General features: G+C 38.0%; 1 long non-coding RNA gene across 50 annotated transcripts; it reads right to left on the reverse strand.

Moving 5' to 3' along the window:
• Window positions 1-9,020: 9,020 nt before the first annotated feature.
• LOC144296920 (uncharacterized) lies at window positions 9,021-96,741 on the reverse strand. 50 transcript variants are annotated; one of them, XR_013363855.1, is made up of 13 exons: window positions 96,583-96,741; window positions 96,324-96,396; window positions 94,866-95,089; window positions 54,609-54,740; window positions 32,824-33,041; window positions 31,738-31,778; window positions 30,915-31,002; window positions 28,314-28,393; window positions 18,392-18,569; window positions 18,025-18,126; window positions 16,513-16,648; window positions 11,039-11,157; window positions 9,021-9,328 (listed from the first exon to the last, which is right to left on the reverse strand). It is a non-coding gene; the product is annotated as an uncharacterized LOC144296920 (long non-coding RNA). The 50 variants fall into 50 exon arrangements; XR_013363854.1 differs by having other exon boundaries at window positions 9,022-9,328; window positions 30,915-30,954; XR_013363865.1 differs by lacking the exon at window positions 31,738-31,778 and having other exon boundaries at window positions 9,022-9,328; window positions 30,915-30,954.
• Window positions 96,742-144,179: the final 47,438 nt, after the last annotated feature.

The raw sequence follows: 144,179 nt of genomic DNA on the forward strand, positions 1-144,179 counted from the left end.
CGTGCACACAAGCATGTACACACCTGAAAAATGGAAATTGAGATTTTACTTTTAGTTCCTTTTCATGTATAAATTTTCACCACAAGAGAAATACTATGAACCAGAGCAGCTACAGGTTTTACATACTTGGTTAATTAGCAATTCTTACCAAACTGAGTATATCATTTCTCTTTAGAATCCTACATGGCCTCGATTAGACATATTTACGGGAAAAGTCAATGGGTAAGGCATTAGAGGCCAACCTCAAAGTCAGAATCGAGCAACCGTAGACCTTAGAGAAGTGCTTTATTAGCCAAGAATTGGTTGGTTATTGATCCTGGTCTGTGTCTCTGGTCACAATAGCACTTACCCTAATTTTTCTAGTGTAAATATAAGTAAATTTGAATGGGTGTTGCTGAAAACAATCTGTAAATCTACATTTTGTGGTTGGGGTTGTAATTGTAGTTACTGGAAGGTTCAATATCTGGGGCATGTCGAGGAGACAAGGCTGTGGCCTGGCACCCTGCTCTCTGCAAATACCTCCTGAAGCACTTTCTCAAGGGCTATTAAAGCAACTCTGCCTCTCTCTGCTCAGAAATGCAGAAACCACATGGGTACTCAGCCACAAGGAAACTGGGGGCAGGGCATGAACATGGTCATAAGCAATGTTGTGCATGTAACTTAGACTTCTCTCTCTCTTTCTTTTTCCTCCCTGAGGTCAACCAAGCAATTAAAGAAGAATGATAAGAACAGTTTTCCTCTTTTCCTGAAGGTAAACAATGATAGATTCACATTTGTTGCAACGTTATCATTCCCACTGCCTTTGACACTTCCTTTCCCTTCCTGTGTCTGTCTCTGCCCCATCTCACATTTTATATGAGACTTTCCAACAGAAATTGTATAATCACCACTGAAGTCCTTCTCATCGGACTGGGAAACAGCACCCCTTAACAGAAGATGCTACCGGGTTAATGAGGGTTAATGGGCATTGTATTTCACTTGGATATTGCCAAGAAATTTTGAGTTTGAAGGGAATAAGGTGGGAAATGACTTCACTGATGATGAAACCAGTACCAATTAAGCATTGAAAGATATCTCACTGTTGGAACGCCATGTTTAAAATATGAAGTTTGCAAGTTCAACTATTTCACAGGGTTACTGAGGTATCAAAACATTGCTTTCGTCCTAAGAATTCCATACCTTTAACTTACATAAAGAGGTTATAAGAGAATCATTTCTACAAAAGGAAAACAAATCAGCTTGTGAAAAAATAAAGTGAATTTGGAATGTGTGACTAACACCTGAACACACAGCCACATCCACACTACGTTATGACAGAAATCTTCAGAAGAGGCATAGAGTGGTGGAGAAGGGTCTTGTGGATTCTCTAGAGCATCCAGGGAGCAACTTTCTGGTTGGAGAGTCCACTTGGACTTGGATTAAGTAAGTTATTTGTGCTTACTGGGGGCAAGCTATTGAACAGTAAGCCATATTTTCTTCTCATAGGCCCTTCTGTTTGGGGGCTGTTATCTCTAGCTTCAATTCCTCTCCATTGTTTAGTCCCAAGCACAGTGACTTCATTATACAGTGCAAAACCTTTTTTCTGTTCATGCCACAGTGCCCTCCCACATGCTATTCCCTACACCTAGCACACCACTCCCTCCTCCTTCTCTACCTGGCAATTCTGAATACTCTGGAGACTCCGAACAAATGTTACTTCCTCTGGAAAGCACTTTATGAACGCCACACCCTGTTCTATCTTCATTTAGGAACATGTGCTGAAATGCAGCCACACAACAGCATCTCAGTTCTTCTAAACTGGGAGATCTCTGGGAGTTGGGAGTGTGTTATAGCATTGTCTTTAAAGAACAACTATCATAGTGTTTGGCATATAATCACTATACTTAATAAGTAATGATAGACAAACGAATGAGTGCACTGAAATGTCTTGCTAGGCAAATCCACCAGCCTAAAGTGGAATTTGAAATTTGGAATTTGAATTTTGAAATTTGGCACAGAAGAGCCAGGTAAACGACCTAAATCAGTAGAGTGACTCAGGAGTAGCATTTATCTTGATAAAGTGAGATAATATATATGGGATAACACATACCCAGTGTTGTAGAGCCTTCCACTTTTCTTTTCTTTTTTTATTTTTTAAAGATTTTATTTATTTATTCAAGGGAGACATAGAGAGAGAGAGAGGCAGAGACACAGGCTGAGGGAGAAACAGGCTCCATGCAGGGAGCCTGATGTGGAACTCGATCCCAGCACTCCAGGATCATGCCCTGGGTCAAAGGCAGGCCGTAAGCTGCTGAGCTACTCAGGGATCCCCACTTTTCAAGATAAAGCAGAAATTTGTATTTTTATTTGCAATCAACCACTTTTGTGAAATATTGGAAATTTATCCTATTTTATATATAATGGCCCACATTTTCCCAGGTGGAAAAAAGAAAAAACTTTCACAAGAAAATCCTAGTATGAACTTTGTCTGGCTGTGTTTCTCTATCAGAGTAAGATGTTAGATCCATCAGAAAATAACGACGTGGGTAAGACATGGAGACTTCAGGACTTGAGAACTAAATGTTCTTACAGAGTTGGTTAATTGCTCAAGAATGGAATCAACTACTTGATCTGGGAATTCATTTTTCCTAAATCCATGGCAATTAGGAAAGTATAATGCCCAATGTTCAGAACAGCCTCCATTGGTAGTCAACATCTGGGAATCATTCTCAGTGATATCACAGTGAAGCAAAAAGAGGTAGCAAGATAGGGATCCAGGACATAGTCATCATTAGAAATATGTGTTAGCAAGAGAGATTTATTTGAAGATCATGAGATTGTCTGTTTCTATAGAATCTACCAGAAATTGCTAGAATTAATAAGTGCATTAGACAAAGGCATGGCATGCAAAATCAATATAGAAAAATCAATTATATGTCTACACACTAGCAACCAAAATTTGAACACCAACATTTGAAATAAAAAATAGGGGATTGTCCTTGTCCAGTTGGCTTTTCCATTCTGGAACAAAGTCCTTGAGAACGGCGTGTGGGTCAGCTGGCCGTACGTGGGTGTAGTGGACCCAGGGAGTAATCCCGTCGACCTTGAGAGTGGTGGGAGTGGTCAGGATCACGATGTAAGGATGTAAGGTCCCTTCCAGCGAGGTTGAAGTGTCTGGTGTTGGTATCTCCGCACGTACACCCAGTCACCTGGCCAATATCGATGGGGGTCCAGGGGTGGCCGAGTCTCGTAGAGGACCCTCAGCTTAGGCTACACCTGCTCATGGGTTCGTTCTAACATTTGGAGGGAGAAAAGAAGTCGGTGATCATTAAATTCAGCAAGCACCTCAGGTTTTAAGTTGGGGATAACAGGTGGAGGAAGACCGAACATGATCTCGTAGGGGGTCAGTCCCATCTTATATGGGGAGTTCCTCACCCTATATAGGGCGAAGGGGAGGAGAGTCACCCAGTCCCCACCAGTCTCCAGGGCTAATTTAGTTAAGGTCTCCTTTAATGTTCTGCTCATCCTCTCTACCTGTCCTGAGCTCTGGGGCCTATGTGCACAATGTAATTTCCAATCTGCCCCAAGTACTAGGGCCACTCCCCGTGTTACCTTAGAGACGAATCCTGGGCCGTTGTCTCACCCAATCCTAACAGGAAAACCATACCTCGGTGCGATGTCTTCCAGCAGTTTCTTGGTCACGGTCTGTGCCGTTTCACGTTTGGTGGGAAATGCCTCTGTCCATCCTGAAAAAGTATCTACAAACACTAGTAAATACCTGTACCCGTATTTTCCAGGTTTTACCTCAGTGAAGTCCACTTCCCAGTAGGCTCCTGGGCGCCCCCCCCCCGCCCCACCCCGCGCCGGGTGCCCGGTTAGATCCGTGGGCGGTGGCCTTAGTTAACTGGCATGGGTGGCAGCTCACCACAATCTGCTCCATTTTTGCTCCAGAGTCTTTAATAGTGAGCTTTGCATGTCCTATGAGGTCTCCCATCTTCCTCGTTCCCAGGTGAGAGCCCCGATGCATTTTGGATAGGACTCGCCGTCCCAGTTCCTCTGGCGGGATGATGCTGGAGTCCGCGGCCCTCCCCCAGCCACGCAAGCGCTGGGTCACAGGCAAGCGTTTGATCCAGTGTACGTCAGCAGCAGTATAGTTGGGGGTGTCCGGCAGCGGCGGTGCCCCCCGGGGTCTCCATTTCCATGGTTACAGCCGCCCCCGTGTATCGATTCCTTCTCAGACGAAACTGCTGCCGTCCGTGTACCGGGTGGCGTCCGCATTGGGCAGTGGCTGGTCCTGGAGGTCAGCTCTGACTCCGTGCACCTGTGCCAAAATTTCTTGACAGTCATGCAGAGGGGGGTCCCAGTCTGGGTTAGGGAGACGAGAGCATGGGGTATTGGCGGAGCCTGACTGCGCCGTGCTCACTTATTTCCCACCTCCAAGACTCCCTAGTCTGAGGTTGTCCTTCAAAATAGAAAGGGATGAGACTTAGTCTTCTTACAACAAAGGGTGGTGGTGGTGGGGGTGGGTTATGTGCTGCCTTAAACGTAGGATGTTGGTTCTTCGCTGGAATGTAAATGGGAGCGAGAACAGCAACAAGGTTGGTTAAAACCCTGGTTTAATCATTCCCCCTGGCTCACTCTGAGAGCAACCTGGACCCATGATTGGGTCCTTCCTTAGGTTCCTCTGAGAGGGGGAAATGTGGAGGCCGAGAAAATTAAGGCCATTCCACTTTAAGTTCAGCGTTAACACAAATACAGCCATCCCAGGGCCCTGTGAATTAGAGCTGAAATTTACATTACTTCAGTTACAGGAGAAAAAAAAAAAACAGTTTATAGCTTATGTCCTAGAAAGCCCCATATTAGAATAAGAACAGAGCCCAAGCCAGTGGCAGGAAGCCCCTATTACAATAAGAACAGAGCTCAATGCCCTTGAAAGCCCCATATCAGAATGTAAACAGAACTTGAGGAATTGCTCCACCCCTTCTGGAGGTCCCCTAGACCAGCCCTTAAAACTAAGCTGAAACCCACCTCAGGGTCCAAGTCCCTGCTCCACTGTGTTGGGTACACTTTGACCCAAGTTCAAGCTTGTAAATAAACACTTGTGTGTTTGCAAAAAAAAAAAAAGAAAGAAAGAAAAGAAAAAGAAAGAAAAAATATAATTTAAAATTTTATCAAAATATAAAATATTTGGGAAGCAATCTGAAAGAAAAAAAATATGGATAAGACCTAAAAATCACAAAATATTGCTGCGAGAAACTAAAGAAGGCCTAAATGAAACAAAATATACACTGCATTCATGATGACTCACTCATGAATGCAGTGAGTCAAAGATTCAAGATTGTTAAGATGTCAATACTCCTCAAATTGGTCTTTTTAACAAAAAGCGTTTTATGGAGATAGAATTCATGTATACACCATCTACCCATTACATTGTACAATTAAATGGTTTTAGTATATTTATAGATTGTACCACCATCATCACAATCTAATTTCTAAATATTGCAACCCACCAAAAGAAACTCTGCTCATTTGCAATCACTCCTTTCTTCCCTCCAATCATATAACATTGCACTTAGTACCTTTTCAAGGCTTATCCCCATTATGCATGTCACAGTGCCCCATTCCATTTTATAGCTGAATGATATTCCATTGTGTGAATATGCCACATTTCATTTATCTCCCTAAGTTATCTTGGGCTCCAAACAGTCTAAATGAAAATGCCGTTTTTAAAAAGATTTTATTTATTCATTTATTTGAGAGAGAGAGCTCTTGAGAGAGACAGAACACAAGCAGGGGAGGGACAGAGGAAGAGGAAGAAGCAGGTTCCCTGGCTGAACAGGGAGTCTGACATGGGACTCGATCCCAGGACCTTGGGATCATGATCTGAGCCCAAGGCAGATGCTTAACTGGCTGAGCCACCCAGATGCCCTGAAAATGCCATTTATTTTGTAGAAACTGACAAGTCGATTCTAAAATACTTATGAAATTCAAAGGATCTGCAATAGCCATGACAGCTTTAAAAAAGAAGAAGAAAGTTTAAAAACTGTAGCTAACTATCAAGACAATGTAACGTTGATGTCAAGATTGATAAATAGATTTGTGGAAAAGAGTAGAGAGTCCATATATGAATCCACACATATATGAACAACTAATATTTGACTAACACACAAAAGCAATTCATTGGCGAAAAGAGTCTTTTCAGTAAATGGTGTCAGAACAATTGCATAGCTGAGAGAAAAATAAAAAAAATAAGATAGCAAATAACAAAAAATACTTCAATGCATACCTTATACCATATATAAAAATTAACTCAAAATGGGCCATACATAAAAAGGTGAAACATGAAGCTATAACATTTATAGAGTAAGACTAAGAAAATTCTGGAGTTAATCGTAAGTTTGGTAAAAAATATTTTACATGCAACACTTAAAGCCCTATCCATTAAATAAAAAAAAAAGTTAAACTTCGTTAAAAGTACAAACCTCAGCTTCTCAAAAAATTATTAAGAGAATGAATACAATGGAATATTCCTCAGCCATTAGAAACGACAAATACCCACCATTTGCTTCGATGTGGATGGAACTGGAGGGTATTATGCTGAGTGAAATAAGTCAATTGGAAAAGGATAAACATTATATGGTCTCATTCATTTGGAGAATGTAAAAATTAGTGAAAGGGAATAAAGGGAAAAGAAAGAAAATGAGTGAAAATATCAATGAGGGTGACAAAACATGAGAGACACCTAACTCTGGGAAATGAACAAGGGGTAGTGAAAAGGGAGGTGGGCAGGGGTTTGGGGTGACTGGGTGATGGGCACTGAGGGGGGCACTTGGCGGGATGAGCACTGGGTGTTATGCAAATTGAACTCCAATAAAAAATTTAAAAAAGAATGAAAAAAACTTATACTTTTAGATGATATTTGCAATTTATATATCTGATAAAAAAACATATCCAAATATATAAGGAACTCTCAAAATACCATAATAAGGAAACAAACAACCCCAACCCAATAAAATGGGCAAATGATTTGGACAAACATTTCATCAAAGAAGACATAAAGATAGCACATAAGCCCTTGAAAAAATGCTCAACATCGCTAGTCACTAGGGAGGTGCAAATTAAAACCACAAGAAACTGTTATATACCTATTAGAACAAGTGCTGCTAAAAAGTTGAAGAAATTGGAACTCTCATATACTTCTGGTGGCAAAATAAATTTTACAACCACTTTGGAAACCAATGTTGTGGTTGAGGAAGGTTTCTCAGAAGGAAAGACATGGTGGCTGAACCATGTATGTATCCAAGCCATGATACCCCCTCCATGATTGCTCCCTCTCACTTCCATCCCTATGACTCTTACTGATCTGTGTCAGATGTGTCATGTCTTTCAATTTCATCCTGGTATGTTCACACTTGATCCCATCCACACTGACCTTAGTACAGTTACTCCTCAGCCACCTGGACCTTCCACTAGACAGGCAGACACACACACACACACACACACACACACACACCTACTCATTATGTCTACACTGTGTGAACATTTGCAAAATCACTCACTCATTGCACATGCTATAGTTGAGCTATACGATTTTTCTATTATTACTTATCCCTGAAGAGTTCAGTGCTCATGAATAATACCCTCTAGAGTGGGGCAGACCTAATGAAGCCATTCTGGTTTGAGAAACAGATTAAATACAGCCCATGTCCTTTAGAATTAACATTTCATCTCTTGTATAGCATACCTGTCATTTAATGAGGGACCCTAAAACTTTTGCAGCTCCCTACAAAAATATAGATTCTAAGGAAGTAATTAGATTTACAAATATATCAGCATAACATTGATTAACATATGGTTCAAAGTATCAAAAATTATTAGAGCAACTTAAATATTCATCAACAGAGGAATAGTTAAATGAATTATGCTATATCCATCCATTGGCATGCCATACAGACATTAAAACAAAATGATCTAAATTTAGTTTATTGCAGAGAACAATCCCTGTAATACATATACATGTATATGTACTTATATATATGGAATGATCTTATTCTCCACCACACCTAGTATATGTGTATACACATTTGACTTTAGTATCTCTGGATGGTGGGATTACAGGTGATTTTTACTTTCTTTTATATGTATTTATTGTATTATTTCTGAATTTCTTGCAGAAAGTGGGCCTTGCTTCTTATAATCAGAAATAATAATTCTTTCCACATGGGCAAAAAAAAAAAAAAATACCATTCACATCTTAACATTGGCTTTGGCTGTAGGCCAGGAAGTCCGTTCTCAGGATGTGGGGAAGGGGAATGGATCTTCCCTGTGCAGCTGATGATTATGATCCCTGGCCCCCTCTTTGATTAACAGTGTGAGCAGCTGATGAATTTAGCATGTGCCATTTCATACACAGGTCTAGAGCAGCCTTTAAACTAACTCAAAAAGATGTTCAGATTTATCAAGATACTATTTAATATCCAAAATGTGCCTTTGCTCCTGCTTATTACCTACTTGCTTTTCAGAGCTGACACCCAGTAAAGGAAATTCATATTTAAAAACCCATAATGCAAATCAGTGATATTGTATATGATGTAATGTATAATAAAGGGAAAAAAGACCTAACCATGGCTTAGCTGCTGAGGGCTGCCATAATAAATTAAAACAGACTTGGTAGCTTTTATTTATTTTTTTAAGATTTAATCTATTTATTCTTGAGAGACACAGAGAGAGAGGCAGAGACACAGGTAGAGGGAGAAGCAGGCTCCGTGCAGGGAGTCCAACATGGGACTCCATCCTGGGTCTCCAGGATCACACCCTGGGCTGAAGGCGGCGCTAAACCACTGAGCTACCGGGGCTGCCCAACTAGGTGGCTTAAAACAAAACAAAACAAAACAAAACAAAACAAAACAAAACAAAACAAAAAAACACAAAAAACAGAAATACATTGTCTCACAGTTCTTGGGCTGAAAGTCTGAAATCAAGGTGTTAGTTGTTTGGTTCTTTCTGAGTGTTTTTTTTTTTTTTTTTAATTTTTATTTATTATAGTCACACATAGAGAGAGAGAGAGAGGCAGAGACACAGGCAGAGGGAGAAGCAGGCTCCATGCACCGGGAGCCCGACGTGGGATTCGATCCCGGGTCTCCAGGATCGCGCCCTGGGCCAAAGGCAGGCGCTAAACTGCTGCGCCACCCAGGGTTCCCCTGAGTGTTTATTCCATTCCTCACTCCTAGCTTCTGGTGACAGCCAGCCGTTCTTGGCCTTCCTTGGCTTGGAGATGTGTCCTTCCAATCCCTCTTCCATCTTCACATACCTTCCCTATGTCTCTGTGTCTTCCTGTGGCTGCAATCAACTTTAGTAAACAGGAAGAAAAAGTAATCTGAAAAATCACTAAGGTGATAATACCTTATGATCAGCCTCTTCTGTTCATATTTGGTGCAGTAATGCTTTATATACACATTTGACTGATATGTGTAATTTGTCTTATTGTAGATAGCTATGCATCCCAATTCAGTACAGGGTAAGGAAGTCAGACTGTATGAATTTGTTTCTTGCCTTCACCACTTGCTAGTTTTTGTTTGTTTGTTTTGTTTTTTAAGATTTATTTATTTATTTGAGAGAGAGTAGGGAGAGTGGCAGAGGGAGAGAAAGAGAAGCAGATTCCCCACTGGGCACAGAGACAGACTTGGGGCTCAATCCCATTACCCTGAGATCATGACCTGAGCTACCTGAGCTGAAATCAAGAGTTGGACACTCGTCATACACCCAATACAATAACCAACAGTGTTTCCACTCAGTAAGTATTGGAAAAGACAGAAAGAGGGAGAGAGAAGAGAAAGGCAAAAATGAGATTCAAAGAAATCTGCAAATAGAACTGTCTCAAAACACTATTAATATAGCAAATGGTATACTAACATATGGTGCCAAATGGAATCAAATAGATAAGAAAAATCCTGAAGTTTTGAGTGAGCTACACTGAAAAACTAACAACAAACCACCCTAGATTAAGAGGTTGCAATAAAATAGAAAACAATAGAGGTTTTAGGGGAAAAAATGGCAGAAAACTTCAGAATGAATTCCTAGACTTGATTTCAAAGCATGAACCACATGAGGAAAAACTGGATTTGGACCTCGTCACATTAAACACTCTTTTTCTGCAAAAGATTTTTAAAAGGATTTGGTGGACCTGCAGCATCTATTAATAAAATCCCATGGATCAATCTTAGAAAATACTAACAATCATTGTTATCATTGTTGTTCTCTCTATTATTATGGCCTTAGTCAATCCCTGTCTCAAACACTGCTGTCAGCAGAGCAAAGCATTTTTAATTCCCACTAACCTTATCATTTGCCATCTTTTCCCCCTTTTCATAAAATTGATCTCCCTTCTCCTTTTCCTGACATTTTCTCACTTATCCCTGCTGACCCTGATCATAAGCCACCTCCTTAGCAAAGATTCCCTGATTCCCTCAGTGTCCACATCTCTCTCTCTTTTTTAAAGATTTTATTTATTTATTCATGAGAGACACAGAGAGAGAGGCAGAGACGTAGGCAGAGGGAGAAACAGGCCCCCCATGGGAAGCATGATGCGGGACTTGATCCCAGGATCCCGGGATCACAATCTGAACCAAAGGCAGATGCTCAACCACTGGCCACCCAGGTGGCCTCTCTCCCTTCTTTCTGGTAGTTCCCTTCTGCAAATATATATTAATTTTTATATATATGATACTTTATTGTATTAAATAGCATATTATTTTTCAATATAATATGCATTTTATATATAATAGAATGTTAATTAGACTATAATTGAGTAGAATATTTGATAACAGAATGAAATATATAAAAAAGAATAAATATATATTCTCTATAAGTGTGTATATATTACAAATATAAATATATAAGTATATATGATATAAATATATTTGAAAATGTTTATATATTAAATATGAATTTAATGCATATTAAATATAAATATATGCATATTTATATGTAACAGTTCTATTTCTTTTTTGTTAAAAGGGTCTTCCCTCATTAATATTTACAGTTGCAAATAATCACTGACCATTTGTTGAATGAGCTGACATACAGCTGCTGCTGGAATGATAGGATTCAGCTCTGCTCCTGGGTATCCCCCAAGTGCCCAGTAGAATGTCTGGAATATACTTGCCATGGGGAAAATATCTAATACACAAGTAAATGAAAAGATTACAGAACACAAGCATCAGCCTAAACACGATTAGAGCTCCCCACAAAATTCCATAAAATATATATATATATATAAAAAAAAGTCTGATGATGGAAGAAAAGCTCACCAAAACAGCTTTCTCTCTTTCTCTGTATTTTTTTATTTTGAATATCCCCTAATTTTTACCATTTCTTTCAATGATGTTTACATCGAAGGGAAAATAAATTCATGGTTTGATTATGGTTCATGTTACTTTTGTGAATACGTTTTGCTACTTTTGTCTTTTTTTATACCAGTCACTGATGTCTTTTCTAATTAACAGCTCTAATCAAATACTTGTGTATACTGCTCATATAGATGCTGATTTCAGTATGTGTGTGTGTAAGTGCATGTGTGCAAGCATGTATGCTTTTGTGGATCTGCAGTTTAAAAAAATGTAAGTTTAAAGAACTGAGGTTTAATATCCTCTGAGATTTCTCTAATTAGGTTCTACTCCTCTTCTTAGATGAGTTTAGTACCCAAATAAATGAACTAATTAGTAGTCTGTTGTTGAATGAGGCTACAAGGTTTTATAAAATCCCTGGTCATTCTCGAGAGTTCCTGCCCAGGACTGCAATTAAAGAACTCAGAAAAAAATAAAAAATAAATAAAACCTGTTTTCTATCCTCTCACCTTGTTCCATAACCACAAGACTGCAGGTGCTGTGCTCAGTTCCTGAATGGGTGTGGGCAGGGCGACATGGGTGGAGGAGGGCAGCACACAACCCAAATCTGGGTAGCAAAAGCCAATACAGAGATGGAGAAACAAAGATAATTCCCAGAAGACCAGTGCTCTTTTGAATGACCCAAGTAGTCTGAACGAGCCTTTGAATTTCACCTTGATGTTTAAATGAAGGCACAAAGGGAAAGCAGGGGCTAATTCTATCGATTGGTGTGGACTCAGAAATCTAGCATAAAAGTAATATACCAATATAGAGGGAATGTGACATAAAAACGAATCTAGTCCCATCTAACTAAATCATGTCCTGACCTTCTTATATCCCTGTGGATTCTTGTAACACATTAAGCTAGAGTTTTGTTGGGGATTCGTTTATTAATAAGCAAATATATCAAACCTTATATTAACCATATTTAGCCTCTTCTGAAAACATTTAAACAAATGAAAATGAACTAATGACTAGTTTTTTTGTCCTGGTTTTGTGGACAAGATCTTGAGAATGATTCCTTAAATTATAACTATTTTTTCACTCGGGTCATGGTCCTCTGCTGCTCAAACTACTCTCCCCTCCACAAGTCGTCCCTGTTTCCTTCTATAGGGGTACATTGTTTTGGACTGCCAGTAAGAACTCTGTCAGGACGCCCGTCTGTGCCTCAGAGGGAGTACCAAATACCCAGGTAGTGCAAGGAGTGGAGAACATTCAATGTGTAACGCATATAAAGTCACAGACCCAGAGCAGAAGTACAACAGAGCTCTGCGTATCTGAGGTTCCTTCTTTTCAGTACAGTGTTTCAGCCTGATGCTCAAGTCACTTCCCCTGTCAACTCAGCTCCCTGCATACAGAGCCCTGTCTCACTATAGCATCTTCTCTGCCTCGGCTATATCCTCTTTATAACCTTGTAGTGAGGATCCATCCCCAGCCTTTTCAGTCTTGGAAATCCACTGAACACCAAAGCGTTTCTCCTGCATTGGCTTTTTTCTGAAAGGCTAAATAAGGAAGTGGGAACCCTGGTTTCAGTGGCTGCAGATCCCTGAGGGTGGGCATGGGGCACCAGGTGAACACTGTTCTCCAAGCTCAGGAAGATGAAGCAGAGCTGGGTCTTTCTCCCCAGCCTTCCAGTTTCCTTTTCTAATGTGTCTAGAATAAATCCTATCTATTACAGTACAGATTTAGATCCCCATCTGTTCTGAGAAAGCTACATCACTCCCATTCACTTGTGTGTGACTTTGTTGGGGGAAAATAGCATCTGAGTTACTTAACAAGGCATCTTAGAGTATAATGGAGCAAGAGGAAGAGTAGGCTAGTGCTTGCTTCCCTCATGCCTGGGAGAAGGGAAATCCTTTCACCCCACGGCTTTACATCATAGTAACTTACTGAGTCAATTTTTAATTAAAATAGAAATATCTGGTAGAGGTTTCATGCATCTTCAAATATATTGCACCCAGATGCAATATTAGAAGAGAAGTAATTTGTCTGCAAACAATTGTCTGTCAAAACTAGGACAGCATACCTGAAACCAACATTTGCCAAGTTTAGAAAGACTGGTGAAAAGACTGTTTTCCCTGAAGCATTATTTCTGCCAGAGGAGCCCAAGCAGCCTTCAAGCAAGGCCAACAAACTTCCAAAGGCAGGAGTTAAGGGAGAAAAGAAAATTAATTATTTTCAAAATATAAGATACTTAGATGAAAGCCAGATGTTTGTCAATTTGCTAAAATATTACACTATCCAGCTTAAAAATGTTTGCAAAAAGTAGACAGAAGCATGAGCACAGATCTTGAAATGCAGCAAGTCACCAGGTTCTAGAGGACCAGAACACTACCAGGCATGGAGTGGTTCTCAATCAGTGCTCGTGGACCAAAAGAATGAGTGAAGATCAGCAAACCCCAAATGCCTTAGGATGATAATCAAGGTCTCTCATGTGCTTATGAAGATCCAGATATGGTCCATTTGCCATGTTTATGTCTCAACTCTTCGAATTCTTAACTATCAAGCTTCTGAGATACATCCCATCATAATCCCCTTCTTACAGAAAGGTTAAGGAATCTGCACATAGCCCAACAGGTCATGAGGTGAAATCACATTCTACCATGCATCATATCCTAGGTTCCAGGGAATGAGATGAATATGCCCCGCCAGCCAACAAAATTTTCTTATAAGAAGTACCCTGGAAGCAATTTGGACTCTGTCAATTGTCAATGCCTAAGGGGAAAAAGCAGTCTCTAGTAGATTGTTTCCTGTGGCCACAAAGTCTTTCTGAGCCTCAGTTTCCTTAACTGTAAGTGGAGATGATAAAATGTAAACCTTGGGAGTTTTCTGTAAGGATTGGCAATGATGTGTATAAAGCACCGCACCCAGACTACTGTCTGGCCAATGGGAGAGAGCCTCAGTGAACATTAGGTATTTTTGCTATTACCTGCTATTCCAAGTGTCCACCCTCTTCGTAAGCCTAATAATGTGGCATGAGGGATGCATTTTAGACTTCATCAGACTCCCTGGATGGTCCATATTATAAGTCTGTGGTCAAAGCATTTAGAGTTGGTTTTAATGAGCTACCACCCATCTATTAACCCTTACAGATTCTTTTAATAATCCTGTTGGGTGAAGGTCTCCAGAGTACAGTGTCTGCCTCTTTGGTCTGGCAGCCTTACAGTAAGCGGTCTCTGGCATAATACCTATACTTATATGTAACTTCCCATCCAAAAGGCTCTTTAATAGCTCTAGTGAACAAAGCACCTTGTAAATAAGGTAGTGTTGGCATTTTTATGTTGGCTTCCATTAACAGAGACTCTATGATTGGTGTCAAGATGGTTTCAAAAAGGTTTCAAGGTAAGCTCAGCATTCCAAAGTCCCACTTAAGGACTCCTGCTTTCTATGTTTCCTCCACATTCATGCACCCATTCAGGAAACATTTGCTTAACTCCTTTGATGTGCTAGGCACTTGCTAGCACATGATGTGGCAGTGGAGGCAAGCAATGGGGGGTGATGGGAACAGAATCCTCATCCTCATGTGGTCTAGAGACTGGGGGAAACACAATCATTCTACATGAAGTGACAAGGAGTGGCATGGGGCAGGATACAGGGAAGGGTAAGGAATGGGCAGGAGACCCAGGCCCATCTGGAAAGGCCTTCTGCACAGTGGATTTGTAAACTGTGATGTGAACAATAGGAAGGCCTTGGACACATGAAATGTCACAGCTGGAAGAGAGTATAGGGCCAGTGAAAAGCCTGAATGAAGATCCAAAGGAGAGGATGAACAGAGCACTTTCTAGAGAATTGAAGGTAGGGTGGAGGAGGGGCACCTAGGTGGCACAGTTGGTTGAACTTCTGACCCTTGGTTTCAGCTCAGGTCGTAATCTCAGGGTTGAAGGATTGAGCCCCACATCAGGCCCCATACTCAGTGCAGTCTGCTTCAGATTCTTTCTCCCTCTCCTTCTGCCTCTTCCCTCCCCTCCCTTTCTCTCTCTCTCATAAATAAATAAAAGTTTTTTGTTTTTTTTTTAAACGGTGGGGTGGAGAAACAATCCATCTGGAGTATGTGTGGTAAGGAGCAAGAGGCATGTGTTAAAGCTCAAAGGTGGGCAGCAGTGCATTTGGAAGATGTTCTCATTTATGTGCCATCTATGAAGCCAGCAACACAAAAAATAAAAATCAACCTATATTTTCTTCCTTTGATTCATGCGGGCTGCACTGAATATACGTAGGTTGCAATTAAAGTGAAATGACTTACACTTATGATTGTGTAATAGAGAACTGAATTATGAGGATGGCCCAGCTTAAAGCCCACCTCCACTATCAATCCACCCTTGATCAGCATAAAGTGATTTCTCCACATTCAGATCTCCCAGTATTTATGGCTTTCATCACTTAATTATACTGGCTTGTTAAATTATCTTCTCATACACCCGTGGCTTAACTCTTTTATTAGAGAGAAGGCTTCTAAGAAGATCAAATCCCCTTTGAAACTTCTCTGTATCCCCCAAAGTAACTAGCATCCACATGATTATTCACTTGGCCAACAAATATGATTCTATGCACAAGATAGGCATCAGAGAAGAAGGCAGAGAAGGACCCTGGTCTTGGAAACCTAAAGTTTTGATCAGGGAGGCAGATAAATAATTTAAAACATATTGCAATACATAAGCACATAACTGTATATTTACAGCTTCCAATATTGCTAAGAACAATGATTAAAATGAAGGGAGATGTGTTACAAATTGGATTCGAGGCATACTACTTTATTGTATGGAGAAATCCATACAAAATCCAAAAAGTTATTTTTTAAGTCAGGACATGAATGATAAGAAGGAACAAGCCGTGTGAAAATCTGGAGTGATGCAGACAGATAAAAACTAAATATAAACCTCTATGATGGGAAATGAGCTATGTCAATTCTTCCTATCACTAGCAGAAATGATAATCATGTAATGCAATAGAGGTGTCAACTAACACTATGTGGCCATGGTATCACAACATAAATATAAAATAAATATGTTGTACACCTTAAACCTGCATAATGTTATATATCAATTATATCTCAATTAAAATACAAACAAACAAAAACACCCAGCCAGAGGAGCAGAGGAGGAAAAGAAAGATGGCATGTATATCAAAAAAAGAAAGCAGTAGGAGGAACCTGGGTGGCTCAGTGGTTGAGCATCTGCCTTTGGCTCAGGTCGTGATCCTGGGGTCCTGGGATCAAGTCCTTCATCGGGCTCCTTGCAGGGAGTCTTCTTCTCCCTCTGCCAATATCTCTGCCTCTCTCTCTGTGTCTCTCATGAATAAATAAATAAATAAAACATTTTAAAAAAAGGAAAAGAAAGCAGTAACTAGTGTCTGATCACACAGAACTGTATAGAACATAAACAGAGTTTGGGTTTTATTCCTAGGTATAATTAGAAATCTTTCAAAGGTTTTTAAGTACTTAGAAGATACTAGAGTTTTAGATTTATTGATTGTTTAGCTGCTTGCCTGCATTAAACCCCAGAAAGACAAGTTTAAGAGAATAAAGCTTACCAAAAATTATTTTCTAATTTGAGTTAAATACTCATGAGTAAGGCCCCAACCTTGTAGCAAATTACAGAAAAACAATGGAATTGGCATAACAACACTCTTCATAAGTGTCCCTTACAGCAGATGTTATCTGTCAATATTACCTTCTCCCTATAACTGTGTCTTTCATGCAAACAACATCTGCAAGTTTGCATGGTGGAATGGACGTAAAAGCCTGCTGTAAACCACTGGCAATTTTTGTGTCTATACTCGAGTGAATGTCACAAAAAATAAACTTCATGGCTTCAAGTCTTTAAAGAGGGAGTTGGTTAATCAGAAGAACAGCAGCTGAGCCACGAAATACTTTTAAAGGGAAATCTTGTGTATGTAAGCACCTATTTTGCAAATGAAGCGTGTGAAAGTCTCATATAAGGAAGGCAGAACTCCTATCTGGTGGTCATTAAACATCTCATGGGCAAAGGCAGTAGTGAATTACCTCCATTTCTGTGTTAACAATTGCCTCAATTTGCATTTTAGCATAAAATAACTGTGAGTAAAATAGCCTAAAACGTCAATATTGAAAAAAATCAACAACAACAATAATAATAGCTACCATTTGTGATGCTATTACTTGGTGCAAAGCATTTGGGGAACATTCTGTAGATACGTGCTCATTTAATAGTTGCAGAACTCCAAATGCCATCCCATTAATAAAACCCATTGTAATGAATGGGGAAAGCAAAAATCAAAGATACAGCAACTTGCCCAAGGCTACAGAGCAGATAAGCTTCAAAGTCAGAGTTCCCAGCCAGTCTGCCTTCAGCTCAGGTCATGATCTTGGGGTCCTGGGATCAAGCCCCAGTTTGGGCTCCCTGCCCAGCAGGGAGCCTGCTCTCTCTCCCTCTGCCTGCTGCTCCCCATGCTTGTGCACATTCCTCCCACCCTCTACTTCTGTCAAACAAACAAACAAACAAACAAACAAACATGTCTTTTAAAAAAATCCAGAGTTCCAGCTTCTCATTCTTAACTATTTCAATATTGCCCTCTGAGACACCTGGTCAAAGCATCCTGCTTACAGCTAATAAAGACTTTGTCCGTAAAACTTGTTAAATATCACCTGCTTTAGTTGAATGTACAACTGGTGCTCCCTACCCACCTTATCTCAGTTGATTCATTCGAAGAAAACACTTCTTGAGTGTAACTCCTGTCCCAGGCAACAGAACTACAAACAGGAACAAAATGACTCTGATCCTGACTTCTGGAAATATATATATAAAATAGGTGACTATTATATATGCAAATATATAAATATTTATATATATGAAAATAAGAATGTCACGCATAGATAGGTAAGGAGGAGGGACATCTGTACACACGTTAGGGCATTGCTGTGCACAATTAGGGTAGGAACTCTTAGATCTAGAATTTGAGTTTTCAAGTCTGCAGATTGTAAAGCACATTACAATCAATTCCTTCACGTTGCACATAGATTCCTCATGGGGTTTCTCTGCATACGAAACTACCTTGTGGTTTTGGATGATAAGTCATTTATGAATAATCGTTTCCCCAGAAGACTCCATGGGTAGTATAGCTCACATAGTATGGTAAGTTGGTTCATGCTATATATTTATGACATAATGTTGACATCACTACTGGGATGTGTCATTATTCCAGATGGGTTCCAGTCCACTCTCTCAGTCTCTTGAATATATGTGCAAAAATAAATAAATAAATAAATAAATAAATAAATAAATAATAACATGCAAATATAAATACAAATTGCAAAATCCAAAAAATAGTTTTACTCAAAAAACTAACTTTCCTCTAAGGTACCAAAGCTAGTTTGCTAATGTAATTTATTAAAGGTGCCTACTTTGAAATCAATAGTAAATGACTATAGGCTAATTTTTGATTGATAAATCCCTCATTAAAATGAATGTCAGCCTAAGCTTCCAAACTATACCTATTAATAAAACTCTAATTGATATACGCAGCCAATGCCTTTCTATGGGCATAATCAATTTGGTACAGATCCTGCACTTTATTGACTTCTGGCTACCCAAGGGGGTTTTTTCCCTCCTCCTTCAGGGAGGGCCCATCTCTGTGCAGATACCCAAAAGCAGACCTAAGACATGAGGGCACTTGCCATTTAATTTAGACTTCCTGTGACATTCCTAACACACAGCACCAACGTCAGACAATGCTGTTAGTGGACAGGTCCCAAGAGTCACCATCTATGAAAAGCCAATTGCTGCACTTAAAAGCTAGACTGTCAGAAAGCTTGGTGCTCTAGACACCCTGGCTCCAGTTCCATCTACAAAACTTTAAGTGCCACTTGCTGAAAGTATGGAAAAACCATATCCTGTCTTTATCCATACAGAGTATCATTATGTGTTTTACAATATCGCACTAGCCAAACAACAGGAACCAGGCAAGGAGCTAGTGTTCAACATTCAAATATTCTAAATGTTCAAAGAAAAGCATTTTACCTGAGTCCTGAAGAAAATCAGTTTTCATGGCAGAAGGCACATGAATATTGATTCATTTGAATCCAAAGGAAGACCTCAACCACTAACTGATTCTTTAAAAACACCCCTAAGCTTCATTGACATGCTGTTGCTTTACACTTAGCATTTCTGAGTGAGTGTATTAACTTGGAAAATCTCAGCACACAGAAAAAAATATAATAAAGGTCTATTGGGAAGCTAAAAGCCTAAAAGAAAAAAAAATTCAATATCTATATTTTCAAATATAATATAAAATGAAATTTACTCCAGTGATAAAAATCTCAAATAATCAAAGAGCAGCCCAACGGCTAAAGAGAACTTAGTGGAGGCCTCTGACCCTCCCTCCCTGCAGGGATGGGTGGTGTGAAACCCTTAGATTGAAACCATTGCAGATATATCTTAAATATCTCAAAGACCGGATTTGTATTGAGCTCCAAGCAGCCCTTGAGTCTTCAGAAAATGTCAAGAGAAAAGATTCTCCTTCAAGGCTACCAGCACTTCTTACCTCATTTCTATTAGGCTTGGAAGCCAAGAGCTTTACATCCTCTATGCAATTCCCAGCTAAGCTATAAAACTCATGTCGGTGAAGAACACTTAAGGAGAATTGTTTTATCCCCACCGTCTGTATAGTAGGTAACTTTGTGAATGAGCATTGAGAGAATGATTCTAGAATGGAAGGGAGTGTATCCTACTTCATTTAACCTGAAAACAGTGAAATGATTCTCTTTCTTTCTCCCCCTCCTCCCCTCTTTCTTTCTCTTCTTTCTCTCCTCTCCCTCTCTCTCTCTCTCCCTCTCTCTCTCTGGATTTCTTTTAGCTTTGGATGGCTGGTTGACCATCCCTCAATTCTCTATTATATTTTTTTAAGATTTTATTTATTTATTTGAGAGACAGAGAGAGAGCACAGAGGAAAAGGGAGAAACAGACTCCTCGCTGAGCAGACAGCCCAACATGGGGCTTTATCCCAGGACCCTGAGATCACTATCTGAGCTGAAGACAGATGCCCCTACATTTTAAATCATGTTGTAGACCCTTTTTTTGTCAGGGCTTGGGTAAAGATTGAGAAGTTTCCAAAGAAACTTAACAGAATGCAGGCCCTACTGTCAACCTGGGTTTTTCCCCAGACTGAACAGGACACCTGCATGCCAGCATGCTGACTCTGTGATAAAGTGTACCATGTGTTTAGTGATCCCCTCAAATCTAAGCCAGTAGAGATTAACATTTTCTGTTAAGAAAAATTTCATTTTACATAGAGTACTTTGTTTAAAAAAGTATAATTCTTGTTCATTATAAAAGCAAAAGAATATTTTAAAAGTTTGGAAAATACAGAGAAGGTAAAGAACCACTTGGCAATTCCACGATGCCTTATACTGAATAGTGAGGACACAGTTTCCTGCACTATGTCTCTTTTGCTTCATTTTAGAGCATCCATTTGCTCTAAGGTAAGCAAAATGCTGCTTATTCTATAAAATTTTGCATGATTAAAAAAAAGCAAAAGCTAAAAGAAATTTTGCAGATCTATACATTGCTCTTTCTAAATTGTTCTGCCACATGGCCAGAGATTTCACTGAGGTCTTTCCTCACTTGTCATTCTCTGAGGACCTTCTTGACCACTCACAGGAAGTGCTGACACCGTTAGCTTCCTCATCATCCTCCCTTGACCCCACCCCACTGCCAACCCACTTTTTTGTTTTGCACTGGTGACCCCTGACACCAACAGGTGTTAAGTATTGGCTTATTATCTGTTTAATAGAATATAAGCACCATGAATATTTGGGTTTCTGGTTAAAATTCAAATTCAATAATTGTTCCCAAACTCTAGAAACCCACAATTGTAATTTTTTACAGACTTTTTAAATAGTAGTTCTAGGCTCACAGAAACATTGGCAGAAAGCTACAGAGATTTCCCGTATACCTCCCTGCGCCCACGTATGAATAGCTTCCACTCCATCATCAGCATTCCCCACCAGAGCAATACATTTGTTACAACTGATAGACCCACACTGACACATTATTATCTCCCAGAGTCCACAGTTTATATAGGGTTCACTGTTAGTGTTATACATTCTATGGGTTTTGATAATGATATGTATTCATCATTATGGTATCATACAGAGTATTTTCACTGCCCTAAAAATCCTCTATGCTATGCATATTTTTCCTTCCCACTTTCTTAACCCTTAGCAAACACTGATCTTTTTACTGTCTCCATAGTTTTAACTTTTTTCATGTGATATATTGGAATCACATAGTATGTAGCCTTTTCAGATGGGCTTCTTTCACTTAATAATATGCATTTATGTTTCCTCTATGTTATTTTTTCATGGATTGGTAGCTTATTTCTTTTTATTTTTTTAATATTTTATTTATTTATTCATGAAATCAAAGAGAGAGAGGCAGAGACATAGGCAGAGGGAGAAGCAGGCTCCCCACAGGGAGCCTGATGTGGAACTCCTCCCAAGACCCTGAGACCCTCAGGTTGTGACCTGAGCTGAAGGCAGATGCTCAACCACTGAGACACCTAGGCATCCCAACTCATTTCTTTTTCAGTACAATATATCATTCCATTGTCTGGATGTGCCACAATTTATCCATCTAACTACTATAAGGTTATTTTGGTTACTTCTAGGTTTTGGTAAATATAAATGAAGCTATTATAAACATCTGTGTACAGGTTTTTGTCTAGACATAAGTTTTCAACTTCCTTGGTGAATATCAAGGAGTGTGGTTGCCAGATCATGTGGTAAGGATAAGTTTGGTTTTGTAAGAAACTGTGAAACTGTCTTCCAAAGTGACTGTGCCATTTTGCACCCCACCAGCAAAGAATGAGCATTCCTGTTGTCTCACATCATTGCCAGCATTGGATGTTGTCAGTGTTCCAGGTTTTTTCCATTTTAATAGGTGTGTTAGTAGTATGTCATTGTTGTTTTAATTTGAATTTTCCTGATGATGTATGGTGATAGATGATAGATAGATAGATAGATAGATAGATAGATAGATAGATAGATAGATCTATATATACATGGAGAATTTTTTTCCTCTGCTTATTTGCCATCTGTGTAACTTCTTTGGTAAGGTGTCTGTTAAGATCATCAGATTGTTTATTATTTCATTGTTGAGTTTTGAGAATTCTTTGTACATTTGAATAAGAGTTCTTTATCAGATGTGTCTTTTGCAAATACTTTCTCCCAGTGTGTGATTGTATGCTCATTTTCTTGACATTATCTTTGGAAGAGCAGAAGTCCTTTGTGTGTTTGGTTTTATTTGTTTTAATTTTAAGGAGGTTCAGTCTATGAAGTATTCTTTTCATGGATCATGCCTTTGGTGTCCTATCTAAAAAGTCATGGCCATATCCAAGGTCACGTATGTTTTCTCCTGTGTTATCTTCACATAGTTTTATTGTTTTACATTTTACATTTAGGTCTGAAATCCATTTTTAGTTATTTTTTTGTGAAGGGTCACAATCATTACTTCACCTAGTAGCTCCCTATGGATAAGATCAAGGCAACAAAATTAAGGAATTTATTACTCCCTAGATTACCTTGAATTAGCATACAGATTGTTCATTCAGCCACTAGTCATTCATCCTACAGGCACGTTCTGATCACCTATTGGGTACCTGAGGGTCTCCAAATGAAAACAACATTTTTTTTTGTTCTCCATGAAGACGAATGGCCAGTAATAGACAAATGTGACAGAAGGGCCAGACAAAGAAGTGGCACCAGAAGTTACATTATGCAAAATTGGGTGTGTACTGAGTTTCAGTATGGGCAATAATTTGCCATCACTAGCTAATCACATGATCACTCAGAGTAGGTGAGATCCATATATTCAACAGGGAGGAGGAAAAGAAGCAGGTTCCAAGTAGACAAGGGTTAGCCTCTGAAGGATCAAGCAAATAAGACAAGAAAATTATCTAAACTCCCTTCAGGGAAGCCTATCCTATGCTTCCTTCTGTCATAACCCATCACATGCCACTCCAAATTATCCTTGTATCTAGTCCACACTCTATGCTTGCATCTTGCTGCTACCTCCTATAACCATCAGCTTCATGCTGCCCATTACCTCTTCCACCTCACAGAATACCATGAGCTTCTGATATCAAGAATGAATAAGGCATTTCCAGCATCTGGCCCAAAAAGAAAGCTTTATACCACCACTGGAGGAGTAGACAAATGAACTAAGAATCAGCAAATAGACTCTGGATATAGGAGTAGGCATATAATGAGAGGAGGATATTGTCAGTGGCCATATGGCATTGTAACTTAGACGAAACTCTACCACAACAGTTTAAAAGTAGAATACCATATTAGGGTGCATTAATAGAAACACAGTGCCCAGAAACATGAAGGTTATTATACATTCATTTCAAGTGAATGGTGTTCAGTTCCAAGCAGAATGTTTTAATAGGAATATAAGTCAAATAAAACATAAACAAAGATTGATGAAAAGGCAAGGTCAGAAGCATCTGTTCTAGGAAGAGCCACTGCAAAAGAAAAAAAGGGATTGTTTATTTAGAACAAGAGGCTTAGGGAAAATGGGATACCCACTGTTGGATATTTAAACTCTGCTGTATGAAAGATGCTCTACATATCTCAAAGGGAAAACACTGAAGGCCACTGCTAAATGTGCAGAAGAAACAAATTTCAGGCCAACACAAGGAAAATTTTATGGCAATTAGTGCTACCCAAAATTAAATTGGATTTTCTAGGAAGAAGTGAGGTTTGGCCACTGCAGGTATTCAAGCAGGGATAGCCATTTAAAAAAAATAATTATTTTTTAAAATTTGCGATAAAAATTAGAGTACCTGGGTGACTCAGTCCGTTAAGCATCTGACTTCAGCTCAGGTCATGATCTCAGGGTCCTGGGATGGAGTTCTGCTTTGGGTTCCATGCTCAGCAGGAAGTCTTTTGGTACCTCTATCCCTCTGCCCACTTGTACTCTCTCTTTCTCTCAAATAAATAAATAAAATCTTAAAAAAAAAAAACCAGTTGTGGTAAAAATAGATATGATCAATAACATCTGAGTATTTACCCAAAGAGTTCAAAAAAGATACATGTGCCCCCATGTTTACTGCAGTATTATTTACAATAGCCAAACTATGGAAGCAGTCTGAGCATCTGTCTATTGACTAATAATAAAGAAGATAGTGTACATACATATATATGTATACACACATACACACTGGAATACTACTCAGCCATAAAGAAAGAATGAAATCTTGCCATTTGCAACAACACAGATAGATCTAGATAATATAATGTTAAGTGAAATAAGTCAGTCCACGAAAGACAAATGCCATATGATTTCACTAATGTGGAATTTAAGAAACACAACAAAGAAAAAAAGAGACATACAAAAAACAGACTCTTAAATATAGAGAACAAACTGGTAGTTGCCACAGAGGAGTGGGGTGTGGGGATGGGTGGAATAAGTAAAGGGGATTAAGAGTACATTTATTGTGATGAGAGATGAGAATGTATAGAGTTATAACACTGTATGTTAGTTATACTGGAATTTTTTTAAAGCTGCAGTAAAATATACCTAACATAAAATTTACCATTTTAATCATTTTTAATTGTACAGTTCATGGGGAACCTAGGTACTCAGTGGTTGAGCAATTGCCTTTGGTTCAGGTCATGATCTGGAGTCCTGGGATTGAGTCCCGCATCAGGCTCCCCGCAAGGAGCCCTGCTTCTCCCTCTGCATATGTCTCTGCCTCTCTCTCTGTGTCTCTAATGAATAAATAAGTAAGATCTTTAAAAAAAATGACAGTTCAGTGTTATTAACTACATTCACATTGATGATCAACATCTCATCTCCAGAATCTATCCCATCTTACAAAACCGAAACTCTATACCCATTAAACACTAATTCTTTATTTCCTCTTCCCACCAGCCCCTGGCCACCATAATTTTACTTTCTGACTCTACAAATTTTATTATTAAGGACTTTATATGAATTGAATCGTACAGTATCTGTTCTTCCATGTCTGGCTTACTTCATCAAGCATAATGTCTTCGGGGTTAATCCATCTTGTAGCATGTATCAGAGAGATAGCTGGTTTTTAATTTTTTTTTCACTGTTTTAAGGAAAATAACAAGAGGTTTGTGATAGATGGATCAATCTTCCAAAATAATGGTTGTATGCCCTCCAACTTGTGCAATAATTTCAAAGTATTTGAGGAAAAGGTTGACTGGTGTGTGAAGGCCACTAGGGACTTATCTCCTTACTCCCCATGAGCTTGAGTGAATTTGTAGGGTTATCCTGCACAGGTGTAGCTCATACTGTTGTGGGTGGAGAACCAGGGCTCACAGTAAGTAAAGCTAGGAGCAAGAGGTAAGAAAAAGTAGAAACTGGGACCTTATTAGGAAGGGGGTGATTACCATAAGCGAAGCCTGTGTCTAATACTGCACATCATCATCCCATTTACTCCTTGCAGCGATGCTATGAAATCCATAATGTCATTCCTGAGTCTCCGTTGAGAAAAATGGGCTCAGAGGTGTTGAATAACCAGCTCTAGGTCATGCCGTGACTTGCCTTATACTAAAGTAGGTGCTATTTTTAGCTCATGATTTCAACAGAGTATTGACCTAGCTCTCTAGATGGTAATTAGAAGATTGCCCAAAACATCAAGAACATAGCACAGTTTTTGAAATAAAGGAAAATAGTGGGGGGATCTGCCAGATTAGGACAACCTCTGTGTCAGAGACACACTGCTTGCTGGAATCTATTGACTGACTACACCTCCAGCATCTCCAGCCACCCAGACACAGTGAAAGGGCTGGAGTTCCACAGTGAACTGTCCCCATAGAGAAAAATTAAAAAAAAAAAAAAACCTTTAAATTACACCACAGATCTGTATAGGGTGACAAGCCTTTTGAAGCAGCTTTTTATTAAAATTAAAGCTAAACATAAAGCTAAGATAGACCAGGAATTTTCTCTTTATCTAAATATTCTTGAGTTTTTATATCTATGTTTCTAATAGTATATATAACTAATATATAATGCATGGTATATATTTTACAATATACATTAACAATATACATTAATGTACAATATACATTATTATTTTACAATATATATTAACTAATATAGTATATTGTATTTAATAATATTAATACTAGACATTATAAATATCATATAATATATTTATTTAATATTAATTATGGTATATAAGCTAATATACAATATTTTACTATATGTACAATATAGTCAAAGGTATATATATACACCTTATTATATATATAATATAATCTACAGAGTCCAAAGTGTTTGTGTGTGTGTGTATATATATATAATTTGAATAAATATATATATGTGTGTATATATATATTTATACTTTTCCCAATGCTTACTTACATTACAGCTTTGTACATGGCAAAAGATCAGTAAAGACCATGTGGTACTGGTTCCTATGAATGTCATTTGACTGCAACCTATTTTTCTACTTCAGAGTGCCATCTGCCAAATAACAGATTATAGATTCCCTTACATATTGACTCATATACATAGTTACCTATTTAAAAATCCCAGTTAACAGAGGGAGAAGGTAACATTTTTAAAATTGAAAATTACATGCCAAAGTAGACAACATGAAACCGGGGTTCAATATCAATTGCCATTGGGAATATTCAAGTTAAAACCACAATGAGATATCACTACAGACCTATCAGAATGACTAAAATTAAAAATAGTGGCAACACCCAAAGCTGGTGAGGATGTGGAAAAACCAGATCATTTATACATTGCTGGTAAAACTGTAAACTTGTAAAGCCACTCTGGAAAGCATTTGGCATTTTCTTATAGAACTACACATGTAATTATCACATGGTTCAGCAATCGTAATCCTGGTATTTATCCCAGAGAAATAAAAACACATGTTGATGTTAAACCTATATGTAAGTGTTCATAGCAGTTTAATTTATTGTAGCCAAAAACTGGAAACACCCCCAGGGTCCTTCCATGGGTGAATGATTGAACAAACTGTGGTCCATCCACAGCATGGAATACTACTCAACAATGAAAAGGAAGAGATAATAAATACATTCAACAACTGGATGAATCCTATGGGAATGAGGCTGAGTGAACAAAGCCAATCTGAAAAGGTTATATAGTATGTGGTTCCATTTACATAACACTCTTAAAACAACAGAGTTATAGAGATGGAGAACAGGTTAGTGGTCGCAAGGGTTTAAGGAGGGGTTAGAAGCAGGAAAGTGGTAACACAGAGATCTCTGTGGGTATGAAAGCATTCTGTATCATGACTCTGATGTTGATACATGAACCTACCCATATGATAAAATGGCAAAGAACTAAATACTTAAAACACACAAACATACACGCTAGATTTTAGAGATGAAGAAACTAAGACCTGTGGCTTCTAAGTAATTGCTCAAGATCCTGGGGACCACACTTGGCAGTGTGGGTTTGAACCCAAACCTGAGTAAGCTCCAAGGCTGCAGTCCTCAGTGTGAGAGAGTAGACAGAGGGGGGTGGAAATAAAAACACATAAAGCTGGAAAATCTGGATAAGATTAGTGGATTGTATTGATATGAATTCCCCGGTTATGATATCATGCTCAATTTTTTCAAGATGTTACCATGGGATGGGGTGGGGGGAACCATGCAAAGGGTATACAAGATCACAAATCTCTAACTTTTATTCCATATAACCACATGTGTATCTACAATTATCTCAGAATTTAAAGTTTAATTGGAAAAAATTGAGCAATCAGGTTGAAGTCCGTTTGTCTGGTTCTTGCAAAATGCCACTCTATTTCATCCTGCTGTTCCTGTGAGTGGGGGATAATCATAGGTGACTAAGTTGATACAATGAGGCTATGCTTATAACCGTCTTAGCTCAGAGGTTTAGCACATAATATATGCTCAATAAATGACATTAACAATGATTAAGAGATACATATCAATTCACAAACCTGCATTGTATTTCAAGGGTAGATGAGGTCTTTTGTTGCTTAATTAGTTATGCTACTTAACATAGGGACTTCTGGATTGCCTGCAATTTGGAAATGGTTCATTAGCTTACATTTCATTGTATTTTTGTCAAATGGAGGGAGGTTGGGCCCAAGAAGACTGAACTATCACACTCACTCAAGACCAGTACCAAGCAGATTCTGTCTCAGCTTACGTTCCTCCTCTGAACATGTCATTTGACTTTTTTTTGGTAAGCAGACAAAGTGGGGGGAGGCACTGAAGCAAGACAGTAAATCTTTTTCTCCCTATTTTATGCCTTATTTACCCTAAACTTCTTATTTCCAGTGTGTCTTTACAGTCTTTTTAAATCTACTACATCCCCTGCTGAGACATTTACATGGCCAAGAAGAGGGAGAGGCCCCAGGGCTAGTGGGGAGAGAGCATCTTGCTCAGACAGCATTCTCTTCCAAGTGTTTGTGAGTCCACGCTACTGATATGTGAAGTCCACGCATCCACATGTATCCAAATTTTGCTTCTGTGCTTTTTGAAAGCACAAAATTAGAGTCATTGCACTTCTTTTGAAATGGCCCACTTCCCAAGAAGAATGAGAAAGGGAACAGAATAGAAAAATCTTAATGAAGTAGGAGAGGAGCCAGACACAAGGTGCGAGCTTGCCATTGTGGTTGAAAATCTCCTGCGCACGCCCACAGAAAGGCCTTGCTGCCTGCCAAGTGTTCTTTCTCTGCAAGCAGACTGCCTGGAGAACAGGGCAGGAAACATTGGCACCAGGAGGGGTCTGCTTCCGCTTCCTCCTGCTCTCTAGGGGAGAATTTTCCCCAAGGTTTGGGAACCAGGGAAATATGCCATATTGAAATGAAAGGCACAAGGCAGAGCTGACATTTTTATCAGCCCAAATTCCTAAATGAGTTCTTCAGGAAGTTAACAGCCAAATAAAGCAGGCAGTCACCTTCAAAATAACAGTCTTCATTATGCTGCTGGGGAATCACTTGTGGAAAGTGGCCCCCAAAGGGCCCCAGATTTACTAAGAAAAGAGAGATTGTTTTGGCATTTGTCAGGTCAAAAAGGAGGGGGTTAGTATATGCAAAGCACATCTGTAATTCAGTCCTCCACCTTTACTGGTCCAGCCTCCACCATCCACTCGTGGGTGCCTTTTCTACTATGTTGGGCACAAGTGTGAGAAGCAAAAAGTGCATGGGAGCCAGACTCAGCTCCTGTCCTCAAAAGAGCCAGAACTCCATGGGGCTTAGGTGGAAGGTCATAAAAATGGATGTATGCTAAGTCTGGGGACACCTGAATCCTTCCAAGTCAAGGAGGACTTCCCAGAGGAGCTGCCTTCTCAGCTAAGACCTGAAAGACGAGAAACAGGAAGCTAGAAAAGATGTTAAGGGAGAAGGATGGAGAAGAGGGGAAGAGATGAGCAATATTCTGAGTGGAGTATGAAAGTAAAAGATCCTAAAGCAGTGCTTCTCAACCCAAGGCTGTTTTCCTCCTCAGAGGACATTTGGCAATTTCTGGAGACATTTTTGGTTGTCTCAATAGGAGTAGTGGGGGTGGGTTAGATGGCAGAGATGTTGCTAAATATTCTGCTGTGCACAGGACAGCCCTGCAACAAGAATTATCCAGCACAAATGTCAGGAGTGCCCAGGCTGAGAAATCACTTAAGTAAGACTTTGGGCAGGGTTTATTTTATTCTCAGAGCTCTGTTCTCAGTACCCATTTATTCTCAGGTTCTGAAAGCAAGTGAGATCCATGTGCCATTTCTGGGTTTTGGGGTATTATTCTCACTCAATATTCAAAAGCTTGTTGTTTGTAGTTGTTTTTGGTGTTTTGTTTTGTTTTTGATGGCTGAAGAGGTAGAGCAAGCAAGTGTAGGTGGTATAAGGAGAAGGGGTGAACACACATACTGTACTGAAAATTTTAAAAGCCTTTATTACAGCAATGTCTCCTCCCTATTGTTTGCTCCTAGTATCTCCTATGTCTTAGGCCAGGCTAGTTATTTATTTATTTATTTATTTATTTATACTCCAAAAAACATAAGCAAGGAAGACTGGACATGTCATCATCAACATCAACCAGTAGAAACTCTGCAGATTACCAAAATAGATAAAAAAAAAAAAGGATTATTCAATAAGGCAAGCAGAGCTAAAGCTTCTAAAATTGTGTTTGAATATTGAGATTATTTGGGTTATATCATCTGCATTAAGACACTAATAAATAGTTCCTGGCTTATACCTCAGCTCTCATCAGTATTAACGTAAGAATAAAAGTGTGTCATAAGATTCTGAGTCCACTAAGAACATTTCCACCCGCAGTGGAAAGTGGTGACATATCTGGTTTGGGCACTAAGATGTGATATAAAATCCTCCTTTCTCATTTCCTATCTTGACAATCCATACAACCCTTAAACAAAAGAGGTGAAATCACTTTTGGAAAATCTTCTTACAGAGTGTGAATATCTAATATCCCAGGCACATGGTCAGTTAATATATTCTGGCATACACGAAGGAATTTGCCGAACACAGCACTGGGTAACACTTAATTTTACTATTGCATATTTATGAAATTAATGATATAACACTTACCATCCCTCCTAAGTTTAACTCTGGATGATGGTATTTGATCCTGTGGGAACACACAGTTATTAAGCCAGGAATTAAATGCAAAAGTAATCTGAAATTTTGAGGGGGTGACAAAAAGAGATGAATATGAGAGACCAAGTTGTATATTAAATACAGGAGCTTAATGAGAACAAAGTGAAACAAATAGGTTGGTACTCCCCCCCCCCCCACCATACCAGCTAAGGCTTCATTTTATAGCTGTGACCCATAACCACAGTTATGATTAAGGGTTATCAAATCCCAAATTCTGTAACTCCAAGTATGTGCTCCATTTTCAGATTCGTATGTTTACTGTAGACCCCATGCCTCCCTATCAGTATCTAAGAAACAAAGTGTAGGCATGAAGAAAGAAAGAAAGAAAGAAAGAAAGAAAGAAAGAAAGAAAGAAAGAAAGGAAGGAAGGAAGGAAGGAAGGAAGGAAGGAAGGAAGGAAGGAAGGAAGGAAGGAAGGGAAGAAAGAAAGAAAAAAAAGAAAGAAAAGAAAAGAAAAGAAAAGAAAAGAAAAGAAAAGAAAAGAAAAGAAAAGAAAGAAAAGAAAAGAAAAGATTCCTTAATAGCCTATCTGCATTTTGTTAGCTAAAATGAAGGATCTTTATTAGGGTACTCTTAAAAATATTGTAATTGGTTATGGACCATATTCTTCACAATGGACATTTGTAACCATGTCATTAACAACTGTAGGCAGGGAGTGACTGGCAGCTGATTAGAAATGGTAATGCCTTTTCTCATTTTTGAAATCCAAATCCAGTTTTCAGGGTAAGCAATGCTTCCAGATGCTGGGACTGACCTAAAGGGTCTCTACATTCCACAAATGAGGCTTTGAGTATTCTGAAAGTAGAACAGCAAAGTGGAGTCATACATCTGTCCAAAATCACTTGGGGTTGGCGCACACATAAATTCAATCTTTTTGCTGGGGCTCCTGGGTGGCTCAGCGGGTTAAGCCCCTGACACTTGATTTTGCCTCCAGATCCTGAGATCAAGCCCTGATTCGGACCCTGTGCTTAGCTGGGAGTCTGCTTCACATTGTCTCTCTTCTGTCTCCCACTGACCCTCCCTCTACCCCCTCCCCACTCACTCACATTCTCTCTCTCTCTCTCTCTCTCTCTCTAAAATCAATCAATCAATCTTTTCTTTTAAAAAATCAATCTTCTTGTCATAGGGGCCATGGAATAAAAACTTCATCTTCTAAGTATTTAAGAACTGGTAGTAAGAGACAATTTCAGTAGTTCCAATCACAACATATGCTTGTTAACCTGGATCAGGGACGGCAAATAGAATTCATTTGATGGGTAGGCCCTGCACTTCTGGTAGGTGGGCTGGAGATACTATTGAGACCCAGATGGACCAGAATAGAATTCCTTGCCAACCTCTGCCACTGGCATGGGTGACATGAATGTCACATAACTGACATCTCAGCTGTGAATTATTTCTATTGACTAAACAGCAAATTTCTCGAAAGGGGCCTCAAGAACTTTTCTTTAGCTAAATTATAGTCCCGATGAATTTAATATGTGAGACACAGAAAGAAGTTCTATTTCTCCATATATCCTGTATGATATACATGTATCTTATATAATACATTGTATAAGATACACTATCTCTTTGCTATATTTAGTTACATTTATTGCAAAAGAACTTCTTTTGAGTTTTAATGCAAAGCCTACTTTGTATTTCCCCAAACGCACCTCTCCAGTTGGGAATTTATGTACTATCATGAGACAAGATTTTAAGGAGACACTTCAAATTTTATAGGCGGAATTTTACAACAGATAATTAATGCCAAAGAATCTTGTCCTGACCTTTCAAGATATGACTAACTAAAGTATATTAATAATAATCAGCACTGCAAAAAGAAAGGCAATGTGGCACTGACCCTTTGGAAATGCAGGCTTGAAGGTACACATTTAGGTAAGGGAGAAACACAGTAGAAGGACTGCACACTGTATGAGCAGCTGGAGCCATGGAAAAGTCTTTGATCAAAAATGACTTGGCGGAACCGTTTTACTCCAACAAAATTTCTACTGAAGCCAGTGCCTCCGGCTTTCGTTGTAGCTTCTGTGGGAATTGTGCTCATTGCCTGCCTTAAGAGAGCTGGGTGAAGCAGGAGGAAAAATGAGTGAAGAGGTAGGAAGAAGCAATTGTATCAGTCCCACATAATTCTGCAAACGAGCAATTAGCCTGGAAACCCATTAAAATAGTGAGCCTATCTCTGGGGCTTATTTTGGAGATTACATGTTATACTGTAAATACATAACTACTGGTCTATCCACATGCATATACCTTGTATAACACTTCCACTTAAAATGTATTTATTATGGTGAAAGCATCTGAATCTGAATTATTTGGTTAGCTTGAAATAGCTTTTTTTAAGGCTTGTGCACACATACACATACAAAAAACAAAAAATAGCGCAGCCTGTAATTTTGTGGCCAAATCAGCTGAGGGTTTAGTATTTAAATTGTTCATTGAATTCAAATAATAGTAAGGATTTGTAAGGATTCTGTAAAAAAAAAAAAAAAAAAAAAAGCCTTAAAATGTCTGATGTGTTCTTTTATCTTATGCTGCTAATAAATGTCATTTGGGAGAGTGTGATTTCGCATTAGACTGTCTCTGCTTGTATTTTTATTAAGTTTTTACATTTTTTATTTCTTTTTAAATTTCGATTTAAATTCTGGTTAACACTGTGCCCAAGAGTGGCTTCAGGAGTTTCAGTTTTTAAGTTTTAATTCCAGTACAGTCAACAGCCAGTGTCCTATCAGTTTCAGGGGTACAGCACAGTGTAATTCAACAATTCTGTACATTGCACGCAGGGTTCATCATAATAAGAGAACTCTGTCCCTACCTGTATACATATTTTTTTTTTCGTATCTTTCAAAGCCAACATTTTTCGCGTAACTACTAATCCAGTTATTAAAGAGCCCCAGCCAGCCTCGGCCCCCGTTGCAAGAACAATGTGACAAATGATCGAGGTGGTGCCGGGGAGGCTGATGACTTTATACGCCGCGTCCCGGCTCGGTGACCCACAAATCTCCTTTGATATGCCAGGCAGGAGAAAGAGCTTGAAAGGATCAGGAGGCGAGGGGCCCGATGAAGCCATCATGTGACAAGCATCCTAAGGCGCGGAGCGGGGCGCGCGGGGACAGCGGTCGGCGGCGCCGAGGCACCCGCGCGGGGCTTGCAGCCCGGGCGCAGCCACCGCGGAGGACACGGCCGGCGCGCGCCGGGCGAGCCGGGAAGCAATCTTCGATAAATTAAAGAAATCTCCATGGAAATTAGCATGAAACATTTTCTAATCTGCTGCTTTTCACTGCCGACAAGGGTCACTGGTTTAGCTTTCCTCTTATTTTATTATTCCCCAGCCACCTCCCGGCTTCTGGCTCCCCTTCCACTGCGCTCTGGGTTTTCAACCCGTCCCTATTGTCGCCGTCCTCGGATCCTTAACCCCTTTAGACCACTTTCCCCGGAGGAGGATCTGATTCTCTTTGCTGCTGCTGGCGTTAGATCGACGCCAGGGCTCCTCCTGCCAAGGCCGCCGCCGCCGAGACTCGGCTCCGGCTCATGCCGCGGCCCGCAGCAGCGCGAGGGCAGGGGAGCCCGGGCGAGCGGCCCCCGCTCTTTCTCCTCTCAGCCATGCAGGCACCACCCTGCAGCAGCTTCATTTCCAGATCAGGCTGCCTGGGGGACCAGCGCCGCAGCTGCCCCGCCCCCTGAAATGTGACCCGACGATGTCCCGAGGCACCTGCGGTTGCTGTGACCCGCAACCAGGAGGACGGAGTGCTCGGTGCGCTGCGCTGCTCCTAAGGAGCAGGTGCAGGATGGAGGGGGCAGTGTCTGCGCCGACCCTTAGGCAGGTCACTCAACCTCCCTTCACTGATAAAATGCGGCCGATACACCCTCGCAAGGCTGTGGAGAGCACCCTGGAATGTGGAGGGAATAACACTGCAGGGGCCACAGGAGGTGCCCTGAAAACGACTGATACCCACGTATCCTGCAGCAGAAAAACAAAACAAAAACAACAAAACAAACAAACAAAAAGATTGTAAAATTTTAAGTTGTGAAAATTACTTAGGACTCTTATGCATTAAGCATCCCTAAATGGAGCCTTTGAGCATCAAGATTCAACTTTCATCAAATAAATAGGAAAGAGAAGAAAAAAAAAGTAGCATGCATTGAGCGTTCACATGTGCTACATACCTTTACAGACACTGTCTTGTTTAATCTCTACAACAGCTCGATTTGGGAGAGTTCTTTGCTGTCAGAGGCTCTGCTGTTGTTTATTCATCTCCGCATTGCTAGTTCCTGGCACAGGATAGAGGCCACTTGGTGTCATCAAATGCCTCTAGGTTCCACTGCACTGAGAACCACTTATATCTCATTTCATCTTCTCAGAAACTCTACAAGTTATACATTTCCCCCATTTTGTGGATGAGCAAACTGTCGCGAAAGTAAAGGAGCTGGACTCAAGTCATTCCTTAATTTGTTTTAAAGATTTTTATTTATTTATTCGAGAGAGAGAGAGAGAGAGAGAGAGAGAGGCAGAGGGAGAAGCAGGCTCCATGCAGGGAGCCTGACGTGGGACTTGATCCCTGGTCTCCAGGATCACACCCTGGGCTGAAGGCAACGCTAAACCACTGGGCCACCAGGGCTGCCCAAGTCATCCCTTAATTGATGATAGTAATGAAACTTGTGGGTGGTTCTGATCCCAGGGCATGTTCAATGGACAAATGGTCTCCCTTATGGAAAGAGGTAAGTGGGGGCCAACAGAGGCAAGGTGGCTTTTCCAAAGACACCTGGCTAATAAATTGCAACCTAGATCTGCACTGGATTTACCCAGCTCTGGAATATGTGCTATCTCCACCATAGCTCAGGGAGGCAACAAAGATGTTATCTTTGTTACCCAATTCTAGGCTTCAGTTCTACACTTTGTATGAGCAGATCCAGCCTTACTCATCACCATTTTGTGATGAGTTTATATACAGTTTTTTCCATTTGGGGATGTGCAGAAATTTAGAGATCTCATTGTAACTTCCTAAGTGACTCAATATCATATCCCCAGATAGCACAAGATGTGTTGAAACAGTTTCTTAAAAAGATAATTTTTTACAATATTCAGACAGTGAGGGTTTGAATGATAATAGTTTCTAGAATATAATGAGTATGTTTGCTTTCCTCTTGTTGTGAAAATTTGATTTTTTTGGGGGGGATGTGGAGCATTATTTCAATGGACACTGATTTTACATGTAAATAAAGTTTTATGAATAAAATTTTATTTCAGATGGATAAGGAAGTTCATTTCTTTTTTTAAAGATTTTATTTATTCATTTAGTTATAAGAGACACAGAGAGAGAGAGAGAGAGAGGCAGAGACACAGGCAGAGGAAGAAGCAGGATCCATGCAGGGAGCCTGACGTGGGACTGGATCCCGGATCTCCAGGCTCACGCCCTGGGCCAAAGGCGGCACTAAACCACTGAGCCACCCGGTCTGCCCATGGAAGTTCATTGTGAACAATGTAAATTATTTTATAAACATTGATATTTTGAATTGAAAGAATTGTTTTCTTAATTTCCTTTTGATATCTCTAATTTTGTGTGGGTGTACATACACTTATCTGTGATAAGTGAAGCTTGGTAGCATAACAACAGTCTGTGACAAGCAGGTAACAGGATAACAAGCTGTAGGAAAGGAAAGTCAGGGAGTTTGGAGGATTTTTCTTATCTATTGCAAATAAGAAATGAAGTCAGATACTTTGTACCACTGCTGACTGAATTACAGCATGGTTAACAAATATCTACATCTGTTAGCTGAGGTCCAGAGTAAGGTTTCCTGCACTGATAATGTTAAAGAATTGCGTTGATATTTGCTCTATGGCTAAGAACCTGCTCAAAAGTCCTAGATGCCCATTTTGGGAATACTAACTCCTATTGATGCAAAATGCCAGGATTCTGATTTTATCATGAGAGTTCACTCCATATGCAAACATTCCTTTATCTATAGGTATTGCCTTTTCTTCCAGGTGACTTTATTCCAAGTCTCCTCTCTGAATGTTGCCCTCAACTATTCCAAGAAAATGTATGGTTGTGTGAAGGCACGACTTGTGCCAAGTACTCAATGCTACGGAAAGGTATTCAGAAACCTGACATATCAGATAAAGGGCTAGTATTAAAGATTTATAAAGAACTTATTAAACTTAACACCCAAGAAAAAAACAATCCAACAATCCAAGAAAAAGACATGGACTGAAATTTCACCAAAGAAGACATACACATGGCCAACAAGCATGTGAGAAAATGCTCCGAATCACTTTCCATCAAAACCACAATGAGATACCACCTCACATCAGTGAGAATGGAGAAAATTAACGAGACAGGAAACAACAAATGTTGGAGAGGTTGTGGAGAAAGGGGAACCCTCTTGCACTGTTGGTGGGAATATGAACCGGTATAGCCACTCTGGAAAACTGTGTGGAGGTTCCTCAAAGAGTTAACAATAGAGCTACCCTATGACCCAGCAATTGCACTACTGGGGATTTACCTCAAAGATACAGATGCAGTGAAACACCAGGACACCTGTACCCCCAATGCTCATAGCAGCAATGTCCACAATAGCCAAACTGTGGAAGGAGCCTCAATGTCCATTGACAGATGAATGGATAAAGAAGATGTGGTCGATATATACAATGGAAACTAAGGGCCAGGATGAAATGCACATATAAACATGACTGAAGCTAGTGTATGATATGAAAAGTGAATATATTCCATATAAAGATTTAATACAAGAATTCAAGTATGCTATGTAGGCTTTAAAGCCCATACCCAAAGGTACATCTAGATTTTAAACAATTCTTTGTCAAAGATGCTTAATTGAAGACAATAATTCAAAGCACTATTCTCAATAGGTAAGAATTATCTTAGTGAATAAAACATAAATATGAGGCGGGCTACTATGAATGAGATTGCTGATGGATATTGCCTCCATATTTCCTAGAGGACCCTGATGACTGCTTGAGGTGCTCACTGCTCATTATCCTATTCTACTACTTAACACCTCTTCAGCTTTAGTCAAATCCCCAGCCCACCTTTATATAGCCTTTTGCCTTAGAGAAGCGGAGTTCCACTTTCAAGGCTGGGTTTGATGGCTCTGAGGATATTTTTATTTCATTTCCAGATTACTTAAAGATTGAACATTTGATCCAATTCTGGTTAATGAGATGCTAGATGTTGGGGACACATTCTTTCCTGCTCTTAAGAAGAAGCTGGTTCATCTCTCAACCATCACTGGACATGTACCAAAAAATCATGAAGTCCGCTAACTACCATTGCAAACCACCACAGTATCTAGATGCACAGTGAAATTAAACACAGGGGTAGAGCAAAGCAGAAAGACGGGAAGAATATAGCTCTAGATAACCCTAAGTATATTTCACTATGAGCCTCCTCTTAGGCAAGCTCTCATTTTTCCTTTATGTTTCAACTAATGGAAGGTGGTTTTCTGTTATGTATAGGAAAAGCATTCTAAATGATACATGCTGAATTTTTCTCTTTTTTTCTTTTCTTTTTTTAAAGGTTATTTATTTATTTATTCATGGGAGACAGAGAGAGAAAGGCAGAGACACAGGCAGAGGGAGAAGCCAGCTTCCCGCAGGGAGGCCAATGTGGGACTCGACCCCAGGGCCCCAGGATCATGCCCTGGGCCAAAGGCAGGCGCCAAACTGCTGAGCCACCCAGGGATCCCAATGCTGAATTTTTCTAGTTAACATAATACTTATATCAATGAGGAAACTGACACACTACTCTAACATTGTTTTCCTGTATTTTTTTGTTGTTGTTGTTGCACATCTTTGATTGGCTTTTCATGTGTCAACACTTCTGTCAAACAATTTTCTATAGAGATGATAAAAGGTTAATTTGTCCTTCTTCTAACATGGTTGATCGAAGTTCTCTTTCTCTTTCTTTCTCTTTCTTTCTCTCTCTCTTTCTCTCTTTCTTTTTCTCTTTCTCTTTCTTTCTTTCTTTCTTTCTTTCTTTCTTTCTTTCTTTCTTCTTTCTTTCTTTCTCTTTCTTTTTTCTTACCCATGGCCTAGAAAGTATCTTTCAGCTTTGTAATTTGTTGTTGTGTACATTTTTAAGTAAACATTTTCATTGATGTTCAATCTACATAAAAGTACACAGATCCTAAGGGAGCAGCTTGATGACTTTTCACAAAGGGAGAGCATCCATGCAACCAGCACCCAAATCAAACAACAGTTTGATTAATACACCAGGGGTTCCCCTCATGTCCCTTCCCAGTTACTTACCCTCACTCCCAACTAAAAATAACCAATATCTTACTGACTAACCCCAGAGAGTCATTCTGCTTATTTTAAAATTTTATACAAATGCAGTGTATTCAATGTACTCTTTTGAATAATATAAAGTACATATTCTAATTTGTCTGGCTCCCATTAATTCAATATAATGATGATAGTATTTTCTTTTTTTAATTTTTATTTATTTATGATAGTCACACACAGAGAGAGAGAGAGGCAGAGACACAGGCAGAGGGAGAAGCAGGCTCCATGCACCGGGAGCCACGTGGCATTTGATCCTGGGTCTCCTGGATCGCGCCCTGGGCCAAAGGCAGGCGCTAAACCGCTGCGCCACCCAGGGGTCCCTGATAGTATTTTCTATTGTAGTTAATTTATTTTAACTGCTGTATAGTATTCCCTTGCATGAATATATCATGACTACCATTAACTGTTTCTCCCTTCTATTGTTTTGGTATCAGGGCTCTGCTAGTTTTCTAAAATGAAAGTCAATCCTTTTCTTGTTTCTCTATTCTTTGGAGGTGTCTTTGTAGAACATTATTTCTTCCTTAAATGTTTGAAAAAATAAACAGTGAAGCCATCAGTTCTAGAGTTTTCTTTAGAGAATAGCTTTTAATAATATATTTGAAGTGTTTAATAAATATAGAAATAAGCATTGCTTGCAGTTCTTGTAGGAAATTTGAAAAGCTATATTTAACTAGGAATTTGTCCATTTAATATAACTTTTCACAATCATTGGCATAAAGTTGTTTATAATATCCTATTATCTTACTGGTATTGTTTCTCCCTCCTCCTTCCACATCCCCGATCTTAGTAATTTGTTTGTCCTTAATTTTTATTGTAGCAGTCCTTTGAAAGGTGAGCTTTTAACTTTCCTATTTTCTCTGTAGTGCATTTTTAAATTTTGTGAGTATAATTCTGCCATGACTCACTGCTTTCTTCATCTTACTTTCTTGAAAGTTTGATTTGCACTTCTGTTACCAACTTCTTCAGAGGCCATGTAGGTCAGTGATTTTGCAGCCTCTCTTCCTTTCTAATAAATGCTTTCAAGACTGTCACTTCCCCTTACACACATGCATCCCATGTAACTTGAAAAGTTGCATTTTCATGATCATTCAGCAGAAAATATAGTCTAATACTCATCCTGAGTTCTTCAGAAATGTATTGATAAATTTCAAGTACCAGAGCTTTTCTGTTTTCTGTTTCTATTGATTGCTACTGTAATTACACTGTGGTTATAGAATATACTTTCTGTGATTTCAATCTTTAGAAATTTGCCAAGACCATATGGCTCAGCATATGGTCTTAAGTTATTGAGTACAGATTTCTATGTATGTAAATAAGGTCAAGTTTGATAATCATGTGATTGAAATCATCTATACTCTTACTAATTTTTTGTCTATTTCTTCTTTTAGTTGCTGAACAGGGTGGTTAAAATCACACTCTATTTTTTCTTTTTTTTAAAAGATATTATTTATTTGTTTGTGAGAGATACAGAGAGAGGCAGAGACATAGGCAGAGGGAGAAGTAGGCTCCCTGCGGGTATCCCGATGCAGGACTCAATCCCAGGACCCCGGGATCACAACCTGAACCAAAGGCAGACGCTCAACCACTAAGCCACACAGGCACCCCCAAAATCACACACTAATTGCAAATTATTTCTCCTTTTTCTCTTACCAATCTCTTTCTCTTTCTCTCTCTTTCTCTTTTAATGCTGTAATTTTGGTGCATATAAATTTAGAATTTTTTTATTATCCTGTTAGATTGAACCTTTCATCATTATGAAACATTCTTGCCTTAAGGTCCACATTGTCTATCATTAAAATTGGACATTTGCATTCTTGTGTTTAGTTTTTGCATAGCTTAAATTTTCCATTTTAATTTCCTAATCTTTCTAAAATAGATATACTTATATATCTTATACATATATGACATATAAAGAAAGATATACATCATCTATATTTTTCATATCTATCTATATGTATGTATAATTTTCTACTTGTTTTATGCAATCTGATAATCTTTGCCAGAAAATCATCCAATTTTTTCAGATTTATCCAGTCTTTTCATTAGAGCATCTAATCTGCTTATATTTGATGTAGTTTGTTACTACTTATATATTTGAGTTTAAATTTGTCATCTTATTTTTTTTCTATTTGTCAACTTACTTTTTTCTTTCTGTTTTTATTTGGATGAAGCAAACATTCTTATCATTCCATTTTTCAACTCTATTCCTTTGTTACAATTCTTCTCCTTTCTTTAATTTTTTACCATAGAGATAACCATGTAAGTCCTTGATTTTAGTGTCTAAAATAAATTAATGTTCATCATTTCCTGGAGAGTTCAAGATCCTTCAAAGCATACATTATTATTATCATCATTATTATTTATTGAAAGTATACTTTAATATGTACATATTTGTACTATTAATATCTATTTTTATTGCTCTTCATTTTTTACTTCATCTTCTTGTCTTAATCAATTTTTTTTTCCTAAGTTGTTCCCCCCACCCCTCTTTTTTTCAATATGTGCTGCTGGAAATAAGTTTTCTCTGGTGAGTGTGTGAGCCAAGATATATGTCACCTTCATCTTTGAAGACTATTTTTAGTGGATGGAATTCTAGGTTAGAAGTTATTTTAAACACTTTTAATATGTCATTCCATTTTCTTGTCTTCTGCATAATTTCTGTTGTGAAGTCAACTGTTAGCCTTACTACTTATATTCTGAAGTACTATGTCACTGTGCTTCAGCAGCTTTTGAGATTTTTCTCCAAGTTTTTGATTGTTAGTATTTTACCTTTGATATTCTTATATGCAATTTTCTTTGTATTTATCATGATCTATGTTTATAAATCTTAAAATTGGGGGACTTCATGCTTTTCATCATTACTAGAAAATTCTTGCTTAATACCACTTCAAATATCACTTCTAGATATTCTCTCTCTCCTCCCTTTAAGGTATTTAAATTGTGTGAATATTCTGACTTTTCATTGCATTACAAATATGCTTGTGGTTCTTTTATGTATTTTTGCACTTTTTCTGTCTGCTTTAGTATGGATCTCTTCTAGTAAATTGTCTTTCAGTTAACTGTTCTTATTCTTCTCTGTGTCTAAGATACTATTAAGCCAATTTTTTCCCCTCAAATTTGGTTAATTTACTCTTCAATGCTAGGCCTTCTCTTTGATTTTTTTCACTGTAAGTTAGTGGATGAAATTATTCATCTTGGCATCTATTTTCTTAAACATACTAATTGAATTTATTTTAGAGTTTATGTCTGATAATGTCAGTATCTGAATCCCCTATGAGTCTATTTTTATTATTATTTTTTTTCTTTTTCTGTTGCTTTATATTATTTAGTCTTACCTTCTACTAGGTCTGATACTTGTTGATTAAATATATACAATAGTTTTCTAAGGCTTTGGCCATAGTCACCGCTATCCAGAGAATATTTTCTTTTGTTTTCTTATAGGCAGTTAGCAAAGGTGAAGATCATCTTAAATCTGCCTGGCAGTAATCAAGCTGAAACCTCACCTTTAGTCTTTTTGAAAGCTGGTCTATTTCTGAATCATTTTTTTCAAAATGCTACTCAATAGAAATGTAACATGAGCCACTTTATCATTTCAACTTATCTAATAGCACATTTAAAAAGTAGAAAGTAAAAGCAGGTGGTAATTTTATTGTTACATTATTTAACAATAACTTTAACTTGTCAATGAGATAGTTAACATTAATTTTTGTAATAAGGCTTCAAATATCTGGTGTGTATTTTTATACTTAGAGTATATCTGCATTTGGACTGGGACATTTTACATGCCCAATAGCTGCACTGTAGCTTGTGGCTACTCTATTAGACAATGAAGCTCTTCCTCCCAAGTTATAGCCCTAACTGATGTTATGTTCCTAATTGGGACTCTGAGGTACTCATCATAGTCTCTCCTGAAGATTTCTGACTTCCAATTTTTATCTTCTCAATTTAATGAGACTTCCTTAATCTCTGTTTGAATTCCTGGACTATTAACTGCTACTTCTTATTTGACTTATCTTCTTAGTTTAGAATCAGCAATTGCCTTAATAGGAAATATGGAGGAGAATAAAAAGCTCACCTAAACATAGATAATTCTTTCTGGCATCTTGGTCTCTCAAGTCCTGGCTGCCTGGGTAGCATGGAACTCCAAGATTCTCTCTCCCTTATCCTATGCAACTGCCAAATCTCAGCTCAGAGTCCTCATTTCTTCCTGCCACTTGCCATTTCACTTTGTAGTCCCTTGGACCTATGTCACTTATTAATAGCCATATGACTTAAGTGGAAAAGCAACACAAAATGTCAGGCTCACTGTTATGCATTCCCATCTTTGACTACATCCTGGCATCCAAGTGCTGCCTCCTTTGGTAGCTCTCCAATGCTTCAACAGATTTTTGTTTGTTTGTTTTGTATTTTGTTCATCTCTTCTAGTTATATTTGGTATCAGGTTTGGACTGCACCAAGGTAATGCTCCACCACATCCCAATTTTCTAATCTATGCTGCTGATTTTTAAAATGGATCCAAATATGTCATGGTTAGTAGAGAAAAAAAAATTACACTGTATTTGGGAATGCCATAGGTATTACTTATATCAGTTTTTACAACGTGAAAGATTGTCATGTTCCTCATTTTTTTCCTTATAAAACATGGACACCCTGGTGTAAAATATACAGCTATCAGAGTACATGCCACAGAACCAATATTTATCAAAACACATGCTTACGGAGGAGGGGCAAGATGGCGGAAGAGTAGGGTCCCCAAGTCACCTGTCCCCACCAAATTACCCGGATAACCTTCAAATCATCCTGAAAATCTACGAATTCAGCCTGAGATTTAAAGAGAGAACAGCTGGAATGCTACAGTGAGAAGAGTTCACACTTCTATCAAGGTAGGAAGACGGGGAAAAAAGACATAAAGAAACAAAAGGCCTCCAAGGAGGAGGGGCCCCACAAGGAGCCGGGCTGAGGCTGGGGCGAGTGTCCCCAGGACAGGAAAGCTCCATCCGGAGAAGCAGGAGCTTCACCAATCTTCCCCGGCAGAAAGGCGCTGTCAAGGAGTTAGAGCAGGACCCCAGGAGGGTGGGGGTGTCCTTAGGCTCCCTGGGACACTAACAGACACCTGCGCGCCCAGGAGAGTGCCCGGAGCTCCCTAAGGGCTGCAACGCGCACGGCGGGACCCGGAGCAGCTCAGAGGGGCTCGGGCGGCGGCTCGGCGGAGGGGGCTGCGGGCTGGGAGCCAAATCCAACAGCGCAGGCCCCGGAGCACAGGGGGCCGGGGACACAGCCCAGGATCTGGCCTCCCCCGGGACAGGCAGAGGCCGAGAGGGCCCAGGACAGCAAGGACGCTCCTGCCCGGAGCTGAGCAGATCAGCGGCCCCGCCCTGGAGCATCCAGGCCCTGCAGACCGAGAGCTCTGGAGTTACTGCGGGAGCTGACTCCAGAGCTAAGAGCTGGCCCCGCCACTGCAGTTGTTCCTCCTGGGGCCTCACGGGGTAAACAGCCCCCACTGAGCCCTGCACCAGGCAGGGGGCAGAGCAGCTCCCCCAAGTGCTAACACCTGAAAATGAGCACAGCAGGCCCCTCCCCCAGAAGACCAGCTAGACGGACAAGTTCCAGGGGAAGTCAAGGGACTTAAAGTATACAGAATCAGAAGATACTCCCCCGTGGGTTTTTTTTTTTTTTTTTTTTTTTTGCTTTTTGATTTCTGTTTGCTTCCCCCACCCTTTTTTTCCTTTCTTTCTTTTTCTTTTTTTTCTCTTTTTCTTCCTTTTTTCTTTTTTTCTTTTTCTCTTTTCTTTCCTTCTTTCTCTCCTCTCTTTTTCTCCTTTTCCCAATACAACTTGTTTGTGGCCACTCTGCACTGAGCAAAATGACTAGAAGGAAAACCTCACCTCAAAAGAAAGAATCAGAAACAGTCCTCTCTCCCAAAGAGTTACAAAATCTGGATTACAATTCAATGTCAGAAAGCCAATTCAGAAGCACTATTATACAGCTACTGGTGGCCCTAGAAAAATAGCATGAAGGACTCAAGAGACTTCATGACTGCAGAATTTAGATCCAATCAGGCAGAAATTAAAAATCAATTGAATGAGATGCAATCCAAACTAGAAGTCCTAACGACGAGGGTTAACAAGGTGGAAGAACAAGTGAGTGACATAGAAGACAAGTTGATGGCAAAGAGGGAAACTGAGGATAAAAGAGACAGACAATTAAAAGACCATGAAGACAGATTAAGGGAAATAAACGACAGCCTGAGGAAGAAAAACCTACGTTTAATTCAGCCCGAGGGCGCTGAAAGGGACAGAGGGCCAGAATATGTATTTGAACAAATCCTAGCTGAAAACTTTCCTAATCTGGGAAGGGAAACAGGCATTCAGATCCAGGAAATAGAGAGATCCCCCCCTAAAATCAATAAAAACCATTCAACACCTTGACATTTAATGGTTAAGCTTGCAAATTCCAAAGATAAAGAGAAGATCCTTAAAGCAGCAAGAGACAAGAAATCCCTGACTTTTATGGAGAGGAGTATTAGGGTAACAGCAGACCTCTCCACAGAGACCCGGCAGGCCAGAAAGGGCTGGCAGGATATATTCAGGGTCCTAAATGAGAAGAACATGAAACCAAGAATACTTTATCCAGCAAGGCTCTCATTCAAAATGGAAGGAGAGATAAAGAGCTTCCAAGAAGGCAGGCAGGAACTGAAAGAATATGTGACCTCCAAACCAGCTCTACAATAAATGTTAAGGGGGACTCTTAAAATTCCCCTTTAAGAAGAAGTGGAACAATCCACAAAAACAAGGACTGAATAGATATCATGATGACACTAAACTCATATCTTTCAATAGTAACTCTGAATGTGAACGGGCTTAATGACCCCATCAAAAGGCGCAGGGTTTCAGACTGGATAAAAAAAGCAGGACCCATCTATTTGCTGTCTACAAGAGACTCATTTTAGACAGAAGGACACCTACGGCCTGAAAATAAAAGGTTGGAGAACCATTTACCATTCAAATGGTCCTCAAAAGAAAGCAGGGGTAGCCATCCTTATATCAGATAAACTAAAATTTACCCCAAAGACTGTAGTGAGAGATGAAGAGGGACACTATATCATACTTAAAGGATCTATCCAACAAGAGGACTTAACAATCCTCAATATATATGCCCTGAATGTGGGAGCTGCCAAATATTTAAATCAATTAATAACCAAAGTGAAGAAATACCTAGATAATAATACACTTATACTTGGTGACTTCAATCTAGCTCTTTCTACCCTTGATAGGTCTTCTAAGCAAATATCTCCAAAGAAACAAGAGCTTTAAATGATACACTGGACCAGATGGATTTCACGGATATCTACAGAACTTTACATCCAAACTCAAATGAATACACATTCTTCTCAAGTGCACATGGAACTTTCTCCAGAATAGACCACATACTGGGTCACAAATTGGGTCTGAACCGATACCAAAGGATTGGGATCATCCCCTGCATATTCTCAGAACATAATGCCTTGAAATTAGAACTAAATCACAACAAGAAGTTTGGAAGGACCTCAAAAACTTGGAGGTTAAGGACCATCCTGCTAAAAAATGGAAAGGTCAACCAGGAAATTAAGGAAGAATTAAAAAGATTCATGGAAACTAATGAGAATGAAGATACAACCGTTCAAAACCTTTGGGATACAGCAAAAGCTGTCCTAAGGGGGAAATACATCGCAATACAAGCATCCATACAAAAACTGGAAAGAACTCAAATACAAAAGTAACCTTACACATAAAGCAGCTAGAGAAAAAACAGCAAATAGATCCTACACCCAGCAGAAGAAGAGAGTTAATTAAGATTTGAGCAGAACTCAACGAAATCGAGACCAGAAGAACCGTGGAACAGATCAACAAAACCAGGAGTTGGTTCTTTGAAAGAATTAATAAGATAGATAAACCATTAGCCAGCCTTATTAAAAAGAAGAGAGAGAAGACTCAAATTAATAAAGTCATGAATGAGAAAGGAGAGATCACTACCAACACCAAGGAAATACAAATGATTTTAAAAACATATTATGAACAGCTATATGCCAATAAATTAGGCAATCTAGAAGAAATGGATGCATTCCTGGAAAGCCACAAACTACCAAAACTGGAACAGGAAGAAATAGAAAACCTGAACAGGCCAATAACCAGGGAGAAAATTGAAGCAGTCATCAAAAACCTCCCAAGACACAAAAGTCCAGGGCCAGATGGCTTCCCAGGGGAATTCTATCAAACGTTTAAAGAAGAAACCATACCTATTCTCCTAAAGCTGTTTGGAAAGATAGAAAGAGATGGAGTACTTCCAAATTCGTTCTATGAGGCCAGCATCACCTTAATTCCAAAACCAGACAAAGACCTCACCAAAAAGGAGAATTACAGACCAATATCCCTGATGAACATGGATGCAAAAATTCTCAACAAGATACTCGCCAATAGGATCCAACAGTACATCAAGAAAATTATTCACCATGACCAAGTAGGATTTATCCCTGGGACACAAGGCTGGTTCAACACTTGTAAAACAATCAATGTGATTCACCATATCAGCAAGAGAAAAACCAAGAACCATATGATCCTCTCATTAGATGCAGAGAAAGCATTTGACAAAATACAGCATCCATTCCTGATCAAAACTCTTCAGAGTGTAGAGATAGAGGGAACATTCCTCAACATCTTAAAAGCCATCTACGAAAAGCCCACAGCAAATATCATTCTCAATGGGGAAGCACTGGGAGCCTTTCCCCTAAGATCAGGAACAAGACAGGGATGTCCACTCTCACCACTGCTGTTCAACATAGTACTGGAAGTCCTAGCCTCAGCAATCAGACAACAAAAAGACATTAAAGGCATTCAAATTGGCAAAGAAGTCAAACTATCCCTCTTTGCCGATGACATGATACTCTACATAGAAAACCCAAAAGCCTCCACCCCAAGATTGCTAGAACTCATACAGCAATTTGGCAGTGTGGCAGGATACAAAATCAATGCCCAGAAATCAATGGCATTTCTATACACTGACAATGAGACTGAAAAAAGAGAAATTAAGGAGTCAATCCCATTTACAATTGCACCCAAAAGCATAAGATACCTAGGAATAAACCTAACCAAAGAGGTAAAGGATCTATACCCTAAAAACTATAGAACACTTCTGAAAGAAATTGAGGAAGACACAAAGAGATGGAAAAATATTCCATGCTCATGGGATTGGCAGAATTAATATTGTGAAAATGTCAATGTTACCCAGGGCAATATACACGTTTAATGCAATCTCTATCAAAATACCATGGACTTTCTTCAGAGAGTTAGAACAAATTATTTTAAGATTTATGTGGAATCAGAAAAGACCCCGAATACCCAGGGGAATTTTAAAAAAGAAAACCATAGCTGGGGGCATCACAATGCCAGATTTCAGGTTGTACTACAAAGCTGTGGTCATCAAGACAGTGTGGTACTGGCACAAAAACAGACACATTCATCAATGGAACAGAATAGAGAACCCAGAAGTGGACCCTGAACTTTATGGTAACTAATATTTGATAAAGGATGAAAGACTATCCATTGGAAGAAAGACAGTCTCTTCAATAAATGGTGCTGGTAAAATTGGACATTCACATGTAGGATGAAACTAGGCCACTCTCTTGCACCATACACAAAGATAAACTCAAAATGGATGAAAGATCTAAATGTGAGACAAGATTCCATCAAAATCCTAGAGGAGAACACAGGCAACACCCTTTTTGAACTTGGCCACAGTAACTTCTTGCAAGATAGATCCACAAAGGCAAAAGAAACAAAAGCAAAAATGAACTATTGGGACTTCATCAACATAAGAAGCTTTTGCACAGCAAAGGATACAGTCAACAAAACTAAAAGACAACCTACAGAATGGGAGGAGATATTTGCAAATGACGTATCAGATAAAGGGCTAGTTTCCAAGATCTATAAAAAGCTTATTAAACTCAACACCAAAGAAACAAACAATCCAATCATGAAATGGGCAAAAGACATGAACAGAAATCTCACAGAGGAAGACATAGACATGGCCAACATGCACATGAGAAAATGCTCTGCATCACTTGCCATCAGGGAAATACAAATCAAAACCACAATGAGATACCACCTCACATCAGTGAGAATGGGGAAAATTAACAAGGCAGGAAACCACAAATGTTGGAGAGGATGTGGAGAAAGGGGAACCCTCCTGCACTGTTGGTGGAAATGTGAACTGGTGCAGCCACTCTGGAAAACTGTGTGGAGGTTCCTCAAAGAGTTAAAAATAGACCTGCCCTATGACCTAGCATTTGCACTGTTGGGGATTTACCCCAGAGATTCAGATGAAATGAAACTGCAGGACCCCTGCACCCCGTTGTTTCTAGCAGCAATGTCCACAATAGCCAAACTGTGGAAGGAGCCTCGGTGTCCATCGAAAGATGAATGAATAAAGATGTGGTTTATGTATACAATGGAATATTATTCAGCCATTAGAAACGACAAATACCCACCATTTGCTTCAACGTGGATGGAACTGGAGGGTATTATGCTGAGTGAAGTAAGTCAATTGGAGAAGGACAAACATTGTATGTTCTTGTTCTTTTGGGGAATATAAATAATAGTGAAAGGAAATATAAGGAAAGGGAGAAGAAATGAGTGGGAAATATCAGAAAGGGAGACAGAACATAAAGACTCCTAACTCTGGGAAATGAACTAGGGGTGGTGGAAGGGGAGGAGGGCGGGAGGTGGGGGTGAATGGGCGATGGGCACTTGATGGGATGAGCACTGGGTGTTATTCTGTATGTTGGCAAATTGAACACCAATAAAACATAATTTTATTATAAAAAAATGCTTACACTTATTGAGGGAAATATATCACACTCAATGATTCACTCATCAAATGAAAAGTGAATTCCAAGGCTGGAATCATAGATGCTTTATACTAAGAATATAAATACCTAATATCCAGAATTCCTAAAGAAAATCTTAAGAAAAAAATAATTAAAAAAAGAAAAAAATAATAATCTCTAAAATAAAAATAAATTATGTATAGGAACTATCTCTTAGTAAGAAAAGAACATTAGAGTCTTGTTAAGACTTGATTTCTGAATGCTATAAAATATAAGAAATTATGTTTTACCCATATAAAAGTCGATGCATTGTGTTATTAGATGGATCTATATTCAAATCCAATGAGGTCTCATCTGGGATAATAATAAGTCAACATTAGTATATGAAAGCTGCAATTTGAATGTTCTTATTGATTGCACTGATTCCAATTCCTAAAACAGGCAATGACTGCTTAGTATGAGTGTGAGTAGTTATTTAAACTTATTAACAGTCTTCAAGTGTGTTAAAAGCCTATATATCAGTATACTACTCCCTCATCCAATCAACTTTGCTTATTCCATCTGGTAGTCTCATCATTACCACACTAAAAGCAGTTGATGGGCACTCAGTTGCTTAGAAAATATTTATCTAGACTACTCTTTATTTAACTTTGATTTCTTCTGCCAAAATAGTGAACCTCATATGTAATGTCACCTAGCCCTGGAAATGCAGGTCTTGACAATGCAGATTTCACAAAGACAGAGTATGCCCAGAGAGTAGTTGAATCATGTTTGGAGTAGAGAGAAAAGCAGGTATGTCTGGAAAAATGAAAGCACGGATCCCTCCAATTTTGTCTTTTATATCCCAATTACCATTGTCTTTGTGATGAAGTTACATGATTTTTAAGTGTTCTATGACCAGTCCCTGCTTTCCCATCCAGTTTCATCTTACACATGTCTCCCCATGGTCCCAACTCCATTGGAATCCCTTCTGTTTCTCGAATGTATTCAGCTGTCACTTTACACTGTACATTCACCCATGCTTTCCCCTCTCTAAATCCCCAAGCGCCTCAAATGGGTAAGTCCTATGTATTCCTAAAGCCCAGCTTCAAGTTAATCTCTCTGGGCATGTATTCTTAGACTCTCTAGATTCCAGTGAATGTTCATATTGGTAGTTAGGTTTAAATGATTCTCTTACATTGATTAGTGAAGGCTTGGATCACATATCTGCTGTCTTAGTGTTTTATTATCAGTACCTGGTTCCATGCTTCTGTCAAAGTACATAACTTTTCATCTCAGAGAAAGAAAAAGAAATTAGTGGAAAAAATCTTCCCTGGGTTTTAGGAACTTTTATAAATTACTTCTTACAAGAAACACCATCTGATTTTAAAATAAATCAACCAGATAAAAATGTAGAACTAGAAGGGATTTTTTAAGAAACTAAATTATATAATCACTTCACCTTGCTGATAAGAAAACTGAGGTCCAGGGAGCACCAGCGATTCTCACTGGAGCTTATATTAATGATGATGATAATAATAATGACAATATCCAAGCCATCTCCATCCATGGCAGACTACACTGCAATGTGCAATTTCCCTTATCCACTCCAGCATGTTCTCTGTGATTCTCAGGAGCGGTGTAAGAACACACCAATAATAAAGTACTCAAGTTTGTAGAGGATTTGCTTTCCTAATAGAATCTAATCAATGCTATCCCTATAACTGTGTCACTCTAACTTACATATACTTGAATAGCAATTTTAGTCTTCTTTTGATAATAAAGGTATTTATTAAATCAGGATGCTTTAGTGGCAAGTACAGAAAACCTAACAGAAAGTGGTTTACATAATGATGACTTTCAAATGTCACATAATAATAAGCCCAAGGGTAGGGCAGTTTGAGCGATAATTCACTGGCTTAATGATGTAATCCATGAACCAGGTTCTTTTTGTCTTCCTGTTCTGCAAATCTTGACACACTGGCCTTTGCCCTCGTGGCTTATTTTTGTTAGCTTAATATGTCTGCAACAGTTCCAAGCACTGTATTCTCACAAAGATACTTCCAAAGGTAGTAGAGGAGAAAAGCGTCTTCCCATTTTAATGGCAAGAGAAAGTTTCTTAAAATCTCTACTATGTCCCACTGGCTACAGCTGTGTCACAAGCTCATTTCTGAATGAATTGCTGACAAAAGGGTCATTGTATCACCATGGCTAACATACTAATCAGCATTTTCTTACTTGCTTTGCAGAAGGGCCCAGTTTCTCTTGAAGTAGATGACTTACAGGAAAAAAAGGCAACTAAACTATGAAGGAGTTAACATCTGTGGGCAACGAACAGTGCCCACATTTCTTTTAGATTTTTTTTTTTTTTTACAAAGATCAGGTAATTGTCTAATTGGCATTTAACAGGGATAATATTAATTATTTCTCACTTTTGTCAAGTTTTACACAAAGCTTTAGTGATAATATTCAACTTCCTTTTGAAGTCTTAAATTGCTGGGACAATACATTCAACAGCTAAACATTTTCTAATATCAACCCAAACTCTATCTGTTAAACAATGTGAGAATGAATGCAGTTTTTTTGTTATTCGTCCAACAGCTATTTCTAGGATCACGTCTTAAAAGGAACAAAGACCAACTATTTATATGAAACTGATCAATACGAAGACACATCCGGAGGATCTGACTGTATTGTGTCAGATAAAATTAGTATGCCAAGAGCTCAAATGTCATAAAGACAGAAGACTCAACTTCATGAGGGACTTATTAGCAGTCAGACATAGCACATTGTCCTGCACAGACATATGCTGTCTATGCCAAGCATTCATGATGCTATCTTAATGAATAGAGGAAGAACTCATTTTGAATCTGTAAAGTTTACCACCAAGTTGAATACTTACACTGACTACTGGTGAAAAAAAAAGCCCTCAAATTTTTCATGTTTCTTTCTCATGTAAAAATATTATTTCTCTCCCAAATCTTCCTCCTGATGCCCATTGTACTCCATATCAAATAAATAGATAAAAATATTAATTTCCCCCATGTCTGTCCTGGTCTATGGATGTTCATGTTTATTTATAATCACACTGGTTCTCTTGGGCTGCAGGCTCCCTTGGGAAGGAGGTCACCATGGCTGTCCATTCAGTCTACATCGTACTTAACACAGTGTCACGTGCAAAGAGGTGCTTTGTGATCAATATCAGGAATCTAATTGTAAAAGGTAGAATTAAAATGAATTTTATACTTGTTTAAGTGAAATAAACAGTAGCTCCTCATTCAGGGAAAGAATACTGTTACAGGAAAAATATCTTGCCATTATCTTCTCATGAATATCAATAGTGAATGCCAGGTTAAAGAATGGAAAGAAAAATGAAAAAATATTATGATGACTTAGCAATAAGTTGATATTTAGTTATGTAGAATATGTACATATAAATCTATATATATAGCTCTACATATATGTAACTACACAGACATACAAACACACACATATTACAAGACTATACAAGCAGCAGGCATGGCTGGCTCAGTCAGTGGGGCATGCTCGGGTTGTAAGTTTGAGCCTCACACTGGGTGTAGAAATTACTTAAAAATAAAATCTTTAAAAATAAATAAATAAATAAATAAATAAATAAATAAATAAATAAATATAAAACTATGCAAATATTAACAAAATAGTAGTATTGTAGTAGCTGGAGTCAGAGGGCACATAAACCAATTCTATTAACTCAGCCACAAAAGACATCAGAGAACTTCAGGTCTTGGTGTCATGTACGGACTGCTGGCAGTGAGAAACAGGCACAAGGACAGGGCACAGGAAGGCTCTGAATATGAATATAACCTGGCTCCACTGTCCTTGCCCCCTCTGGCAGTCAGCGTCTGGAACTGCAACACCCCACCATGGGTATCAACATCTATAAAGCCAAATTAAATTATTTCTAAAACGCTCTCATATCTCAGCATTACTCTTTCAACACAGAGTCCCTAGGACAAAAATCTCATTCCAGAGACACCTGGGTGGCTCAGTCACTTAAGCAGCTGGTTCTTGATTTTGGCTCAGGTCATGATCTCAGGGTCCTGGGATTAAGCCCCACATTGGGTTCTGTGCTCAATGGGGAGTCTGCTGGAGGATTGTCTCCCCCTTCTCTCTGCTCTTCCTCACACACTCTCTCTCTCAAATAAAAAATAAATCTTTAAAAAAAAATATCATCTCAGCTACTATGAAAAGAGAAAACATGGTCCTTCTCATTTTTGAAATGGAATCCCACCAAAACTGACACCGTGGGGAAATTGCCTACACTACAAAAGGCATGCAGATGCTAAGAAGGCAAGAGTACAGGAAGGGACCACTACTTGCTACCTCTGTAAATCTTTCTTCCTCTCTCACACTTCCAGAAGGGAAACAGAAAATGGATAGCACATCAGACAGCCATGCCACAATAAACATGCTCACTCTTTCCACAAAGGGAGACAACTCAAAGTCTTACCAATTAATTTGAAAATGTTCAAAATCCAGGATTCCTAGGAGATGCTTATTCCTCATATGCAGACACCATCAATGCACATTGAAAGTCAGTATTGCTGAAGCCAATGGTAAGCAGCATAGTCCAAATACAATGCTGAAGGAGGAAGAAAATAAATCAGAAATTGAGGTGTGTTATGCAACAAAATAGGTTCGTGGGGTAATTACTTTCATTTGGACAACTGTGTATGAAACAGAGCTGCTATTTACGACTTCTCTCCCTCATTGCCTTTTCTGCGTCTGCCTACAAAGTAGCACCCCAGCTGACCAGGGAGGTTGTTGCTATTTTTAACCTAACAGATTACCAAAACTTTTATTGTTGTTGGAGACAGGCCTTTCACAGTCTTTTCAGTGTATGGTTTTTGTTTTTTTGTTTTTTTTGTTTTTTTTTCATTGAATTTTACTATTATAAGTGGTAAGATAAAAAGGTGCCTTGAGAGGCCGCTTGAGTTTCCCCCATAATCTTCCTTCTCCATTATGAAGTAGTAATCTTATTTTCCTTTACAGTCAGGATCAATCACACCAACCAATGCTGAAATGTCTATTGTTTCCGTTTTTCTGAGAGTTCTGCTGAAAATGACCAGGTGGCATTATTAGTTTCCAGTGAAATAGGAACATTGTTGTATGTCCTGGTGGAAGTATTCTTCCTTGGTAGACTAATATCTCTAAGCCAGCAGACCCAAAACTTATGGAAATAAGAAGTTAAAATTGTTTAAAGCAGAGCTATAATGGAGACTTCAGTTGACCATTCAAAGGTCTTATAATGACAGATACTTCTGGGTTATGGCAAATATGGTAAGGCTAATGAATCAAAATATAGCAATTCTTTGTTTTTCATGTTTTCTTTCAAGATCCCCTCCCTCTTAGAAGTGATGTTATGCAGAAATCCATAACAATGTTAGAGCAATAAATAAGTCGCTTTATATTACTCCTTGCTGATGCTTGATGGACAAAGACAACCAATCTAAATCCATATTAAATATGTCTTCCAGTGAGGAAAAGTGGCAACCTATCTTAGAAAGGTTTCAATGTTATTATCTTGTTACAAAACATCTGGTTGGTCTTCCTAAGATATAATATATGCCTTGTGTTAATGTTACTTACGTGGATGGTAAATTGGACATCCTTTAGTGAGAGTAGCCTAAATGATCTTGGTCAAGGGGAAGTCCATGTTTTCAAGCCACCCAGAGCCTTTAACTTTGTTTTATGGCCACTTGAAATATGTAACTTGCACAAAGGAAAGATTCTTCAAGAAAATCAGTACTGATTATTCAGATGCTCCTCTGAAGTGGGTGTGATGCTTTGGTAAACATCCCCAAATAACTTCACAATCTGTGGTTTCCGGGAAGATACATTCCTCCTCTGTAAATCTCTTTCTTACAGTTTTTCAAACTTGCCCCTCCAATCTCCTGACCACATGAACAAACAAATTGCCAAATCAGTAGATCACAAGAAAATCACTGAGGCAGTAAGACTTTGCACTTTTCTGTGGGATCTACCTCTAAACCAATGGCCTGTGGATGTCCTGCTAAAGGCAGTTAAATGCCTGCTAATCCTTTCTTGCCTCCTGTCATCAATGTAGTATTAGCCACGTAGAAGAGCAAGCAACAAAATGTCCTGGGAAGACAGGAGAGGGCATGTTACTCCTCTTATTTGTTCAAGCAAACTTCTGCTAGTATTTTCTATTTACTAAAAGAGAAGAAAAGCATTCCCAAATCTACATGCGGGCCACATGCACCAGTTCCTCCAGCAGAGAAATCACATCTAGAAGAGCAGCTACAGTTGGAGCTAAATCTGTTCCACTTAAGATAATTCATGCTCATTCAGTAAGGCTCCTCATTTCCCGCACCTCCACAATTTGAGAGATAAGTAGAGTCACTTTGAGAATCCCCACTCCTGGGACGCCTGGGTGGTGCAGTCTGTTAAGCAACCAACTCTTGATTTCAACTCAGGTCATGATCTCAGGATCCTGGGATCCAACTCCTGTAGGACTCCACACTCAGCAGGAGTCTGTTTGAGGCTTCTTTCTCCCTCTCTCTGCTCCTCCTCTGCTCTTTCTTTCTAAAATAAATAAATAAACCTTAAAAAAATCATCTTTCCTGTGTGTCTCAAGTCTTTGATGGCAGCACTAATCTCTTTCTGGAGAAAAATATTCCCCTAGAGATGCGATATTACTTTTAATTTACTATTTCATTTAGAGAAAAAAAAATCCCAAGGGACACAATGATACCATAATAACCTTTATTTATGGGTCACAAAAGCTTGTGAGTATTTTCCCAGTGTGTGTGTGTTTTGTGTGTGCTGTATTTCGAATATAATTTCAAATATATACTATGTAACTAGGAAAGGGAAACAGAATGACTTTGAAGTCCCTTAAGCCAAATATCTGCTTAACGAATAAATAGATATATAAATAAGGACAACTGAGTCTTGGAATCTATTCAGGTGTTGGGATTAGGTTTAAGATGGCAAATACATATCATGATTTCTCACAATTAGCCTAAGCTTACCAGACATGAAGCTGTATCTTCTCCCAACATATACAACCTATTGTTGCATTTAGAAATTTGGAAAACTTCTACCAACTCTGAATCTACTTTGTCCTAGAGGACCTCATAATCATTAACCATGGTCAAAGACCCTTGAAAAGTCTGTTTACCATGCTGGCTTCTTTATCCTGGAGATTAAAGGCAACCACCTGGCTTCTTCTTCTCTGCAATCCTCCTGCCCAGCAAAACCAGAAACCTATTTCAAGTCTCTCAAAAGCATCTTGAATCCTAAACAAATCACTAACAAGCACATTTCATAGATGTTGGTGTTCTTGTGACACCATATTTTTCTTAAAGTCTCAGGAAGAGGGTGTTTTTGTCATTTCTTGGGGAATACAGTTAAGAAATGATCTGGAATAGCCCATGACTGATGCACGACAATCTTCTAATATCAAAGTCTTAGGGGCATCCTCTATGTTTTATGACAAGGCTTTTCTGGTTTTTCATCACCTTCGAGTTTCAGATTTCAGATTTTAGGCATCCAGTCAAGAAAACAATTAAAATCATTTCCAGGGAATCTAACATATTGGAATCGTATTAATTTGATCAAATCAAAAGTAATGATCTCTCATTTTAAAAACAAGCTCAGATCCATCCCTATACACATTTCCCAGATTTTGGGCAACATGAATCAGTAAGTAATTCATTAGTACATTTTTTAATATGAAAGCATTTTTATGAAGGTTTGATTTTGTAATTTTTTCCAGAAGTATTCTGGAATATAGTGTTTTTGACATTTGAGGAGGAAAGCAGGTTTAGGAATGCTCAGAATAGGAGGCTAAAAAGAATGATCTGCTTTTAAAGAAAATAGTTTCAGCAAGAGTGGTACTTAAGACACTTTCATGGAATAGTGAAACAGTCTCATCAACAAGGAAAGAGGGATATTCTAGCTTCCAAGGGAATGACAAGATCTCTGAATTTCTCTATACATGCTTCTTTAAATTCTATGTTTTCTCAGTGACTGTCCTATTGATCTAAAATCTGGTGAAGCTTTGCATTTAACTGATATTACTATTCAGTGGAGGTTCTTCTGGCCCCGAAGAGAAGCTTAATATCTCTGTATCTTCTCATATATCCTCAATTTAATTATTAGGGTTCTAATATTTTTCAATCAAATTTTCTAACTTTGACATGAAAGATACAGAGAAACTTCTAATGCAGTAGATATTGTAATTTAAGGGATGCCTGGGTGGCTCAGCTGTTGAAACTCGGCCTTTGGCTCAGGGCGTGATCCTGGTCCAGGATGGAGTACCACATTGGGCTCCCTGCAAGGAACTTGCTTCTCCCTTTATGTCTCTGCTTCTCTCTGTGTCTCTCATGAATAAATAAATAAAATCTTAAAAAAAAAAAGATATTGTAATTTAAGTCAATCATTAAGCATAGACTTTGGCTGCTTCCACCTTTTTGAAGTATAAGATGAGATCAGTAAAGTATCTGCACCTGGGATTCTGAAGCCATTACCAGTTTCAACACCATTGGCTCTTAGCATGAATATTTTCTTTTTTAAAAAAAAGATTTATGTATTTATTTTAGAGAGAAAGAGAAAGAGAGCAGGGGGAGAGGCAGAGAGAGAGGGAAAGGGATTCCACACTGAGCCCAGAGCCTGACATGGGGCTCGATCTCACCATTCGGAGATCGTGACCTGAGCCAAAATAAAGAGTCAGACACTTAACCAACTGAGCCACCCAGGTGCCCTGCCATGGATATTTTCTAAATGATGTCTGTTTTACATTTTTTTTGTATTGGTTTTCTATTTTTTGTCATAATAAATGATCACAAGCTCAGCAGTTTAAAATATCACAGTTCTATTATAGGTAAGAAATCTAGGCACAGCATGTCTGAGCTGGTTCTCTGTTCTGGATTTCACAAAATGGATATCAAGATGTCAGTACGGCTTCATTCCTTTCTGGAGATTTTAAGGATGGATCTGCTTTCAGATCCAGTTTATTCGGGCTGTTGGCAGAAATCAGGTCCATTTGATCATAGAACTTAGGTTCCCATTTTCATGTTTGCCAGTGATATGGCTCCTTCTCACTTTCTTAGAGGCCACCCCTAGTTTATGGTCCTCTTCCTCCATCATTAAAGCCAATAATGAAAAGTTGAGTCCTTCTCATGCATAGGATCTCTCTGACTTCCCCTTCTACCTCAACATGTCTCTGCCTCTCTTTTAATACCTCATCCCTCTAGTTTTCCTGCCTTCTCCTATTTTTATGGATTCCTATGATTACATTGAGGTAATCTATAATCTAGAATAATCTCTATGCTTTATAATCAGCTGATTTGTAACCTTAATTTCATCTGGGCATTCTTCACGGTAGTATCTAGATTAGTGTTTGGTTAAATAATCATGGCGTGGGAATCTTGAAGAACATCTTTGGAAGTCTGCCTACCATGCTTCCATTAAGATACAAAACCCTCATCAGAGCATTCAATCTAACAAAACAAGACCTCACATGCTTTACTTAACTTTATCTTCCAGGGAATGGACAGAAACAGAATCTAGCAGTGTAAAACTCTGTGGAGTTGAGGCCTTCTATTTTACTTATTCTGGTATGGTGGATTTATCAATCAAAAGAACAAATGGGTTCAAATACTTAGTGTTCCTTCCACCAGTGAAGTAATGTCCACTATTGGAAGCAAATTCCTTTTGTTCTTTGAATTGATGTATTTGTTATTTTAACCACATTAATGAAATTAAACCATTAAATTTATATCATTCAAATATGCTTCTATTAATGCTAATCAACTAATGGAGAAAAAATTTGCAACATTTTTCTTAATTAGAATTTAGCTCCCCAAATATCCATTTACAATAAATAATGTATAACTTAAATGTATCCTAAAGAAAAATAAATGCCTGAAACATAAAAATCTAATGGTTCTTCTACATTTACTATTGACTTAATACTGCATAAGCACATGATGAAATTGTAGTGCACTCTAGGAAAATAATTATTAGAACACATTGCAATTTATTTGGTATAAGATTCTCATCAAATACACTGAGTTAAACAGATAAATTCATAAGCCATTCAAAGTACAACAAATGTAAAAACATTATTTTTCTTTATTAGAATAATTATACTTGATTGGTTAATAAAAATAATATACTTAATGTCTGTCTTTCTATTTGAAGATAAAGAGAGTTTGGAGTTCTTCTAAGCCTGCTTCTAAGTCAGATTCCTTTTGCTGTCAGGAGCAGTCCTTGCCTAATTTATTCACTCCATGCAAATGAATCTTGTCAAATGTCTGGTGCAGGCTTTTTTTATTAACAAAATAACCCAGAAAGGATTCTTCCACTCACTTCCACTTTAATTTTTTAAAACAGCCAAAAAATAATAAAACATTCATTGAAATATCAGCAAAGAACAGTGGAGTAGAGAACTGCAAAAGTCTGTACCTTCACAAAGGCAACAAATAACCTGGTAACAACTGTCAGAATCTATTGAGAGGGGAAGGAAACTTTGAAATCCAGTCAAAAGCTTAAAACAACAATCAAGGAAACATTTAATCAAGAAGAAGAAAGAACAAAAGAAAGGAAGGAAGGAAGAAGAAAGAAAAAGAAAGAAAAAGTCAACCAAGTCTTGTTCTTAGAGTTTCTGACATTTTAATTTACCTCAGTACCATCCCCCAGTGAGCACCTCAGTGTCAGCCTTGAAGACAATAATACACAATTTCTCGATAGAGGTTCCTAGGATGTGAGAAAGCAGTATTGACCTTATTCTCAAAGAATTATGGTTGTTTTGACCTATCTGGTGGCTCCCTGAAGAACTAGGTCAAAGGGCTTGCCTTCATTATGCCTAACTCAGAACTCTCTCAGGCCTAGGGCAATTATCAAGGATTATTTGTTGAGGAAAAACTGCAGGCAGATACATTAAACACTATCACCTGGAACACGGGAGAACAGTTGGGCAAACAGTGGACAAACCAAAAAGATTGGGAAGAAAGACTAGGTAATGAAATGCTTTGTAGAATAAGGACTTTGAAAAGCTTTTACATATTCCTAGGAATCCAAATGATTTTGTGTATGTTCCGGGCTGTGTGCATGTTCTGAAAAGTCCTAAGAAGGTTCTAAACTCTCATCTCTGGCTAAACTTTGGAATGATCAGGAAGTGAAGGTTAAGGGAAAGTGGTAAACTGCCTGGCTGAGCATTGAAGGATGCTTCAACACACACACACACACACACACACACACACACACCTTATCTAAAAAGAGCTTTTGTATGTTTAGTTTTATTTGCAGGATTTTTCAGTTCCAGATATTTAAGGAAATTTCTGTCAAATTACTAGCTGACCACTAGACAGAGATATCAGTGGCACAAGAAAAATAGATTTCACAAAATTAGTTCAAAATATCACTAAACAAATAACAACTATAATAAACAGTAACAACAAACCTTGGAAGAAGGAGAGACTCTAATTTCCAGAGTTGCCATGTTATAATTTTCCAAATATCTAATTTTCAACAAGAACAAAAAATGAGGAGGCATGGAAAGAAAGAAGAAATCATGGTGCATGCACAGCAGGGAAAAAACAACTAATAGAAACAGTCTCAGGATCCCAGGGTGGCTCAGCGGTTTAGCACCTGCCTTCTTGGGGCGTGATCCTGGAGTCCCAGGTTAGAGTCCCATGTCAGGCTCCCTGCATGGAGCCTGTTTCTCCCTCTGCCTGTGTCTCTGCCTCTCTCTCTCTCTCTCTCTCTCTCTCTCTGTCTCTCATGAATAAATAAATAAAATCTTTTTTTAAAAAAAGAAACAATCTCTAAGGAAGCTCTGTCATTGGATTTACTGAACAAAACTTCAATTCAATAATTTACAATATATGCAAAGAGCTAAAAGAAATCATAAACAAAGAACTAAATGAAATCATGGGAATAATGTCTTATCATTACAGAGACAAATCCTGAAATGGTAGAAGTAAGTTCTTCCTTATTTGTTTATTAAATGGAAATGGACAAAACTATTTAATTAAAAGGAAGAGATTAGCAGAATCAATTTTTGAAACATGATCTAACTATGTGTTATCTATAAGAAACTCACTTTAGATCCAAAACTATGAAGAGAAAAAGGCAGGTGAACAGCAAAAGGGCAAAAAAAGGTTTTTCATGCAAATAAAGGAAAGAGAACCTGAGTAGCTGTAATGATAGGAAAAAAAAATTCAAGATAAACACCATTACAAGAGAAAGAAAAGGACATCACATAAAATGATCAATCTATCAAGAATATATAACAATTACAAGCCTATATGCACACAACAATATATGAACAAAAAAGTTACAATTATTTTTTTGTTTTTATTCAAGTTCAATTTGCCAACATATAGTATAACACACCGTGCTCATCCCTGTCATCCAGTTACCGCAACCACCCGCCCACCTCTGCTTCTTGCAACCCTTTTTTTGTTTGCCAGAGTTAGGTGTCTCTCATGGTTTGTCTCCTTCTCTAATTTTTCCCACTCAGTTCCCCTCCTTTCCCTTATAATTCTTTTCATTATTTCTTATAATTAAAGGGAGAAATAGACAATAATAGCTGAAGATTTTATTTACCAGTTTGATAATGGGCAGAAAAACCACATAGAAAATCAACAAGAAAATAGAAAGTTTGGGGGGAAAAAGGAAAATAGAAGGTTTGAACAATCCTATAATCAATTAGACCTAACAGACATATACAGGATGCTACACCCAATACTAGCAGTATATACATTTTTCTTAAGTGTTCATGGAGTGATCTCCAAGATAGGCTATATTTAGGCCACAAAATAAGCCTTAATAAATTTTAAGTGATCAAAATAATACAAAATATCTTCTCCAACCACAATGGAATAAAGTTAAAAATCAATAACAAAAAGAAAACTAAAAAAGGAAATTCACAAATTTGCGAAGGTTAAATAACATACTCTTAAAAGGTAATGAGTCAAAAAGAAAACACAAAGAAAATTTGAAAATATTTTAAGATGAATAAAGAGGAAAGGACAACATAGCAAAACTTATGAACTGCATAGAAGGCAGTATTAAGAAGGAAATTTACAGCTGTAAACACAATACGGAAAATAAGTTATCATACCAATAACCTTACACTTTAAGAAATGAGAAAAATGATCATAAATTAACACAAATCAAGTTGAAGTAAGGAAATAACAAAGATTAGAATGGAGAAAAATGAAGTAGAGAGTAGAAAAGTAATAGAATCAATGAAACCAAAAGTTGGTTCTTTGAAAGATCAACAAGTTGACACACCTTTAGCTAAATTGACTAAATTATTAAAATCAGGACGAAAGTGGAGACATCACTAACCTTATAGAAATAAAAAAATATATTATAAGGAAGTACTATAGACAAATATACACCAAAACTTTATACATAACCTACATAAAATTTCCAAATTCCTAGATACAATCTATCAAAACTGAATTACCAATTGCACCTGAAATTGCATGGGAACTGCTGATGATTGTGAACTTCCTAGGTTGTTAAATAAAACAAATTATAATAAACTGTTAACTTTTTTCAATATTAAAAAAATGAGAACCTGAATAGATTTACAGCAAGTAAAGACATTGAACCAAAATCAAAACACCCAACAAAGAAAAGTCCAAGACCATATGTTTTCACTGGTGATTTCTACCAAAGACTTTTTAAGTAATTTGTATAAATATTTTCCAAACTTCCAAAAAATACAAAAGAAGGGAATACTTCATAATTCATCCTATGAGGTCAATATTACTCAGATAATAAAGCCAAATAAAAAAAATCACAAGAAAAGAAGCTACATACCAATATCTTTTGCAATACACGTGCAAAAATCCTTAATGAAATAAATACCAGAAAAATGAACTCAACAATACATTAAAAACATTATACACCATGACCAAGGAGGGATTTATTCCAGGGATGCAACGGTAGTATATAAAGTTTATTCAATGTAATAATCACATTAATAGGAAGAAGAGGGAAAATCACACATTTGTCTCCAATTGATGCAGGAAAAGCATTTGAAAACCACTTCCATTATTAAAAAAAACTGAAAAACTTAGAAATAGGGAAAAAATTTGATCAATCTTATGAAAAGTTTTGGTGAAAAACTGACTCTTAACATTATACTTTATGGTGACACATTGAAACATTTCCACCTAAAATCTAGATCAAGACAAGAATGTATGTTTTCACCATTTTTATTAAACAACATGCTGTAAGTTATAGCCTGAATAACCAGATGAGAAAAAGAAATAAAAGATGCCCAAATTCAAGGAAAATAAAACTGCTTTTATTTGCAGATGACATAATGTTATATATAGAAATTCTCAAAGAATGCATAAGAAAGCTACTAGAACTAATAAGTGAATTGAGCTAAGTCTCAGGGTGCAAGGAAAACACACAAAAGCCAGTTGTGTTTCAATATAGTGTCAATGGACAATCTGAGGGGGATTTTAAAAAACCATTTACAATAGCATCAAAAGAATGAAATACCTGGGGTAAAAAAAAAATACTTGGGTATAAATTCAACCAAGGGTGTGAAAGACTTGTACCCTGGAAAATTCCAAACATTTCTGAAAGAAATGAAAAAAGACCTAAATAAGAGAAATATACCAGAGATTGAAAGACATAATATGGTTAAGATGACAAGACTCCCTGGGGTACCTAGGTGGCTCAGTAAGTTAAGCACCTGACTCTTGATTTCTGCTCAGGTCATGATCTCAGAGTTGTGAGATTGAGCCCTACATTGGGCTCATGATGATTTCCATTTTGAGAAGGAATGACATCAGTAGAGATATTGATGTAAATCATTCCCCACTTAAAAAATCCGTTACAGGTTTAATAAAATATTTTAAGTTTAAAAATGATTGGATTTACCTAAAAGAAAGTAAGGAAAATCTGAGGTCATGAGTGCAAAAGAAACATAAACCAAGGAGAAAAGCTAAGAATTAAGCAGCTTCTTTTCCTGAGGATATACAAAGGTCCTGGAGCACCTGTTACGGGGTAACTGCAAAAATATCCTGAAATTATAGATGGAAATATTCTACATAAAGGTGGAACTCCAGGTAGGAGTGAGACCTACAGAAAAGACTAAATCAGAGAACACAACCATTTAGAAGCATCAACAATGCAATGTGTTTTGCCTCTGGTTGGAAGATTTTTTTATAAAAAACAGCAACATCAGCAACATGACCAATAACCTTCTTACAGGATTGGAGACTAGGTTTACAATTTTTTTCATGGCTTTAGAAATTACAAAGAACTATAATGTAAAATGAACCAGATCTCTAGTTCCCTTGCAGATATGGCAGAAATAAATATGCATCTTCCCCAGAGGAATGCATCCTTAGAGTAAGGATCAAAAAACTCATAGTGGCTTCAACCAAGCTCAAACTCGTGATAAAATCCCAATGTACAAAAAGAAAATAAGACACTGTTAGTGGGAGTCAGCAGAAACGACTAAGAACAAAGTGAGATCTCTAATAACTTCAATTATTGGAATTATCAAATTTAACACATTTTAAAAACAAGAATAAAAGTAACAAGACACGAATTTGGAGCCAATGACTATCAAAGCAAGACCAAGCAGAAAAAAAAAGAATATTTCCAGAGCTGACAAGTGTAATTAATGAATTTAGAAAATCAATGATTGGCTTACATATTGGTTAGATACAATAAAGGAGAGAATAAAGACTGAAATATAGATCTAAAGAAATTATCAGGATTACTTTCCAAAGAGACATAAAATATAAAAGTGATGTTAAAGAGATATGGTGGCTAGAGTCTAAGCAAACACATGTCTACTTATATTTCTCAAAGGAGAAAATACAGCAAATGAGAAGGCAATATTTGAAGACATTACGTGTGAGGGTTCTCCACAGTAACTTAACACATGAATTCTCAGATTTTGAATCTCAGAGAATCCCAAGCAAGATAAATAAAATTTCATACCCAGATACACTGTAGTAAAACTGCAGAAGCCCTCAGAAAAAGGAGTGAATTTAATATCTGTCAGAGAAAGAAAAAAAATAATAGATTTTTTTTAAAAGTGATATTTTTGCTGGCAATTTTCCTACATAAAAATAAAAGCCTGAAGAATGTAGAATGACATTTTAGAGGTCAGAGAGTAAATAAAGATAATTTGGAATTATTCAATCTAGTGAAATAATCTTCCATAAAGACAAAAAAACTGGAAGTGTTTACGACCAAAGATATAATTCCCATGAAGCAAAGTAAACCCGAAAGGACATTCAGAGATATAAAAGGGAATAGCATAGCATATGTGTGAATATATTATATTATATATTGTATATAATATTATATATTATAAATAATTATATATTACATATAATTATATTTATATTAATGTGTGTGAATTTAAAATTGGTATTTAGCTAATAATGGTAATAATTGCTAATGTGTATATTAAAGAATAAAAATTATGAATGGCTATTTAAGTAAAGAGAGATGGTTACTGAATTTAAAATATTCTGAGGCATTTGTTGAGGAGGCTGATAATATTATTTGGCCTTTGTTAATGACATCTACAGGTTAAAAATTAAAGGAGGACCATAAAGACAAAAAGGGGGGGGGGGATTTATATTATCTAAACCACTGGAAGGGGAGATAAAAGATTATACACTCATTTAGAAAAGCGTAAGTAAAAGAGGGGAAAGTAGAACACTGAAAAGGTAAGATAAATACAAGGCACAAAATAAATCCACGTAATCAATAATCATAATAAATGTAAATTGATGGACTTTTGTTTTAAAAATTATATATTACCCATCTAGATTTAAAAATAAAAATAAGAAGGACAATGATAGAATAAAAGTAACGGACTAAGAGAAATATACCAGGCAAATGAAAGCCAAAAATTCAGCTGATAGGAATATATTAAAATCAGAAAATTGAACTTCATCTTATTTAATTTTTCTAGGGGGAAGGGCAGAGGGAGAGAGAGAGTCTCCCAAATTCAGCGTGGAGCATCACATGCGGCTCAATCTCACAACCCTGAGATTATGACCCGAGCCGAAATCAAAAGTCAGATACTTGGGATGCCTGGGTGGCTCAGCAGTTGAGTGGCTGCCTTTGGTTCAGGCTTGATCCCAGTTCTGGGATCGATTCCTGCATCAGGCTCCCTGTGAGGAGCCTGCTTCTCCCTCTGTCTGTGTCTCTGTCTCTCTCTCTCTGTGTCTTTCATGAATAAATAAGTAAAATCTTAAAAAAAAAAAAAAAAACTCAGATGCTTAACCAACAGAGCTACCCAGGCACCCCATAAAACTGAATCTTAAAAGGAAGGGATGACTAGAGATTAAGAGAGAAATAAGAAGAATACTAATATAATAATATTTTCAACAAGAGAATATAACATAAGCACCCAGCAATATAACTTCAGGATATGAAGAGGGGAATGACTGAATCATAAGGAGAATTGGAAAATTCACCGAAGTATAATACCACCCTTAATAAATGATAGTTTAAATAGATTTAAAAAAATCAGTAAGAAGATAAAAGATGTAATAGAATCATAATCTAATTAACATATTAAATGTGTTTCAAAATGTTGAAAATGAACAGTATTTTCCATCATACCTAAAACATAGGAAATATTACCAGGTGATAAGATACTAAAAACTATGAACAAATCTGAAATGAATAACATCATATACAGTATAATGTGTAATTTAAATATATAAATAAATATATTTAATACATTAATATATTTATTTAATACATGTTGCATAATTTATTACATGTATTATACATATTACATCTATTTTAATTACATAGTATACTATATATGGTTATTTATAGATAGAGATATATCTGAAAATCTCAAAAGCAAAGGGCAAAAGATATGAACAGATATATCTCACTCTGCTTCATCTATAATCAGAAAAGAAAATTAAGGTCATAACAAAAAATATTGAAATAGCACTTTGCTTTCTTGGCATAAGATTAAAAATCTGAAAGTTCCAAATTTTTGCAAGGATGCCAAAAAATGGTAGCTGTTACACCCTGCCTGTGGGAGCATAAAGTATACCATCATTTTGATAAAGAGTTTGCACTCTTCTCTTAAAAGTTGGACATTTACACGGCTTGTGGACCAGATTCTGAACCTAGATATATATCCTAAGCACTTGTGAATTCATAATCTCACCTTAACAAGTCCTTCCATTCAATGAAATGTCTACCTGCTGAAAAGCATGAAAAAAAGTACCTGCTTACATTGACTTTCTCTGCAGATGAAAGGAGAAAGCTGGCCTAATTACAGATATGTTGGTGTTTTTGTTTGTTTGCTTTGGTGGGTGGGTATGGGAACCAGAGACAGACTTAGCTGATCTAGAACCAGAGAACATGGCCAGTCACCATGTTCTCTCCATTCATTGGTGAGCATTGTGTTTTCTCGTGTTCATAGCGCTGGGGAACCTGACAATTCCAGGTTGTAATGGCAGGTGAACAGCATTTTCCTCTGATAACGAGGTGTGAATCTCCATCAGATCAGTGGGGATCATCCTAGTGGAGGATTTTTATGGCTCTCTAAGCTGAGCAGCAGACTAACTACCTACCTTCTGTTTAACGGAGTGGGCTCACTCCATTTCCACTGGTGGGAAAGAAGCTGTGAAAAAGTCACCCATAACTTTTACCACCATAACTGGTGGCAATGTTGCAATTGGGTCTTTGAAAGAAAAGGTGAAAAGGTAGATTATAGGAATTAGTCTTTTTGAGGAGAACCTAAGAATAACCAGTTAGCTCCTCAGTTTCTTAAAAATTGAAAGACACTTTCACCTTCTCATACCTATTGAAAAAGAGACCACAATTAAACATTGTGTTTAATACATTTGTTTTACACCCATTCCCATCTGTTAGACCCATTTCTTTGCTTCGGTCACTGTGTCAATGCCAGCCCAGTTTTGGTCAAATCCAATAAATTTCCTGATAATTGGACAGTTCATTATACCAAATTCTTCCACACAGAGGAAGAAAGCATAAACATAAAAATAAAATATCACTTTTTAAAAAATGATGTTGACTTTAACCAGCCCTCCAGCTGGGTAAAGGGTCTCATTTCTGAACCATTCAACAAACATCCCTGGGAATGGGACTGTCCCAGCTACCAGGAGAATCTAAAACCGAGTAAGATATTAATATCTTTCACAGCATTTGCTTTGTAAAGAGGAAACTGCAAGCCAGTAACTAAAACAGAAGTAACATAAAATTTGCCTCCAAAGAGATCACACATCTTAACAGTGGAAGCAGAATAAGAGAGAGCTGACTGTGACCCCAGCAGTCAGAAGACTATAAATCAGTGGCATTTGCATATGGGGATTTTATGAACACCGTGAGGATAGGCATGGAGTTATAAGTGTGCACGCCCGAAGAGTGTAAGTGGTTAGATAAAATTTGGTGGGAGATGAGGCCACGAGAGCTTGGGACAAGACTGCAGAAGGTCTCAAATGTCATTTTAAAGCATTTCAGCCTTATTCTTTAGGCTGCCCCTGAAGACTGTGATGAACGGGAGAAAGGTCAACTTACTTAGGTTTTAGAAAGATAACTAGGGCAGCCATGTGAATGACAGATTTGAAGATCTGGTTAATGAGGAATAGTTAATAAGACACTTAAGGAATCCAGGTTTATTCATGCGATCGATTGGATAAGGAGTTCCTCATAGGAAGCTTTTAAATTGTTTTTTCTCATTTCATTTCACCAAGTTTTGCTCAGAAACCTATTCAAATTCAAACATCCACAGAGTTTTCTTTAGAACTGTAATGACATTTTCAGATACATAAAGACAACATTTCAACCAGAACTCTGAGGAAGATATTAAACTGATATCATCTGGTTCCTTAATATTGGATTCTGAGGGAGTTAAAAATATGCTCCTTGTGATGAAAATTTACGTTATAATGAACATTTGATTTTTTTTATTGGTGTATAATTGACATGTAACATTATATTCGTTTGGGGTGTACAACATAATGATTTGATATTGTATATGCTGTAAGGCGATCACCACAATAAGCCTAGTTGCCAACTATCACATCCAAAGTTACAAATACTTTTTTTTCTTCTGCTGAGAACTTTTAAAATTTATTCTCTTGGCAACTTTCAAGTATGTGCTACAATGTTATTGATTATAGTCACCATGCTGTGCGTTATACTTCATAGTCTCTTGATTTTATAAATGGAAGTTTACTTTCTGACACCTTTTACCATTTTTCCCACCCCTCCCCAGCCCTCTCCGCTCCAGCAACCACTGCTCTGCTCTTTGTTATCTATAATTTTTGAACAGGGGAGAGTGGTTACAGAGAGTCCGGACTGCAAGTACTGGTGCAAAACACCAAACCAACAAAAACAACAAGAACATAAGATAAAGGGACACTTATAGGATTTAAGTAATGTGCTTATCTTAGATATTAGCCTCTGTCATTTTTACAAAGTATTTCATAGATTGCAAAGATCTAAAGAAATTGCCCGCATTGAGTATAAGAAGTCATAACAATGCCTTTTTATATCTAGAACCAGTGTTAATTAGATATGACTTTGAGAAGTCTTTTAAAGAGCAGGTGAGATGGAGTGCATTACCAGGATAGAAACCAGCCAGTCACGAACAACCCATTGAACACATCAGTAGGAAAAGTCTTTCCCCAGAGACTCGTTATTTGATGATTGAAAAAGAATGTCTAGACATCAAATGGATTTTGGACAGTTTAAGGTACTAAAGTATTTTCCTGGGGAAAAAATTTATATTAGAGACAGATCATAGAGCTATACAATAGTGGAACAGAATGAAAGATGAGCAATGCCCTGCTTGTAAGATATTATCTGTCCCTGTAGCAATGTATATTTGCATTTACCCCAATAGTCTTGTTAATGAAATATGGTGGTGTGTTTGTTCAAGATGGTTTCTGGGGAGGGGGATTATTCAGTGGAATTATTAGTGAATTGTCCTTACTGTCCATGCAGAGTAAGATTTTCTGCAATCAAATCTTAGTGAAAAAGTTAAGGAAAATTTTCTCATGATTGTACCCAGGCATGCTTCTCTATAATTTTCTCTATTGCCCACCTCATCCTCCTAAAGGAAGGAGCCATTTTAGGTCCTGCAGGAGGTGAATGCAGGCAGGAAAAATACCAATGGATATTTTTGTATTGCTCTATATAGGAAGTTATATCTGGTGAATAGGAATTTACTATTTATGATTATATTCTATCTAATGAACAGTGAAATTTTATACTTGCTCTAACAATCTGTAGAGTCTGTTGGTTTTTCTGTGTAGTCAATTTACATCTAGACGTAATGTAGTTTTATCTCTTCTTGATTTTTATCTCATTCTTTCTCTTATCATTGGTTAAAGCATCTAATTTCTAGTTTTGACAGACATATTGATAATGGACAGTCTTTTCTTATTACTGAATTTAATGATAGTGCTTTGAAATTTCTATGACCAAGTTTAATGTTTTCTATAGATTTCTGAACTGTATCCTTTATCAGGTTAAGGAAATTACCGTCTCTCTGAAACTTACTGTCAGTTTTTTTTTTTTATTTATTTTTTATTGGTGTTCAATTTACTAACATACAGAATAACCCCCAGTGCCCGTCACCCATTCCCTCCCACCCCCCGCCCTCCTCCCCTTCTACCACCCCTAGTTCGTTTCCCAGAGTTAGCAGTCTTTACGTTCTGTCTCCCTTTCTGATATTTCCCACACATTTCTTCTCCCTTCCCTTCTATTCCCTTTCACTATTATTTATATTCCCCAAATGAATGAGAACATATAATGTTTGTCCTTCTCCGACTGGCTTACTTCACTCAGCATAATACCCTCCAGTTCCATCCACGTTGAAGCAAATGGTGGGTATTTGTCATTTCTAATAGCTGAGTAATATTCCATTGTATACATAAACCACATCTTCAGTTTTTTAACATGAAGAAGTGTTGAACTCTATTAAATGCCTTTTCCTCATTTATTGACTTGATCCCATGGAATTTTGCATTCATTCTGTTAATCCAAGATCAGGGCTGCCATGTTTGGCTATGCAAACCATACTCCACTCAAATTTAAAATGGCATCATCCCCATAAACTCCATCCTCAGAAACCCCAGTGTGGATGGGGTGTCTTGGAGATTTGTCATGTATCCTGTCCTATGGAAGGTATATTCATAGACTTTCTAATGTTAGAGCATCATTGAACTCCTGGCTGGAGAGCAGCTACTGGTCTATCAGGACAAATCTGGCTACTTTTACAAGAAATCCTATTTTCCATTCTTCTATAGTAATAGAATATAAGCCAATACATGCTTTCACATTAGATAATTCGTTCCTCGGTTTCAGTTGCACTAGATATGTCTATGTGACTAAATTTAGGTCAACAAAAGAGAAGCATGAGTGATATATGCAACATGCAAATCAATTTAAAGCCAAGGCATTTTCTTGAAGTTCCTTCCTTTTTCAACAAGCAGGAACAAATCCCACTTTTGACAGAGTAGCTGAGGGCAATGCCCAAGGGCAGACTCAGTAAACTGTGGTGAGGGCCAAAATTGGCCCTCCAACTATTTTTATGAATAAAGTTTTATTGGAATACAATAGTTTCCCTTTGCTTATGCATTGTCTATGTCTATTTTCATTCTGGAACAGCAGTGTTAGGTAGTTGTGACAAAGAACATCTACCACACAAAGACTGAAATATTTACTATTTGGCCTTTGACAAAAGAAGATTGTTGGCTTCCACCTGCCCTACAGCCTGAATTCTCAAACTTTACCGGGTGGCAGAATCATGAGGAAAAAATTTTTGAGTGAATTCTGGCCCACCAATACATGTAATTCAGTACATCTGGGGTGGGGCCTGAGATTTTATATTTCTGACAAGTTCCTAGAGGACGTAGATGCTAATCTATGATAGTCCATAGACCATAGTTTGAGAACCACTGGCCTATGGGATAGTTGAACAAGAAGGGGGAAAACCAGTTCCCTAAATGATGGATGGATTTTACCCACCTGCCTGAAAACACCACTCCTACTTTGACTGTCTTATAAGATTCAAATCTCCATATTTAAACCCCATATTTTGGGGGGTTTTTCTTATACTAGTTTAAACTCTAAATTACCCAAATACCCTTATGATGTTTTGATAGGTAGTTTGATAGATTGACAGGTAATAGATAGATGCATTTTGTCATTACATACATGGATACATACATGGATATATTCCATTGGCTAGTATTTATTTAGAATATTTACTATTTATGCTCGTATATGAAATTGGTTTGTGATATTTTTCTCTTATGCACTACTTAGCAATTTTTGTGTATGTTAACTTCATAATTATTGTAACCTCCACTTTACTCTTTTAGTGGTTTGGTAGGCTAAAAATTATGTTTGGGTGATACAATAAAATGATACCTGTAAGGGAGATATTACCAACATAGTGGAGTAGGAAAGCCCAGACTCAGTCCTCCCACTAATATCAACAAATAGGCATTGACCCACAAACAAACAAACAAACAAACAAACAAACAAACAAAAAACAGCTCTGGGCAAGCTATGAAGTCCACTTTAAAAACTTTGGCAACATAGTAGTAGAAAAAACTTGAAAGGGATGAACAACCAGCTTCTATCATCTTTGGCAGCACAGCACAAAGGTCTCACTTTTAGTTCCACCAAAAATCACTAGGTGGAACCATACAGAGGTGGCTAGAAACAAGGGAGGAATCAGGGCTACCAGTTTCAGTGTGCGGTAGGAGTGACGGCAGTTTCCAGTGACCCATGTCCTGCAGATGACCACCCCTAGAAGTTTTCACCACTGAAAAAACCAATGGCCAGCGCAGCTGCTATGCACAGTGTGTAGATTTCACTGGTTTTTGTCCCACAGGTATTTGCTTTCCCTGATACCAGCTGCCTGAGTCCTTCCTTCCTTCTTTCCTCTGCCCCCACCTCATCCCCTGTCCCTGAAGGAAATTGTGACCTGCATGAGCAGCCAGTCCAGGCAGCTTTGCAACTACAAGATGCCAAGGCTCTCACAGCTGTTGATAGGCCTGATTTTGACCGTATCTCCTGTCACTGGTCAGTACCACTGGGCTCCCTTGCAACTAGCCTCTCCCAGCTATCCAGTAGCATACCCCAAGCCTGCCAGTCAAAACTGGTTTCCATTGAAATGCACTCATCTGAGAGGAAACTGTACCCTCAGGAGTCATAGAAGGGTATGCAGACAGCCAGGACTCACACCACTGCTCATGCAAGGAAATGCAGCCCTATTTACTGTTGTTGATTTCCACCACTGGGATCAGCAGCTAGGCCCTCTAGCTGTACATCTACATGCCCTCAACTTGACTCCCAATACCAGTCTCCACTGCTATGTGACCATGACAAGAAACAGTGATCACCAACACCAACTGTCAGGGCCCCCAGAGTTGGGGTGTGTCTGCAGTCAGCTTCAGGACTTAGAGCCTATTCTGGCCCCCAACACTATGATTTGCAGCTGGCCCCTGCCACTACGCAGACACTTGCAGCTGACCCCCACAGCCACAGTGTGTGTATATCACTGATTCCAGCCTCCACTACTGCCTGCCCTGGTCCCTAGCCACTGAACCTGGAAGTACTGAGGACCCCAACAGCCTTTGCAGTCTCTACAGATCCCCACAGTGCTCCCCAAGGGCCATGAAGTTGTCAGTGCCACGTACCTCTGTGGTGTGAGCTGGTGAGTCATGACACCCCCCGGGATCTAGAGCTAATGCACATCCCCTCTCAGCACTTGCACAGATAGACCTGAGGTCACTGCATACTTTAGCATGCCCCTACCTGCAGGTGAAGATTTTTCCTTACTGTAGTCAATCCATAAAGTCTGGAAGAGATGACAACTTCTTCAAATGCACTTATACATGGCTATAGAGATGATGAAGAAGCAGGGAAACATGGCATGATTCCACCAAAAGAACACAGAAAACCTTCAGAAACAGATCTAAAAGAAATGGAGATACAGGAATTGCTCAACAGAGAATTTTAAATAAGTCTCAGAGAGTTACAAAAGAGCACATAAAACAATTTAGCAAAATAAGGAAAACAATACAAAAAAAAAAAAAAAAGAGGTTCAACAAGAGAGAGAAGACATACAAAAGAACCAAATGGATTTTTCAGCTGAAGAATACAATGACTAAACAGAAGAATTCAGTAGGGATCTCCCAAAGCTGGCTGGAGCAAGCAGAAGAAAGAATAAGCTCAAAGACAGATAATTTGACATTATCCAGGGAGAACAGCAAAAGAAAAAAGAATGAGAAGGAATGAAGGAATCCTACAATACTTATGAGACACGTTACAAAAAACAATCTATATATCACTGAAGTCCCAAAAAGAGAAGAGGGAAGTCATAGAAAGCTTACTTAAAGAAAAAATGGCTAAGAACTTTCCGAATGTGTAGAGAGATTTGGGCATCAAGTATATGGAGCTAACAGGTTACTCCAAAATTTTAATCAAAAACAATCTTCTTCAAGACACATTATAATAATATTTTAAATGCAGCAAAAATTTTTTAAAGTGTCCCTAATCCAAGCAAATCCTCATAAGGCTGACAGCAGATTTCTCAGCAGAAATCTCGTAGACCAAGAGAAAATACGATGATATACTCAAAGTGTTAAGAGAAAAGACTGCCAACCAAGAATACTTTATCTGGCAAAGTTGTCCTCCATAAGTGAAGGTGGGTTAAAGACTTTCCCCAAAGAAACAAAAATTGAGGCAATTCATCATCACTAGACAAAGAAAACAACTCCATTTATATTAGCTTCAAAAACAATAAAGTACTTAGGAATAAACTTAACCAAGAAAGTAAAAGATCTATCCACCAAAACTCTCTAAGACATTGAGGAAAGAAATTGAAGCACAGGTAAATGGAAGGATATCTTGTATTCATGGATTGGAAGAGTTAATATCGTTAAAATATCCATGGTTCCCAAAGCCATCTGTAGATTCAATAAAATCTCTATCAATATTCTAATGGAATGTTTCATAGAGATGGAAAAAATATCCTAAAAATTCCACGGAACCTCAAAAGATCCCGAATACTCAAAGAAGTCCAGAGAAAAGAACAAAGCTAGAGGTATCACACTTCCTAATTTCAAGCTATATTTTACAGCTGTACTTCTCAAAACAGTGTGGTACAGGACTAAAACAGACACAAAGACCAATGAAACAAAACCAAGAGCTAATATTTGACAAGAGAGCTAAGAATACTAACAGGAAAAGAATGGTCTCTTCAATTAATAGTGCTGGGAAAATCCAAAGAATAAAACTGACCTATCCTACATCACTTGCAAAAGCTAGCTCAAAATGAGTCTTAAAACTAAGGGACTTAAAACTAAGATCTGAAATCATGGAACTCCTAGAAGAAAACATAGGGGAAAAGCTCCTTGACATTGGCACGGGGAATGCTTTTTTGTATATGACACCAAAGGTATAAATAAAAAAAGCAGACATCAACAAGTGGGACTGCATTCAACTTAAAAGCTTCTTCTGCAAAGCAAGAAAACAATCAACAAAGTGGAAAAAAAAAAAAAACAGCTACAGAATAGGAGAAAATATTTTCAAATTATGTATCTGATAAGGGGTTAAAATCCAAACAATGTAAGGAACTCATACAATGCAATAGAAATAATTAATTAGTTAATTGATTAATAATAATGAGATTGAAGAATGGACAGAGGACCTAAATAAACATTTTATTTCCAAAAAAAAAGATATATAAATAACCATCAGGTATATGGAAAGGTGCTCAACATCACTAATCATCAGGGAAATGTAAATCAAAACCACAATGAGATAGCTCCTCACAACTGCTAGAAGGGTTGTCATCAAAAAGACAAGATGTAACAAATGTTGGGGAGGCTGTGGAGAAAAGGGAACTCTCATGCACTATTTGTGGGAATGCAAAGTGATACAGAAACTATCGAAAATTTTTTTAAAATTTGAAAATGGCACTTCTATAGATCCAGCAAATCCACTATTGGGTGTGTATCCAAAGGAGGTGAAATCAGTATCGAGAATAGATGAATATGTGGTATACAAGTATCCCCAGCTTTCTGAAAGTTCTCATTATGCCACCTTTTGTTAATGACTCATATTACTATGATAGCAGCTTTTCTTATAAAATCAAAAATCCTCTTCACATTTTTTCAGTTAGCAGAAATAGGCAGTAACGTGGGTCTTCATTAAAGTGAAGTGGTATAATGCAAACTTTCTGAAAGCTGGGGATGCTTATACAATTTTGGCTTACTAAAGATTTTATAGGAATGCTCTACTTTCAGACAGCAAGGATAAGCTGATAGATAGCTGATAGATTAGATAGATAGATAGATAGATAGATAGATAGATAGATAGATAGATGATAGATAGATAATAGATGTAGATATACATATATACATAAATGTGGGATATATAACATAACTGGAATGGAACACTAAGCCATTAAAAAGAAAGACAATTCTGCTATTTGCAGCAATAGTGGGACAACCATGAGGGCATTTTCAGTAAGTCAGATAGTAAGTCAATAAGTCAGATAGACAAAGATAAATGTCATATTATCTCATTTATATGTGGAATCTAAAATCAAACCTATTGAAACAGAGAAGAGAGTGGTATTTTCCATGGGCTGAGTTGTCGGGAAAATGAGGAGAAATTAGTCAAAAGGTACAAACTTTCAGTCAGAAAACAAATAAGTTCCTGGGTTTTAATGCACATTAGGGTAACTATATCAACAATATTGTAATCGTATATATGAAAGTTGCTATGAGAGTAGAGCTTTAATGTTCTTACCATACGCGCAGCAACAACAAAATGGTAATTATGTGAGGTGAAGGACGTGTTGATTAACCTTATTGTGATAAACATTTCACAATACATATGTTTACCAAATTATCAATGTACATCTTAAACTTATGCAATTTCATATGTCAATTACATCTCAATATAGCCAGGGGAAATTACCTATACATCAATCTGAACCTAGAGGCTTTCAATTACCGGCTTAGTTTCTTCAATGGTTAATGAGTTATTAAAGTTTGTACTATTTTAATATAATTGCAGATGTGATAAGAACCCAAAAGAGAGTAGTGGGATGTTTATTTTTGATAGAATATTCCAGAAATCAGTCTCTTTGGTATGATGTGTAGAGAGAGGGGGTACAAAACAAACTTCTAAAGCCAAAAAGAGGTTAGTGATGCTAGAGAAACCCAAGAGTTTGATGGTCAATGGGGGGGAAGAACTGGAAAGGAAGGTAGTATAAAGGAAGATCATGCGAAGCTCTAAATGCAATAAGGGGTTTAGATCTCATTAAAAAGCAATGAAAAATCATTTGAAGTTTTTGTCTGCAAGTGAAAAATATCTAATTTCCATTTAAAAGATCTTCCACTTCTCAGAGGGAAGTAATACTGTAGGAAAGGAAGAGTGAAAATATGAAGCCAAAGTGGAAGACACTTCTAGTCTGGAGGGATATTGTCCATGCTGCTGGTGAGAAGTGGGTAGATTTGGGATGTATGTTGAGGAAAGTCTTGATGGAACTAACTTGCTGATAAATTTGATGTGGGATGCACATTAAAAATACATGTCTGTAATTTTCTAAAAACTCAGGCTACGTGGAAATCAAGTAGTGTGCCATACTTAGAAATGACATAACTAGGGAAGGGAAAACTTGATTCCACATAAATAACCTAACAGGCTAAGAGATTATTCCTTTTTATATTTTCCTAATTTACAACTGAAGATTCTAATTTAGGGGCTGGATCCTGGAAGCTATTGATTTTACAGATTAGTGCTGTCTAGAAATGTCTCAGGAAGCTACATAACTCTCTTAGGTTCCCAACTGTTGAGAGAGTCCACAGTGTGATCTGGCTTTTTCCTTTTTAAAATTCTGTTTGGCACAAAAGTTGCAAATCATCAAAGCAGAAACAAGAAAGGATTTGCACCACATCTAAGTACTCTAGGTTATTCTTCATAGAGTTTTTCTGAAGAAAAAGATCATCTCCAAATACTTGTCTAAAGGTACAAAGTGATCTCCAATATAGAAACTTAGAAATGGGGCTATAGGCAAAAGCCATCACAAGAAAGGTGATTTCGGGGATAAGCGATATGGTAACCATAACTATTATTACTGAAAGCTTCATATGTATTTATTTCATTATGTCTTGTTCTTGCCATGCCAGCTCTATGAACTTGGTACAATTACCCTTGTTTATAGCTAAAGAAATTGAAGCAGAGAAAAACTGAGTAACCTACCTAAGGCCACAGAGCTTGTAGTGGTGCTAAGAGGACCTGGACCCAGGTCTCCATGATGCCAAGGTCAATGCCATTTAAGATATCTGCCAAACCTCATATATGTCATATTTATGGTTCCACAATGAACACCACATGGTCATCAACACATTGGAGGGTTTGCTCCACTCATTGCTGAATATTACACACTTGTACTAGTAAGATTCGTCTTCCAGCTTTTCTTGGGACATAAAGATGAGGCAGGAAGAAACCAAGCTTCTTGCTTTTAAACATCAATTTTTAAGAAAAATTTTTTTAAGAAAAGACACTTCAAGGTTCCTGAGTGGCTCAGTTGGTTGGGCGTCTGGGATCAAGTCCCGCATGGGGCTCCCTGCCTGCTTCTCCCTCTGCCTATGTATCTCTCTCTCTCTCTCTCTCTCTCTCTCTCTGTCTCTCTCATAAATAAAATTTTGAAAAAAGAAAAGAAGAGATATTTCCTACACTACCTCTAAACTTGCTAGGACTTCGTTTTAATTTTTACTTTTGCTTCTTGACTGGAAGAGGCATTCCCTTGGCATAAGGGTGGGTGGAGTTTTAACAGATCCATCAGGCACACACAACCCCATGAAACACAGGTTAAGATTTCTCATTTGAGGGGCATCGGGGTGGCTTGAGCGTCTGCCTTTGGCTCAGGTCATGATCTCGGGGTCCTGGGATCGAGTCCCAGATCTGGCTCCCCTAAGGGAGCCTGCTTCTCCCTCTGCTTATGTCTCTGACTCTCTCTGTGTGTCTCTCATGAATAAATAAATAAAATCTTTAATTAAAAAAAAATTTCTCATTTGAGATTATCTATATCTGCTAAACTCCTCTACCCCACAACCAATCAGAGATGATTTTCTGCCACAAAAAAATAGTTTCTAAGTCCTCCCTCTTCTACTTCAGGTCAAGAGAAACCACAAACTAGCCAGACCTATGGCCTCTGCAACCAGTTGTCCCCTGCAACTTAGGACTTTGCCGATATGCAATATTCCATCATGTAATATTTCTATCATGTGTCTCCCTCTGACATGATTTTGCCTGCCCACATAAAACAGAAGTAACTTACAATGAGCTTTGAATAGAACTATCAAAAAAACAGGCCACCAATTTCTACTTCCTACGTAATAATCAGACAACCAGGAGCAAAAGATGGCTTGCCACCCTCATTCTGCTACATACTATGATTAACCATCCACCTTGCAAGATACAATGGACCATAATGAGAAACTTCATAAATCTTCATTAACTTCACAGTTTTACCCAAATAAAAATAGCAGTTAGTTCTAACAAGCTGCTGTTTATCAGCCCTACTCTGCCTCCAGTTGTTAATGCTCCTCTCAGTATTTCAGAAGAAGGCTGCTCTTCTGTTTGGTTCCCTCTGCCACGAAGAGAAGGGTTCAAAGAAGAGATACTGTATAGTCTACTACATTTGGCAACATTCTTAGATTTGGTGCTATTTTCATTTTTAGAACGCTTAAAAAAATCTAATCCATTTGTTCCATATCTTTATCAAGTTAGTATCTATCATCACAATGTTATCAATGGTAGAGTCCTAAATGAACACTAGTAGTATTGACTATCCAACAGAGCCATCTGCCTATGGAACTCAAGTGCCACTAATATGATTCACTGGTACATTCAAGGAGTATAAAGAAAATAGACAAATTAAAAAATGTGGACCCATAACTAAAACCTTCAGCACCAAACATTCCTATGTCTAAATGGACTGAAAAATATAAACTCTTGGGGTGCCTGGGTGGCTCAGTCAGTTAAGCGTCTGCCTTTGGCTCAAGTCATGATCCTGAGGTCCTGGGATAGAGCCCCACATCCAGCTCCCTGTTTAGCAGGGAGCCTGCTTCTCTCTCTCCCTCTTTCCCTCCCCCTGCTAGTGCTCTCTCTCACTCTTTCTTTCCTTCTTTCTTCTTTCTTTCTTTCTTTCTTTCTTTCTTTCTTTCTTTCTTTTTCTTTCTTTCTTTCTTTCTTAAATAAATAAATAAATAAATAAATAAATAAATAAATAAATAATAAATAAATTTAAAAGTAAACTCTTCTCAAAGTTGCATCCTGCAGCCAGGTTTTCTATTTTCCCTATTTAATCCTTTTTTTTTTTTTTTTTGCCCATACTAAAAGGAAAGGCATAATTGACAGTGTCAGGAGATCTGACTTCTAGACTCAGCTTTATCTAATATTTGTCGTTTTACCCTCGCTCTGTGGCTTCATCCCTTGAACCCTCAGTTTCCCAAGAAAAATTAGGAGATTATGAGAGATCAGTCATTCTCATACTATTATCAACAGAACTGTACATATAGTTCTATTCCTGTCCCTCCGGGGTTGCCAAAAAGAAGGGGTTGGGTCAAGGGGGAGCCTGGATAAGTGTAGGTTCAAAAATCCCTCATTGACCTTCTTTTATCAGCATTTATTTTGAGGTTCAGTGTCAGATTCTATTTGAAAACTGGATTCCAGCACTAAAAAAAAAAAAAAAAATGTGTTACCCTGAGTTAGATGATTCTTAAGGACAAAATCCCTATGGTCCCAGGATATAGGCACAAGTGGGCATGTTCCTGTAGACATGATTATGGAAGATGAAACACAGTCTGCTCTTTGAGAAAAAAATCAATTAATCAGAAAGATCTGTGAAAAACAGGACCATGAGTGTGAGCACCAGGCATCAGAACTACCTTTTGGTGTTGACAGATCTTGACCCAAAATGGAAGAGACCAAGGAATAAATGATGTAAGATGGTGAAGCTTTTTAAAGACTCCAGCTGTGAATTAAGTGTTAAACATACTCAACAGGATATGTTTTCCTTAGAATCACAATCATTCTGTATTCCAATTTTTAATTTAAATTTTTATGAGGCCATGTCCTTCTTCCCAATATCAAGATTCCCTTACAACTTAGAATGGGTTTCCCCACATATTTCTCATTATGTCCAGTGCTTTCAAAAATGCCATAATACTAACTTTGAGCTTCTTAGAAAATCATTGGTCGTATCAGGCTGATGTAAATAGTCTAAGATAATAGATGTGTTTGGAAATATTGTGAACTAATCACCTTCTTTTAATCGTACATCTCAATTGTTAGTGAAATTTCAGTAGTGTGCTGGCTTCAACTTTGATTCTTCTTCAACTGGCTGATGTTGAGGTAACTCTGCCAATCTATCTTCCCAACACAAATACTTCCTTTTTGTTTGTTTGTTTGTTTTAAGTTTTTATTTAAATTCTAGTTAGTTAACATACAGAGTAATATTGATTTGGGGAGTAGAATTTAGTGATTCATCACTTACATATAACACCCAGTGCTCACCCCAGTGAGTGCCCTCCTTAATGCCCATCACCCATTTAGCCCATCCCCTCACTTGCCTCCCCTCCAGCAATCCTCAATTTGTTCTCTATAGTTAAGAGTCTCTTATGCCTTACATCCTCTCTTTTTCCCTCTCTCCTTATGTTCATCAGTTTTGTTTCTTAAACTCCACATATGAGTGAAATCATGTGGTATTTGTCCTTCTCTGACTGACTTATTTTGCTTAGCATAATATATTCTAGCTCCATTCACATTGTTGCAAATGGTTAGATTTCATTCTTTTTGATGGCTGAGTAATATTCATATATATATGAATATATATATATATATATATATATTCATCAGTAGATGGACATTTGGGCTCTTGCCATAATTTGGCTATTGTTGATATGGCTGCTTTAAATATCAGGGTGCATGTACCCCTTCAAATCAGTATTTTTGTCTCTTTTGGGTAAATACCTAGTAGTGCAACTGCTGGGTCATAGGATAGCTTTATTTTTAACTTTTTGAGGAAACTCCATACTGCTTTCTGGAATGGTTGCACCAGTTTGCATTCCCATCATAAGTGTCAGAGCGTTCCTCTTTCTCTGCATCCTCTCCAACATCTATTGTTTCCTGAATTATTAATTTCAGTCATTCTTACAGGTGTTAGGTGGTATCTCATTATGGTTTTGATTTGTAGTTCCCTGATGATGAATGATGTTAAACATCTTTTCACCAACATAAATACTTCCTAATAAAGGATTATTGAAAGCTAAGGAGAGTGTAGAACAAGAATTTAATATAGGGAGGAGTGGTATAGGAAATCTGTGTGGGCTAAGAGACCATTGGAAAGGTCAATGGGAATAGAAAGCAACTTTCTAGAAAGGATGAGAAGATCTAAAGAGAGAATAGAGTGCTAAAGGTAGTGGGTAGTAAAGTAAATAAAGGTCCTCCTGTCCAGGGACATAACAGTGGGCTCCTAAGATGACTGTATGACTTGATTGGGAGGAAAGACTGGATAAGTTACCACTGCTATGGATGTAGCACCTGTTCTCTGAAGTCTGAGAAGTGAGAACATTGAAGTGTGTGCCTTCAGAACTGGCAGCAGGGGGCAGGGAAGGGCAAGGGGAAGTGGGGTTAGACTACAGTTCAGAAAAAACAGTTTCTTCCTCATCTCTGAGATTTGGTTTCTTTTCAAAAAAGATTTTATTTATTTATTTATTTATTTATTTATTATTTATTTATTTATTCATAAGAGACACACAGAGAGAGGCAGAGACATAGGCAGAGGGACAAGCAGGCTCCCTGTGGGAAGCCCGATTCGGGACTCGATCCCAAGACCCTGGGATCACACTCTGAGCTGAAGGCACATGCTCAACCACTGAACCATCTAGGTGTCCCTGAGATTCAATTTCTTTTGGAGTCCCATGAAAACCTAGGAGAAATCGTAGCTCTTGTCTCAGGTGGCTCCATGGCCAAAGGTGTCAAATAACTTCAGGTAAGGAAAAAGTTTTGTAAACTGAGTCTGAAATTATTGATATATAATTTTGTTATAAGAATGAATTTTCCATATTCAAGATATGCTTAAATATGCTGCAAAAGAGAAATAATCCCCTCAATAATAGTCCATGAACATAATTACATAGCTGGATTTATGCAAGATTGCATGGATTATGGTGCTACATGTAAATAAACATTTAAATGCACAAGATGAACTCTTACTTATAGGAGATCAGCAATGAAGTGAATCCTGTTGTGAGATTGTTTGAAAATAATTGGGAGAATACATAATGATGTGGGGAAATACTCAAAATATATTGTTACATGGGAAAAACAAGTTATGAAACAGTACCATAGAATGAACCCAAATCTGCCAAAATGTCAGTTGTACAACACACACACATATACACACACACGCAATAATATAGTTACTGACATTTGTTAACTGCAGATTCACAATAGGATATCCACACTAGTGGTGGTTCTCCCTGTGTGGTGAGATTTTCTATCCTGGACATGTATTATTATAATTAGAAAACATAATGTGGCATTTATAGTTTATAGATTCACTAGCTATCTTCAAAAAGAAGTGGATTAAAAATAGTTTCCCATCTCACTTCTTGGAAGATTTTTCTGGATACCTGAAGTTCATATATTCAAATATTCCTTCAATCCTATCTTCCTTCCACATAGGACTAGAAATAGAAAAACAAAATGACCCACATAGACATTAAAATCCCCCCAAACACACATTATCATTTATTGAGTTGTCTAAAAAATATATGAGAAATGGCATAAAACTTACTGCAGAGTTTCCTAACTGCCACATCAAATAAATAAATGAGATGTGTCAGAAAACTCATGTCAAGAAACATACCAATTCAGGGGCGCCTGGGTGGCTCAGCGGTTGAGCACCTGCCCCTGGCTCAGGGCGTGATCCACGGTCTCAGGATCAAGTCCCACATCGGGCTCCCTGCCCGGAGCCTGCTTCTTCCTCTGCCTACGTCTCTGCCTTTCTCTCTCTGTGTGTCTTTCATGAATAAAAAAATAAAATCTTAAAAAAAGAAATGTACCAATTCGAAGAAACATGAACTATACCTTGCCCTGACTATCATGGAGTGGGTGGGGGAAGGGATTAAGACAGTGTGAAAATGTGAATAAAATCTTTCAGTGAGTGTAGGACATAGGGAGGGAAGAGGATAATTCTGGAACATTATCTATTTGAATTGATCTCATGACAATTCAACAATTTTCCTGACAATTCACTGAATACATAGTTCTCTTTGCTAATCATCCACAATAAAAATTTATCTCTGTTTTTCTAACAAAAAGAGAATCTCTGTGTAGTGATTAAGCATTTGTCTTTAGATCAGACTCCCTGGGTTTGAATCCCACCACCATCATTTACTCATTAGGGGATACTTATCCAATGTCTCTAATTTTTATGCCCTCCTCTATGAAATAGCAATAGTAATAGAATCTATCACAAGTGGTGGAGAGGATGAAATCTGTGATGGTTAATTTTATATGTCAACTTGACTGGCCATGGGGTGTCCAGATTAAACATTATTTTAGGGTATGTCTTAGAGAGTGTTTTCAGATGAGATTAGCATTTGAATCGGTGGACTCCGTAAAGTAGATTGCCCTCCCCAGTGTGGGTGGGCATCATCAAATCCAATGAGGGCTTGAATAGAACAAAAGGTAGAAGGAGGGATTTGCCCTTTTTGCTTCCTGCTGCATGCTTGAGCTGGGACATCTCTTCTCATCTTCTCTGACCCTTTGGACTTGTACTGAATTACACCACCAGCTGGGTCTTCAGTTTGTAGTCAGTAAATTGTGGGACTTCTCAGTGTCCATAATCACATGAGCCAATTCCTCATAATAAATCTCTTTTTATCTCCTACCGGTTCTGTTTCTTTAAAGAAGCTTGTCTAATACAAATGATAAAGTGCTCAGAACATAACAAGCACTGTATAAATGCTATCATCTTCGTCATCACCATCACCATCATCACCAAGCAGAGCTATGGAGAAACACCGAAGTAATATGAATATGTAAATTTGACTGCAAATGAATGACATTTTAGTGAAATCCATTTGTTTTTTGAACCATGGGTTCACCTAGCCTGCCAAAGCAGCCCAAGATAAACAGAAGTTTCCGTCTTTCAATTGCTCTTGGGAATACACGTAACTTGAACTCAATCCCAATCTCTCAGGTATTTTGATCCTGATTCCTATCTAAGATTGACCCTACACCAATTTAAGGATAGTTAACCTTGAACATGGTGGGGGTTAGGCACACCAACCCCCTGCACAGTTGAAAATTCATTTATAACTTTGGACTCCCCAGAGACTTAACTGTTAGTAACCTATTGTTGACCAGAAGTCTTACAGATAACATGAACAGCTGATTAACACATATTTTGTATGTTATATGTGTTTTTATGCTGTATTCTTAAAATAAAGCAAGCTGGAGAAAATTATATTAAGAAAATCATAAAAGAAAATACATTACAATATTGTACTGTATTTATTGAAAAAACGTGCATACAGGAGAACCCAGGGAGTTCAACCCGTGTTGTTCAAGGGTCAATGTTATTTTAAAAAACTATGTCAAAATACCTTACATTTCCTCCCATTGTGTGTCACCTCCTTGCTGGCTCCTTTCTCAAGTGCCAGATAACCACACTAGCTACCCTCCTCTCCCAAAATGCACAAACATTTGCTTGCACATACATGCACGTGCACGCACATGAATGCACACCACACACGCACTGTCTGATTCTCTGGACAGGTTCAAATATCTTGAGAATTCATCAAGGACAGTTTTGGGTCACTACAATTCAGAAGTTGAGAAGGGAAATATAGACTTTAATTTCTTCCCAAGGGGAGATTGACCCTTATGCCCCAAACTCTGCTCCCATTCAATGAAATTCAAAATAGTTACATGGCAGAAGGATTTCTCTAAGAATCCACATGCTTGTGTGTGTGTGTGTGTGTGTGTGTGTTCATAGAAGAGATAGTGGGCCATAACTCCCCCATAACTTTGCAAAGGTATATTCTAGGATGCTCATCGCCATGGTCAACCTGCATTCCCACCTTGTATTTCCTACCAATGAATGAAAGAATCAACATTTGTCATAAATGATATCACATTTGTTCTTCTCTAATTTCCTCTCCATTAATTCAATGTTCAGTTACATTTTTAAAGCCTTTTTTTAATGTTCAGAACAGAGCACTTGTCACCATTTTAGAGATGGTAAAAACCGAGGCTCGATGGCAAGCTTTCTTTACTCACTGTAGCCCCTATAATTGTACAGCCACCGGAACTGTCTCCAGCATGCTGTTGTGGGAACCAACCCAGTCTGGGAGTCCACACACTTGGATCCTGGCCACTGATTTGACATAAACTATCCATGAGAACTTGGGACCTCATTTTATCTTTCTGGGTTTTAGCTTCCTACCCTGTAAAAGTTGTGGCGAAGGTAGAACCATAGCATCACCCAGGTTTAACACTTTAAATGTATATGATTTTTACTCTGGGAAATTCCACATTTTTTTTTACTTGTTCTCTGATTTAGCATTTGACCTCAATCTTAGTTTCCATAAATGCTCATTTATATTAATATATTAACATTCTTTTCTATTAATTAATTTAATTCATTATTTGAAATAACATGACTAGGAGAAACATTTCATTTAGGCTAAAAATATCGTGTTAATAAAAAATTAACATAGTCCAACATGCCACTGTCCAAAAATGCCCACACAATTACGTGGACATATTTTTTTTAGAGGAGAATGTATTAAGGGGAATCTATGTTAAAAATTACTGGGTATTCAGCCACGTTTAAAAGATAAAGCCTGTTTTGGGGGTTTTTTGTTTTGTTTTGTTTTTTTTCTGGGTGATCCCACACGGGAGGCCTGCAAATGCCATATTTCAAATCATAGGAAATTACAGTTTAGCCAGCGCTCTCTCCCCATGGGCTCAAATAAAATTTCCTGAAGACTCTAGATTGACCACAGGTGGGAAAGGAACTGTAAATGTTCTGAAAAGGTGATCTCTCCGTTATATTAGGATGGTATCCATGATCCTTTCCTCCTCCCCAGACCTCTATGCAATGTTTCAGAACTGAGACTCTGGCCATGAAATCTGCATGGTCTGTCCAGGAGCCATGAATCCCGTCTGCTTGAGAACTAAGCAGAGTGCTCACTCTTACACTTCCAAACCAGCTTCCTTCTGCAGCTTCACCAGTCTGTTTTGAATTCCCCCTTTCTATAGTGAATAAAGGATAGAGGGAAGGAACATATTTCTAGTGGAATAAAATAAAGTCCCTCTTTTTCCTAATATTTCAATTTTTAAACTTTTTTATATTTGCCCATTGCCCTTCTTATATTTCAACTATTTTGATCACTTATTTTTCTCTTTCTCCTGAGCCAAATGATCTGTTACAGGACTTTTTAAAATTTATTTATTTTTAATTTTTCATATCTGAAATTTCTTTTTAAGTATGGTATACCAAAGAAAATAATCTCCCTATTCAAACTCAAGATAAGACTTCATATTCCACATAAAATAAAGCAACCATTTTTATTTCTGTCAAATATAATTTAGGCTCAATCAGCACTCAGAATCTATGTTGCCAATTAAACAACGGTATGCTTTAAAATGCGAAAAAAAAATCGCAGGGACAGATAGACACAACATAGAAAGAATCTGGGAAATAAAAGAAACATAATTGATGCACCCTTCAGTCTCCAGCATTGATTTCTATTTATTATTACAAACTCTTCAAAACACAAAGATTGGATGTCAACATGTTATCCTGGAAGCATACAATTGAAGAAAGAATTACCTGCATGACTTACTTCATAAAATTTGTTTACCAGAATTGGAGTTCCTCGTTCATTTCAAAGGACTTTGAAGTAAGAGGGATAAAGATGATTTAAGCTCTTTTTTTTCCCTTAACATTTTACTTTTGAGATTTACCAGACTTCAGTTACATAGATGCCTACTTGACAACCAGGAATCTCAGTAATACGAGTGAAGTGGTAAAATGGAGTTTGCCTAAACTTCCCTGTAGGCAGAGTGGAGCTCTGTACAGGGCCACTTTTATCAAGCACAGCTAGCTGACTTTGAAAATTCCTCCTGAGGAACAATGATCAGCGGACCCTTCTTACATTCATCTAATTTCCAAGCCTTGATGTGACATATGAAATAAGAAGAAAGTGACAACAAAAATCAATGTGTCTAAATAGTCTTGCTTGGAAACATACCTGTCACTGGCTTAACTCAGAAATTGGGTGGGATATTAGATCTGATATCTTTGTGTTTTTTGTTTTTGTTTTGTTTTGTTTTGTTTTTTACTTCAGAATTTCTTTTGGTGCCTGCAGAGAGAAAAAGGCAGAAAATCTCTCCTCAGCTTCCACAGAAGGGAATGTGTCTTATTAAAAAGAATTCAAAATTGCAGACACATAAAATAAGCGGTGCCTGTCCATTTTGCATTGGGTTTTTATTCTCTTTTATATCAACGTGCTTCTGATTAAAATGAGCCTGGCCATAGCCTAGTGGGATCGCATGGGCTTTTAAAAATATTAACTAAAATAAATCTCTAGGAAGTAAACTTACATATTTGAAGTTATAAAAGTATAACACACCGGAGACTGTGTCTGCGTAACTCCGATAATTTTACCACTGGAATTTAGAAATAGGGTGAAACTAACATTAGACTGAATTTTGAACACAATTATCTCCCAGTAGATTCCCTCTAGAAATATGGTATAAAATCACATGTTTCTGTAAGCCGGCTATCAATTATTCCTCTATTTTACATAAGATTTCTCTTGTCATTAAGTCTCTAAATAGAAAGACATTATGTAATGTGATATTTACTAGTCCTCAGAAAAGAAAACACCTTGCTTCAGTCTAAAGAAACAATTCAGGTTTACTGAGTATATTATGAAGTTTAAAAACTACTTAAATCCTTATCTGGCTAAAAGATATCCTTTTGATAAAACAGTCACCACATCGAGAAAAATTAGCAATCTGAAATTAAACTTACCATGATATTTTATGTCTTTTTTAAAAAAATATACAACTTGCCAAAAAATTACAAAGATGATTGTCTACTTTTAAACAAAGCAGCGAGAGCCATTCAACCTCCTATTCACACATAAATGCATTTTCTTTTCAAAGGATATTTACCCTTTAAGGAGACATTTTTAACCTTGTGACACCATAAAATTCCATGCATGCAAAGTTATTTGTTTTTATTTTTCTGACATTCATTCCTGATCAGATATTTTCCATAGGCTTTCTTGTGTTATTCAACTTAAAGGCACAGTTTTAATAGTTCATTTTAATACCTTGATGAATAGGAGACAATTTGTTTAAAAAATATTAGTGTTGGCATTCTGCAATGAATTACAGAAGCTGAGCAGACATGCTCTTTTGTGCCTTTTTGAATTTCCTTTCAAAACATGTTGAACTACCCAGTATTTGTTCAAATCTACCAAGTTTTAACATTAGCTAAGCATTAAATGAACTTTCAGATCCTAGAAGGGTGTTTGCTTACAACGTGCCGATATGGGGAGGAAGAGTTCAGGTCAAGAGCGGAGAATTTCAGCCCTCTTGATTATAGGCGCTGGCAAGTGAGACCCAAAAGCCTGCTGTCTGGGAGGCACGGGGCACAGCCAGTGCTTCTAACAGTCTCCAACCAGCTGATTTTAAAAGACCAAAGACTAGGCTCTTTCTCAAGTGGCAATAGTTGCGGATTTCCTATCTAACAGTGGCATAAGCCCAATAAAGGGGCACTATCCTGACGACTTACCATGCAATGTTCCTGTTATACCAGACCTAGAGGAGGAAAACAAAATTGACTGTTGAAGATTTTTCTCCTCCAAAACTAATAACATAAATGGCTGACTTATAAGATAAAATGTTCCCTTGAAAGAGAAAAATAAACAACTGTACTAATACTCCATCTTCCGAAGTACTTTGTGAACTCGTTTTTTAAATTCGCAAATACGTTCAAAATGTACAAAAACAAAACTCTGGAAGAACAAGAAGGATAGGGGAGGTTGATATGAGATTCACACGATTTGTTTTCGCCTACGTTGTAAACAGCTAGAGCAGCTACCATCCAAGACCAAAGATAAAAAAGAAAAGGTGGGTATTGGGGGGGTTAGATGCGCACCTTCAAACAAGGACATATCAGGGGCCCCCGAACCTTGAAAGAATACATTTCAACCATCAACAATCAAACAACAATTAATATTTGTGAAATATTGTCTTGAAAACAATTTTGTTCATTGTTTATTTTGCAAAGCTGACAGAATAACATTCTAAATCATGCTCTAAGTGGTACTTTAAGACACACTGGGACGGGGCACTGTTTTTGACACATTGAGGTCAATTGTATGAAGAACCAAGGCAACAAGCCCATCAAACAGCAGTAAATGGAGCTCTTTGTCTTTAAGTTGGGAAGAAGGCGGATGTATTTGATCCTGACAGCCAGCAGCCCTGCAGATTTCTGAGCATAAGACAGATGGCAGTGCAACCAAGCTAGAATCCAGACCTTCCCTCTTTCCCTCTGGGTCTAACTCCTATTATCCACTTGTAAATTAACCTGTCAATTTATCAATCAACACCATCTTGATTCTCCCCTGTTCCGAAGCCCAGCCTTGCCGTGAATTTGCCTCGTAAATAACTGGGAGCCCCGTGTTTGTTAGTATTGTGAATGAGTTTATTATCACTTTGATGGCTGCTATGAATCACAAATGCTGCTGAGAGGCTGATAAGAAAAAGTACATGCACACATTAACAGGGTTGAAACTATTTTGGAGATAAAAGATGGACTAACTGTGATAGCAAATCATTTAAATTGAAAAAAAAATGACTAAAAATTGTATTTGTGTGTGTATGTGTGTGCGCACGCGCATGTGTGTGTTGGACACCTCCACTCCCTAGCTTAAAGTCAAAGTGAAAGAGAGAAATGAATCGACTTTCATTTGGACTGTTCAAAAAAAAGTATCTGCAAGACGACATTGGGGGACAGGGTGACTCTCAGGTCTTTGGGGACGACTGTTTTATTTTGTGGTCTAGGTGCAAAGTTCAGAAAATACCAGGCTCTATTCTAAATGACTAGTCCGCCAGTTTTGTTGTTGTTGTTGTTGTTTTTTTTTTAATAGATGCTGCTTGGGAACTTTATAAAGAAGACAAAAATCTAAAGTATGTGGGTAGGTGTTTATTTATATGCATATTAAATTTTCTCTGAGTCCTATATAAAACTACCTAGAAGTAAATGGGGCAGTTTGGAAAATTTAACACATTAATAAACAATTAATATCTAAGTGCTAATTATTTTGCTTTCCCTTGTTGCTCCTGAAATAGTTTATTATTTGATACTTGAAATTACATTTAAGTCATTTTATGTTAGAAATTCTTCAACAAAAGCTACACATATTAAAATCTACATTCAATTACCAAATCCTATGTTGCCTACAATTTCTAATAGTTTTTCTAAACATGATTATTCTGTGTTGTAAAATATCCTATGAATATAAATCAATGTTTTTATAGAATACACAGTATCATAATTTGACAAGTAAGACCTATATTATTAGGCTAATTCAGCTTATACTTGGAAGGACTATACCAAATAGCTAAAATATAAGTTTAATCACATATATAACTCTTCTTTACAGAAATTTTCAGAGTTTGTAGCAAGTAAGTATAAAAGTAAGACTAAACTTTTTAGGTTCATACACATACATGCTTTCTTTAAAAATTGTATTTCATATCTTATTAAATGTATTTTTCATTTTAAAACCCCATTAGAATATTTCTTGCAATATTTCCAATTTGGTGCATGGGTTTTGTTGGAAGTTTCTATACATGAATCTTAAATACAAGCAACAATGACATTATTTTTTAAAAAACATAGAAACTCACATGTGATATAATTACTGTTTTTATCATGCAATACTTCTATCATTTGTAGGTGATTTTAAAACAGGAAGATTTCTTGGTAATTTTATTGAGGCAGAACACCGTGAAAAACATTGCGAGGCATGACATATGGTTCAAGTTCTCAAACTTGTAAGTCAGAAACAAACTATTAGTTGTCACATGGGAAATACTTTGTCCCAATTAAGGCACTGCATAAAAACAGAATATTCCCTGAACATTATTATACCCAATATGTCATCGGTAGAAATGTGATAAAAAATGAAACTATTTGTTCGAATGCAATTTAGAGAACCCGATAGGTTGTCCATTTTATTCAGCTTATAATTAAGATAGTGTTTAAATCTGAAATGAATTCTATATATGCATGTTCAATAGGCTATAGCACAACAATAAGAATGGAATCACATCTCATTTTATCGTAAATTGTGTAATAAGCGATAAGGTAAAAACTAGGGCTAAAATCCTTCCAGCAAAAAATGAAACAGAGCGACCTCAATTGCCCTAATTCATTCTGCTTTTTTCCTTTTTTTTTTTTTTAAGTCTCTTCATTTTCCCTCTGTTCACATTATTAGCTTACACATGAGTGCATTATTAGAAAATAACAAAGCGAAGCAGGGAGACTTCGAAGGAACGGGAGATAGTTTCCTTCGACAGCTGAAAGGTATTCTCATTTCATTTGTTAGGAGTTGCAAAAATAGTTTTATAGCCAGGGAGGGACAATGACCTCTCTCTTTCAACAAGCTTGGTGGTTGGTCTTTTGATGGAAAAACTCTGGGATACAACATCTGGTAATTTGTGTTACTGAGCTTAGCTGAGGTCTTAACGATGTAAGCAGATTATTCTTGAAGAAGAACAAAAAAAATTCCGGAAGACCCAATGGACTATTTAAAGTTATTAGGCATTGCATTCTAGCACTTCAGAGCTCTTTTCTGATTCATTTTCCCTTTAAAGCTATGCCTTTGGATCAATTTTTTTTTTTTTTAGGTCCACCTCCTTGCAATTCCAGTTGACTTTTTTGGTGGTCCACAGCTGCTTTGTCATTCACACTGGCCTCCTTTTTTTCCATCACAACAGAAATGATTACTTTGCTGATTAAATTTTCTCCTTCAGAACTTTAGGAAGCTCTCCTCCACCCTCGGGAGTCGTTTGCAGACCAGAAGGGTCGAGCAACCCCAAATAGCAAGAGCCAAGCTTCGGCAATTTTAAAGAAAGGGGGAAAATTGTGAACAGGAGCAATGCATGAAGAAAATGGCCCACCCCATCCAGGATCCCAGGCTAAAAAAAAAAAAAAAAAAAGTAAGTAAGAGATGGTACTAATTCATCCACTGTGGGAGCTTATTCCCACAGGCATCATATTGAAATCACATCCAAAGTTTGTGTTTCTACTTTGATAACAGTGGTGTGGGGTCCATGTAATACTGTATTTGTGTTACTTCATGGAGGAAAAAAATACAAATGAGATTAATTGTATAAGGCTTGGAAAGATTGTGGGCACTCCTTAGAGAAAGAAGTACGGTATATCAAAGTAAGACAGTAGAGAAACTTTCATGTGAAAATCTTGTCTGACTTAACTCTGGCTATAAAAATATTACTACGACTTGAACCTTTTTCTCACACCATTACCAAATCAAGGTATAGAACACAAAAGACTGACTCACAGGCTGTTACCCACCTAGAAAGCCAGGGGATCTGGGACCAATTGAGCTACCACCCAGACAGGGAGCTCATGTGTGCACACAGGCTTGCTCGATTAGCACGTGGCTTTGCAGTTATGAACCGAAAAAAGCAATAACATTACACACCAATTTCAATCTCCCCTATGTACACAATCCTTTTGGATGGCAGGACCTTGTCTTCGATCACTGGTGCTTTGAGTCAAAGGGCTTCATGCAGTAGCTTAAAAAAAAAAAAGGAAAGAAAATATTCAATTTCAAAATATCACAAATATTCAGATTAAGGGTTCATATTGGAAAAGAATACCAAACAATTTTTAACCTTAGAATATTCCCTTAAGAAAAACTAGTAAACATTATTTTTGTTAGCATGTAGCAAACTGATGTACAGTGATCCATAGCCTATTTAATACCAGGTATACTTTCCCACTTTATCATATTTTTCCACATGTTGTCTGTACTTTATAGAATTGAGGGTAGGACAGATCTATGACACATTGAACAGGATTCCAGCTCAGATTACTTTTGAATAATGTAAGAGGGTAGATACATTTACATTTTATATTACATTACCTTTAGTTTTGCTTTGCTATATTCTAATTTTATCATATATGAACTGTTCCCAATTAAGGATCCCATTAGGTAAGAAAGCAATCATCTTCTTTCCAACATGCTTTTAGAGGTTTTCTGTTTTAATAAGATGGACATTGAGATAAATATTTTTCAAATTGAGCTAAAAGCTACACTGGTCATTTCAATTTTTTTCAATTTTTGCCCAACATTGGATTTGAATGACACTGTTGGTGGTAACAGAAAGGGTTGGCAACATTATATACTCAATTTACCTCTATATTCAAAAGATTTTTAAAAGATTTTATTTATTTGTTCATGAGAGACACAGAGAGAAAGGCAGAGACACAGGCAGAGAGAGAAGCAGTCTCCATTCAGGGAGCCCGATGTGGGACCTGATCCCGGGACTCCAGGATCATGCCCTGGGCTGAAGGCAGGCACTCAACCGCTGAGCCACCCAGAGTTTTTTTGTTTTTTTTTTTAAGATTTTATTTATTTACTAATGAGAGACAGAGAGAGAGAGAGAGAGAGAGAGGCGGAGACACAGGCAGAGGGAGAAGCAGACTCCATGCAGGGAGCCCAATGTGGCACTCGACCCCAGGACTCCGGGATCACGCCCTAGGCGGTAGGCAGAGGCTCAACCACTGACCCAGCCAAGCGTCCCACTAGATTTTTTAAATTAATAGTAATTGATTTACCTCTATATTCAATAGATTTTTTTAAATTAATGGTAATTTACACTGTGGTGAGCACGTACACCTGAAACTAATGTAACATTGTATGCTAACTAAAAAATTTTTTAATTAGTAGTAATTTACTGAAGTTTACCATTTTCTCATTTCGTTACTAAGATATATAATGCTTCCGATTAGCCACATCAGATGTACCTTGAGCATTTAGTACTTGTCTTTCCATCAGATCTTCCAGTTTCAAATTCGAAGCTGCATTTGTGAAGTTCCACTGCAGGAGGAAAAAAAAGGTATCCATTTGTGGTTATAAGGGCAACTGTATAATCAGGGTATTGGCAGATAAGCAATTGCAAAGAGCCCATTAAAACAGAGAAACTGATGAGATCACACACAAAAAAATAGTTTCTCCTTCAGACTAATCTAGCGAAGTCCTTCACACAAAGTTATGTTCACTTACCAAACCAAAATGTTCTCTGCATTTGGACTGGTTTTTTGGTTTTTGATATTAAAATTTGAAGCCTCACTCCATCTTAATAGCTGATACATTTCTGAATCAGCACATCTCTGCTTGGATTATTGATGCAGACAATGGAACATTCTGGAACCGGTTTGTGATCAGGTGAATTGTGCTACATGAACATAGATTCCATCATGAGACTTCAGTTTTTTTTTTTCCTTGAATCACTCATAGTTTCAACTACTTTCTGTATATGTCAGTTCCTTCCAGTAGGCCAGGGAGGATGGGGAAAGACCTCACTAGCACAAGAACACATTACCTTTGATTGATTCCTCTCCTCAGCTCTGTCAATATCCAGTCATCCATTTTTCACATCCCATTTCCATTCTACCTCCCTACTTCAATCCTTAGAACACTACCCTTAAACTGTACTCTCTTCCCCATGACCCTACATCTCTCACAGACACAAAGTACCCCTTTGATTCTTTTATTGCCTGCTGAGAGTCTTCAGCTGATCACTAAACACCATCTGAATCCTGGGACAGATGTTTAAGGCCATTTACAATCTGAGTACTACCTATCATTTCAGGTTTCCTTTCCAATGTTTCTGGTAAGAAGATCATGTAGTGAAAAAAACCACCAGACTTAGATTCAGGATATTCAAATTTGAATCTAGGCTTATGATATAGCCACTGTGTTTCACTGGGTGAGTTACTTAAACTCTCTGAATTTCAGTTTTCACATACCAAAAGCTGACAAGAGTGCTTTATGGGCCATATGTGAACCCAGATGTGCCTTTTGCTCCAGACAATGAATTTAAATATTTTGCATTATCCATGTGGCTCTGTGGTCATCTGTAAGTGTACCCACATAGCATCTGCACAAGAGGGCAAATGATACCCATATCACACCATATTGCTGGCAGGTTAAATTAGGTAACATATGTGAAAGACCCATGCTGGTGCTTGTTAAGGAAACATTCTCAAAAAAGCTTAACTTAAATTTAATGGGGCAACCGAGTGGCCAGTCAGTTAAGTGTCTGCCTTTGGCTCAGGTCATGATTTCAGGGTCCTGGGCTGGAGACCCAAGTCAGACTCCCTGCTCAGGAAGGAGTCTACTCATCCCTCTCCTTCTGCTCCTCCCCCTCTCAAATAAATAAAATAAAATAAAAACTTACTTAAATCTGAGACTGAATTACTTTACTAAACCCACCCTCTGAGTCCAGTTTCATAGACAAATCCAAAAAAGTCCTGTCACTGTCTATCTCTGGATTTTTGCTCCTACATTTTCTAAGACTATCCTCCTTCCTTCTCTGCTCAGACAAATCCTACTCATCCTTCAGAATCAGGCCAAAATATACTCACTCCATATAAATCATTCCCCAAGTTCCTGAAGAGTCAACCTCCAGCATTGGTCCAAATGGCAGCAATAACCCTCTTGGGCTTGGAATTCTCAGGCCCAGCAGCACTCTTGAGATCTGAGAAACCAACATTCTCACATTCCAGGTGAGAAAGCCAAAGGCCAGAAAATTAATAAGACTAACCCAAGCCCAGAAACCTGGTTCTCTGATCTCTTCTATCAGAGACTTTTTTTTCTGCTTCTCAGTTTATTATATGCAGGTTTGTTTTCTTTTTTTTTTCTTTTTTAAGTTTCATTGTTTTATGTATGTGTCTTATCTTTATTCATTTGCAAGACACTGAAACTTAGGGATGGCTTCATATACCTAATGGATTTGTGTCTCTCATAGACACTAGCCCAGTGCTTTGCAATGTTCAATAAATATTTTGAATAAATAGAGAAAGAAAGGCAACTTTTCATGATTAAGTTCCCATGAGCAGGTGTCCAAGGGCTCAAGGTATAATGACTTCATCCTGTTCTTGCAAAGTTTTCAATGTTTCCAATGCACAAAAATTAAGCATTTGTTGTTCTCCACTATGACCAGGCAATATCTATGTGCTTTAAATGGATCATTTTATTCAAACCTCAGAGCTCTTTGAGGGACTTCCCTTTATTGTCAATTCCATTTTAAAATTAGAAAAACAAATCTGAGGATGTTTAAGTAAAGAGAGCGTCTTAAGCCACCCAGCTAGAGACGATCATCAAGGCCCAAACAAGATCATCCCAACCCACAGCTCTGCTGCTTAACCAGCAGGGTGAGCCAGTCTCTGAAGCCACCATTGTTGCCCTGCTAGATTCATAATGTCCCACATCACACTTGTGCCTGCTGTTATTACCCAGGATAGGAATGTATATTAAACAGCATAAATCATCTTGTCCTATGAAACTTCTCAAGTCAAAATTTCAAATCAGCATTGGAAACCAGCTTGGTATTGACTTGGCCACCTTAGCCGTTTTGACCTGCCCACCACTACTTATCCACAACCCAGCTATCTTGAGGTCACACAACACATATTTTTTTCTATACCAACTCCAAAACCTGCTTTTACAGCTCTCTTCAGCTAACTTAGCACAATTAGCTGAGTTGAGCTAATCCTTTGCTCACCCTTCTTACTGTGGATTCCTCATTTTGTTTTTGTTTCCTTCATTCATTTAACCAGTTAGCCTCAATAAGTCTACCAAATGCTATGCACTGATGCAGTCTTGTCCTAAAGGACAAATTTGATAAAGCAAACTAAGAATGGAAGCCAAGTGGTTCACTGAATTACTGGGTGAGGTATGAGAGACATCTCTGCATCGCACATGATGGGCACACAAAGTCAGCAGTGGGCACCTCAACTGCCTACTGAAGGGAGGGTTAGAAAAACTTCTTAGAGAATGGGTCACTTGAGCTGAGTGTTGAAAGGTAGGCAGATCTCTCCCAGCTGGACAATGGAACAACCATAAAAATTATTTCCTTAAGAATCTTCTTTACTGAAGTTGATCCCCATTGCCATAGCACTACCACATCTCCTGATGGCCTTATTACCTGGGCCTTATGGAGTTTTACCCTCATAGATGAGAATCTCTGCAGGATGAAAACAGGAAGCAGAATACTCACCGGAATAAAACAAAAATGCCTAGAATTCCAGTTACACATCAGTCTTATTTGTTTATTTACTATGCAAATCCTTTGTTTCTTTTTGTATAAATTAAACTATTTAATAACATACAAATAGATAATTCAATGGATAGTACATGATTTCTCATTTATACAAATCAGGGAATTGGGGCTGGAAATAAGATATTTAAATCTGAAAGAAATCTTGGAGACCAGGTTAAGCATTGATGAAACAAATAAGTTCTGGGGCAGCATGGGGGTCAGGGTGGTGCCCGACTTAGGATTTCAGATCCCCACCAGAGAATCAGCTGGAACACTGAAATTCAATATTTTGCCACTATAATATATAATTCTAATTATACTTTGGATTTCTACTGTACAGTATGTCCTATATATAGGACATATTTTTTCACACATATATTTTCCTCCTTGATTGCCATGATAACTCTATATCTAGTGTTAGTATCTTCTGATACTCTCATTTTATAGGCTAAAAAAAAAAGATGAAGCTGAAGATAAAGTGATTTACTCAAGATCACAATAAGCAGCAAAGATAGAATCTGAACAATGGTTGCCAGACTATTATTTCTACTTTTCTTTCCACTCATATAGGCATCTTCTCATGTCTAATCACCACCAGAAGCAAGGATGTGGATTCAGTTCAGCAAAGCTTTATTGAAATTTTCTACAGCAGATTACTATGCTCAATCATGGAGAAAGAATAAAAAGCTAGGAAAGTGGGATTGCTTCCTACCTTCCTGAAGCTTACTATCTTTTGGGAAGCTTTACAGAACAAAAAGATAAGTTTCCCTGGGAGATGCTGCAAGGCTACAGTGTTCTTTTAGCAATAATAACAAGTTTCCACATTAAACAAAGAAGTATTACAAATCTAATTCAATTAGACCAAAAATTTAAAGCTGCAAGGCTACAATGGTCCTTCAGTGTTAAGACCAAGAGTTTTTACATGAAACAAAGAAGTATTACAAATCTAAATCAATTAGTCCAAAAATTTCAGACCATTAGCTGCAAAACCTGAGGCTGTTGTGCTCTCAAGAGAACAATTTGGCAGTGAGATACCACCCACCATGAACCAAGATAATTATCCATTTCCCTGGATTGGGAAAAAAGTACCAGTGGGTGCCAAAACTTATGAAGCAGCTCTCATCAAGGGTATCGGAGCTTTTGCATGTCTATATTCTACCCCAGGGATTTCTATTACAAACATCAAGGCGTAGAAGAAATTCTCACTCACTACGCCAACTAGCAAAACCAAGAATTGAGGCCATGACTCTGTAGAGGACTAGATTCTTTCTTCCTTCTCTTTCTCTTGTCAACTCATTCATCTCAGGGCAACAGGTCAACATTCAGAGGCCAGGAAGGATCGTGAAATTGGCCTCTAAAGGATGCTGTCCCTGCAGTGATTTTGGACTCTGATTCATTAGCAGACGGAGATCTTGAATTTTCCACAATTCAACAGAAACCAGGACTGTGTAAATAGCAAATGATTATAAAATGGTTATGAAAATTTATATTTTTATGTATTTTTGGGTATTTTTAGAAAATCAAGATTGAATTATAAAACCTACCTTTTTTAATGTTGACTAGATATGATATAATACCTGGACAATATTAACTTATTAAATATTATACCAGTCTCTAACGTTAAAGATGGAAGAGCTGTCAGATTGAAAACTTACTGATTGGTTTTCATTTGTCTTGAATCAAAATACCCTTCATCTAGTCTTTAAAAGGAAACTGCTAATTTAGGACAGGAACTAGATCATCTGTTCAGGGGATGGAAAGTATTTCTTAAATAATTCATGGCAAAAATTTACCCTACTTTTGTGATATGAAAATGCCTTGTTGCTTTTCTTGGCTTGTAAGTAGATTCATCTACTTGCCTGTTTTGGTTTCTTGATATTCAGAAGTAGGAAAACCTTCTGAAATTTGAATCATACTTTAGATCCCTCCTGAGTAGTTAAGTGCACACCCACACACACAACTTTTCCCATAAACACCACATGCCAAAGCACACATTAAAATTAGATTTTTCCTACCAAGAGAGCGGGGGTGTAGAATATGCATCACCAGAGAGAAGTACTCCTTTCTGCAAGATGTAGTATAACATGGGCCTTCTTCAGTAGGTGTTAGAAATATAACTCAAACTCCTAACTGCATAATTTCTCTTTCTTCATTAATAGCTCCTCATTCTTCATATACTATGAAATCTAAATCTTCCATTTTAATAAGAAAACATGGATCCTAAATTTTAATTTGATGTTTGAATTGAATGCACATTAAGGACTTGGCCTTTTTTTCTGTCTAGCACTGGATGGTTTTTATATTGGTTGATTTTCATTCATCTTCTTTAATGCCAATATGTGTGGTCTTGGGTTGGACTGGATATACTGCTGAGTGTAGTGAGCTGAGTTTCTTTCATCCCAAAATTATACAATAAATAAGTCACAGGGCTGAAAAGTACAGCATGGGAATATAGTCAATAATATTGTGATAACTTTGGATAGTGACAGGTGGTGATGTCATTTATTGTGTCAAGCATTGTGTGATGCATTAGATTGTCAAATCACTACATCATACACTTGAAATGAATATAATACTGCAGGTCAACTATACTAAAAAAATCCCTTTCTTATACAAATCAGAAAAATTCTAAAATTATCAAAAATACTGCATTCATATTTCTTTAATGTTTGCAAATATTTAGTCTTATAATGAGTACAGGTCCTCTTTTTGGCATTTTCTATGTTCAATTCTAAAAAGACCCAAAGTTTCAGGTCCTACAGAAATAATGAGGTAGGAGTTAACTCAATCATATTCAATCACCTCTCTGTTCTAATGACAATATAATTGGTTCTGCTAAGGAGAGAAGGTATATAAAAAACCCATGATGAAACTAGGAGGGAATGTTTTAAAGGTTTTCCCCATGATAAAGATTAGTAGGGGAAATCCATATAAGTTTGCGGGGTGGAAATAGAACTTTCTATGGAATCTTCACTAGGCCCCAGGGCAGATGTTATTCATCAGCAAATCATTTTACTGTTAGATTTGTGAGGCCTGTTAAGAACAGCTTTGGGAATTTCATGTGAGGAGCAGCCAGTACTCAAGTTTAAGTCCATTCAGCTATGTCTGCCAAAGCCATTCTCCACACTTACTGCCAAATCCTGCTTGTGAATAAGCAACCTTCATATCTGCAAAACAGGGATAATGTGCATTTTCTTTAACAAACAACAACAAAAACAACTTGGTTTTGATTTAAACAATAAAAAGATATTTTGCTTGAAAATCAGGCATAAAAAAAAAAGAAAATCAGGCATATGCCTTAATGAATTTAACTTAATTTAACTAATTTAACTTCATGTTCCGTAAGTGATCACTTACTTGAGTTTGAGAACAGGTCAGTGGAGAGTAAACAGAGACATGAAGATTTGCATTAATGGCTTAATTGCTAGGTGGCAAACAATTTTGAAAAATAATGGGCCTGCAACCAATAGGCTAGGATTGCATCATCATCATCAATACCAATGTTGCATTTCTATGGTATTTTATACTTTTCAAAAGATTTTCATGTATATTATCTCATTATGTGTTCTATGTCCCTACTTTTCATATTCCACTAGCCAGCCAGGAGTATGCAATAAATACAAACGGAAGGAAGGAAGGAAGGAAGGAAGGAAGGAAGGAAGGAAGGAAGGAAGGAAGGAAGAAAAAAAAGAAAAGAAAAGAAAAGAAAGAAGAAAAGAAAAGAAAAGAAAAGAAAAGAAAGAAAAGAAAAGAAAAAAAGAAAAGAAAAGAAAAGAAAGAAAAGAAAAGAAAAGAAAAGAAAAGAAAAGAAAAGAAAAGAAAAGAAAAGAAAAGAAAAGAAAGAAAAGAAAAGAGAGGAGGATGGAGGGAGGGAAAGGGGGGGGAAATAATAGGCCTACAAAATTTTTCTATCTGGCCCAGGAAAACAAAATTAGTTGAATATTTGTTTCCGTATCATAGACTTTAAGTACAAAGTTATAACCATTCTTGATTGAATCTTTTGACTAAGAGCATACTTATTTATTCAACAATCACTTATTGAGCATCAACTGTGTGTGCCAGGCACCAGTGTGGATGCTCAGCAATGCATGGCTGCTGTCTCTGAGAGGCCTACTGCCTAGGATGGGGGAGACACAGGAAGATCATTAGTTCAGTGAAGAGGATGCAGATCATGAAGGGCCTTGTGTGTTCGGTATAGAAGATCTTGAGTTAATGGGAACCACTGAACACATTTCAACAGCAGGGAATGTAGACAGAATCATCTTTAGACAAATCTCAAAGAAAGCAGGAGAGCTGGAGCTGGGATTATATCTGGGCTTCACACTCGAGAAGTTAAATGGAAGATGTCATTTTAATAAAATAAAGAAGGATGTTTGGGACGAAGATGACAACTTCAAAATTGAGCATAAGTAGAGATGTCTACTCATGTGTATAGATAATATGATCATCCTAAACAGAGCATTGTAGGCAATGACATGCATGGCATGTCATCAGTACATTTTAGGGAGAGCTAAAGCCAGGGTGTGGATGAGCTCATTCAGGGATCCTACGTAGAGTATACGATGGGTATACCAATGAAGGATCGAGGTTCAGTATCAGACCACCAATAGTTTATGTTTATGTGTTTTCTCTGATGTTGGTCTGCTGCAAAACTGTAAGAAGCCATTTGACATTCCTGAACCTCAGTTTTCCTCTCCTGTAGGATGTATAATAATATCATATACTCATACAGTACTGAGTGAAATAAATAAACTAATCCATATAACTTGCCAGTGCATAGTGAGTGGTTAATGGATATTAACCACTTATTATTATCATCATTGTTGTTGCTATTATTATCATAATGAAGTGACCAGAGAACAGAGTGGAGACTATATGACATCAATATTTGGAGTACAAGTAATGACCAATGTTGAAGCTCAAAACCAACCTAGATTGTATTAAATGCAAAGTAGATAGAATATATAATCAATCCTTCTTACAGATTCTATTCTTTCTAGCTCTGTAAACATGATTGAAAAAAAAAACAAACAAAAGAAAACCATGATTGATCTCATTGTGCTCCAGGTTCCCTACTATAAATTTTGGACAATAGCAGCTTCCTAGCAGGGCAGTCATTAATAGTAAATTAAATCACACACATACCTGAATATGAAATTAGATAACACCCGTGTTACTAGGTCCTCTTCTTTCCAATAGCCAAACTTCAAGCATTGATCAAAACCAACATTGTATGTGAAAGTATGTTGTAATCTAGACATCTGTGAACAAGTTTCTCTGGGCTGCAGAAAGAAGATCAAACAATGTTAGACAGATGAAAACTTCTTTGGTTTAGAATTTCCTAGAGGTGTGAACTCTATTCTGCCAAGGGGAGTTAATTCAACCACCCTCTTTCTGCCAATAAACAGTTGTTCTTGCAAAAAAAAGAAAACTTCTTTATTCTCTCCTTTTGGAAATGGCCAGAGTAGCCCCAAATAATGCAAGATTATAAATCTGGCACCAGGACGCATTGGCAAGACTTGATTAAATATGCCACTATTTGTCTCAACAAATGTTACCAGGTAAGTGGCAAAGGAGTTTGGCATACCTGTGCCAAGGGATCGCAGAAAAAGCAGCTGTCTTATTGAATATGTTGACTAAGAGGAAGCAGAGCTCTATCATGGGAAATAGATTGTTTGCAGAATAATAAAAGGTGTTTTTGTTGTGAAAGCAATTATACAAAACCGGTTCTTTAAGAGAAATCGTCAACTTCTTTCCAAAAATGCCAGAAAGTTAGAGTAAGTGGAATAAAATGATGATAACAGGAAGAAGAAAATGCATTTCAAAAGCATGCAATTGTTCACTCAGAAATCAAAATCCCTCTGCAACATCCAGAGTAGAGTGATCTAATGGGCACACCTCAAAAATAACTACCAGTGAATTGTCTCACTGCTTCATGACCTGCATTTCCAAAGAGCTGGGCCTAAAGACTTAGAAGCTTTAGGAGATGATTTTTCTTCACAAAGAACATTCATTCAAAAAATGCCCACATGACAGACACATATTGAATGGCAAGTGTTTGATAGATGTGGCCACAGGTTACAAATAAGATGGTGTGCTTGTCTTCACGGATCACAATCTACCAAGAGAGACAGACATGCAAACAATCCTTAATTAAATAAAATTTAATTAAACATGCTCCATGATTATGTGGTTTATCTCAGTGTTTTCCTCCTGGCCCATAAAGATCAGCCTCCCAACAAAAGTGTATCTGATTAAGTCTTCAGCAAATGTTTCATGTCCTCCTGTGTGAAATGTATTACAGGAGGTCTCAGCAGTTCCTTTTCTTTATTGTTAGGGTTAGCAAACATTTTCTGTAAAAAGGCCAGATTGTGCGTATTTTAGGATTTGAGGGCCAGACTGTCTCTGTTGACACTGCTCAACTCCTAAGTGAATGTAGCCAGAGACAATATATATACACTTAGGGGCATGGCTATATTCCTGGAGTGTTTTATTTATATTAAAAAAAAAAAAAAAAAAAAAAAAAAACAAGCCCAGATTTGGAACTTTGGTCATGGTCTGCTGACCTTGCTACACTTAGGTACTGTCCTGAGGCTTTCTGTGCTAAGATGTATCTTATCCACGTTCCCCTATTTACGGGCTTTGGTTGGGGAGGCGGAAGCAGGTGAGTAAGAAATTGCCAATGTTGCTTTCCTCTCTTTCACGAGTTTGCTGCATAAGAAGTTGATATTGGTATTAAAGTCATCACAAGTTCTAATGAAGTGCATCATACATACATCCTAGACCATAAGAAGGTTGGATAGATGGTTACAGAATAAAGTCATTTGTTGGAAACTTTTTTGCAGGACAACCTGGTGAGTTACAGAGAAAAGAAGTGAGCCAAATGAGCAAGCAAAAACAAAAACAAAAAAGGAAGCCAAAAGGAAGAGCAGAAAGAAATAGAATTAAAGAAATACCTTGTGTGAAAATCATTCTTACTATTTATAGGTCATATATATGATATGATATAAGACATGATAGTAGGGGAATATTTCTTGGAAAATGAGGTCTAGGGGCTCTGGGATGAGCCTTGCTGCTTAAAGACACTTGAATATGCTTCCATATCTTGGCTCTTGTAAATAATGCTACAGTAAACATAGGGGTGAGTGTATCTTTTTGAATTCATCTTTTCATTTCCCTTAGGTAAATACATAGAAGTGGAATTCCTGGATCATATGATGTTTCTATTTTTAATATTTTGAGGACCCGCCATATTGTTTTCCATAGTGGCTGCACCAGTTTGCATTGCCACTGACAGTGCACAAGGGTTCCTTTTTCTCCACGTGCTTGCCAACACTTGTTATTTCTTGTCTTTTTGATTCTAGCCATTCCGACAAGTGTAGGGTGATATCTCATTGTGGTTTTGATATGCATTTCCCTGGTGACTAGTAATTTGACCATCCTTTCATGTATCTGTTGGCCATTTGTATGTCTCCTTTGGAAAAATGTCTATGCAATGTATAGAATTGTTAAATCACTATGTTATACATCTGAGATGAATAGAATCCTTTAAGTTAATTAAATAATTTAAAATTAATTTTTAAAATTCCTTGGATAAGGATGGACAACTAGGGTGCATCCCCCACTTCAAAAATGTATCTTTCATTGCCCTGGGTTCTACACCCTTGCAAGTCTGAAGCATGGCACAGTTACTGGATATTGCGGGCCGTGAGCAGCACAATTAAAGACTTATCAGGACAGCAAGGGGGATATCCTGGTGATTTTGCCACAGAAGTCCAAAACCAAGCTTGGACCAATACTTTGACAAGAGGTGGCAGGTACGAGTCTCAGGACAATCCCAATGCAGACATAGGGACTAATAAAGAAAACAGAAGAATTGTCCTACCCAGGGAAGGCTCATTCGGTAGAATGAAGTTCATTTATTCAAAGGAAGTTTGCTCATGATGAGAAAGACAGATTATCCATCAACACAGAGTAATGGTTTGGCTCAAAATAGAAACACATTTTTACATGTCTTAATAGAATAAAGTCACATTTCCTCCTCCTCTTAACTTCACTCTCCACTTCGTTCTTTTCAGGGAGGAAAGCGCTAAACTCTGCAAGGAACCTCAGATCAAAAGTAACAGATTACATGGCCCCCTTTTGGAAGCAGAGGAACACAGTTGCATTTAAACACACTCACACACACACACACAGGCACACACACACACTGCAACCTAGACACCAGAAGACATGCTTACATGTTACTCACACTCCTCCAGAATCAAGCCCTTGGTTTTCAAAGTGCGAGCAGAACAATGGGAGTCCAGGTACTAAAAAGAACACACCTTTAATTAATCTTGATGACTTGCCACCCTGCATCCACCATCAGGCTCGTTGGATCTCTGATTGCGTCATATTTTATTAATCTGTCTCCCTCATGTGGACAGTTTCACTCCCCCCACTCCTTGGAGTGACAAATATTGACAGCAAGCAATGCATTTCTCCATGAACATTTCATTCATTTCTCAGATGCTTACCAGGTGTGGTTCTTCATCAAATCGATTGCTAATTGTGGCAAAGACTTGGGGTAGGGGCTGCAGGGAGGCCTCCAAAAGAACCAAGTCATTGGAAAATCAATTTCCGCAGCTGCAACTTGGAAAAAGCTCTCCAGTGAATAAGCATTCAGGGCCATTGTATTCAAGGTGAGCATTCTTTTCTTGTGGAATATCTTATTGTGAGTTTCTTTGGACCTCAAGGATAGAGCCTCTTAACTTTGAGAATCTGCACACACTCTAATTTTTTCAGCCTAATGAAAAACCACAACCAAAACCAAAGGGCTACTCAATTTTGATAGGCACGCCATTCTAGGTGTTTCCCGTCCTATCCCAGGCCCCTCCCCGGCCCCCGGGGTTCGACAACCAGCACTACAAAATGCATATGTGAAGATCTTTTTCTTGGGTATGTCTGGTACGTCTTTATTTTTATCTTACTTTGAAAAAAGAACACAAGGAAAATTGCATCTTTCATTTTCAAATAATGCTAGGAGGTTTCCGTGCATACCTCCAATGGGAGCCAATCATGGCCTGTTAACAACAAGAAAACCAGTGATCTGGGGATATTTAATGCCGCATGGGCCCTGGAAGAAGGAGGACTCTTTCATTTCGCATACTTTGTCTCCGCCATGGAGCTGGCTGACATAATGGACTTTTACAAGGAGCTCTGAAGCAATTGGCAATTAAGTGGTTTGAAGGGGTGCTTCTGGGCTGCTGTGAAAGGCTTCAGGTGTGAAACGCTTGTTTTCAAGAGCACTGAACAAAATGTATGGTTGCTTTCAGCACCCCCCTTGTCCTTCCCGAGGAAGGGGGGGAGCCGGGGGAAGCAAGGACACTCAAGAGCAATTTGCTATTCAGCATCTGAATGCTAGACGCTTTCTTCCCCCCACAATCCTTGTGCGGCTGGTGAGGGGGGCAGATCGAGATGGCACAAACAGCTCTCGGCACAATGGTGGATCAAGAGAGAGGCAGGGAAAATGAGGCCAGGGAGAATGGATGCCTGAATGAAGGGAAGACGGCTTGATTGTTAATTGTGGGTAAATGTGTTGCAAGAGTGAAAAGGGTTCATGGGCTACTTTAAAGCTATACCCAAGCAATAAGTACAGAGAGTGGGGAAATAAGGAGATGGTCTTGACCCTTTTAAGGACTATAGTAGTACATCTGGCCCACTTGAAAAAGTACATTGAGAACTGTTCAAAACGGTAGGCAAATGCATATGTGTGTTCGAATCCCATTGCCTACAAGGAAAAAAAAAATCTGGCAACTCCAATTCACATGCAATGTGCACTTTCAAGTGTACTCTATTCTTTTTGAGTATTAGTCAATAGGACAAAGATAATATGCAATAAAGATGCTGTCAAATAGATAAATATTTAAAATATGACTTTTCCTCAAGAATACAGCCTTCTGTTCTAGGATAAAATATATTTGCACTGAAGCTAGCACAAGGGTAAAGGAAACTTCAAACAGGCTTCATGAAGGATATTGTTTCCTTAGTTCTGTTTCATGTCACTTTTCCTAGTCTGACCTTTACTTCCAACATATTGATTTTTTCCTAACCCAGCCTTGCTTTGCAGAAAAAAGGGGTATTGAGTCTTTGAGCTGCTTACATATCACTATTGTACATGCATTCTTAAAGGTGAAGGAACCCCTTTCAGCAGATGACTGGCTGACTGACAATGTGATTAGGATGGTCTGAGTACTTTTCATTTTAAATGTAGGAGGCCACATGTATCAGTCTGGGAAAAGAGACTGGAGCAGACTCAAATCGAGTTGTCTTTTCAAGGTTTCTCAAAGAGTTCTGATTTCTGTCTGAGCAACAGCTTCTCAGATGAAGTATATACCACATCAAACTTTATCAACCCAGACTGGAGCTCTCTAATTTTCTGATGGTTTCTTTCCTGCACATATACATTTTATCCAAAATATAATTAATATCAAAGTACTCTGGGCGAGGTAGGCTCTTTTTTTCCAACATTCTGGTTTCCGGTGGGAACATTTGTAAAATATAATCATCTAACCACATGCCGTGCTAATGAGGCTGAATTTTTGACTCATCCCATTACGCCATATAATCAAAAATACAGAAGGACAGTAAGCAATTAAACATTGGTTCTCCCCCTCACCTCATTCAAAGGAGGCTATTGAAATCATTTGAGATGTTACAGAATTTTGAAAATTACTTGGCAACTGCTCCCCAGTCCTTTCTGTGGCCAGATAAGAACCATGAGAAGAAGAAGGAAATGGCTCATCTTTCCTTTATCCTATTTCATTCCAGAATGATGTTATGACCATGTTAGTACCAGAGCCACCTTGTACAGTGAATAGGTCATAAAAGGTGCCCTTAGGGTCATGCAATAAACATGTTTATCTGAGGCCTTGTAAAAAACCCAAGTCAAGGATTCAACACAGCATCCCTTCATCCCATGTAGCATGCCTAGTTAAGTTAGATGAATTGCATGTTTGTGTCTAAATTGTCAAACACATCCTGCAGTCTACTTCTGTGGTATGGTCTGGTCTAGTGTCGGAGAAGAAGAGAAAGCTAAAACCCATCATGTCAATTCCAGACTCCAGCATAGAAGATAGCTCATGAATCAAAAGTCTGCTAGCTCCCACCTACACTATGGGTCCAATCACTTAGTGAGATTGTAAAGGTCTTATTTATCTCCTGTTCCACCCCCTCCAAAAATCCACAATGAGAACTAACACAAGCTTGACTCTGATGTTCCTTTCTCAGTAGAGAATGAGACAGTCTTCTTCATTTTCTCTGAAACACTTAACATATCAATGTATCAATGTTCTGAAAGTACCTAATCTATTAGCTAGATGTTTCCTTGCATCTACTTTCCTCACTGATATAGCGCATCTCCAAATACTATGCAAAATCTCTAGAAGCAGCATGTCTTCAGCCCCATCCCTATAACCAATTTCTTCACCTATGAGTTGGTCTCATAGCAACCTAGTTAGCATTTGCTTTTTTTCAAGGACATAAAGTGCATGCCATACACTGAGGTTAGAGTGGCATCCCACTGTAATCAAAGGTCTCTAGGGTCACTGAACTAAACTCACAGTCACCATCCTCAGAACTCCTCGGTCTACTCCAAAGCAAGAGTTAGAAGAGTAGACTCTCTCAACAGTTGTGGCTCTCTCAACAGTTGGTTTTGAGCAATCATTTCTACTCCTTAAGCTTCAGTATTCTCCTCTATATAATGGAGACAATAGAACCTGATCCATAAAAATAATAAAGATAAAATGAGATAATCAACATACACAACAATGTCCCACACATATTAAGAGCTCAAGAAATGTTACCTATCAACAGTATTAGTATTATATCAAGTTTTTAATACCCGTGTTGGCAGCCTTCATCTAAATGCCATCAGAAACACAGAGCTGAAACTCACCAACAAACTCTCCTACTCATGCAGCACAAACTTTCTTTGATGCCTTGGATGAACAGAGAGCCCACTCTCACAGTTCCTAGCCAAGTTCAAAACACAGTGCTGTCTTCCATCTTTCGAAAACCTGATAGATCACACTCTACCACTGGTGATATATCAGATTTCCCAAGGGGCGTCATCACCATTGCTTTCACAGTGGGTAGGACTTAGTGCCTTTTTTCAGTCTTTTGGGCCACAGAAATGCTTAAAAGCCTGAGAAACATCTTCACATTTCAAGGTCATCAGCTGCAGAGACACCTTATAATTACAAAAGTGCTCTGTCATTTCATATGCAATGTACCTTATATTTAAGTCTTGCGATGCCTTTTGCATAGGAGAACCACCTAGTATTGAAAATGAATAACTCTTTATGTTACTTCACCCCACTCTTAATTCCCTCTACTCTAGCAAGAAAATGTTGTCAACTTTCCCACACACACCATGTAGTTTTGTTTGGTCTGTTTCCCAAATGGATGATTTCTCAATTCATCATTTTGTTGTTGTTGTAGAAATTAATTCTTAATTTTCCCTTCCCTAAGACATCTCAAAATGTGTTTCTGAAAGTATGTTGAGAAAGACTTGTCTCAATAGCTGATTTAAGGAGTAAAAAAAAATGTATTCCATTGTTGGATAAATTTGGAAAATAGGATTTGACAATATTAGTAGATTTTTCTCCTTCAATGGTTTCTCAGAGTCTTCAATTTGCTAATCTGAAATGTGTTCTACATTTGCATCATTTCCCAAAGTTACTTTAGCATGGAGTGCTTTGTTTTTCTTACTGTCTCAGAGTCTAGTGTTTCATTGAACACACTTTTGAAAATTCTGTTTTAATATTATCCAATACATGGCATGTGCCTTGTTCAGCCTCTCTCCTTCTCATTTCTTCTGAGAATCATTCACTCCTTCTCCATCCCAAGCGCAACTCCCTCTATTCCTCTTTAAACCTTTTGTGCAGTTGTTCTCTTTTTTGATCTATGACAACAGAGCTTCTTAATTAGAACGTATGAACATCGTCAACACAACACCTGTCTCAAAATGCTGCCTTTTGGTCAGACAATACAATTTACTTTAATGACTTTTATTAAAAATCATTGATCATTTTATCAAAATCATTTTGTTAATCAAAATATTGCAGTTTCCTCGGGTAGAGAGTATTTCTAATTACATTAAATCATTTTTCCTATCACCTAGAGAACCACATTCTCATCATTTGAGAATCAATTTGAAGTCTGGAAAAAAAATGTGAAAGTGATTTTGTATGCCAAAGTCATGAATATCCCAGACAATACTGGATGTTAAAGAATTTCTAATCAGGTTTTCTATGAATGGGTTTAGAACTCCACAAGTTCCTGCAATTATGTGCAAAATTGTGTGTGTGTGTCTCTGTGTGTGTGGATTTACCTCATGCATTTTCCTGGGAAGTGGGTCTACAGTCTTTCAATAGATTCCAAAAGATATCCATGATGCCAAGAGTTCATCCACCTAATTCAAACCTCTTATTTTACAGAGGAGGAAAATTAAGTCCCCAAATAGCTTATCTGAGGACATAGCTAGTGAGTATTAGAAGTAAAATCTAGATCTATATTCTTACCTTTAATTCCTCTGTATTGTAAGTTAGTGAACTAACAGAACATGGAAAGAGCAATAATGTTGGTGGCATACAGGATCCACCTTGCTTCAAGTAGAATAGTCCAACCCACAAAGACTTCAACTCCAGATGAAACCAAGACGTCACAAGATTGACATTTGTCTTTTCTTCCTTTTGTCTTTTTTTTAATCTGCCCAAAGTTTTGGGCAGATAAGTTTCAATCTACTTATGGTAAATAATAGATCTTATAGAAGCATCCTTAATGATGCCTAGTTGTCAAAAAGCTATAGAAAACACATTTCCCCTCATGGGATCTGGAAGGTAGGCCATATGGTCTTGGGAAGTATTATAAGTGTTGTGAGGAGGAAAGGGAAATTGAGTTTTCCTCAAGCAAACCCAAACCAGTGAAGAAATTATGAAAGACATGTACTAACTTCATGAGGGAACAGCCGAGTCCATTTTGGTCATGAGAATGTTTCCAATGCTCAGCATGGGGCTTGGAACATAAGTAGTTACTCTGGATAGTTGATGATGATCATTCACATTGGCAATTTCTATCTCTTGGCAATTTCTGAATCCAATCCCCTCCCCCACATATTCCATTGAGGAGTCCTCTACTGTATCATTTTCCCCAAGGATAGGAAAGATGTGCGTGAGGTAGTTTAAATACAAATCCTCAGTGAATTTTGGCTTTGTGACTTGTGGATAATTATTGAACACCAGTAAGAAGAATGCTAGAACTGAAAGCATTAGCTTCAATGAGCTTTCACTCGTTCTTTCCATTAGTCTGGACCTCTTCATTTTAAACAACATTTAAGGGAGTTTGCTGACATGATTAGAAACCTGGTTAGTCAGCACTTGAAATGTGTAGCCAAAGAGCTCTGAAGAAGAAAGGAAACTTACAGGGAAAGCAAACAGGAGAATTTCATCCAGGATACTTTAGAACAAGGCTACAGATCAGTCTGGGAAATCTGCATGCCACCATGTCTTCAGGTAGAATGTATGACACCTTTCTTGTTGGTTCTACTTTAGCCCCATTAAAAAAAATTATATATATATATATATATATATATATATATATATATATATATATTTGAGAGAGAGATTATGAGTGGGGAAAGGGGCAGAGGAGAGGGAGAGAGAGAGAATTCCAAGCAGACTCCCGACTGAGCACAGAGCCTAATGCAGGGCTTGATCTCCTGACCCTGAGATCACGACCTGAAGATGCTTAGCCAACTGAGCCACCCAGGTGCCCCTTTTAGCCTCATTTATCCACCTCCAGCTCCTCACGTTTTTCCTCTCCTTCATTCCATCTCCAGGGTCTTGCAAAAGACAGCACATAATAAGGTCTCAATAAAAGATGGCTGACAGAAATGTTGGACCAGAAATATTAGGACCTCAGTGAACCTGAAGTCCCTGCTTTTTGAGAGGTTTCTATTAGCCCAAAAAGGGGGCTCAAATTCCCAGGATATATAGATGTAAATCCAATCAGTTATTCACAGCTATTCCAGATTTAGCCTTTTTTGAGTCAAAATTAAAGAGAAAAAAAAATGAAGATTTTGTCTTTTTCTTTTTTTTTCTTTTTCATGTGCCACCTTCACTTTAGACTGTAATCCCCTCCAACTCACCCTAGGGGAAACAAAAACTGTAAATCCATTCTGGAAATTCTTGTTTAGAAAAATTACACAAAACATGAGGCCTAAAATATTGCCCTCAGTTGAAGCAGAATCTCTGTGTAGAGAATTCCTCCAAGGATGTTAAAGCACTTTCCAGATAGTTTCCTTATTTCAATGGCACACCTGTTTTTCTATCATAATATAGCTCATGTATCTTTTACTTGTCTTTGTATAGGTAATTACTAGAGTTTACAAATATGCCTTAAGATATAATTACTGTAGATTTGCCAAGGAAGTTCCACAAGCTCTATGCAACAGTTTTTGTACTGTGTTATATATACATGGAACTGTGTTAGTTTTAAATAATTATTACTTGCTCCCATTGGAACTCCATCATAAAACTGGAAATGTTAGAAAGTATGTAAAAAAAAAAAAAAAAACTTTTCCGAATTTACAATGACTTTCCACTTCCAACCCTCAACCCAAAATCTTTTTAATAGTGCTTCCTCATAGATAACTGGAACCAACCATGGCCCAATTAGATTACAGAAATGCAACTTAAGCATTGCTACCTAGCTGATGGGTCTTGGTGTCTGTGTCAAGTTGCCATTTATCCATCCTGTCAGTGAAGTCTCATTTCTCTTGTTATTACCTTTGGAAGTTCTATGTCAACACCTACCTATCAAATCAAAGTAGATTGTTATTTATTACTGTTTTAGCACACCTAGCACAACTGTTAGTGTATCTATGAGGAAGTTTTCTCACATGTGAAACGGGCATTATAAGAATATCTGCTATGGAGGACTTCTGGGGGGGTTGCAGGAGGTAATTCATATGAAGTGCTTAGCACAAAAGTAGACACTCATACCTGTAAGCAATTTATATTATTAAAGTCCCACCATAGCTGATAATTTCAACACTTCCTCCACAGCATTCAGAATTTAGCAAAAGCAAATTTCCCATTTTAATATTCATGTAAATAGAGTTTTCCATTTCCATTCTGAATAAGAGATTATGAAACGGAAAATCCATTCAGAAGAGTGCATTACCAGAACCAACATTTTTAAACACCAACTCAACTATCAAAGTACTTTTACACTCGAGTTTCAGTAAAAAGGAGGAAGATGCCACCACTCCCCCAGGCCTTTGAGCTCCAGCATTATGACTTTGAAGCCCAGTACAAAGGCTTGGCAGAGGGCGACCGCATATACCTTCACATGTGCGGCCACACAGGAACAGACACTTTACATATCACTTACTGCTGCATATTCTTATCCCTCAAGGCAGTTAAATGTGTCAGGGAATTCTTTTTTATTATCCTTTTATTTAAATGCATAATCAGAATAGTTACCAGGGAAGAGCTGGTGAGAGAGAAAAACTAGTTCTAGAGAGTGGAGTCTTCTATTGATCTAAGAGCTGCTTCATAAGCTCTGAAAGTTTTATCCTCAGTGCAAAAGTGCCTGAGTCTATTATTTGCAAATTAATAAGCTGTAAAAAGTGATACAATGCTGAAAAAAATGTAGCCTTACAGTTTGAAATCTGGTGTCCAATTCTGATAATTTAATTCAAGAAACTTAAGAGATATAAAATAAGTTTCCAAAACTTTCTTCATATATTGTCCTTGATCCCCTGCCATTTCCCTTCACCCTACTCTCTGGTCTCAAACCTAATGACTCCCATTTTATTTATTCTTTGAATCTCACCCTCTCCTCCAAATTCAGATTTCATATGTCCAGTTGCCTCGCATGTGGAAGTGCATCAACCTATTTCTCCACTTACATTTCCTGACATAACCAAATGCACCCACTTACCCATGCTGAAAACCTTTGTCTTAGAGGTGCCCATTTCTCTTCACTATGTATCCTACACTCACTCAACCAATAGCAAACTTTTAATTAGGTGTACTCAGAGGACATCATGTTTCGAATCCTAGAAAGTCCTTGCATTCTATCTATAGGCTTCTTTTCTTCCTTTCTTCTGCTAGAACGAAGATGTGATGGCTGGATTTGCAGCAACAAACTTTTTTCCATGAGTCAAAAAGCAGGAGAAGAAGGCCAATATCACTGCAGCTATACTAATCTTGATATTATTTAGCCTCTGAAATAACTCTGGTCTTCTTATGGGACAGGTTGACTTCTATTGGTTTAAGTTTCCCAGATTCTATATTTACATTGTTATAGGTAATCTCAATTCTCCAACAAAAGGATAAAAAAAAGTTTTTTTTTTCCCCTGAATTACTTTAGAAGTGTCCTAACACAATTTTCCTTCAGTTTTCTCCCTTTTCCTTCCATAGTTTTTTCCAAAGTCCATCCTCCTCCACCCTACAAATTAAATGTTGCAGTGTCTCTTCCTGCCTTCATAAACTCTTTGGGGCAACTCCACAGGAAAATAGGCATGGGATATTAACAGAAAATATGCATAAAAAGATGGCTTATGATATACATTTTCAAAAAATGCCAACCTCATTAGTAATCAAGAATTACAATGTGAAATAGTGAAATACCATATTTCTGCCTACCAGATGGCCAGAAATGTTAAAGGTCCATGATATTCACTGTTTCTAGTGAGACAGGGAAATAGACACTTTCACAAATCAGAAGTGATGGCTCAAGAGCCTAAAATCGGGCATCACTACTTCATAGGCTATTTACCCTGTGCCAATACAACACTCCAGTTCCGGTCATTGGAAACTCTTTATGGACTTCTTCCTCTCTTTTTATCCAATGGTTTCCCAACCGCCAATGGAGAGAGTATAAAGAAGATCCATTGGATGGAGAGAGGATGAAAGGAAGGAAAATGAGAGCTACAGCAGAGGATATAGTTGGTGGATATAGTTGAGGATATAGCTGGTGGATAGCTTTGGGAAAATATCTTATTCCTTTAGGTTCAGATCATGGGGGGTCCTGGTAATCTTGATGGAATACCAGGATGGTAGAAGCTAGAGAAATCCTTTACTCAGGAACTATGTGTAATGACCCAAAAAATGAAATACAGCACAGTATTTTAACAACTAATGCAGCTATACTGGTGGCTAATAGTTAAATATAGTCCTGGTTTCCACACCTTTTTGGGGATCCTTTATGTTCCTGTTCCTCTTCAGAATAAATTGAGTGAAAAAGTGAATAAAAGAATTAAGCAAGCTAGTCAGGGGATAATGAAATCAAAAAATGTAGAAAACAAATAAAACTGTATGTTGATATCAATTGTCAATCCTTGCCTCAACTCCTATATTTTTCTTAAAGAATATACCCTTCTCAGAGAATAAACTTCCCTGCTTTCCCATAGGGTCCTTTTGCCCAGCTGACCCAGGAGGAGCTAATCCCCAGGTCAAGTTGGACCAATCACATTTGCTCCATCAAGACTTGAAGCTAAGAGGGGCACCTGGGTGGCTCCTTCGGTTGGGCATTGGACTCTTAATTTCTGTTCAGGTCATGACCTCAGGGCTGTGGGATTAAGCCCCACATTAGGCTCCACGCTCAGTGGAGAGTCTGCTTGGGATTCTCTCTCTCTCTCCCTTCCCCCTCCCGCCACTTGTGCACTAACTCGCTCTCTCTTTCTCTCTCTAAAATAAATAAATTAAATCTTTAAAAGAAAGAGTTGACACTAAGAGACAGAGACTACATGAGTTGAATAAAATTTATAATTTATAATTCTTGTAAATTATCTCATTTGAACCTAGGAATTAGGTACTATGACCATCTCCTTTTTACAAGTAAGGAACGTGAGTGCTATCCAAGTTAAGGAACTTACTTGCTCAAGGTTACACAGCTGCTAAGTGACAGAAGTAAGACAAACACAGGCAGGTTGCCTCTAGAGCCTGTGCTCTTAACAATAAACCAGACTGGACAGAAGAGGTTCTCGAGCGGAGAAAATAGACATAACCAGCCAAAGCTCCATGCAGACCACTGTCAGGAGGAATAGAAGAAAAGCATGAGAATGGAGAACTGGGGAACACTGGTCCAAAGGGTGCTGCAGCCTTGTAGGAGAGAAGGGAGGGGCCCAGGGCCCCACATTCCAGTCCTCATAAGGCCAAAATGGAATTATAATCTACCCAAAGATTGTTGAGGGAAACTTTACAACCAAATTCCCTCTGCTTAAGCCAGCATGATGGGTCTTATTTTCAAAAATGACACTTGATTCAGGAGTGACCAATCTCAGAAAATGAATTTGAACCCGGATCTGCAGAATACTGCCTCTGATAGATTTTGACAGAAGCCCCAATATAGCTCCAATTCTTCTCAGGAAATCTGAAAGAACTTCAGACATTCTCGGAATGCTTCAGAGCACCATCTTTCCCAGATGGCTGGAAACAAAATGAAAGAAATGGAGGGAAAGGCAGGAGAGAGGGAGGAAGGGAGGGGGAAAATGCAAGAGGTCGAAAAGGAAGGAAGAAGGAAGGGAGGCAAGCATCAGAAATATTTTCTGTACCCTGAAAGCCAAGTATGAAATGAAAACAGCACCACTGCAACAGAAGCACGATTCCAGTTCCTGGAGCCTTCTGCTGTCAGTTCCCAGGGAGGCTACAAGATGCTGTTTACAGCGGTGTCCCGTGCTTAATTAGCGTTTTTGGATCTACTGCAATTCAGCTGGATGGGCATTCCCTTACAATTGATAGTCGCCTGGAAATGGCTTTCACAGCTGGGCCACAGATCCCTCACCCAGGGAGCCTGGAATCGGGCTGCTCAGCAGCCTTGTTCAGCCATAATTAATATTTCTGGAACTGCCGCTTGGAGGCCCCTGAAACTGTGTCACACCAGCGGCGAGCCAGTTGGAAGATATTTTATTGTTGGAAAATGAGTGACCCAGCTGTGCAGACCCCAGGCCTGGGTGACAAGAGACTTCAGAGGCTCTAATCCTTTACCACCTGTATTGTTAAAGTGATGGAAAAGAGAAGACATAGAAAGGAGAGGAGGAGGCAGTCTTGTCTTCAGCTCCTGGCTCTGACCATCACAGCCTAAGGCTGCCAAGGGCAAGAGGGTAAGAAGTGAGGGCAGGAGGGTGTCTGGTGTTTCTGAAGGGGCTTTGCTTTTCCTCCCTAGCCATGTGCACATGCTGAGCACCAGCTTTTCCTCTTGTAAGCTGGAGCTCCCACCGGGGCAACATGGAATAGTGTACAATTTGAAGGACCTTGCAATGTATTTGGCTTAATGACTCTGACTTACAGAGGAACAGAGCAAGGCCCAGAGAAGCTAAATGGCTAGAGCTCAGGCTAGTGGGTGGTTGGTCACCCAGACACAATGGAAGGAGAAGGGTCTCTTCAACTTTAGTCCCTCGCATATTTTTCCAGCACTATAGGGTTGGAGTCGGAGAGGAGGTGTATGTATGTGACAGCTTTACAAGGACACAGGCTGGGGTTGGAATCCCTTCTGTGCACCCAGGGGTTGTGAGATTTTTAGGGAAGGGGAACTAACTCTCTGCCATCATTTTTCTCAAAGAGAGACACACACAAATACAAGCACACACAAACACACACGTGCTAATAGATATTGATATAGATATACCCATAATTGGGAGCTGTCATAATTATTTGCTGTTCTTCTTATGTGCATCATTACTATTACTACCTCCTATGCCCATGAGCTATGTGAACTTGGCTAAATTATGAAATCTCTTTAAGCTTCAGTCTCACAACTATAAAACAAATACTAGAGAATCACTATTCTCCAGCTATAATAGTGCCTAATACTGTAGGTAAGCTCTTGGTAAGTGTCTGCCACTTTGTTATCCTTATTAATATCATTTCCAAAGCAAAGTTGTTTATAATTCTGACCCTACTACTTGCATATTTAAACTGTTACAAAGGCCTCTTACCTTCAGACTCAAGTCTGAGTGCCTTAAATGGACATCTGTGGTTCTTCACTATTCAGCTTTCATGCCCACTGGCAGCCACGTATTTTGACAGTCTTTTGGAAGACTCTCATTGCCCCACTCACCTTCTCCTGCCTAGCCCATTGGTGCTTTACCCCAGTGCCCTCACATGTAGATCCCTTTGCCTGAAATTCCTTTCCTCTCTTTCTTTCCTCAGTGAACACTTACATACCTATTAAGACTCCACTTGCTTGTCACCAGCTTCCAACTTGTGGATGCCTCCACACCCTTCCTAGGCTATGCCCCTCATCTATGGCTCCGTCACAGTTCTTACAAGCCAATGAGAATTCTGGATTACCTGCCAGCTATCTGCCTACGCTGGGACCATTTCAGGACTGGAGTGTGACATTTATCTTTGTTTCCCTAGTCCCTACCACAGCTTAGTGCTCAATAAACATCTGTAGACTGAATAATTCAAATCTAATAATAGAAATAGGAATATATGCATTGAGCACAAAGCCTTGCACATTTAAGGACTTGACAAACATATGTTAAATGAGTGAATAAATGAGTGAATAATGAGAGAATATTTAGTCTCTATAATAAGGAAAGATTTTCATCTCTACAAACCAGCATTTCAAATTGAAAAAAAAAAAAAAAAGAAAGAAAGAAAGAAAAGAAAAAAGAAACTACCTGACTGCAAAATTAGGGAAGTGGTCAACAATTAAAAATCTTAGTTCAACAATGTCACAGGGGAAAGCTTGGTGAATCCCTGAGTTAATGAAACAATGATTGAGTTAATTTAGTTTAGGGGGAAAAAAGCAAATGATTTGGTACCTTATAAAACGGAAACAATATGGAACTTTTACTTTTGGTGTCAACTATATTCAATTTAAGGGAAAGCAGGAAGTTCGTTAATCCTATGTGTGGCAAAACTGACTAGAGAGTTCATTTCTGCTTCCCTGGCAAAGGATTGAGCTGTATTTCCCAGACTCCCCTAGGTTTAGGTAGAGACCATGTGACAGAGTTCTGGCCAATGACAAGAGAGCAGAAGTGATGTCCATCACTTTCAGGCCTGAGGTCATTCCACCTGAAATCTTCCATGATGAATTTTCCTCTCCCATGGGTTTCTTGGAAGCCATGAGTTAACAATGGCAGAATCATAAGATGGAAGGAGAGTTGGGTTTCCCAATAACCACATGGGGAAGCTTCCCCACCCCACCCCACCTACCAACACATTGGACTCTAAAAGGAGAAAGCACCATTTATTTGCTATATATTTATCCATGAAGCCTTCAAAACAATTTGGGGGGTGGGGAATGGGATATGGCCCACACTAGTACAGAACATGGTAATTTGAACTCCAGAGCTGCCAAATTAAAAAAAAAAATCAATTTTATTTCATTCGTTTAGCAGTAAGTTGGTGATGAAAGGGATATAATTGGCTAGATGGCTAGAAATCCATATTAGGTGGTGCCAAATATTTTGTGGAAACTTAGGTGCTATAACTTGGAAGGCACACCATGTGTTTGCTGAGCTTATAGCACTAATGGAAGAAGCTGGAAAATAGAATGTTAGTGTTCTTTGTTGTTCCTTATGGCTACACTTGGTAAGGAATTTGATAGAGGAAGCCAACTCTGGAAAGTGTTGACTGCTTTGTAGGCATAAGTGAAGAGGAATCGAACCCACATATAAAGTGACTTGTAGGGTCAGAAAGGCCAATTGTTTCTAGACCCTCAAGAGTAAATTCAGAGATTAAGAAAGGCTTACAGGTTCCACACAAATCTTAAGATGATTTGTTCCAACTCTCTGAAGAAGGTCCATGGTATTTTGATAGGGATTGCATTGAATGTGTAAATTGCCCTGGGTAACATTGACATTTTCACAATATTAATTCTCCCAATCCATGAGCATGGAATATTTTTCCATTTCTTTGTGTCTTCCTCAATTTCTTTCAGAATGGTTCTGCAGTTTTTAGGGTTTAGATCCTTTACCTCTTTGGTTAGGTTTATTCCTAGATTCCTTATGCTTTGGGTGCAATTGTAAATGGGATTGACTCCTTAATTTCTCTTTCTTCAGTCTCATTGTTAGTGTATAGAAATGCCACTGATTCCTGGGCATTGATTTTGTATCCTGCCACACTGCCGAATTGCTGTATGAGTTCTAGCAATCTTGGGGTGGAGCCTTTTGGGTTTTCTATGTACAGTATCATGTCATCTGCGAAGAGGGAGAGTTTGACTTCTTCTTTGCCAATTTGAACGCCTTTTATTTGTTTTCATTGTCCAATTGCTGAAGATAGGACTTCTAGTACTATGATGAATAACAGTGGTGAGAGTAGACATCCCTGTCCTGTTCCTGATCTTAGGGGAAAGGTTCTCAGTTTTTCCCCATTGAGAATGATATTTAACCATTCTTGCATCCCGGGGATAAATCCCACCTGGTCATGGTGAATAATCTTCTTAATGTACTATTGGATCCTATTGGCTAGTATCTTGCTGAGAATTTTTGCATCCGTGTTCATCAGGGATATTGGTCTGTAATTCTCCTTTTTGGTGGGGTCTTTGTCTGGTTTTGGAATTAGAGTGATGCTGGCCTCACAAAATGAGTTTGGAAGTATTCTGTCCCTTTCTATCCTTTGGAACAGCTTTAGTAGAATAGGTATTATTTCTTCTTTAAACATTTGATAGAATTCCCCTGGGAAGCCATCTGGCCCTGGACTTTTGTGTCCTGGGAGGTTTTTGATGACTGCTTCAATTTCCTCACTGGTTATTGGCGTGTTCAGGTTTTCTATCTCTTCCTCTCCCAATTTTGGTAATTTGTGGTTTTCCATAAATGCATCCATTTCTTCTAGATTGGCTAATTTATTGGTATATAACTGCTCATAACATGTTTTTCAAATCATTTGTATTTCCTTGGTATTGGTTGTAATCTCTCCTCTTTCATTCATGACTTTATTAATTTGAGTCTTTTCTCTTTTGTTTTTAATAAGGCTGGCTAATGGTTTATCTATCTTATTAATTCTTTCAAAGAACCAACTCCTGGTTTTGTTTATCTGTTCTACAGTTCTTCTGGTGTCTATTTCATTGAATTCTGCTCGAATCTTTATTGTCTCTCTCCTTCAACGTGGATGGAACTGGAAGGTATTATGCTGGGTGAAGTAAGTCAATCGGAGAAGGACAATCATTATATGGTTTCACTCATATGGGCAATATAAAAAATAGTGAAAGGGATTATAGGGGAAAGGAGAGAAAATGAGTGGGAAAAATTAGAGAGGATGACAAAACATGAGAGACTCCTAACTCTGGGAAATGAACAAAGAGTAGTGGAAGGGGAGGTGAGCGGGGGATGGGGTGACTGGGTGGTGGGCACTGAGAGGGGCACTTGACGGGATGAGCACAGGGTGTTATAATATATGTTGGCAAATCGAACTTAAATAAATAAATAAATATGTATATATGTATTGAATAAATTTAAATATGTAAATTAATATATTTAAATACTTATATGTGTTAAATATATTTATATATTAATATATTTTATATATTTTAATGTATATACTTATATATTAATATATGAGTATATTAATATATATTTAATATATATATTTAAAAAAGACAGGGCCCCAGTGGGATTTCCCAAGTGACAATGTCTAAGCCCCAAAGGACATGTCTGATGAAGAGTGTGGTCTTCCCAATCAGGGTAGCCAACAGTAAATTAAGAAAGTCATGTGAAAGCTAGTGCAAAGAAAGAAAATATACATGAGACACAATCTAGAAGGAACATCAACAACCAGCATCAGCAACCAATGTGGCTGCTGATGCACAGAACTGATGACAAATGAATACATCAGCACCTACTAAGTTTCTGCAGGAAATGTCTTGCCAAAGAAACCACAAGTCTGGACTAGGAACGCTAGAGTCATTTGAAAGAGGTTTAAAACAACACTTGGGCTAGAAGTGGGCTAATAAAAAGCTGTATTGCTCCTAAATGAGGCCAATTTTCTTAACACCCATTTCAGATATAGCTTAGGAGGACAGACCAGGAGAAAATTCTTGTAGAGTGGATCAGGGACCACAGAGACCAATACATAAGGGAGATGCTCACGGACAACAGGGTCAGGCCTAGACAAGGAAGCCCCTTGCCCCTGGGTAGGAGGGTGATTTTCATAATGTCTGTCCAGTGGGATTTCAGGGGTGCTGTAGACTAGTGATTACTTACTATCCTTTCTCTGCTCTGTATTTTATAATAGGTGTATGGGGGAAGGGAGCGGGTCACATTTTTTTTTTTTAATTCATGCATCACTAGACCATGGGAGTCCTTTCTAGATAGGATGGAGAGGGCTGCATATCAGAAGAATATCTTGGACTTTGAGCAGGTTGCAGACTGGGTGAGACTTTGGGTCGACTTTCTTGGCATCAGGATGAGTATGATCTCTATAGGGAAAGAAGAGAAAATTTGGTGAACAGAGGGTGAATTGTGATAGAGATGAGCTAGACACTTAACCAGAAAATGGGGGAGGAGGAGAGAGAGTGATATTTCAAGAACCTTCATAAAACAACGTCACCTACTCTTCCCACCTCATGCCCTGCTTTTCCTTTAAGTGAACACAGCACTCCAGACAAACTGGGCTCCATAGTGAGCCCTGAGAAATGTTTAACTACCCCTGAATATTTGTTGCACCTCTTAAGAGCCTCCCTACAAGGCACCTAACTTTCCATCTGAATTCTATTCATCTTTCAAAGCCAAATCACCAGCAAGGCTATCTTGGAGGGGGATTCCCACTGGTCCCTACTTTTCTTGGCCTTAGTCAAGGCTTCACAAGAATTGTCTATCTTCTTCAAAGAAACACTTTCTCCACCTTGTATAATCTCCTTCACTATGTATTCAATCTTCAGATTGGAGCAGTGTTATTTTTTGTTTTTGTTATCTGAATAGTGCACAGGACAGTAAATGACATAGGGAACTATACTGTGAAGGAAATAAATTCCTTGAATTGTCTCCGTCACATAGATACAACATGAATCACCCTGCTCTGCCATGGATACCAGGTTCCCTCCTCTCCTCTTCCCCACAGGCTCAGCCCTGAAAATGTTTTTATTTAGCCTTTGGGGAACATGTTTTGATAAGAGTCTATTTCAATGTCACAAACTTTCAGGAATCAGATAGCTTATTAAATGGTAAGCAGATGATTAATTGTGTCAAAAATGATGTTTGATACTGAGAATTGGACACACTGGGTGAAGTACCCCCATTTCTAGTGAACACAACACTACCTTCAAGGGAGAATGTGACCTCCTCCCTTGCCAGCCGGATATTGCTTTTATGCAATCAAGCAATCAGTGCTTATAGGAGAGAATGAAAGGCGAACATGGGGTCTTTTAAAACTTGCACTGTCTTGCTCTACACATTAAGGTTTAAAGAGTTATGAAGTGATGCAAAGAACCTGCTTGAGGAAAGAGTCCAGAATTCTGAAAAATGACTTGTTGCCTGCTGGAAAAGTCCTATAATTCATGAGCACATTTCGGCAGCTAATGCAGTTTGTGAAGCTTTATAATCCTTCCACATTCCAGAGCCCCAGATCTCTGAAGGTTAGACCTAAGGGATACACTTCAGAAAAGTTACATAAACAACAGTGAACCTTAGGCAGGGAAAATGTACACTTGGAACATGTTGAAACTCTCCATATTAAGTCAGTTTAGCACTTTGATTAAAGAGTTTAATCAATCACCATCCTAAGCTGTATATTAATCACTTTATCAAGCAGTTGATGCATTGCCGGTTTTAATAGAATCCATTTATTTTGATTTCTACCTACTTCGTCTTTCCAAAGGGCTTTGCGAATCAGCTGTGATAAAAAAAGGAGAGGGAGAGGGAGGAGAGAAAAAGAGAGTGGGAGAGGGTGGTTGCATTGAAAACCTGGCAAGAAATCTCTAACTGCACCTAAACATACTTTATTATCAACGCCCTACGACGACTTGGCCAATTTATTACAGGCAAAAAAAACGCTCTGGGAAGTGACTGTTTGGGTGAGCCACACGGTTTAGCTCAGATAAACACAGGCCATTCGTTTGCTTTCACACCTGACACCCTCATGATATACGATCCTAATAAGATTAATCTCCACCCCCCCACCCCCCACCCCCAGCCCCTCTTTGTTCCAACCTATTTGAGATCTTCCACTTTTCTTCCTGGACATTTTTCCCCACCTTGGGTTACAATTTGTGGTTCGAGCTAAAGCCCTTGTTTCCTCACTACAAGGAAAACAAGATTTGTGGGAAGAAAACATTTGTTATGTGGCTTAAATTTTACTCTGAGGCTTTTCCATTCCTTATGCCTTTAACATGAAAGGAATGGGTCTTGGAAGACGTCCATGCAGCCAGACACATCAGGTCTGAGCGCGGGTCCTCCCCGCCATGCAGGCCTTACAGCGTGCAGAACGCCATTCCGATTTGCAAATAGTTTTTCTTCTCCACCAACACCAGGAATTTAGGAGGGATAGTAGTTATCTGCCTTGCTTTTTATTCTTTTTTTTTTTATTCAATTCATAGAGATGACAAATATTGTGCAGATAAACATTTTAACCATTTATTTCCTTTTTCCCCCAGTTTAAAAATTCTTTAAATGGCTTCCTCCATTATGTCTTCCTCCTCCATAATGTCAGAGGGGAACATTACTTTTTTTAACATTACTGTCACAAACACAGAGAAGTAAGCAAATGTTTAGTGCCTCTTTATATATTAGTGCCTGTGTTTAGGATTTCCCATATACTGTTCCATATCGTTTTGATAACAGTCCTAAGCATTCTAAACAGCTTTGGAACTGTGTGATCCAATATAGTAGCCACTAGACACTAGTGGCTGTTGAGCACTCAAAATGAGGCAGATTCAAATTGATACGTGATGGTACAGAGGATAAAGAATGTTGATGGAATTTAAAGCCCCATGAATGACTTCGATCACAGAGACACTTTTCACTGAGGAGACTGAATGCATTGTGTAAACATTTTTATATCATTGTCGTCAAAAACTATGGGGACATTATATCCTCCTGACATTTATTGAGCAGCTGTTAGGTGGTAGGGGTACAGAGATGGACAGAACGGTTGCTGCTCTTAAGGGGGCTACATATCAGCTAAGGAGAAAGACCCAATGAGGGAGAGGTAAAGAGGAAGTGCCATGTGGTGCATAAAATGATAAAGCAATGCACAAGGCATTCTGGGGCAGAGAACAGGAAACCAGACATTCTGGAGATGGAGGGTAAGAAGTTGGAGAGAGAGCTCAGGGATTTTCTAGTGGAGAGTATGCCTCAGCAAGAAGAAAAACACCCATTGTAAGGATGTTTTCACCTGGTAGGCCTGGGGAGAGAACTGGGAGCTGGCTGCAGATCCGTGTGGAAGGAGAGCCACCCCAGCTGGAAGCACAGCTGAGGCAGACATATGCAGTTTGGAAGGCAGCATGGAGTGTGCAGGGATTGTAAGCATTCAGCATGAACTAAAGCGAATGACAGAAAACAGAGCTGGAAATTCAGAAAGGCCTTCCTCTTAGGAAGTTTTGAGTCTGAGTGCCATGTATAGGATTTATCCTTTATCCTGTAGTCTGGGAGAAACCATTGACAGATTATAAATAAAAAGATGTGGTCAGGCTTGCATTGAAGACCATCACTCTGGTAGGGATAAATGCGGGATGAATTTGAGGTGGGCAGACCAGACACTCATAAAGCCTCTGGCAGCAGTCCATGGGACGAATGATAAGGAATAAATTCCTTATATATTGTAAATTCAAGGCATAGCGGCAAAGTGAGATCAGCAGAAACTGGTCATTGACTGGGTGTAGGGATACGCATGAGAACAGCTGGCTCAGACGCCCAAGATTGTGACCAGATAAAGAAAAGGAGACTTAAGGGAAAGAGTGTAAGTTCAATTCTTCTGCACAGAGTGTGAAATGTCTGTGGACAATCAGGTTGGTTGAGCCAATTTGTGGATGGATATTTCAGTCTCCAGATGGAGGGCCAGTCTTAGGCTGGAATTGGACATGTACTAAAGGTTTCTGAGGCCCTGAGATGTGTGGGAGTATTACCCCATGTGAGAAGGAGCCAAGAGCCACACCCTGGAGGAAGCTGATTAACAGTGTCCAGAGCAGTAAAATTCTGGCCAGATGACAACTAAGGTGGGTTTGCTGGCTTTGACAGGAAGGAGATCATTAGGTATTAGAAGATAAGCCAGAACACAGAGGGTAGGTGGTGGACAGCTTGAAGGAAGTTCATTTGTGAAGGGGAGAAAAACATTTGACAGCAGCTAGAAAGGGGTCCAGGGAGATTTTTTGAAATGTACTCATTTTTAATGAGGCTGAGGTTTGAGAGAGTCCTTAGGAAAAAGAGGAGGAGCCAGGAAGTGACTTCTCACAGACTTAGTCCTGGAAGAGAGAGAAAGTGTTGAGGTCAAAGGCACAGGTTAGAGGTTGGGCATTAAACAGACCGGGTCCCTATTGCTGCCTCTGAGACAGAGCAAAAGGAGGCAGAGGTGGATGTGGCTATAGTTGTGTTTGTAGGCAGGACAGGAGTTCAAAGATGGTTGACATAGGAGGTATGGTTGTCCTCTGTGAAGCCTGATGACTCAATGATACTAGGAAAGGTTTGTGCTGATCAATATGGGTAAGGGGTAGTAATTGATCCAAAATAAGTTTAAGAATTGGTGGGAAGGGCAGGCGCGGTGGCCCAGCGGTTTAGTATTACCTTCAGCCCAGGGTGTGATCCTGGAGACCTGGGATCGAGTCCCATGTCATGCTCCCTGCATGGAGCCTGCTTCTCCCTCTGCCTGTGTCTCTGCTCCTCTCTCTCTCTATGTCTGTCATAAATAAATACAATCTTTAAAAAAAAAAAAAAGAATTGGTGGGAAATGTTGAGAGAATAGCTGAGTGGTTGGTCAAAGCTTAGGCACTTGGCTATAGGCACAATGAGGGCAGAACTTGACCAAAGGTTGGCAGTTGGTTTGAAGGTCAGGGTTGCTGAAAAATAAAATGGGCTGGCGAATGAGTTATTTAGACAGGTATCATGGAGTCCTAGCTGGGCTGGGAAAGAAGAGAAGCCAAGCAGTGACTAACGGATTTTTAAAAAGTTGGAAGGTTAGGGGGTCAGAGCATTCCAATAATTTTAGGGAAAGAATACTGCTGATTTATTCCACTTTAAATTCTCATGATCAGTTCCTCCTATTCTAATTTTCCAAAGGATAAACTGAGACACAAAGAGCTACCTCTAAAAGAGAGTGGCATTAAGTTGTGGCTATCTTGAATTTAGGGATCGTGGCATTTGTATTTTTGTATACCTAGTGAAACAAATAGGTGTTAAATAAATATGAATGAGGCAAAACTTAGACCTGCATCTTTGGCAGCCTAGCCTGTGAGTTCATGCAGGTCATACTATTATAGACAGAAGTGAGGAGAAATCTATATAGAAATATGAAAATGCTATGATAATTAATTTTATTATTTAAATGCCATGTGAATCAATTATTTTGTGCTAATACCTGAGATATGACCTCTGCTGCTTCTAGGACTTGGCAAGGCAATTTACCTCTGCGAGCCTTTCCAGTACCTTCAGAAGGAAGGGGACAATTTTTTTGTGTGTGGTCCCAAAGTGTATGGAAATGGCTACCACAGCTCCTATTGGCTTGGTGCACTGGTTAGTGTAGATAGCAGTGACTGTTTCTTACTGAATTTTGTACACCAGTAGCTACCTCTTGCTACTTTGCTCAGAGATGTTCAATAAATGTTTATCAAATGAATGAATCAAGGAGTATGGAATGAAATAAATAAGTAATTTATGAGAGCCATTCTAGCTCAGGTGTCTAGCTCTGGTGGGCTGTCATGGAATCCTCAAATGGCTCTCTAATGGATCACAAAGATCACAATAGTTCTCCTCAATCTGACCATCCTAGCCTGTGGATCCCCAAGGAATTCCAAACACCCTTAGGGATGTCCCAGAACAGTGGGTTAGGCTGCTTAATGGTTAGAACATTATGCTAGAACCAGAATGCCTAGGCTTGGATCCAAGCTCTGTCACTTAAAGTCTCCATGACCTTGGACATGGACTTAGACAGGTAAGCTAGATGAGCCTTGGTTTCCTCATTTTTAATTGTGGATAGTAAGAGTACCTACTTCATGGAGTTGTGGTGATGTTTTGATTATTTAAATCATATAAATCTCTCAGAATCGTGTCTACTAGTAAGTAGTCAATAATGCCAGCAATGATTCTCATTGCTATTTCCAATACAAGCCCTCTAGAATTAGAGACACACTCTAGCAAACTTAAAATTGTGGGCATTTTTAAAGACCATTCAGGGAGAGGAGATACAGGAGGTGGGCAAATCTGTTTGGATAGTATCTCAGGAGCCTCAAAGACATATGGAAAGGACTTTTCTTTTGGGGACATCAGGATGGCAGAAGGAGAGACAGATGGGAGAGAAGTTGAGGAAAGAGGCAACAAAGGACAAGATGAGTCAAAGATGACTCCTAAGTTGTTGTTACTACATTTTATGTTTTGGGATAAGGTAAGATGTAAGAAATTGCTGGATATGATAAGCTTCCCACAGAATATTTAAGTAGAAACATTTCTAGTCTCTGTAGAGATACAATGATTTGGGGACCACCCATCTATTTAGAGCTAGTGTTCTAAAACCTGATAGGTGGAGAAAAGACAAATCTGAGAAGAAACCCTGGAGGAATGCCTAAACTTAGGATGTGGAAAGAGAGAAGGTGGAGAATCAATAGTCAGATAGGACATGAAAATCTGAAGGGCAGGGATGTTTTAAAACTGAGAGTCAAAGAGCAAGAGTCAAACATCAAGTCAGTTTTAAAAAGGATAATGCACTGGTCCTGATCCATTCATTGTGATACAAACACTAACCAAAATCTACATCTAGTCTAGTAGGTGATTTGATTCTTCTACTGCCAAATTCAAGCTTCATACCTAATACCACGGGCTAAGATGCAAGGGATTTTTTCCTTTGATAAACCAAAAACATGGTCAAATGAAAAAGAATATGAAATCGTCTGCCATCATGTGCTAGCTAGCAATCAGGAGTACTTCAGAATTCAACAACAGATTCACTGAGTGATTCATTCATTCATAAACATGGAGTGATTAGTTGTCATATGCCTGCTCTATGCCAGGCCATGTGGGAGGCTGTGGGAATATGGCAGTGAGGATGAACATGGTCTCTGCACTCAGGAAACTTAGAGTGGGGCAAGGGGGATTCCATGAAGAAGAAAAGCTGGGTGCTATGAGTATATAGGACAGAGGTCTAGCTCTGTCTGGAGGGCCCAAGACATTTTTCCTGAGGAAGAGATGTTCAGGCTGAGATTTAAAAATATACAGCAGAACAAAGCTGTTGGAAGAAGTCAAGGGACAAAAGCCTTGATACAAGAAGAAATCTTTCTCCTTAGAAGTTAGAAATAAGGTCAATGTGGCTGACTCACAGAAAGACAGACAAGACAGACAACACTGAAAAGACATGCAAGGACCACAGCAGGCAGAGTTTGGGGCTCTGGTTAGGATTCACACTTCAGTCTAACAGCAGTGGGGAGCCATTGACAAATTTTAAACATCGATGAGATTTTACTGCAGGGTGAAGAGTGAACAAAAAGATTATCATGATAAGGCTATTACACTGTCCCTGGCAAGAGATGACAGTTGCTGGAAATACCCAACTGTGAGAGATATTTAGGCAGCCAAAACAATAGGAATTGTGACTAGGCACAGGGGGCCAGAAAGTGGAGACAGCAATGCTGAAGTTCAAATTTCCAGTTTAAAGTGAAGTTTGTCCTCTCTCCCTCTTCCCTTTTTAAAATGTTTTCCATTGTGCTTATTTTTTGTTGGGGTTCAATTTGCCAACATATAGCATATCACCCAGTGCTCATCCCATCAAGTGCCCCCCCTCAGTGCCCATCACCCAGTCACCCCCAACCCTCCACCCACCTCCCCTTCCACTATCCCTTGTTTGTTTCCCAGAGTGTGGGGTCTCTCATGTTCTGTCACCATCTCTGATATTTCCCACTCATTTTCTCTCCTTTCCCCTTTATTCCCTTTCACTATTTTTTTATATTCCCCAAATGAATGAGACCATATAATATTTGTCCTTCTCCAACTGACTTACTTCACTCAGCATAATACCCTCCAGTTCCATCCAGTTGAAGCAAATGGTGGGTATTCATCATTTCTAATGACTGAGTAATATTCCATTGTATACATAGACCACATCTTCTTTTTCCATTGTGCTTAAAGTAAAATCTAGAATCCCTAACAATGGCCTTCTACCCCTTCTACATCCTGGCTCTTGTCTGCCTCTCCAATTGTATTCATACCCTTCTCATCCACTCTGCATATTCACCACTGTGAGCCCCCTTCCTGTCCCTGAAATTGCTAGTATATATTTGGCAATTCTATTTTTATTTTTTTTAAACTGTCATATCATTTCTCATAGTGGCTGCATCATTTTACTTTCCCACCAAAAGTGTACAAGGATTCCAATTTTTCCACATCCTAATCAACACTCAGTTTTTTGTGGTTTTTATTTTTTACAGTAGTCATCCTATTGAACATGAGGTGATACCTTGTTGTATATTTGATTTTCACTTCCCTAATACTTAGCGATGATGAGCATCTTTTCATGTATGGGGACACCTTTATGTTGCCTGTTGAAGTGAGGCTCTAAATTACCAGCACCCTCCCTCCATTTTCCCTGAGATGGAGAACTATGATCCTGAGCAGTCATTCATTCAAAGCTCTCCAACTTTCTCCATCTCTCTCTTTTCTGCTCCCTCAAAGTTTCCATGTTCTCTGGGATATCAGATAGAGTTCTTTTCTTTTTGCATTCCCTACACTCCCTCACCTCTTGTACTTTGTACATAGTTTTCTGGGACTGGAATGCTTTTCTCCTTCTTTTCCACTGGTCAAAAATCTTATTCTACCTGCAGGGCTAATTACAAATCCTCTCCATACCCCATGTTGGTCCTGATCCAACTTCTTTGAAGAGATGAATCACTTCTACTTTCCATAGCACTTATTCTGCTTTAGTGATGTCAGTGTTGAGTCATTTTCCCATAAGACTGTGAGTTCTTTGAAGACTGGCTTCATCATCTTTGCAACCTCAGCAGTCAGCCCTGGGCCTGATGAGTGTTTGGAGCTCTAAGAAATGTCTGCCTTGTGAATAAAGGGAGAAAGCTTTGCAGACAAGAAGGCGATGAGTCAAGGTTTGGGGTCAGGAGTAAGACTCAGTGTCAGAAAGTAGAATTTATATTTTCACAGAAGTGATGAGGCTTTGCAAAAGTTTAAGAAACTGCACATAGCTGGACTTCTGAATTCTTCAGAGGCTAGAAATCTCACCAATGGGACCAGGCTTCACATAAGAAATTTTCAATAGCTCGATCAAAGCCGAGGAGTGAAGAGCAGAGGGACCGGTGGCTTACAGAAAGAGCTTACAGCTTGCCTAGCAGTGTCTTAGAAGAGTCGATAAAACTTTAAAATCAATATGCTGATGAAGTGCCAGCTAGAAAACATCACAGAATAGGTTGATGTTGTCATAGGGATCTAAGAATACCGCAGAGTGCTGTCCCTGTCCTATCCCTCATAGTTGTCCCTAGGTATCTATATAGTATAAAATCTTTGGAACCTCAGCAGTTCTTTATAAGAAAGACAACAAAAATCCTATTTTTACAAATTTTATTTGACAATAAAGGATAATTATGGGAAAAATTTAGAAAACACAAAAAAGGCTTAGAAATATCAGAAGCTTTTTAGAAGTGACCACAATTAACACTTAAGTGTGATCCAATTGCTTATGATTTATTAAACATTCTTATATTATTGGACATTGGAATTGTTTCCAATATTTACCTGAACATCTATGTAGATGAAACTTCTAGAAATGTTTTGTTATTTCCTTAAATACTGTGAAATGAAGATAATCAATACCCACCTAACAGCACTGTTTTGAGGATTATAAGACAGTATTTGCAAAAATTACCTACTAGGCACTTTTGTGTATCCTGAAATCTAAGGATAAAAAGTATTTTTGTTTTAATATTGACGTATCAAGGGAAAAGTTAGTAATAACGGGGTTGAAATCAGGGGATCGAAGTCCACGCTCCCAAGTATACATGACTAAATTGTCATAAATCTTATTTCAATGAAGTATGTTCTTTGCCACAAACCTTCTTTTATAACTTTCTCCTTCTATAAGGATATTATAATTCTCATTATATGAGTTACATGTACATATGTAGATGCACACACACGTGTATTATTTATTATACAAAACTATACTGTAAGTATTTCAATTAAAATATTTCTATACTGTCCTGGCTGCAAAATAATAATGTAGCATATCATTAATAATCTGAAAAAACAAATCCAAATGACAATCAGCTAGTTATGCAAACACAGAAATCATTTAGTGATTCAAGTATAGTCCTTTGGTTAGATTAAAAATGAGTTATCAAAAATGTACTGACAACTGAGATTTAATAAATTATCCTTAAATCATTTTTATATATAATTTTATCATTTGTGAAATTACATTACTCAAATCTCCGCCTGAATTTGGATGTTTCCTGCCAGTGTCTGCAAATAGGGTGTTTTTTAAAGCTATCTTAACCCTTTCATTCATGGTTTGGAGAACATACTTTTTTTTTCTTTACTTAAATTCAACTTGCTAACATGTAGTAGAACACCCAGTGCTCATCACATCACGTGACCTCCTTCATGCCTGTCACCCAGTCACCCCAACCCCCTGCCCACCACCCTTCCTGTGACCCTCTATGTGGAGAACCCAAAAGAACTTATATTTTTAACTTTCTCCATTCTTGACTCTATCAATCCATCAATATTTTCCTCTGTGCTACACAATGGATGGAGCGTGGAAATTATCTATTAGGCAGCTAGGACACCAGTGATAGAAAATGTCTAGTGGAAAAGAATATTGTCTGTCTAATTGAAATTTAACAGCAACTAACAGCACAACATTCAAGTGGACCTTAAGCATTCACTGCAGATCCCCAACGCTCAGAGGTGAGGAGCTGTTCTGAATATAGAGTCATTCAGAAATTGTGTAGCCAAAGAAAGTGCCTTAAGAGACTTCTGCTTTAGGTTGAGGTTATCAGAATGGAATTACCTTTACTGGAAATAAATCACATTGTTTTCTTCACAGGTGGCTCGATTTAGGTGTTTAATCTGAGAGAAATGACAGATTTAAGAGCAGAGGAAAAAAAACTCTTGGCTCATCAGGTTTGAAAGAGTTTGAAAGATATTTTATCTCTGTTTCAGCGTTTCCATCTGATAATCAGTTGTGTAAACTATAATTTCAGAGTAATTTGGAGCATAGAAAATAGAAAGTCTTACAAATAGGTGTGTCTTGGAGTGGCATATAGATGGTAGTGGGCTAAGGTATTTGTTTAGAAATAATAACTTTTTTTACTGTCAGGTTTAATAACTTGCTCAAAATATATGTGTACATATTTTGTTAGACAGTTTCCAAAGGAAAAGGTCATGCAATTTCGATGACTGGCCACATAACGTACTGTATTTGGTCAAGACAGGAAACTAGCTGAGGTAGGAAAATAAATAGTTTAGAAAACCATGCATGCTTTCAACTAAGAATACCTGAAAGTAATACAAATATAAACCTTTATTTTGCTGAACTCTGTTATAGTTCTATAAACTGCAAATATAAATGGGACATACACAATTCAAAAAAGAAATCTAAGAACAGAAATATATTGAATTTAACACAGAAATAACCATAATACTTAACAGAGAACAGCAAATCCATGCCTATGCTTAGAAAATCTAATAACATATTTTAAAAACATACAAGAGAAAAAAATTATCATCACTGCCCATAGTGATATGTTGTGGGTACAATACTATGATTTGAACTAGCAAAGCACCAAAATGTATTATTTTAACTGGTGTCTCTAATTCTGTGCCATAAAGTCTAGGAGTTGACATACAAGAAAAATCTAATGGAGGAGAAATGCAGTTTGAAAAGACTAAACAGCCAGGAAATATTTTCAGAAAACACTACACTCAAGAAATAAATTTTTAGGGGCGCCTGACTGGTTTGGTCAGTAGATCATGTGATTCTTGATCTCAGGATCATGAGTTCAAGCCCCACATTGGATATGGAGCCTACTTAATTGAAAAAATGGGGAAGGAAAGAAGAAAGGAGGAAGGAAGGAAGGAAGGAAGGAAGGAAGGAAGGAAGGAAGGAAGGAAGGAAGGAAGAAAGAAAGAAGAAGAAAAAGAAAGAAAGAAAGAAAGAAAGAAAGAAAGAAAGAAAGAAAGAAAGAAGAAAAGAAAGAAAGAAAGAAAGAAAGAAAGAAAGAAAGAAAGAAAGAAAATTTTAAAATAAAAGAAAGAACAAAAAGGAATACTAAAGTGAAAAAAAAAACTATCTATTAACAATTCTTCTAGTCCATGACACTGAGGTAAATCAGCATTGGATGGAATGAATCTAATGAATCTAGAATCTAATGGATCTAATGAATTAGAACTTCAGGTAAAATGTGCTCAATAGTTGTTTTAACTTTACATTCCTGTCTCTGAATATACTTTCTTAATTTTTAAAGCTATTCCATGTTATGGAAAAAGGGAACCAAGGAAACACTTACAGAACTGAATGGGAACTGCGTTGTTTTCAACTGCGTTGAAAGTGTGTGGACCACTTTCCACCTGTTCCTTCAAATGTAGATGCAGTTTCCCTTCAACAGCGTTGGGAATGTAGTGAAAGTGACAAAAATCCAGAGAAAGGTGAGATAATCTTAGGAACACCAAGGAACACCTCTGTCTCCAAGGAACACCTCTGTCAGCCACCATCTTGATAAGAACTCTATGAGTTCATTGAAACTTCTAGGTGATGAGGACCTTGCTGGCTTGCCCACTGCATTGCAAAAAGGCAAGTGACAACCTTTTACCAAGTTAATGAATATTAATAGATTCACATGGGTTAGGGGGAAATAGTGATTTCCACACAGAAGAGTATTACAGAAACAAACAAACAAACAAAGACTCCTTGTTCAATAGGATGTTTGGGGAATTAAAAATAAGTCTTTAATCCACGCCCCTTTATACATGGGTGCACATTTATGTAAATATATCCTATTAAGTAGGAAGAATTCATGTTTAGCATGATCCTCTTCATCCTACTTCTACAGTAGTGGATAAAATTAGATCTTCTCAGAGGAAGCTATTAACACTCATCTGAACTATGGGTACAGAAATGTAGATAGTGTAAACGACCAGAGGTCTTGTGAACCTTAAAACACTACAGACTTGAGTTGCAGTAATAAGATGGTGGCACTGTCCTGGAAGCCTTGCCCCTTCAACCACAAGAAAGGTGATTTGAAAGGTTCTGAATTTTTTTGAGTCAGGTGGAAAAGCTCAGGGATTCCTGTAAGGCTCTCTGTCCCAGATCCCTCAGCAAGGGAGGCTGGTCCTGTGAGTCCCCAGGGCAATGGACCAGACACTACGTATCAAAAAAAGTGTTAACATAATTTTCTGAACACCAAATAAATCTGGATGAACTCTAATAAAGCATGATTCTATCTTCGGTAGAAATAGAATATGCTGATAATGAGAATTCAAAGAAGTGTATTAATTTAATAATACTACTATGTTATTTGCATGTAGCACTTTACCTATGTTACTTTATCAACATATTATTGTTATAAGGTAGGTAAATATAGGTTTGCTTGCCAGAATAGAATTATTGGCAGTGATTTTGTTTTCATTTTTATTTTCTTCCTCTGTCTCCCCTTCCTTTCCTTCTTCCTTTTTTTTAAAATTTTATTTTATTTTTATTATTATTATTTGGTCTCTCACTATCCAACACCTATGTACCAATTTAAATCAGCTTTGTTGGAATAATGTGGTATGGATTCTCATTTCCTGACAAGATGCTGACTAACCAGTACTTGGGACTCTCAGAGGAGGTATTCCAGGATTGACTTGGTCATTCCTTCGGCCGGGAGCACATTCCTGAGCTAACTGCCAATGCAAAACAGAATCTGGTAACTCATTTTACACAGCAGCATCAAGATAATTAAATTATCAGCTTTGGTTGCTTGGAATGAAGTACCTTTCAAAGCAGGTGCCTTGAAGAACTAAGTAGCTTATGCCCCAGCTATAACTAAAAGTAATGATGACCACAGGATTATATGTTGATTTGGCTGCTTTCTAATGCATGGATATACTTACAGAAAGAAACCTAGAGCTCAGTGCTATGATCTACCAGCTGAGGTAAGAGCCAATCAGCAAGGTTATTACAGTAAAAATAACCAACAGAAAATCCTTGGAATCCGTTTCTTCCTCAGAATGGTAAAGGCAAAATCTTACTGCTGAGAGAACTACAGGAATCAGTATTATTACCAAAGATTTGAAAAATGTAGGCAAATTCCTGCCACATCTCTACTTCACTTGACTATTGGGCTGGTGCAAAAGACGATAGATCTTGGAGAATGACTATAGATTTTCATAAACTTTATAAAGCAACCGAATTACAGAGGGTGTTCTAGATATGAATTATTTACTGGAACAAGTCATCATGTCTCCTAGCATCTGACACATAACGATTTATCTAGCACCTTTTTTCCTGTCTATACTGATTTGCGAGGTCCACTGGAAGCTGTTTGTTTTCACCTGTCAGGAACAACAGCATACCTTCACTGTCTTGTCTCAAGGGTATATCAGGTCCCGTGCTCTCTGACAGAACCTTGTTCCCAGAGGTCTTGACTGTAAGAACATTCCACAAAATGTCATACTGCTCCTCTTTACTGATGGCAACATTGCTGATTGACCCTAATGAGTAAATAGAAGCAAGTATTCTAAATAACTTATTAAGACATGTATATGCCAGAGAATAAGAAGGATAAATTAAAATAAAAAATAAAGATAAATTAAAATAAAATAAATAAATAAAATAAAATTCACAAGCCTGCCACCTTGATGAAGTTTCTGGATATCCAGTGATTTCAAGTATGATGGAATGTCCTTCTAAGTGAAAAAATAGTTGCTATTCTTCATGCTACATGGTAGGTGTTTTTGGATTTTAGAGGCAAGGTATATACCACAGTGAGTGTGCTAATACAATACATTGATTAAGTAACCTCTAAAGTGACCTGTTCTTAGAGAAAAGCCTTTAAAATGGCCAGTAGTGTATGAAGATTAAAGTAACCTACAAAGTGGCTTGTTTTTAAGGAAAAAGTAAGCACTTTGTCACCTATTCTATAACACAGTTCACTCTGTGACTTCATCCTTGTTACTTAAAAGAGACTTCAGTTATCTATGTATTTGAGGCAAACAGACATGTTATATGGAGCATCTTATTGACTACAGTATAGGAATCACAATGGAGGCTTATTTTAAAATAGAAAAGAAAAAAAGTATGCCTTCTTGGGAAGATAACTTTTTTTTTAGAAGTCCCACATATTGTTCCTGAGTTCTGGTAGTATCTGAAAGCCCAATCATGAGACCTCAGTGACTATAGCTAAGTTCTCTGTCATAAAGTGTATGTTATGGGGTCCATTAAGCCATGAAGTTGGATGTGCAAAACAATTACTCCACCGTCAGCAGAGAATGGTATAGAAGCAATTATTTTTGAGCAGATTTTGACGTCAAGTATAAGTATCTGAGACTCATAGGTCACCTACACCTGTTTCATTGTCTCCTCTCGCTCAGTCTATACCTGTGACGTCAGTAGACATTCAGCATTACTGAGGAGGAAAAACAAACTCTGACCTTCATTATGAATGTTCCTTCACAATATATTGGTACCAACTCCAATTATTTGTAGTACCACCACCCACCATCTACAGGTACCAATTTCCAAGATTCCCAGTGAATATCTAAAATTGCAGATAGTATGGAGCCCTGTATATACTGTCTTTTCCCATATGCACATACAGATAGTAATGTTTAATTTCTAAATTAGGCACAGGAAAATATTGTCAACAACAATTATTTTACTGGTAGTAAAATAGAACTTAAATTATAACAATAAAAGTTATGCGAATCTGGTCTGTGTCTCTTTCTCCCTCTCTCCTAAAAATATGCAACTGTAGTTACTTCTTGTGTTGAAATGAGATGATAAAGTGCCCATCTGATGAGATGAAGTGAAATGACCTGATATATCAGAAGGAAGATCATCTTCTCTGGACAGTGATTGACCACAGGGAATTGAAAACATGGAAAGCAAAACCATGGATGAGGGCACTACTGTATTACAGGCACAAACAGAAAAGTTCCTAAAAGGTAGTAGTGAAGGAAAATCTTCACAGTGCAGACAATTTCAAACAATGCATTTGGTGGTCCATCTTTTTAAAAAGATTTTATTTATTTATTCATGAGAAACACAAGCACACAGAGAGACAGAGAGAGAGAGACAGAGAGAGAGAGAGAGAGAGAGGCAGAGACACAGGCAGAGGGAGAAGCAGGCTCCATGAAGGGAGCTTGATGCGGAGCTCGATCCCAGGACTCCTGGATCATGCCCCAAGCCAAAGGCAGATGCTCAACCACTGAGCCACCCAGGCATCCCTTGGTGCTCCATTTTAACTGTACTGAAATATGGCCGAGAATATTGGTTTATATTGATTCATGGGCATCAATGTAACTAAAGGGACAAAGACTTGAAAAGATTCGTAATAAGGAGGTCTTGGAGGAAGATGAAAGTCTACAAATTGACACAGAGATATTTTTGTCTCAGGGAATGTTCAACAAATAACATCCATTGCACTCTCTCACCCATCAAATAGCAAAGATGACAAATTCTATGGGTGAAGGTCAACCCTTCAGACCAGGAATGCCTTATTAGCTATCACAGCATCCCACCTACCATTGCTTCTGAGCAAGAAACTCATTTGTCAAACAACAACAAATATAGCTGTAGTAGACTTACGAGCATAGAATTAACCATAGAATTAACCTCAGCTTCAAATCTACTGTTTTCCACTTTGTGGTATTAGAGCACAGACTGAGAATATGACATTTTACAGACCTCCCTGAAACTAACTGCCTCTTACTTTCTGACAACAGGAAGCTCTAGAAGGAGAATGAAAAGCAAGATAAGAGGAAAAAGGATTTTTTTCAGCAGAAGCAGAGAGTCATAAATCCTTCAGAGTTTTGAGCACCCTCTTCTTGGGTCACCTCCTAAGTCCTTTTGGCTCTATAATTATCATGTCTGATATACTAAAGTATTATCCTTTTTTCTCTTTCAACTCTCAAATACTTCCTATATGAAATCAATTCACTACATTAAATTAAAATCCCTGGAGTGGTTTCCTCTTTCTGATTCAATCCTGATTCATAAAATAACAAATAAAACATGTTATTGTTTGGATTTTTGGATTATTTATGGAAGTATTCAATGGTATTTTTAAATTGCCTTTAGAAGGCCCTTTCTTGTCCTAGTAAATCACTCATAATAAGTGCTTGAGGTCAAAGTCATAGACTCAAATTCTTAGGTGATAAAATTTAGAACACTTGAAGTAGGAAGATGTTCTTCCAATAGACCCAAATAGAATATCTTATTGTATGTGGTTGGAGATATCAGTGGTTTTCAAGCTGTGGTCTGTGAACTTCTGATAGCCCCAGAGACACCTTCAGATAGTCTGTGAGTTTAAAACTATTTTCATATTAGTATTAAGAAACTATTTATTATATTCACAGTGTTAGCATTTATACCAGTGGTGCAAGAAAACATAGAGATAAAAGTACTGATACCAATACTTGAATCAAGGCAAGTAACATTAGACTGGACTATACTGTACTTTTTACCACCATACACTCTCTGGTGAAAAAGAAACATCAATTTAATTTAAGACAGTGTTGATAAGGCAGTAAAAATGATACATTTTATTAAATTTTGACCCTTGAATGCAGGTCTTTATGCTGCTTTTTAAATATTCTGTTTATTAAATGAAAATGTGCATAAATCACTTCTTATGAATATTACATGGGTATCACCAGGAAAAGCATTAGTGTTTGAGTTGTGAGCTTAACTGGCCACTTTTTTTCATGGAACATTATTTTTAATTAAAATAAATACTGATAGATAAAATATAGCTATTTAGTTTTAGCTTATTTGGCAGAAAATGTCTCAGAAATGAATTGGGTGAATTTATCCCTTCAAGAGAACCACTGACCATTTGTATTAACACAGACAAATTGAGCTCTTAGGCAAATATAAGAGTCTTGGAAAATTTGTATCCGCCTCTATAAGTATAGTAGCTTCCCAAAATATAAGGGCATTTCTGATATCCATCCAACAGTAATCTTAATGATCATGTGGTGTATTCTTTTTTGTATGATAAATTATGTCAACATTTGGAATACCTACGTAATTTAGCAAGGTAACATTTTGCAAATGGCCAATGCATGATGATATAAGATCATGTATGGTTAAAATATCCAAACAATGTACAAGATATAACAAATAAGTTTAATGTAACAGAGTTTACTAATATGATTTAAGAATCTACTTTCAATTAATCTTTTAATAGATTTAAAAGGCAAACTGCCATTTGTTGAGTTTTGGTGTAATATCAAAGAATACCTACAATGATCTAAAAGGGCTGTTAAAACATCTCTTCTTTTTCCAACTAAAAGGTCAATATAAAAGCTAGCTGTTCTTTGAATACTTCAATGAAAAGAACATCACAACAGACTGATTTCAAAAACAGATATGATCAGGCACTTGATAGGATGAGCGCTGGGTGTTATGCTATATGTTGGCAAATCGAACTCTAATAAAATCTATACCAAAAAAGGGAAAAAAAAAACAGATATGAAATCCAGTTGTGTTTTATTAAGCCAGACATTTAAAAGATTTGCAGAAATGAAAATCACTGCTACCCTTTTTGCATTTTTTATTTTCCCATTAAAAAGTATTACGTATGTTAGCATGTAATGGGTTTGTGATAGTTATTTTTAAAATATCTAATAAACATTTTAAAATCAGAAAGGGAGACAGAACGTAAAGACTGCTAACTCTGGGAAACGAACTAGGGGTGGTAGAAGGGGAGGAGGGCGGGGGGTGGGAGTGAATGGGTGACGGGCACTGGGTGTTATTCTGTATGTTAGTAAATTGAACACCAATAAAAAATAAATTAAAAAAACAAACAAACAAAAAAAAAAAAGAATAATGAGTTTTCATTTCTAATGCAGTAGATAGGAATAGACACAATCCTCACAAACAAAAGTCTTCTAGAAGGCTCATTTTAAGAATGAAAGGGATAGGGAGCCCCAAAGTTTGAGAACTACTGAGATGTGTCATTGTTTCTCCATGAAAATGTATATATAGATAATTATTTAAATTGAGTAGCAGTACTCCTAATCGATAGGAATCATTTTTCATTTATCTCTGTACCAAGTTTAGAAGTCCATATTTGACTTGAAGGTGAAGTGATATAAATGACTCAAGCTAAGTTATTGAATTGTGAAGATCGTGACGTTTTCTGACAAGAACTTGTTACCCGTTGATATGCATTTTCAAATGCATGTGGTTTGCTTTCAGAGATTCTTTTTATA

The sequence above is a fragment of the Canis aureus genome, chromosome 2 (assembly GCF_053574225.1).
Source record: "Canis aureus isolate CA01 chromosome 2, VMU_Caureus_v.1.0, whole genome shotgun sequence".
NCBI lineage: Eukaryota > Metazoa > Chordata > Mammalia > Carnivora > Canidae > Canis > Canis aureus.